This window comes from Solanum stenotomum, chromosome 2 (genome assembly GCF_019186545.1).
Source record: "Solanum stenotomum isolate F172 chromosome 2, ASM1918654v1, whole genome shotgun sequence".
Taxonomy (NCBI): Eukaryota; Viridiplantae; Streptophyta; class Magnoliopsida; order Solanales; family Solanaceae; genus Solanum; species Solanum stenotomum.
Window position 1 is genome coordinate 5369619 of NC_064283.1, and position 142660 is coordinate 5512278.

Below are 142660 nucleotides of genomic sequence, written 5' to 3' on the forward strand. Positions count from 1 at the left end.
CTTTACTCTTTGCTTTACTTGAAACTTGAGCCTTAAAACGAAGTTTAAACATTTAATAAAAACTCTTGAAAACTATAAGAAACTTTGCTTTGACTTGCTTCTTAACTTCTAAACTTGACTCTTAACTTCTTTGACTTTGATCTTAACTTTTCTTGAATTGGATTATGGATTCAAGGTTCATGATCTCATGTTTATGGATGATTTCATGATATTTAGATGTACCTTAGAGTGTTGGAATCAACTAGAAAACGTAGGTACATCGCTTGGAAACTAGTATGAAAAGATGGGGAACGAACGGAGAGAACTGGCGTCCTTGGTGCTCTGAGAGGCGTGGGGCGCCAGAGCACAAACTTCAGAGGTGAAGTTGTGGCGCTTTGGCTGGCGCGTTGCCCCAGAGGCCAAACTTTAGACTCTAAAATTGGGCGCTCTGAGAGGCGCAACTCCCCAACCCCTTGCCCAGCAAACTCTGACTTTTTCCTTTGTTTTTCATCTCTAAACCGTCTAAACTTCTATGGTTCTTTCCCCAAACACTTAGGATCATTAGTACCCTCAATACCCAATAGATTCAACTCCAAAAACAACCCGGAAACACGAATCAAATCAACACTAGGCAATCAACAACTCAACCAACAAAAATTCTACAATTTGTTCTTCAAGAACCTTACTTCTTCAACATGTAAACAACTCAAAACAATTGGATTGAAACAAGTTGGTATGTGGGTGAACTAACCCAACACGAAAAGATTTCACATACCTTGTAGGGATCACCCCCGACGAATTCCACAAGTTAAACTTCGACGATCTTGGCGATTCTTCTTCTTTCTCCTCTTCTCTCAAAACCCTAACCCTTCTTCCAAAAGTGTAAGCTGATCCAATTCAGATTAGGCCCCTAATTAATTACAAAAAAACGAATTGAAATAAAAGGGTAAGGAAAAGACCAAATTACCCTTTAAAAATTCGGATTGGACTTTCCTTATTCTAACAACCCAACTTCCAAAGGGCATAACTCACTCATACGAACTCGAATTTCCGCAAACTCGGCGACGTTGGAAAGATCCTTCCAAGAGATTTGCAACCATATCTGAAAGTACACCTAACTCATCCTGAGCTAGGAATTATGGCCGTTTGAAGTTGACCAAAACTCAATTTTTCCTTACTTGATAAATTTCCAGATTTTTAATTCTTTCCAAAAATGACTATTTCCTATTATAAGCTTCTTCCTAGTTATTTCAAATTGCAAGATGTTACAAAAAGTTCATTGGGATAAGCTAAGCGTGCAAATATAAACATTATGAATTAATTAAACGTGTTTTGAAGGTAAAGTTCGTTTAATTAGTTATAATAGGGTAATAATTAGTATTTGAGAACGGAGAAACTTTTGATAAAGAATTAGACAAGCGAGACATGATTATCGATATGGATCTCGGATTCGAGCCTAGATATGAAAAAAGATTTTGTTAAGAATGCCACATCAGAATGAACTTTGCAGTGTATGATATGAATTTAGTTAAGATTTCAATGCGGACTCTGAAAACTACCTCCAAATGAACTCTGCAATGCACGCTATAGATTGAATTAGGGTTTCGAACTCTGAAAAAAAAGAAGACAAGATTGAAAGTTTGTCAGTTGGATTGGACATACAAAAGAAACCCATGTTCCATGGAAAGTAGAGAATGTAGAAAAAGAATATGATTATTTTTCCTATTCCTAATCCACACTGGCTTTTGTGTTTGGTACGCATTATACAAGGGCTAAATAATGGCCTTAAACGATTTGACCTCATCTTGTGTTATAATCCACCTGGTTTTAAAAAACGTTCCTGCCGATATTTTTTTTTTTACGAATTTGGTTCCTCTTTTATTTCAGTCAAACTCTAATGTGACACCTAAGGTGACAAAATCATTTTATGAAAATATGATCGATTTAATTCAGCCATGTTTGAACGAGTCATTTATTAGTTTAATTGCATTTTAACTTTAACTAAAAAAAAAATAATGGCCTTAAAAGATTTGACCTCATCTTATAAAAGAACAAGCAAGGAAATAATTTGTTTAACGAGAATTGAATGGACGAAGCATATATTTATTACCAAAATAACATTTTTAATAGAATAATCTCATTTTACAAGCAAAATCAAAATTTCAATGGACGAAGCATGCCTCTATGACTAACAATACAAGTAAAATTATCATTTTCAATAGGAGAATCACATTCTTCCGACAAATATTTCATCTGTTTCAATTTATTTAACATTTTTTTTTTAAGAATTAAACTATATAAATTTTGATCAATATTATAAAATGTATTTTTTAATTATATATATTGACACATGAAGTTGTAACTTGTACAATAGTAATAGTTTTTGTATAGTTTTTGAAGATTTAAATTTAAATTTAAATTTAAAAAATGAATAAATTGACTCTCAAAAAACAAAAAATACCACATAATTAATTGAGATAAGAGAACTATGAACTTGTCAAGTTTGAAATAATTTTTTTTTATAGGAAATACTGTTACATAATAGTAACAAAATTAGTACCCTATCTTAAGCTCAAATGTGATCTATGCAAATGTTTATTATTTCCTGAGCATGATAAAATTAAATTAAAAATTGAGCTCCACAAAAACTGATTGAACACCATCATGATAAAAAAAAAGAATTAAAAATTCACTAAGATAAATATAAAATTAGATAAACAAGAGTCTGGAAGAAATAAAATTAAGAAAATTGTGGTTTATCTATATAAATATTCAACTCATCATAATCTAAATATAAATGCCAAAGAATTCTAAATTCATAAAAATAGATAAACAAGAGACTTCAAAAAAATAAAATTAAGAAAATTGTAGTGTGTTTGTATAAATATTCAACTCATCTTAATCTAAATATAAATGTCAAAATTTTAAATTGATAAAAGTACATAAACAAGAGATTCAAACAAAATAAAATTAAGAAAATTACGGTATGTTTGTATAAATATTCAACTCATCTTAATTTAAATATAAATGGCGGAGAATTTTAAATTGATAAAAGTAGATAAACAAGAGACTCGAACAAAACAAAATTAAGAAAATCGTGGTATATATGTTTGTATAAATATTCAACTCATCTTAATCTAAATATAAATGCCGAAAAATTTTAAATTGATAAAATAGATAAACAAAAGACTCGAACAAAATAAAACTATGAAAATTGTGGTATATTTATATAAATATTCAACTCATCTTAATCGAAATATAATCACCTAAGAATTCTAAATTGAATTGAACATTATGGAGGGTCAAAATTTGTTAATCGAATAAATAGTAGACTCGCACGTTTAATTTAATTTTATTCTAGAACTTCTTAATAAACTAAAAAATAACTCAAGAAGTACTCACATATTTTATTAGGAAAATACACAAGAATCGCATTTTTAATTGAAAAAAAATTCTCACGTTACAAGCAAAAATGAAATGTCAATGGACAAATCATGTCTTACTACTAAATAAAATAATAGAAGTAAAACCAACATTTTTAATAGGAAAATCACACCGTTCTAGCAAAAAAATAAAAATAAAAATTTATACATGAGATAAGTATTTAATTTTGATTGAGTACCCTATTCTAATTTCAAAATGTTATCTATACAAATACTTATTATTCTCACAAGCATGATAAAATTAAATTAAAGATTGAGGTCTTTTTCGTAAATTCGCTTGAATCCATCATTATAAAAATAATCAAACTGAAGAATTCACTTGGATAAATATAAAAGAAATAGATAAACAGTAAAAATTTAAAAAAATTATCCTATCTCTATATGAATATTCATTTCATCTTAATCTAAATGTGAGAGAGTTCTAAATTGAATTGGACACTAAGGAGGGTCAAATTCTTAATGATCTATTAAACTATAGACACACACGTTTAAATTTAATTTGATCTCATCCTAGTTCCTTAATGAACTAGGAAAATCACAAATTTGATTAAGAACTCAAGAACCAAAACTTTCTTATTTTGGATGTTTTAAACTAGGAAACTGACCGTGTGAGTTTCAAATAGTTTTGGACACACTTCACTGCTGAGCTACCCTTCTAACTTGAACCAATTAGGACCTTTATATCTTCCATCAATTGCTATCTCTATCCCTATTTATATCTATACCTATCTCTATCTTTATCTACTGATGAAGTCAGAAATTTCGTTGAGGACATCTAAGATTTAATATATAGGTAAGAAAAATAATTTTTGACTTATATATTTCATATGATTTTCTATTTTCTATTTACACAGTATATTATTTCGATGAAGGGTGTCCAATTGGCCAACACCACTATCTCTATTTATCTATTTATATCTTTTATCCTATATTAAAAGTACAAGAGTTCTTAAGAATGTTGATTACATTTTTTATCTCCATTAAAAGATTAAAAGATTTTATAGTAGACAAAATTGTAATTTGTTATTTTCCTCAAATAAGTATTATTTAATTATTATCCTAATATTTAAGACTTTGAAATCAATTAATGTTATAGCTATTAATCTTTTTTGAAATAGGTTTAGAACTGTTGGGTTTTAAAGGTGTGAACAAGAAATGAAGGGTTGTGACTCTCCTGAAGAGTTGTGACTATGCCGAAGCGTTGTGAGCTTTATGAAAGGTTGTGTCCTTTCTAAAGGATTGTGACCGTTTGAAAGGTTATGCCTTTTCCAAAGTGTTGTGACCTTTCTGAAAGGTTGTCTTCTTTCTGAAAGGTTGTCTTCTTTCCAAAGAGTTGTGACCTTTACCCTTTGTTGGCTATAAATAGAGAGGTTTTCTCTCATTTTTCTGTATCGAATTCTTCCCTTCTTTTGCATACATTTCTTACAAAACAAAATCGATCGATCGTTTCTGTGTGTGTGATTCGTTGCTGTCATTTTGAGTTCGTTGAAATTATCGAAGTTTGAGGTACCGCTACTTCTTTAATGGTTAATCCGTTTTATCTTGGGAGGAATTAATCTGCAACCTCGGGTACTTGACGGGATTAAATTTCTTAAGGACACACAGTAGGTTTTGTGGACTTGGATAGTTCTTTCTGTTTTTCTTTTCATCTTTTATTATTTCTGGTTTGCTAATCTGAATACAGGAGATAACAAGAACTCCTAATATTTCATATTTTGAATTATGTTAAAACTTAAAAGTCCTAACTTTAAGACTTTAATATCAATATTTTAAACTTATATAAATATTAATTTAATTCTGAAGGCGTCGCCCTCGTCCCTCAATCCTTATTTGAAGGCGAAAATAATAGATTATCTGCGTGAGGCTGTAAAGCCTAAGCAGATACAAATCTTTCCAAAAGATTTGGTATTTGATGGAGAACGGGAAATCCTTGAGCGGGCGGGGGAGAGCGCCAGGAGAACGTCGAGACGCCATCAGTTTGGGGCGCGAGGCCAACAGAGCTTGCTGCAGAGGCCTGATATTGGGAGAGTTTTGGAAGTCCTAGATGAGATTAAAACCTGCTAGTTTGGTTGCACTTGGGCTTAAAAGCGACTTTCCAATCTTAATCTTAAGGCTATTGGTATTGCTTCAACCCATTGGTAGGCAAAATAAATAATGAAATAAAAATATATTAAAGATGTTTATATTTTTTCAAATAAATTTTTAACTTTTCTATATGATATTATTGTTATTTAGATAGGTATATTACTTGTTTTAATGTCAATTTGTTTTATTGATTAACGCGAGTCACGCGTGCAAAGCACGAGACTAATTTGATTACCCCAAAAATCGAAAAAGTGATGGGAGACGCTATTCGAAAACTGATTGGTTAATATGAGATGAGTTCATCGATTTAGACTATAGAATAATGCTAAATGACCAGAAAATTTGGCCAGAATTTGATTAGAAATTTATAAAATCTATAATATATTTTTTATTTTAAAATAAATTAATCTTTTTTTCTATTTTTAATTAAAAGGTATTAAAGTTAAAAGGGTAAAAATGTTCAAAAAGGTAAAATATCATTCTGGTCAAAAGGATTTCTTCTAACCTATATATATTCTTTTAACAATGATAGAGGCAATTGATACCTTAAATATCTGCACTGTTAATATTTAAACAGTAAAAAATAAAAAATGCCTTTAAATTATATAAAATAAATAAAAATATTTTTTTATTTATAATTTGATTTTAAAATGTCTTTACTGTTGATAGTCTGTTGCCAGCATATCCCTATTAATACTAAATGGGTCAAAAAGACCATATTTTCGAATAAATATTTTTTTTAAACACAATTTGTTCCTACTAAATATATTATTTTTAAAGAACTCTATTCTTGTTTTATTTCTTTTAAAACCACTTTAACTAATAAAAATATAGAAAATATATTTTTCTTCTTCATAATCTCATTTTATCAATTAAAATTGAATAAAATATACTTTTTTAACGGATAATATATATCGTATATGTAAGATCGTATTAGTAAATATATCATCAATTTTATTTAGATAACGATAAAAAATAATTATAAAATAAGAAAAAATTTATTTTCTTATTTTTGAATTGAAGTAGGACAAAATTAACATTTGTTGATAAAAAAATATTATTAAATAAAGAATGTGTTCAAAAAGAACATAAATAATATATTTATTTGAAAAAAGGCATTTTAACGCATTAAGCTAAGTAACAATAAGAGTTTTTTGTGGATCAAAATATTGACGGTAAAAATATTTTTGAACCAAATTATAAATGGAGGACATTTTGTTCATCTCACTTAGTTTAAGACATCTTTGACCCTTTTGCGATATTTAAATAACACAAGTATCCTAAAAGAACCGGATTCATTTTCCACATTTTTGTTTCTTTGTAGGAACTTCAGTATACAAATTAAATGTAGATACATATATAATAATTGTAAAGAAGACATGGTGGGGCTTTTGGTCGCTAAAGGACCCCGACAAAAGGAAAAATTGTTTTCGTAAAAGAAATGTTGTAATTAATAAAAAATATTTTCTAATATGTTTTCTTCTTAGTATATATGTGAGGTGATAATATATATATATATACATATATTGATATAAGATAGGAGTAGTAATTTAGACAAGTCGATGGTAATATTAATGACATCTTATACAACATTCGTATTATAACATAATGTTTAATACGTATTCCAATACAAGAGAAATCACATTAGGTTGAACTGTTCAATTGGTATATGTATCTATACATATTTTATCGGAAAAAGTAAATTTTATCCAACAATTTTTATAACACAATTTTAACATGATATTAGAATAGACAAAAAATCCATCATAACTCCTTTCTTCTTAAGAATACATTTGTATATTATTAGACAACTATCTATCGAGCATAAGTTATCAAGAACTATAGTATCACCCTTTTCATCCTAAGATAAGATAGATATGTCAACCACATATTCGAGTTATTTTTTTCTTGATTTGAAATAGGAGCAAATTTTTAAAAAAGGACCTCATATAGACCTTCTGAAATCGAGTCACATTGTCATATGGTATAAAAAAATAGTGTTAATAACATAATTAAATAAATAAAATTATGTTAGTGAAAGGAATTAGTTCAAACTTAAAATGGAAAGCGAGCTATATAACTAGGGCCTAGGCAGTTGTATTTATTTTAATGTAAGAAAAGTCGGTTGAGCGGTGAAACTAAATTTTGGTTCACTTAAATTGTCATATGTAGAAACTGATCAAAACAGTAGAAATTTTGTTGGGAGCTAAGAAAAGAAATTGATCACGTTAGTCAAAGTGCAACAACAATTACACGTGTATTCCGTGTATTCTCACAAGTAGAGTCTGAAAAAAAATAGAATACACATTTCTTATTTCTATTTTTATGAGATAGAAAAGTTATTTTCGATAGATCATCAACTCAAAAAAGAATAGGAATATGTATACAAATCTTAATTGTAACTTTGTGAGAAAGAAAGTGTTTCTAATAGACCATCAATTCAAAAAAAGAATAAAATGCATGTGAACCTTATTTTTACGTTTGTAAATATAAGAATTGTTTCATATGGACCGTCGACTTATAAGAGGATAGAATGTACGCAGATCAAGCTTAGTCAAAAGTAATAATGAGAATTCCATCCACCATAGAAGACTATTGTCCATTGGGATATATTTATTTTTTCTTTTGCACCCTTAGTCTTATTATAAATATATGCCACATTATATTGCAATTTGCAAATATACCTACTCAAAATAACTCATCCTCCTTCTTCTCTCTCAAGTTCTTCCTCACTCTTCATTCTTCTTCTTCTTCTTCTCATACATAAAATGTTAAAAATGTTGTCCAAAATGGCTATGTGCAAATCCCATGGGCAAGATTCTTCTTATTTTATTGGATGGCAAGAATATGAGAAAAACCCTTATGATCCTTTACAAAATCCTTCTGGTATTATTCAAATGGGTCTAGCTGAAAATCAGGTACCAAATTAATACTATTATATATCAACACACTAAACTCAACTACTTAAAAACACGAGTTTAAGTTATATACATGATCATACATCGTTACGTTATACTATGGGTGGTGTGATTATGAATTATATATGCATGATAAATGATATATCATGAGAAAAGAAAAAATGATAATTGTAGAGTAATTGATTGATGATTGAATAAAGTTAGTAATGATGTATAGTTAATTAATTTGGTGTCATGACAAATTATGTGCTACATTTGCTAAATACTATGTCTTGTTTTCAAAAAGGTTGGCTTTATTGCTTCAGGTGATATTGACAAAAGACCAACCAAAAAGTGTTTGATTGATCCTCATGTATCTGAATCAGCATGCACAATTTTTTTGTTGTTGTTTCTAGCTATATATATAATAAATATATATTTGCTTTTAGTAAACATATATATAATATAATGAGTATATTTTTTCTTTTCTTTGAGGCTCTAATTAATTTTTAATTAATGAAACAGCTCTCTTTCGATCTTCTTGAATCATGGCTCACAAGGAACCAAGATGTAATTCAGTTTAGAGAAAATGGAGGATCCATGTTTAGAGACTTGGCACTTTTTCAAGATTATCATGGATTGCAAGCTTTCAAGAATGTAATTTAATTTCTTCCTTTTCTCTTTTCTTTCGAATCGAGCGTCTGTATGAAATAATTAACAAACTTCTCTACCCTATAAAAGGTAGGGATGATGTTTGTATACATTCTGAGCCCCACTTGTGAGATCATACTGGTATATTATTGGTGTTATATGAAAATATGTTGTTTTAAGCTACATTTTATTTTGCAGGTACTAGTGTCATTCATGGCTGAGATTAGAAGAAAGAAAGTAAAATTTGATCCCAAGAATTTAGTACTGACAGCTGGTTCAACTTCAGCAAATGAAATACTCATTTTTTGTTTAGCTGAACCTGGAGAAGCTCTCCTTATTCCAACTCCTTATTATCCAGGGTAACATCAATTACTACTCTTTCATCACTTAGATAATATTCTCCGGTCCCAATTTACATGACACAATTGAAATTGAAAATTAATGAAGTTTTTCTTTTATTAGAATTTCTTTATTTCAAAATGTTAATTATTGCGATTTGTAGTAATTTTACGTAGTTTTCAAATATTTAAATTTTTATTACTTCAAAAAAATGTAAAACATTTGTATCCAAATTCACGATCAAAATTTAGGAGTTTAAATCTCGAATATCATCAATACCATATAAATTGGGACAAGAAGTAAATTTACAACGGATTTAAGTTATACACACAAATAATAATTAGATTTTTTTTTTACCATCAATGTTTCTTAAAATGTTGTAATGATTTTTATTTACCATATTCTAGATTTTAAAATAAATATGCTACTCTTTCTATTTCAATTTGTTTGTTTAGTCTGTTTTAGAAAAAAAAATTCTTTACTTTTTATGGGACTCTTTCATTCTAAATTTCTACATAACATGTTAAGACCATAAAATTAAAGAACATTTTGGTTAACATATTTTTAGTTTAAGATTACTAGATTCAAAAGTTTTTTAACTTCTAAAACTCTGAGATAAATCCAACCAAACAAAATGAAACCAAGGGAATAGTACTTCTATAAAAATAATTATCTGAATAATTATACAAATATCTAAACCATTACTCTGATTTTTGTTTTTTTCTCACGACAGGTTTGATAGAGATCTTAAATGGAGAACAGGGGCTGAGATTGTACCAATACACTGCTACAGTTCAAATAATTTCAGAATTACCGAATCAGCCCTTGAAGAAGCATATGAACAAGCCCAAAAACGTAATTTAACAGTCAAGGGTGTATTCATCACAAATCCTTCAAATCCACTAGGCACAACAATGTCACGCAACGAACTAAACATTCTAATCACATTTGCCATGACCAAAAATATTCACATAGTTAGCGACGAAATATACGCTGGTACAGTATTCGATTCGCCAAAATTCATAAGCATAATGGAGGCATTAATCGATAGGAAACTCGAAAAATCGAAAATGTGGAACCAAGTTCACATTGTATCGAGTCTATCGAAGGATCTCGGCCTTCCAGGTTTCAGAGTTGGGATGATTTATTCGAACAACGAAACTCTCATAGCTGCTGCTACAAAAATGTCGAGTTTTGGGCTAATTTCATCGCAAACTCAGTATCTGTTGTCTAAAATTCTCGGAGATAGGAAATTTATAAAACGTTACGTTAAAGAAAATAAGAAGCAATTGATACATAGGAGGGAAATGCTCGCTTCAGGTCTCGCAAATTCGGGGATTGAATGTTTGGAAAGTAACGCTGGATTGTTCTGTTTTGTGGATATGAAGGATTTGCTAAAATCGAACACGTTTGAAGCAGAAATGGAATTATGGAAGAAAATAATTAGTAATGTTGGTTTAAATGTATCTCCTGGTTCCTCTTGTCACTGCAGCGAACCGGGTTGGTTCAGAGTTTGTTTCGCGAATATGTCAAAAGAAACACTAGACCTCGCGATGCAGAGGATTAATAATTTTGTTAATTCTGATAGAGATATCCGTCAGAATCTTCGTCAGCAGCCGTCACGATCTGTGAGGGCTGCTGGCTCAAGGAGGAGAAGGACAATTGCGAATTGGGTTGTTAAATTATCATCAGGTGATGGAAGAACAGATCGTTGAAAGGGAAATTGAAGATATATTAATTCTATTATTGTTGTGTTTGATGTAATTTGAAAGTTGTAGTATAGCTAGGGAGCATATATGTATTTATTAGTATTATATTATTGTGTAGAGTTATGTGATGTTTCAGATATGGTCAGCCTACATGGTAGCTTTCATGTTTTATGTCCATTTTCAAATATTATAACACGTTGCTTCATATCGCAATCACTAGGAAATATGGGACAAAGAAATTAAACAAATCAGAGGGAGTTGTTGAGATTGTGACACTAATTGAATAAATTTATTTGCATCAGGATTTGGACTACAAGTCTAGTTAAAATGTTTTGCTTTGATTTTTGACTTTTATCATAAAGTTGTCTATTTGGTGTAAGTACTGAATACATGAATAAAATGTTGTTAAACATAAGAGTTTGGTCCACAAGTAAGCAACTAAGCAAGTATAAGGTTGTAAGTTAGATGTCAAATTTAATTCTTACTCCATTCATTCACTCTTTTAGAGTCAAGTTATATGAATTTTGATCAATATTTTATGATATATATTAAAATTCAGAAAATAAATATAAAAAAGAGTCGAACATGAAATCTAACCCTTTTGCGAATGCCGAAATTGGTTTTGTGTTCCGTTCATGCAGATATAGCATCGAGATAGAGTCCATAAAGGGAAAGGCGAACTGCGTAAAGAGAAAGGGCGAAAGGGGCCCTCTCTAGGAGTTAGAATTAAAAAATAAAGAAGACGGTCACTCTACTACTAAATACTACATTTAGACTTCTTCTATCGGTCCCTTTAGGCATGATGATGTGGTCTCTTTAGCTGCAAGGATGGTAGCCCGGGGGAAGCTAGTCTATCAGAAGGCAATTCTTGAGCAAGTGAGATTAAATACGGGTTGAAATCAAATATGTCCAATTCTTGAAACTTTGGTATTCTAAAATTTAAGCTGCAAATAGTCCAAACATCAGGTGAAACTATATATTTTAAAATCAATGAAAAAATAGAAAGAACATAAAAGCTTAAAGAACAATGAACTTCATCTGTGGCACATTAGTGATCACATTCAATTAATTTACTACTCATTTATTTATTTACGTAATTATCCACACTTAAAGTTAAGTAAGCTTATAATGTAATTAGGTAAAAAGGTACTAATGTTATCATAGAGAAAATAGAAGTATACATTTCTTGCACGTAGTCTCACTTTTTGGTAATAATAGAATTGGAAAGCAATAATAATTGGTTAGTTAAATCAACATGTTCTTTCATTTTTGATGAATTTGGAGAATTCATCATGAATATTGAAATGCATCAATAAGGAATGATCATCTTAGTGTCCAAAAAAGGAGGAGCAGGGTGGGTTAACAAAAGAATATTCTGAATATAATTAAATAATAAAAATGTATTTTTTTAACGATTTAAATTTTTAGATGAAATGATCGTACACTTTAACATGACATCAGAGTAGACAAAGAGTATGAAATAGAATTTCATCGTCACCCATATCAAAAAGATTTTTCACATGCTTGACTCATGAAAAAAAATCAAGCCCATACATGAGAGAGCATGTTATGTACTTTCTCTAACATCTTAAGCTTTTAGCCACTCATATCAAAAAGAATTTCCACATGCTTGTTCATGAAAAAAAATCAAGCTCATACGTGTGAAAGCGTGTTGTATGCTCTTTATAACAATTTAAACTTTTAGATGATATGATCACACTTCTACAAGTACATAGGTAGATTTTTCATAAGTTAATTTCAATGGTCACTTAACTACAAGTTTCTATAATAAAAAATACTTAACTATATCCGTATCAACTTAAAAGTTAAGTATCTTTTTTTTCATTACATAAAATTACTCTCTTTGTCTGCCTTCACTTATTTATGTTTGACTTGATACTCATATCCTCAAGAAACAATAAATCCAAAAATTAGGGAATGAATAATATTTAATACTAATAAAGATAAAATAGAAACAAAATAATATATTATTTCTTAATTCTTCAAACTAAATAAGTAAAGTTTCACAACTATTTTTAGTATACGAAACAAGTAAAATTAAATGAATGGAGTATTACTTAACTATATCCATATCCATATCCATATATCTCAGATTATGCATTAGGTACAACACGGTGATGCAGCGGTTCAATATGCATGAAAACTGATACAAAAAAAAACCGGGATATTGACAGTTAAGAGCGGTTCCATTCCGTTTACACTTTCCTCATTTCTCTAAATCCACGTGGCAAATTATTTATTGGGCCCACAGAATCTCACTTCTTTATAATCCACGCACACACGCACACTAGCAATCGACGCGCCTTTCTTCTCTCTCGCACTGTTTTTCCTTGTTATCGAAAAATTAGAGCCTATTCTCTCGTCTCCCAAATCCTAACGCAAAATAAAAAAAACGGAAGAACAATTTTTCTAGGGTTTCTTCTGGTTTGAAGCAATCACTATTTTTGTTGCTTTAAACATTCATCGATTTTTTCATTTTTTTAAAATTTGCGTTCGGATTCGTTATTTCATCATTCTGAAATAGGAAGCGGTTTCAATTTCAGGTGATTGTTCTCTTTTTACTATTTTTTTTTGGTAATTTTTCCTGTTTTTTCTTATTGTTCGTCGGATTTCGTTCTGGAATTGTCTTCTTCGGTAACGTTTTGATTTACTTTTATTAATTAGTGAGTTTTGAGAAGTAACGGAGCAATGTGTATGGTATTTTTGCTGTTTCATGATAGTTTATTGCCTCTGACTTGATCTCCAAGGAAATAGATGTAAAATTTTGCAATTTCAGAAACTGAATAGTGTGAAGAACATGGATGTGAGCGTTACATTAACTGTAAATTGTTTATTTTGTTTTTACTTGATTTTGGTTTTGCATGTTATGTATGCTCGGAATAGCGAATTGTCACTGGATTATATTGACTTGATTATACACTTTAGTATGCTAAGTTGCGTAGTGTGGATCAGAGATATTTGAAATGAGCATGCTTGTAAGGCTGAAGTTTTCCTATGTTATATTTGTTTTGTTTATTTGATTGTTCTTTTTTGTATGTCTAATTGTAGAATTTCTCAGCTGTTTATAACCAGATAAGTAGTTGTTTATAATGTGCAAACCATAAATTCTTCACTGTGCTTTTACTTTGCAGTTTCTTAACCTTAATGCACCAAACTTGCTGCTGCATCTTAGATCTTCTCATGCTTCTGCATCAAGCAAGATCGTTTCAATATTTAAACGAAGGCAGAGGCATTGACATGTCTTAATTATTGAGGTTTCTGAAATATTTGGGGACGGAGATGAAGCTAGCTGCTCTGTTGACTTCTGCTGGTATCAATACTGCAGTGAGCGTAGTGCTGTTCTCCTTGTATTCGGTTTTAAGGAAACAACCAAGCTTTGTCAATGTTTACTTTGGAGCAAAGATTGCTCAGGTAAGATCAAGACAACAGGATGCCTTTCGGTTTGATCGATTTGTTCCTTCTCCAAGTTGGATCCTAAAGGCATGGGAGACATCTGATGAAGAAATATGCGCTACTGGTGGCTTGGATGCAGTGGTATTCGTGCGGATGATTGTTTTCAGGTGAAATTGGAATGCCCAGCACTTTGTTAGTTGTTAGATTTTCTAGTGTTTAAGAAAAAGTCAATTAACTCCTGATAATCTGATATAATTTTAATGAGTTAATCTAAAGTATTTCTATCAAATTTGTTTCCGTTTCGAGTATTTTCATCATTTGCTGGGAAAAATTCAGCAAGCATATAATTTAAAGTAAAGGAGCTCGCATACTTTTGCATGGCCGATTAGTATATATTGCATAAATCCATATTTTTGTATTGTCTAGTTTGAAGTTGTTTACCTATTGCCAAAATAGTAGTCATGGCTTATTGCCTTACTGTCATTGCCCTGTCATTATTCCCTTAAAAGGATGCATGATTGAATTACATTGGTGAAACTTTTTGTTGAATATTTAGCTGTATGGTTTGTCTTGTAAGGATGTACAGAAGCTGTGAGATGAGAAGGTAGTACAATAAGTTTGGCCAATATTGGGGTTTTGGGGAGCATAGTAAAAGAAGATTTAACAAAAAAAAGGGGAATCTGTCCTCTGATAATTTATGATGGTTTAACGAACTGCAATGGTGATATATATATATATATGTATGTTCTGTTTAAGTGATTTTGGTGTTTTTCCTGGTGATAGTGGATCTGTGTAGCTTGTGTAAAGTGAGTCATGCATAGTGTGCTATTGTGAGAATGTTGTGACCAAAGAAGCTTAGTTATACTTTTTGTGAATTTATCAAAATACTACCTATAATAGTGTTACACTTTTTGTCTCATTGCCTGCGGAAGTCGTTTTAAATGTTACTTAGAAAGTATGGTTAAACATTTATACCTCTGCTTAGTACTTTGTTGTTCAACCTCATTTTCTTGATAATTCTCTTAACCTTCAGACTTTATATCACTTCCAATGGTGCAGTTGTGAAGTTCAGTTTGAAGAACAATCTTTCTATTGCATTTTGTTATGTCTATGAACCATTACTCTATTGCAGTAAACTTACTCTCCTGCTGCTCATTGTGGACAGTTTCCGAATATTCTCCATTGCAGCCATTGTATGCAATTTTCTTGTGCTCCCACTTAATTATTTTGGAAAAGAGATGCAGCGTCACCAGATTCCAGCTGAGACATTGGAGGTATTCACCATTGCGAATGTTGAGGAAGGATCCAGATGGTATGAAATGTGTACAAAATTGCTGATAATGATTTAAATGCAGTTGATTAGTCTTTTCTCTTCTCAATAGACATACTTAGATGCATATCACTTGAGGATTTTTTTTCTCACATTTTGAAAATAGAAGGAGGAACTAAAAGCTTCTATTTGTTGTTTTCTGGAAGTGTCTGCAAGTCTTCCAATGCATTTTTCTGTCTTGTTTGATTTTTGAGACCCTTTAAGTCCTTAATTACCTTCTCAAGAAAAAGTAATCCTGAAGTTAATTTTACTGAGAATAGAAAAAGTATTATTACTAAAGAGATTGTGAATTGTAAGTTGACCAAGGAAGCATATGTAGAACAGTAGAAGGTAGTTTTCTAACCTGTTGCTCCATTTTAATCTGATTCAGTTTCACCTACATATTCCTTTCATCTTCTTCAGGCTTTGGGCTCACTGCCTTGCGTTGTACCTCGTATCCTGCTGTTCTTGTTTTCTTCTATACCTTGTAAGAAATCACAACTAATTTCCATTTGCTACTTTTTCTTTAAAAATGTATGTATTTCATACGCGATCCTTAGTATGTGTTAGTATGTATGTTATGTCTGTTCTTTTTTCATAAAAGGTCTTCACTTGCTTTTAGGAGTACAAAAGCATTTCAAGGATGAGGCTGGCTTACTTTACTTCATCTGTTTCCAACCCAAGTTATTTCACAGTTCTTGTTCGTGCCATCCCATGGTCGCGAGAAGAATCATACAGTGGAACAGTGGCAAGATTCTTCACAAATTTCTATGCATCAAGTTTTTTATCTCATCAAATTGTTTATCGATCTGGTTCTGTTCAGAAACTGGTGGTGGGTTTTAATTCCTTTTTGGTAGTCTCATTATGGAAATATTTCTCTTGATCTCAAAGCTTGATGTGTCTTTAAGTTTCTCTTCTATAACACATCTATTATCCTCTTCTGGCTCCAATTAAATATAAATATGAGCTGAAATTTTTTACTTTGTATGATGGGATGTTCTATAAGTTTCTTCGTATTTTGTGAGGTCATAATGGTGAGAAAGTGATTTCGAGTTGTTTGTACCCGGCGCTATGTATTATTTTGCTATAGATGTTTGTCAAAAAATTAGGTCAAAGACTTTTAAGTCGTTTTTTCTTGTAGCATCCATGAGATATAAAAGCTCAAAAGGTAAATGGTATTGAAACTGCATGATATGGTAAAATTTAACTGCAAAATGGAGTTGGTTGGTTTTGATGCTGGCAATATGTTTTCCCCATTGGAATCTAGTGATTCTCCTTAGAAATATGAGAGTTTTCTTCATGGTAGACATATGGTGTCTGAAGCTTTAGGAATATTATCTAAATAAATTTTTCTCTTGAATAATACGCTCTCTGCCATTATTGTCAGGATCAAGGATTGTTTTTTATTGTAATGCCAATTCCGATGAGTTTCCATGGCCCTAGCCCCTAGTTAAAAAGCTACAATTCGAGTAATAGAACACCCCAGAGTCCCTCTATCTTCTGCTAGTTTTTCCTCAAAAAGCATATGTATGTCAGCTAAACAAAAGTAGTTATCTTCTGCTTGAACTAGTGGTTTGACATTGCTCCTTTTTCTTTCTTCTGGTTGTTAATATGCCACATGTTGCATGACTGCAGACTGATGCAGGGAAGGTGTGCAAGATGCTAAAACTGACGCCTAGGGAACTACATATTGGATCAAATTCCATGAGATGTGGTCTTTGTGGAACAACAGCATCATTCAGCATGCTTCCCATGGATGCGGAAGGTGACAAAGGAAGAAGTGATTTTGGCGGTTCAGATTTGAGGAAAAAGGTATTTGAGTGATTCTTATTATTTTCATCTGTTCTTGCAGCTAGGCAGATTTCATATGATTGTCATGACTTCCACTGTGGGTTAGATTTAAGCCATAGCATCTACAGAGAGAGTTTCCAAGTCAATAAACCATAGGTGAAACATTACCTTCTTGAAACTATGTTTGGGTTCATTTTAGGCTTGACATGTGCTGAACTATTAACTTCTGAGTTCTCATTCTTGGTAAAGGTTACTTCAATGCACAGCTCTAAGTTTGGTTAATCTTCAACAGAAGGAAACAGCACTAAGTTGCACTTGTTCCTGATTTAACTAAATAGATTACAGTGTTATATACTTCATATTGCTTTTGGTGTGCTCGACTCTTTTGTCTTGAAAATTTTGAATTAGCTTCATTTTTCATGAGGCTAGACAAAATAAGAAGTGAAATGAATACACAATTTTTTCTTGCAGGAGTCTGCAGCTGCTTTAGTTTTTTTCAGGACTCGCTATGCTGCTTTGGTTGCTTCTCAGAGCCTTCAATCTCGAAATCCTATGTCATGGGTCACAAATCTTTCTCCAGAACCAGGTGATATGTATTGGTCAAACATTTGTGTCCCATATAGACTCCTTTGGATCCGCAAAGTAGCTATTCTTGTGGCCTCGATGGCTTTGGTGGCATTTTTCATTGTGCCTGTTTCATTAACACAAGGTCTTGTTCACCTCGACAAGCTTCAAAAGACATTTCCATTTCTTAAAGGAATTTTAAAGAGGTAATCCTGTCACTGCCTATTTTTGTAAAATTGTAACTCTAATTTTTTAAGTTTTAAATTTACATTGGAAATCTATTTTTGAAAGGAGTACAGTTATTGATCATTCTCTCTCTCACACACAGAGCATGAGGAAATAAAGTTATGTTTCTTGATTCAAGGTTGACTTTTTTTTCACAATGATTCACCAGCTTCCTCTATGCACTGTTTTCATTCTGCTACTAACTTCAATGCTTCTCTTTCATTCTATGTATTAACCTTAACTCGTCAGCCTAGCTATAGATAATAATACTACCAATTTATTAAGTCTGAGCTATATCCATGGGCAATATGGCTATCTTTTATCCCTTTTTTTCTTGCAGGAAAGCAATGAGTCAGCTGGCTACGGGATATCTACCAAGTGTCGTGTTAATAATATTTATGTACATGGTTCCTCCAATAATGCTGCTATTTTCTACATTGGAAGGCTCTACCTCTCGTAGTGGTAGGAAGAGGAGTGCAAGCATAAAAGTTTTGTGCTTCTTCATCTGGAATGTTTTCTTTGGTAACATCCTCTCGGGCTCTGTGATTGAGAGGTTCAGTAAGATTTTTAAGGATGTAAATTACCTACTTGCAACAGCAGTACCATCAACGGTAACCTTCTTCCTCTATGTGCATATATATATGTGTGTTTACCTGCTTTCCCTTTGCGCTAACTATTATCCTCAATCCTCAAATATTAAACCGACAAATATTTGATTTAAGGAATTCATCATGTTCTATTAATTCTTCCTTAGAGCAAACAACAACGCTAATACTAGGTTTATTTTTAGCCTTTTTATTGGGTTGATGGATGCTAGAGGTCTAGTCTTCTGAAGTGTAGTTATGATTCATGTATGTGGTTGGAAAAACTCATTTTTCAGTTGGACCACATTTTATTCAAGATTAATAGGGTGAGAAGGAAAAAGATGGAAAGGTACTAGTACTTTGTGGAAAGTACATGTCCCTTTTCCTACATCATTAGACATGATTAAGGACAGAAACTTCCACTAGTCCAACTTGTGATGAGAATCTAAGAGGAAGTTAAACAAACACTGCAGCTAGTAATGTGTCATCACTGCCTCTTAGCTGTCCAATTAGGAAGCGGGAGACCCTGGAAAACTACACCTACGTTCTCTTTATACCTTCTGTTTAAATTTCCTTATTGAGTACTTTTCCTACACAAGGAGCTTCCCTGTTTTGATCCCTTCACCTTCACCTTGCAACTTGAAGAATTCACCAAGTGTGTGATGATTAATTAAATTTTTTTCTGCAGGCCACCTTTTTTATGACTTATGTTTTGACATCAGGCTGGGCAAGTCTATCATGTGAACTCATGCAACCGTTTGGTTTACTCTGCAACTTATTCTATATATTTATTCTCAGAAACAAGGATGTCACTACATATGGCACATTGACTTTTCCATACCACACAGAAGTTCCGAGGATCCTTCTATTTGGGCTTTTTGGCTTTGTGTATTCCACATTGTCTCCTTTGATACTGCCATTCTTGCTGGTTTATTTTTCCCTTGCTTACCTTGTATACCGTAATCAGGTAGACATCCCCTTCTGAATTATTCCATCTATACTCTTAATCTTATTTTATGTTCCAATTTTGTTTTATTTAACATATGAAATGTATTGGTTAAGGATCTTGAAAAACATCAGTAATTTCTTTAGCCAACAATATGAAAAATGGAAATCAAGATGTGTCTGGATTTTGTAAGGGTAGATTATTGAAGATACCTGTTCTTGCCTTTATATTTTGAAATTCAATGAGGTTCTTGCTTCTCGCCTCTAATTGCTTGCATTTCTCATTTGTCTGAAATCGATGAAAAATGATACCTCTGGAGATGTTAGCTGTGTTTGAGTTGTGCTTTTGTAGCTGAATTTGAATAAATTTGTCTGAAGTTTTTATGGTTGTACCACAGTTATGTGCAGGAGGACCAAAAGTCAAAATAAAATTAAATCATGAGCTCTTATAAATATGATTACCAAATAATATATCCACACAGTCGAATTTGGTACTGAAGTAGTATCACCTCTGAGCATTTAGTGACCCGGTAGTTGTGCTTTTGGCCTTTCAGTATTTCGAAGATTGTTATGCAACCTTATCTTATATCTACTTAAAATAAACAGGCGAAAAAATGTAATGAACAGATTACATAGAAGCAAGAAGCTTTGATTATCTTTAGATTATTAGATTTACTTTTGTGAGAATCCCAATGTTCTTGGTATTCCCTAATGACATTGTGCATGAAAAGTAAAGGCTTTTGTTTTTAAAAGCAACAAGATGATGCATGTACTGTAAGGAAGTTCACATTTGCGGTTTTTAAGGTGACAAAAAATCCTACTTAATGTTCATAAGTCATAACCAAGGATCTATTTATCTAACAGTTAGGAATAATAGATTTATGAAAAAATATGTGTAATAGGACTTTTCTACTAAAGCAAGTGAATGTTATCTTGAACGGGTCAGAAAAGAACAGGAAGTCATTTCAAGAAACGTTTTTGATTTATCTTTTTTTGTGCTGCAATGTTTAACCTGAATATCAATGTCTGCATCCACACTTGTTGCCTGTGTTTGTAACACCCAATTCACTAAAACTTTCAGATCCTCAACGTATATGTAACAAAATATCAAACTGGGGGAACTTATTGGCCTATTGTGCACAACGCAACAATTTTCTCAATGGTGCTGATGCAAGTTATAGCCATGGCAGTCTTTGGACTAAAAAAGTCTACAGTGGCATCAAGCTTCGTAATTCCGCTGATAATCATGACACTCCTTTTCAATGAGTATTGCAGGCAAAGGTTTCAACCATTATTCATGCAAATCCCTGCTCAGGTATATTTTATTACTACATTCAGTTAAAGAATATTTTCCATTGTATGCCTCTTATGCCATGTGTTCATTTCCACAGATTCTTATTGAAATGGACCGGCAGGATGAACAAAATGGGAAAATGAAAGAGATCCACCAAAAACTCACAACATCTTATACACAGTTTAAATCCAAATCCCGCACTCTGGGTGATCCTATGCCCCCAAATAATAACTGCAGGCTTGAAGACCTAGAAATTAATCCAGGTTCAAATTTCTAAATGACTTATTATGCTACAATTTCTATTTATTTGCATGTCTTTTAAAATGTTCGTGACACTTTGTTAGTTATAGGGAAAAGCCCTGTCCATCATCTCTCTTCTTAATGGGTTCAACATACGTTGAAAATTGGAGAATCGTTATCAAGTATATGAATTTCTGGGCATTTACATATTGCTAGTTGTGGTTCTTCTAACTATTTATTTTTGGAGGAAAGGCAGACGATATCTTGAATAGAAACTTTTAGTATACACAGGAGATAGTTATTATAAGCGCTCCTGGAGAAGCAAGATTTTGAAGTGTTTAGATTATCTCTGTCTCACATAGAGATGAGAAGATGGACGTATTGAGTTTTTGTACAGATGATAGTTCCATGAATAATGAAACTCTCTGTTAGAGTATGATGTTCTTACATGTATAGTTGAGATACTTACAGGTTATTCTATCAGAGGATTTTGTTTATTCTATCTTTTTGCCTGTAGTTGTACATTTCCTAGAAAGAAAATAAGAAATTAGAATTGCAATTCTTCCAATCACTGTAGTCTGGGCAATTCATGACTTTAATCAACCATTCTGCTATCATTCTAATTGTTAGTGTAGTGACGGCCTGATGTTTGATCGTATAACTGGAACCCCACAGTTAATGAATATCCTAAACTCGGAGAATGGGAACAACAAAACTGATACTCCGTACTTAATGGAGTACTATGGGACTGGAGCTTCTAAAAGCCATCAACAATGGCTTCTGTTGTTATTGTGAACTCTCATTGTGTTGATTTATTTTATATGGATCTTTCGTTTATTTTGATGTACTCATGTTGAATAGGTACTTTGTACGAATTCTTCAAAATACATTAGATTTAATAAAAACTACAACACACCCATATTTACTAATAACAGATACCATAGGCAATTATTGCTTTACAGCACAAAACACTGTAATTCAAGCTTGTTGACATTGAACGATCTGAATGAACATGTAATGTAATTTACCGGGGTTCTAACTGTGTGACGGTAATTTCGTTTGTTGAACACATGCTTGTAGAACAGTCAGACGTGACTTTGCTTTCTGTGAAGAAACCAGGTTCCTTAGCTTGAGGCAAAATAGCATCATTAGTCAACATCAAGATCACTGTAGGCATATCTGGCCTGTCTTCTGGACATTGTTGTACACATAACAGAGCGACATGGATTAAGCGTAGCAATTCAGAAATATAACGCGAATCCATTAGATGGCCATCAATTAGCTCTAATGGTCTACCTTCTTTATAAAGTTTCCATACCTATCAATAACACAATCAGTACATAATCAAGAAACATGCAGCGGTTGATGTGCCTGATGGATTTAAGTTCAGTGCAGTTTAACTATCATTTGTACGAGGTGTTATCAATTAATTATTATAGAGAAATATCTGTAGCTACCATATAGTGCACAAAATTTAAACTCGTCTTTAATTACAAACAAGACTTACATGTCCGAGTAGGTTGATACTGTGACTTTCACGGGCAAATCCTCTGTTTCTTCGACCACTGATTATCTCTAGCACTAATACGCCAAAGCTAAATACATCTGATTTTACTGAAAAAACACCATGGACTACATACTCTGGGGACATGTAACCACTGCATCACATATTAAACAGAAAGTAGTGTAAGATAAAGGATATTATACATAATATAAATGCTAAGAAGTGAGTAGTATTAAATTTCTTACTGTGTCCCAACCACATGGTGTGTATTAGCACCAGTCTCATTCCCTACAACGCTTCTAGCTATGCCAAAATCTGAGATCTTGGGGTTCATGTCAGCATCTAGCAAAATGTTACTAGCTTTGAGGTCTCTGTGGATAATTCTTAGCCGAGAATCTTGATGGAGATACAGAAGTCCTCTACCAATTCCATTGATGATGTCGAAGCGCTTAGGCCAGTTGAGTAACAAGCTCCTCTTTTCATCTGTTAACAGGTCCTCTGTTAGAACACTGATAATGTGATTAAACTATCAACTTTACTATTTGTACTAATAGAGGTTATTCGAGTTAAGAGAGAGTAACCAGACCAAATATGAAGAGATCTAGACTTCTGTTGCACATGTATTCATAGACCAACATTTTTTCTCCTCCTGCAATGCAGCAACCTATAAGCTTCACAAGATTTCGATGCTGAAGTTTGGCAATGCAAATAACTTCATTCTTGAACTCGTTAACTCCTTGTGAGGAAGACTTGGATAGCCTCTTTATAGCTACTTCGTGTCCACCTTCCAGGATTCCCTATAATATCAACATATATCTGGCTTAGTGATTCAGTAAGTGTCATCTGTTTACTGTCAATAATAGTAGATATTATTTACTGAAAGAATTGATTCATAAACTTAAGATGTTACCTTGTAAACAGATCCAAATCCACCTTCTCCAATCTTGTTCTCGACTGAGAAATTAGAGGATGCTTTAGTTAGAGTTGATAAGGTAAACAGTGGGAGGTCTAGGTCATCTTTCAAATTCATCTTCCTCTTCTTCTTCTTCCAAATATACAGCCCTATGGTCAGGCCAGTCACAGTCACTCCAATCAACAGTAACAGACTCAACACGAGTAGTTTTGTTTTCTTCGAGCCTGAACAAAACATGGAGTGGTGAAATAAACTAAATAGACATGGAAGAGTGACATATACTGTGTGAACTTTTAACAGATATCTAAGTAAAATACAACTAAATCTGAGAATTGGGAAGTTTAAATCATTCAGCTAATACTCCAACTTTGATCAAATTCACAAATGTTACCTAACTCTGAGGTAGCAACCCTTATGTAAATGTCCTGTCCTCCAGGTAATTCTCGAATGTCAATTAAGTCGCCACACCAAAGCAAACAGCCACTCCCACCATTGCGTATATCAAGATTTGAGTAAGCCATACACGAGCAATTCCTCAAGCAAGCTTGCTTGCACTCGTGGAGTGTCATACTCCTATCAAACCATGAATACTGTGTATCTGGTAGCTTTATACCAGAGTACTTGCGAAATCCATCTCCATTCTGGCAATTAAGCGGTTTCCTTCTAATACACCCGCCGGACCAATTTGTCATTGCCCAATTTCTTGGATCTTTAGGCACAAACTTGTCTAAGCAATTACACACAGGAGTGAGTATGTTGTTGCAACTACCATATGAACCACATGTTCCATAATTGTCACAAGTATCTTCCGGTGAAGAAATGTAAACATGCCATTCCTGTCTATTCTCAGCCCACATTGAACGCTGAAGCACACCATTACTGTTCATGGTTAATTTGGTCATAACAGAACCTAAAAGCGCGAAGCTGTAAAATGCTCTCTTTTCATCAAGATCCAGTTTAAATGTATAAATAGTATTTTTTGTCAGTCCTGGTACACCACTCCAGCGGAGTCCATTCCATGGTCCAGTACTGAACACCTTAACTTTACCTTTCCTCATGACATCCTGAGGATATCCAGTCGGATCACAATGATACGTATATTCCCCTGGAGCTGGATCATATTCGTTCTTCCATGAGGATAGGTAAAATTCTTGTCCAGTTACAAAGTTCTTACCCATCTTCATGCCTGGTAAGAGTGTATCAGTAGGATATTCAAAACTCTGCCACAGGAATTTCTCAGGCTTGGTATCATTTGCATCTCTTATGACAAGATTCCCCGAGTTCAACAACTGTGCAACTGTATTCTTCACAGCCAAAGGCCTCGATGAATTAGTAGACCACACGATTGTATTAGCAGGAGTGAGAAGAGCAAGTTGTCCTGTATCGATGATTTTCAACATAACACCTGAAGTGTTGTTGAATGGATTTTCTCTATTGGCAACCCATACCACAGACTTATCAGGTACATCGTGCTTATACCATATTCCAACATACCAATTATTCGTGAAAGTAGCCGGGGAAAAAAATCCCATCTCAAAGCTTCCATCAGATGAAGTAATTGCCTTTCCATCTGTTAGAAAGTCAGTTGTAGTGATAATATCTTTTGCACTGGTAGTTGAGCTTACAAAACAACATAACAATATCTGCAATATAAGCACAAAACTTTCCATTAAGAACTGCTCTATCACATATGCTACCTAACCTATGCAGGTTTAGTCGTTTAGATATCTGGAGGTAACCTGACCTTTTCAGTGTAAATCTAGCTAGTTCTGAAGGCCTTAAAATCACATCAAACTATTTGGGATTTTGGCTGCTAATTTATAACTAGAATGTATATATTACTTCCATGTCCCAATTTATGCAACTCATTTTCGTTTCTTTTTTTATTTTATCTCCAAAAGAATGATACTTTTTGATATTTTGTCTTTTTTCGAATTTTAATTCCATCGAAATATCAAGTTCAGGTTAACTTGAATAAGTGAGTAAGAACTCAGAAAATTCTCACTTGACTATAACCTCTTTAATGTCTTTATCTTATTGACTTGGTCAATCGAGGCTGCTTGCATGTTTTAGTTGCTCTTGCAGTTGTATAACTAATCACCAATGACCTTTGAAAAAATCAACTTAATCTCTATAGAAAAATGGAAAGTAGGAAGAAACTAGCCTTCATCAATGACAATGATGCCTTGACAGTAATTTGGTGTTGTTTAATTCAGAGTCTTGAAATTGTGTTTTCTTTTACTGGTTTCCATCCGGTGTCTGAGCTCACATTGGATTGCTCCATACCCGGGGCTCGAAATGTGTTACTTCATAGCTAGCCTTCATGACACGGCACTGTACTAGTCTAGTTTCTATTATAATAGTCGTTATCACATATGAGGGATTTGAAGGCTATAAATTGCCTCTTCATGAAGCTTACATAGCTTCCAACGTTTGAAAAGTAGTAAAAGTTTGTCATAAGCACTGTTTTTGGGGACCATTTTGGAGAAACAAGACAGAATGATATGGCCAGTCCACGAAGATCTGATGGTTCCTCACAATCACAAAATTTGTCACAGGGTCATTGGCACAAAAATCCCTCTACTTTCAATTTTCGTCCTTAAATTTGATGGTCTTCAATTTTTGTCCGTCAATCATTTTAAGTAAAAATAAGGTGCCAAATTAAATATCTCGACACCAAAATCAAAAAAATTTTTTTTGCTTGACATAAGTTTATATTTTTGTATCAATCATATACCACAAGTTAATCCGTACTGCAAGACTTATGCCGAGCGAGGCAAAAGATCATTAAACTTTTGATGAAATACTACACAACTTGTACCGCAGAACTTAATTAATTACCACCAAACTTATGCCAAGCGAGACATTAGTTTTCTAAACGGGAGAAGACATAAGTATCCCCTAGACTATGACCGAAATCTCAGAGACACATCTTAACTAAACTAAGGTCCTATTACCCCCTGAACTCATTTTTTTTGTAATTTTGTACACCTTTGGCTTATGTGGCACATCCCGTGACTCCACGCAGTTGAGGTGCGTATGAGATATTTGGATGCTTCGTAAGTCAAAAAGGTGTACAAAATTACCAAAAAAATGAGTTCAAGGGGTAATAAGACCTTAGTTTAGTTAAGATGTGTCTTTGAGATTTGAGTCATAATCTAGGGAAGTACTTCTACCTTTTCCCTTTTCTAAACATATGCAAGTAAATTAGGTTATAGATAAAGATTTTTTAATATATAATTTTTTCATTAAATGAGCAGTAACCAGTTGAGACAAAAATTAAAGATCATTATATTTGAGGATAAAAATTAAATAGGGAAAATTGGGGGAAGACTCTATTATTGTATAATCTTTTATAACGGAAGCGAGTATTACATTTTCAAAGTGATACTGATATAGTGAGTTTACCCTTTTACCTCTATTATTTATGAAGTGGATGAATTAAAAACTAATTCTACTATTTTCAAAGTATTTAATTGAGGGCATAATGAGTAATTTTTTTTTGTCCTTTCTTGATTTGTCAAAATGAACAAGTAATTAGGGACAACTAAAAAAGAAATGTAGACAAGTAATTAGGGACAAAGGGAGTATTGATTAAGCACCCAATTTTAGAAAGTAATTACAGATTAACGGTGTGTTTAGTATGAAGGAAAATGTTTTCTAATTTTCTCATGTTTGGTAATTGGTTGGCTTAAATATTTTCCAAATCAACTTATTATCCTCAAATTTAAGGAAAATGAGTTCCCTTAAAAAAGTAAGAAAAACATTTTTCAAAATCATTTAGAACCTCACGCCTCAAATTTCCATCATAACTTAATTCTTGGGTATCGATTCCCAATACTAATCGTGAATCCGACTCCTCATTCTCAATTCGAAATCGGACTCTCGACCTCGATTCGAGGCCAAACTCTCGAGTGTTGGATTGAGTCGGGAGCAGATCTCAAGTTAAAATAAGAGGTCAAACTTCGATTCAAATGTCAGGGTCGAGTCTCGGGGTCAAGGTCGATCTCGGGTCGAGGTCGGGTTGGGTCCGGATCGAGATCAGGTCTCGGGTCTAGGTTGGGACTCAGGTCTTGGGTCAGGCGGGGCGGGTTTCGGTGTCGGGTGTCTCGGGGTTGGTTACGGGTTGGGGTCGAGGTTTGGTCTCGGGTCTCAGGTCGAGTGTTAGGGTTGAGGTCGGGTTTTGGGTCAGATGTTAGGGTCAAGGTCAGGGTCGGATCTCGAGTCGGGTGTCGGGGTCGGCACGGGTCTCAAATTGAGACCGGGTCTCACTTGTGGTTTTCAAGTGGACAAAAACTCCTACTTACCAAGTTGGTTAATGTGATAGTCATAAGTCATAACCAAGGATCTGTTAATCTAACAGTTAGGAATAAAAGCGTGAAGCTGTAAAATGCTCATTTTTCATCAAGATCCAGTTTAACTGTATAAATAGTAATTTTTGTCAGTCCTGGTACACCAGAGTCCATTCCATGATCCAGTACTGAACACCTTAACTTTACCTTTCCTCATGACATCCAGTCGGATCACAATGATACGTATATTCCCCTGGAGCTGGATCAGGATCAGGATCAGGATCATATTCGTTCTTCCATGAGGACAGGTAAAATTCTTGTCCAGTTCTTACCCATCTTCATGTCTGGTAAGAACGTATCAGTAGGATAATCAAAACTCTGCCACAGGAACTTCTCAGTCTTAGTATCATTTGCGTCTCGTTCAACAACTGTGCAAAAGGCCTCGATGAATCAGTAGACCACACAATTGTATTAGCAGCAGTGAGAAGAGCAAGTCGTCCTGTATCGATGATTTTCAACATAACACCTGACGTGTTGTTGAATGGATTTTCTCTATTGGCAACCCATATATACCACAGACTTATCAGGTACATGGTGCTTATACCATATTCCAACATACCAATTATTCGTGAAACTAGCCATCTCACAGCTTCCATCAGATGAAGTAATGGTCTTTCCATCTGTTAGAAAGTCAGTTGCAGTGATAATATCTTTTGCACTAGTAATAAACCCTTCTCATCTACCTAAATAAAAGTAATAAATAAATATATTTTAAAAATAGTGGACAAATAAAATTAAACGGAAGGGGTAATATAGTAATTTCAACAATAAATAAGAAGACACAAAATTTTATTCATAAATCGCATTCGCTGAATGCGTTTTATGTCTTTCATTCTCAACTCTTTCTATTTAGGTATCTCAGAAGGATTTTTCAAGTATTCAACAACGTGTTCTTTTTTTAAAGATAAAATATTTTTATCTTTTCTTGATATTATAAAAGTAATAAATAAAATAAATAAATATATTTTAAGAATTGTTTACAAATAAAATTAAACGGAAGGGTAATATAGTAAGTTCAACAATAAAAAAGAAGAAAGAGAATTTTACTCATAAATCGCATTCAGTGAATGCGTTTTATACCTTTCATTCTCAGCTTTTTCTATTTAAGTATCTGAGAAAGGGTTTTCAAGTTTTCAACGACATGACATTTTTTTAAAAAGATAAAATATTTATCTTTTCTTGATATTATAAAAGTAATAAATTAAATAAATAAATATATTTTAAAAATAATGGACAAATAAAATTAATCGGAAGAGGTATTATAGTAATTTCAACAATAAATAAGAAGACACAAAATTTTACTCATAAATCGCATTCGCTGAATGCATTTTATATCTTTCATTCTCAACTCTTTCTATTTAGGCATCTGAGAAGGGGTTTTCAAGTTTTCAACGACATGACATTTTTTTTTAAAAGATAAAATATTTATCTTTTCTTGATATTATAAAAGTAATAAATGAAAGAAATAAATATATTTTAAAAATAGTGGACAAATAAAATTAAATAGAAGGGGTAATATAGTAATTTCAATAATAAAAAAGAAGAAACGGAATCTTACTCATAAATCAAATTCAGTGAATGTGTTTTATGCCTTTCATTCTCAGCTCTTTTATTTAGGTATCTGAGAAGGGTCTTTCAAGTTTTCAATGACATGACATTTTTTTTTAAAAAATAAAATATTTATCTTTTCTTGATATTATAAAAGTAATAAATGAAAGAAATAAATATATTTTTAAAATAGCGTACAAATAAAATTAAACATAAGGGTTAATATAGTAATTTCAACAATAAAAAAGAAGAAACAGAATTTTACTCATAAATCGCATGGAGTGAATGCGTTTTCTGTCTTTCAATCTCAGTTGTTTCCATTTATAAAGTCAGTTGCAGTGATAATATCTTTTGTACGTTTCCTAGAAAGAAAATAAGAAATTAGAATTGCAATCCTTCCAATCACTCTAGTCTTGGCAATTTCATTACTTTAATCAACCATTCTGCTATCATTCTAATTGTTGGTGCAGTGACTGCCTGATGTTTGATCGTGTAAACTCGGAGAATGGGAACAACATAACTGATACTCTGTAAATAATGGAGTACTATGGGACTGGAACTTCTAAACACCAACAACAATGGCTTCTGCTGTTATTGTGAACTCTCATTGTGTTGATTTATTTTATATGGATCTTTCATTTATTTTGATGTACACATGCTGAATAGGTACTTTGTACGAATTCTTTAAAATACATTAGAATTAATAAAAACTATAGGTATCCACACTTAATACTGATACACACCCATATTGAAGACTTGCTAATAACAGATCCCATATAACATAGGCCATTATCGCTTTACAGCACAAAACACTGTAATTCAAGCTTGTTGACATTGAACGATCTGAATGAACATGTAATGTAATTTACCGGGGTTCTAACTTTGTGACGGTAATTTCGTTTGTTGAACTCATGCTTGTAGAATATCCAGACGTGAGTTTGCTTTCTGTGAAGAAACCAGGTTCCTTAGCTTGAGGCAAAATAGCATCATTAGTCAACATCAAGATCACTGTAGCCATGTCTGGCCTGTCTTCTGGACATTGTTGTACACATAACAGAGCGACATGGATTAAGCGTAGCAATTCAGAAATATAACTCGAATCCATTAGATGCCCATCAATTAGCTCTAATGGTCTACCTTCTTTATTAAGTTTCCATACCTATCAATAACACAATCAGTACATAATCAAGAAACATGCAGCAGTTGATGTGCCTAATGGATTTAAGTTCAATGCAGTTTAACTATCATTTGTACGACGTGTTATCAATTAATTATTACAGAGAAATATCTGTAACTACCATATAGTGCACAAAATTTAAACTCGTCTTTAATTACAAACAAGACTTACATGTCCGAGTAGGTTGATACTGTGACTTTCACGGGCAAATCCTCTGTTTCTCCGACCACTGATTATCTCTAGCACTAACACACCAAAGCTAAATACATCTGATTTTACTGAGAAAACACCATGGACTACATACTCTGGGGACATGTAGCCACTGCATCACACATCAAACAAAAATAGTGTTAACTAAAGGATATTAATATACATATTATATGTGCTAAAAAATGAGTAGTATTAAATTTCTTACTGTGTCCCAACCACATGGTGTGTATTAGCACCAGTCTCATTCCCTACAACGCTTCTAGCTATGCCAAAATCTGAGATCTTGGGGTTCATGTCAGCATCTAGCAAAATGTTACTAGCTTTGAGGTCTCTGTGGATAATTCTTAGCCGAGAATCTTGATGGAGATACAGAAGTCCTCTACCAATTCCATTGATGATGTCGAAGCGCTTAGGCCAGTTGAGTAACAAGCTCCTCTTTTCATCTGTTAACAGGTCCTCCGTTAGAACACTGATAATGTGATTAAACTATCAACTTTACTATTTGTACTAATAGAGGTTATTCGAGTTAAGAGAGAGTAACCAGACCAAATATGAAGAGATCTAGACTTCTGTTGCACATGTATTCATAGACCAACATTTTTTCTCCTCCTGCAATGCAGCAACCTATAAGCTTCACAAGATTTCGATGCTGAAGTTTGGCAATGCAAATAACTTCATTCTTGAACTCGTTAACTCCTTGTGAGGAAGACTTGGATAGCCTCTTTATAGCTACTTCGTGTCCACCTTCCAGGATTCCCTATAATATCAACATATATCTGGCTTAGTGATTCAGTAAGTGTCATCTGTTTACTGTCAATAATAGTAGATATTATTTACTGAAAGAATTGATTCATAAACTTAAGATGTTACCTTGTAAACAGATCCAAATCCACCTTCTCCAATCTTGTTCTCGACTGAGAAATTAGAGGATGCTTTAGTTAGAGTTGATAAGGTAAACAGTGGGAGGTCTAGGTCATCTTTCAAATTCATCTTCCTCTTCTTCTTCTTCCAAATATACAGCCCTATGGTCAGGCCAGTCACAGTCACTCCAATCAACAGTAACAGACTCAACACGAGTAGTTTTGTTTTCTTCGAGCCTGAGCAAAACATGGAGGGGTGAAATAAACTAAATAGACATGGAAGAGTGAACATATACTGTGTGAACTTTTAACAGATATCCAAGTAAAATACAACTAAATCTGAGAATTGGGAAGTTTAAATCATTCAACTAATAATCCAACTTTGATCAAATTCACAAATGTTACCTAACTCTGAGGTAGCAACCCTTATGTAAATATCCTGTCCTCCAGGTAATTCTCGAATGTCAATTAAGTCGCCATACCAAAGCAAACAGCCAGTCCCACCATTGCGTATATCAAGATTTGAGTAAGCCTGACACAAGCAATTCTTCAAGCAAGCTTGCTTGCACTCGTGGAGTGTCATACTCACATCAAACCATGAATACTGTGTATCTGGTAGCTTTATACTAGAGTGCTTGAGAAACCCATCTCCATTCTGGCAATTAAGGGGTTTCCTCCTAACACACCCGCTGGACCAATTTGTCATTGCCCAATTTCTTGGATCTTTAGGCACAAACGTGTCTAAGCAGCTACACGAAGGAGTGAGTGTGTTGTTGCAACTACCATATGCACCACATGTTCCGTAGCTGTCACAAGTATCTACCGATGAAGAAAGAATATCTTTCCATTCCTGTCTATTCTCAACCCACATTGAAATTTGAAGCTCACCGCTACTTTTTATGGTTAATTTGCTCATAACAGAACCCAGAATCGTGAAGCTGTAAAATGCTTCCTTTTCATCAAAATCTAGCTTAAATGTGGAAATAGTATTTTTTAGGAATCCTGGTACACCACTCCAGCGGAGTCCATTCCATGGTCCGGTATTGAACACCTTAACTTTACCTTTCCTCAAGACATTCTGAGGATATCCAGTAGGATCACAACGGTATGTATATTCTCCTGGAGCTGGATCAGATTCCTTCTTCCATGAGGACAGGTAAAATTCTTGTCCAGTCACAAAGTTCTTACCCATTTTCATGCCTGGTAACAGTGTATCAGTAGGATAATCAAAACTCTGCCACAGGAAGTTCTCAGGCTCAGTATCATTGGCATCTCTTACGACAAGATTCCCCGAGTTCAACAACTGTGCAACTGGATTCTTCATAGCCAAAGGCCTCGATGAATTAGTAGACCACATAATTGTATTAGCAGCAGTGAGAAGAGCAAGTTGTCCTGTATCGATGATTTTCAACATAACACCTGATGTGTTGGTGAATGGATTCGCTCTATTGGCAACCCATACCACAGACTTATCAGGTACATTGTACTTGTACCATATTCCGACATACCAATTATTCGTGAAACTAGCCGGGGAAAAAAATCCCATCTCAAAGCTTCCATCAGATGAAGTAATGGTCTTACCATCTGTTAGAAAGTCAGTTGCAGTGATAATATCTTTTGCACTAGAAACTGAGCATACAAAACCACATAACAATATGTGCAATGTAAGCAGAAAAGTTTCCATTAAGAACTCTGCTGTATCACATGCTACCTTACCCAAGATTTATAATGGGAGTTGTTAGAATTGAATAAGTTTCTTTGCACCAAATTAAAGGTTGGACCTACATAAATCTTATTGACTTCGTCAACGAAATTTTCATATTTGTTTCATTTGATTGCTTGTTTTAGTTACTTGTTTTACAACTCTTGCAATAATGATGCTAATTTTGTGCTGTTAAATTCACAGTCTTGAAATTTTGTTACTTCATAGCCAGCCTTTATGGCATGGCACTAACTAGTCATTTTCACATATGAGGATTTGAATGCTATTTATTGCCTTTTTGTGAAGCTTACTTACAACATTTGAAAAGTAAAACTTTGTCATAATATAACCACTGTTCTTTAGGGACCATTTTGGAGAAATTAAACAAGACACAAGGGTATGGCCAGGCAACCAGAACCTGATAGGTTTCTCACAAACACAGAATATGTCATAGGGTCACTGGCATAAATGCCCTATATAAGGTACATAGCAAATTGTGTCGTACTACATAACTTATGTTGAGCGAGACAAGAATTCAATTTTAAAACCCACAAGTTATATGGTAAAAGGCGAATAATTTAATTCCCACCGAACTTATGCCGAGCGAAGAAATGTTAACTAAACTTTTGCTGAAAGAATTAGGTCATACAAATACTACACAACCTATGCCGCATAACTTAAGTACCGCCAAATTATTAAAAAAATTTACAAAACTTATGTCAAGTGAATTAGGTTATAGATAAGGGTACTTTAATTCATAAATATTCATTAAATGGGTAGTACGGCCAAAAATTAAAAATTGTCATATTTAAGAATAAAAATTAAATAGGGACATGAGTGGGTGCAAAAACTTGTTATTATATTTTTGTATTAGAAGCTTTGTAATAATTACAACCTACCACTAAACAGTTTCACTAAACACTAGCAAGGATTTGATTACAAACTCTTGTAATTGTAGGACTTAAACTTTTATATACAAATTACAACTCTATTGCTCTCTCACTATATCAACTAGCTCTAGTTAATACAGACTCAAAAAGAAACAATACATAAGAAAACTTCAGTTGATAAGAGCAGGTCCCTAGTTTTTGCTCTTTGTTATGTCCTCTAATCTAAGAGAGAGACAAAGAATAAAATCTTAAACTCTTCTCATTGATTGAGAAGGAAAAGGACATTGTGGTCCTGCTGTTACATTTCCCTGCCCACCCTGCGGCAAATAGTGGCAGAGTTAGGATTTTTAATCGGGGATTCAAAATATGAAGAACTAAACACATAAACTAATCGAAAGGGATTCGACATTTACTATATATACATAAAAAGTAATTTTAATCATATATAAATAGTAATATTTTCCGTCGAAAGAAATTCGGATGAACCTTTAACAAAAGGCTGGCTCCGCCCCTGGCTGCAAGTGTAGAGATAGTACACTTTACAAGTTTGAGTTTTATTGTGTAAGAGCATTGGAGATATCAGATACCTTCATTTGATTTATCAATCATCAAAATCAATTACAATATTCTTCTTATTTTACCCTTATAAGTTATTAGCCTTGAAAATATATATTTGATCAATATAAAAAAATTAAATGTTCATTGATCAAATTAATTCATATTCATTGATTGAAAAGTTGACTTTCAAAAAAATTAAATAAGGGTACAATAGTAAACTTATTTAATTTCTTAATACACGTGTAATTAAAAATGGTGACATATAAATAGAAACGGAGGAAGTATATGTTTTCATAGTGTAACGTCTAAGACATGCAACTATTGGCCAATATTTTGGATAGCGCTAGAAATTAAATCAACACTGTTAATTTTAAGTCATTTAATCTTCTGGGGCCCTAATTAAATTACTATTTCACCTGTCAAGACGAAAAAGTATCTCAAATATCTGTAAATTTAAAAAATATATTACTTGTATGAACAAATATCTTGTAATTTGACTCTTTTCTGAACCCCATACATTAAAAAAAAGTTAATGCATCGAGCTGTATTTTTATTACGTACTATATGATCAATAATTTGGTTAAAGAGCAAATTGGCATGCAACAAGCAAGTATAAGACAGTCAATTATGAACACTTCAATGTGATAGGCATGTCCAACCCCACTCTTAAATTTATTTTTTGTTGATTTGATCGACGTACGTTTTATAAGAAAAAAAATTAAAGGTATATTGTATTAAATTAATAGTATTAATAATGATTTGAAATTTCAGGACTACATACTTCTTTTTAGAGTTATTTAATTTTAAGGATAACATTAAATATTATTTTAGTTTTATTTTGACAGTCACAAATTTTAAATAGTACAATATTTTTTGTTTTATTTTGATAGTTACACACCATTATTTTTTAACACCCTTATTAATAAATTTTTTGGCTTCGCCATTATCGTGCCAGATACTACAACACTAACCCACCCCATCATCACAACTCTCATCACCACCACCATTACTATCCAACTAACACCACTCCTTTACTATCACCACCACTACAAACCATCTTTACCATCGCTAATGAATATAAATATTTCTTTTTGTTTTTATTAAATAAAATTTATATTTTTTTTTTCAAACATTTAATTATTTTTTTATTTGAATTGTGTATTTGTTATGTTTCAGATAAATAACTTATGCACATTAAGATGTTAGAAAATAATTAATCTTAATCATTCAATATTCAGATCTAGAGACCAACATTTTAATCAATCAAATGTGTATTCATAGTTAGATGTTTTAATCTTAATAAAAACAAATGAGGTCTTATTCTTTTTCAAGATGTAAGTTTAGAGAAAATAATGATTACTCTCCCCATTCACTTTTACTTGTCCAGTATCTAAAAATAAATTTTCACTTTTACTTTATCTATTTTAATTTAGCATATCAAAGGAAAGATAATTTATTTTTTCTGTTTTACCCTGTATTAACTACTCATTACATATCTACTACTTTATATAAGGGTCAATAAGCACAAGCTGAGGGTGGTCAACATGGCTGCTTCAGCTGTGTACTTATTTTCATATTCAGTTGCTTGGCTTACTGGTTTAGGCTTGACATAACCTTGCCAACATCATTTTTTTTATTTCTGTTTTAATTTCTATGACAAGGGTATTTTTGATATTTACTAGCTTTTGCTCCTTAAAACTTTTGTATGCCAGTGCTTTATAATTGTACCTTTTCTTCTTTAGACAAAAAAAAACCAGCCAACATCTCCATAATGACACATATATCCATCAAAAAGTTGTACTCTTTAATTAATTTAAGTGGGGCCCACCATCTTTATCATGTCGACTAACTAATACTATTGTGTATTTCTTTATTTTAATTATCATGTCTCACTATTTTTCGTTGATTACATATTTTAAAAATAAATAGTACTATATATTAAAATAATTAACAATTTAGTATGCTTAAAAATAGTAAAAACTACATAAAAAGTATACATATTATATTACAATAATTAACAATTATTTGACACTTTAAATTCTATCAATACCATATAAATTAGGATAAAAAGAGTAACTTATAATATTTAAATATATTTAAAAATAATATAAGTAATACTATACATTACAATAATTAACAACTTAAATATTTAAAAGTTATATAAAAAATTTAATTGACTCTCTAAATTCTATTGGTACCACATAAAATGGATTAGATGATAAACATATATTGTTTGAAATTGACGAAAAAGAAACTATAAATTACAATAATTAACAAAAAAGATAGCTCGACTCCAAAAGAATCTATCAATTAACAACATATATTGTTTGAAATTGACGAAAAAGAAACTATAAATTACAATAATTAACAAAAAAAATCACTTGACTCCAAAAATTTTATCAATTAATGCCACATAAATTGGGACATGGAAAATAACATATATTATTTAAAAATTAAGTTCAAAATGTACTATAAAATACAATAATTAACAACTTAATATATTAAAGAGACATATAAAAAATGGTTAATTTTTCAAATTCTGCATGTGTCACATAAATTGGAACAAAGAGAGTAATAACTATTATTTTCAAAATTATGTAAAAAAAAAAAAGTACTATAAATACAATAGCTAACAATTTAAAATATTTTTAAAATCATATAAAATTTTCAATAACTTCTCAATTTCCATAATATGACATAAATTAAAATAAAAAAATAATATATATTGGGCCCCATACTGACACGGATCATGTATCTAGTCATTTCTCTAATCCATTAAAATCTATAAACTATGATAAAATATATATTTCATCTATTATTTTTTAAGGGGGCAGCGAAAGGTCTGTAACTATAAAGGTCATCTGCGCATTTATTGCTTCACTATTTTGTTGAAGAGATTACTGATTTATAAACTGAAGTTTCAATTTTTCGAAAATCTCCTAATATTTGGTGGAATAAGTTTTCGATTTCACATCACTATAACAAAAATATTATTTAATTGCAATAAATAAATATATTAATAAAAAGTGCTAAATTTTTTGTATTGGTATTAGTTTATTATCATTAAATTCAATGTCGCTAAAGGTTTTAGGAACATATACAAAAAAAAAACTATTACCGTTAAAAATATATATTTAAGGATAATTAAATTATTACCGTTAAAAATCATTTTTAGTATAGTGCATTTCTGAGTGTAAATTGAAAATTGGACAAGTCATAAATACCTAAAATTCAGTCACATGTGCGTGAAGTTACCCTATTTCAGTCGAAAGTCAAAGTTGTTAGGCATGCAAATTTTTTATGAAACTAGGACATGGCTTAAATAGGGCCCTAAAGTCGGCTATCTGTTCAACTTCAACCCGTCTGTGTCTTTCCTTTTTTTTTTTTAAATTGAGAAAATCGTATAAAATAGTAAATTATTAATTCAAATTAAATACTAGAATTATAGTTTCATTTAATTTAATTCGTAGCAAACATTTTGTCACCGCTTCTCTGTATAAAGCGAGAGAAAATTGTATGTACAAATATAAATACATATATTTTCGTCCTATACACTTATAAATATACAAATACAGATTTTTTCCTACCAGTTCTCTTTTGTCTTTCTCTCTTTCTTGCTTTAAACAAAAATAAATTATACAAATTACAATGTATAATTTGTCTTGTATAAAGCGAGAGAGAGATTTGATATACAAATATTTTATTTTGATTCAATTGTACACAAAATTCAAATTTTATGCAGATATACAAACACAATTATTGATACATATACATAGTAGTTACATATATACAATTATCTAACCGATATACATATACAATCGTTGCGCTTTTATACAAAACGAGATGTTGCCTGCGATTTATACAAATCTGATGCTCCATAGCAAACATAAAATTTGCTATGGAACGCTATTATACAAACTATAGCTATAACATACAAATATGATTTTTATGTTTGTTAAACCTAAAATTTACTCTTTTTTATTTGCACAAGTAGGCGTTTGGCCATGCTATATCACATCACGATATAAAATCGTAAGATGAAATCAACATTGAGATATGTGATTTTACGCTGGTTACATCTCAAGATATGAATCTCATATTCTCTAAAAATCCTGATTTGGAAATTTCATATCATGATTTGTGATTTTTTAAATATAAAAATTGGCCCACAAGTTTATATTTTACTATAACAACCCCACATTTATATCTACGAGTCATTTATTTCATATGTAAATAAAAATTATAATCATATCTTTACTTTTTAAATTTATTATTCTCATCAACATAAAATTTATTATTACTTTAAATCAATTCCTACTTTATCATTTATATTCATCAAATTAATTATTTTTTTAATCAAATTTATTTATCAACTAAATTTATTACTACTACTTTAATGTTTAACAAAAAACAATTTTTCCTCTATATTGAGTGAACAAGACTAACCACAATAGTTTTGAGTGAACAAGGCTGTCTCGTTTAGCATTTGTGGCACTTATTTTTATGTGAATTCAAATATTTTTTCCAAAACGTTAGTTAAGATCCAAGCCCAGAAATAAACAAGCACTGGGTTAATTAAACCAACCTCCACAATTTCCTTGTGTGCACTTTGCAGCAGGTGTTTTTACAAAAAAGGGAAAAGATGTCAAATGCCATATTCAGTTGGAAAAAATTGGGGTTGATATCCACTCGACTAATGTTTATTATCTCAAATAGTCAATTTTCTTCTATCGAGTGATCATATGAGAAATTAAAAGGTTAACAAAACAAATTAAAGTAGTTTGAAACACTTCTTATATATGTTAAAGAGAAATCAGAGTCATTTTCCCAGCCGTGTTTTTGTGTATATATTTATGATACCACTACTTTTTAAAATTTTGGATATGGTAGCATGTGATAAAGCAAATGGAAAGTTTTGCACGGATCTTGATTTTGGCACCTTAATTAGCTTGTTATTATGTTGACAAAAAATGGATCATTCACTATGGAAATTGGAATGGTATCAACCAGCAGAAAGCAAATGAAAAATTTTCTGCTTATGTTGCACATATTGTTATGTGGTTTTGTATGCTCAATTTCTAGTGCAAAAGATACCATCACTACAACTGACTTTCTAATAGAGGGTAAGACCATTGTTTCATGTGATGAAAGCTTTGAATTAGGATTTTTTTCCCCAGGTAGTTTCGCGAATAATTGGTATATTGGAATATGGTACAAGCACGACGATGGGCCTGACAAGTCTGTTGTATGGGTTGCCAATAGAGAAACTCCACTCAACAATACATCAGGTGTTATGCTGAAAATCGTTGATCCAGGACGACTTGCTCTTGTTACTTCTACTAATATGAGCATATGGTCTACTAATTCGTCAAGGATTTTGTCTGTGAAGAATCCAATTGCGCAGTTGTTGAATTCAGGGAATCTAATCATAAGAGATGCAAATGAAACTAAAACAGAGAACTTCCTGTGGCAGAGTTTTGATTATCCGACTAATACGCTCTTACCAGGCATGCAACTTGGTAAGAACTTTGTGACTGGACAAGAATTTTACCTGTCCTCATGGAAGAACGAATATGATCCGGCTCCAGGGAAATATACGTATCATTGTGATCCTACTGGATATCCTCAGGTTGTCATGAGGAAAGGTAAAGTTAAGGTGTTCAGTGGTGGACCATGGAATGGACTCCGCTGGAGTGGTGTACCAGGATTGACAAAAAATACTATTTATACATTTAAGCTGGATTTTGATGAAAAGAAAGCAATTTACAGCTACGCGCTAGTGGATAATTCTGTTTTATCGAAATTAACCTTGAACAGTCATGGTATGCTTAAGCGTTGGACGTGGGATGAGAAGATAAAGGAATGGCATGTTTACCTGGCTTCACCAGCAGATGCCTGTGAAAATTATGGAGCATGTGGTGCCTATGGTAGTTGCAACATCATATTTTCTCCTGTTTGTCGTTGCTTAGACAAGTTTGTGCCTAAAGATCCGAAAAATTGGTCAGTGACAAAGTGGTCCGGCGGGTGTATTAGAAGGACACCCCTTAATTGCCAGAATGGAGATGGATTTCTCAAGTACTCTGATATAAAGCTACCAGATACACAGTATTCACGGTTTGATGTGAGAATGACACTCCGAGAGTGCGAGAAAGTTTGCCTAAAGAATTGTTCTTGTATGGCTTACTCAAATCTTGATATACGCAATGGTGGCAGTGGCTGTTTGCTTTGGTATGGCGACTTAATTGACATTCGAGAATTACCTGGAGGACAGGACATTTACATAAGGATAGCTAACTCAGAGTTAGGTAAAATTTATGCAACAAATTCATTACTATTTGATCAATATGAAGCATTAGCTGAATGAAGTAAACTTCACAATTCTTAGCTTTAGTTGTGTTTTGCTTATCTATTTGTTAAAAAGTTCACATAGCATATATTTATTTTATTTTACCCTCCATTTATTTTCAGGCTCGAAGAAGAAAATGAAAGCACTTGTGCTGAGTCTATCATTGTTGAGCGGAGTGTTTGTCATTGGCCTGATCATAGGGCTGTATATTTTGATAAAGGCGAGAAAGAAGAAGAGGAAGATGATTCTGAAAGATGATCTAGAACTTCCACTGTTTTCCCTATCAACAGTAACTAAAGCGACCTCTAATTTCTCAGACAAGAACATGCTCGGAGAAGGTGGATTTGGATCTGTTTACAAGGTAGCATATCTTGTAGGTTTATTATATGTACTATAATTGACAGTAAACAGATAAGTAACACTTTGAATTATCCCTGTCAAAACATCCTTAGCTTCAATATGAGTCAGCTGTATGTTATGATATCGTAGGGAATCCTGGAGGAAGGACAAGAAGTAGCTATAAAGAGGCTCTCAAAATCTTCCTCGCAAGGAGTCAACGAGTTCAAGAATGAAGTTAATTGCATTGCCAAACTTCAGCATCGAAACCTTGTGAAGCTTATAGGTTGCTGCGTTGAAGGAGAAGAGAAAATTCTGGTCTATGAATACATGCCCAATAGAAGTCTTGATTTCTTCATATTTGGTATGCTTACTCTTGCTTAACACATAAAACCTCAAGTACTGCTCATAGTATAGCATTGAGCTTGCAGCTTTCACCATGATTTTGAAAAAGGTTGTTAATTTCAAATGGAAGTAGATTCTGTTTAACATACTAAAAGCAGTTAGAGCATCAGTTACTATACTAATTGTTGGAAGATCTGTTAACAGATGAAGAGAAGAGCTCGATACTCGATGGGCCTAAGCGCTTCAACATCATCAATGGAATTGCTAGAGGACTTTTGTATCTCCATCAAGATTCTCGGCTAAGAATTATCCATAGAGACCTCAAAGCTAGTAACATTTTGCTAGACGCTGATATGAACCCCAAGATCTCGGATTTTGGCATAGCTAGAAGTGTGATAGGGAATGAGACGGGTGCTAATACACATCATGTGGTTGGGACACAGTAAGTGATTTCACACTAGGACCTTTTAGCATTTATCTCATGTACTACTCATATAATATCATCTGTCTAACACTATTTTCTGTCTAATATGTGATGCAGTGGCTACATGTCCCCAGAATATCTAATACACGGTGTTTTCTCAATAAAATCAGATGTATTTAGCTTTGGCGTGTTAGTTCTAGAGATAATCAGTGGTCGAAGAAACAGAGGATTTTTCCATGAAAGTCACAGTATCAACCTTCTCGGACATGTAAGTCTTGTATGTTAAAAAGTACTTACATATTCAGACCACTCGTAAGGTAATTACAAGTGATAGAGTAACTACACTGATAGTGCAAAAAGTCTTACTAAGTGTCGGTGTATATAACTTAAATCTATTAAACACGCTTCACTTACTTATACATGTTCCTTATTACTATATACTGATTGTGTTATTAACAGGTATGGAAACTTTATAAAGAAGGTAGACCATTGGAGCTGATTGATGTGCATATTACAGATTCATGTTATTTTACTGAATTGCTACGGTTAATTCATGTCGCTCTATTATGCGTACAACATAGTCCAGAAGAGAGGCCAGACATGTCTGAAGTGGTTGTGATGTTGGCTAATGATGCCATTTTGCCTGAAGCTAAGGAACCTGGTTTTTACACAGAAAGCAAATTCCCTGATTCTGAATATTCTACAAGCATTTATTCGAAAAATGAAATCACTATTACACAGTTAGATCCCCGGTAAATTAAATTTCATTTTCTTGTAGATCTTTAAATGTCTAGAAGCTTGAATAGCAGAGGAGAACATTTTATGAGTTGTATCATATTAGGAAAGAATTTACCTAACTCTTGAATTAAAAAAAAGACAGTCCGGTGCATTAAACTCCCGACATTCATGGATTCGGGTCAGAATTGGACCACACGGGTCTATTATACGACAGTTTTACAGGCACTTGAGTATTAGTTACAAATTGCCATTGTTGTGTATGTTACATGGTTGAATCTAATATGAATACTACAGTTTTTTTTGAAATTTTAATTTACTCTCCAAAGTTCAATTAAAAAAAAATTGAATATGAGTACATATAATGAGAGATATATCATCACGTCTTGAGAATTTACAAGAACACTATTAGCTTATTTAAACGTTTGGTAAATACCAAAGTGCTTATAAGCCACTACTCAAGGGCAAGCCAAAGTTTGTACCTTTTAGTGTCAAATTGATGAAGTACTCCACCATGCAATATTCAAGACCTCATTTGCTATTAGAAACAGGTAATGCAATTTTCAATTTACTTATAATTGTTCCACAATGACATTCTGTTGAGCCGCTGGTAAGGACTAAGGAGATGTTAGAGGTTAGCAATAGAGGGCTTGAGGAGAGGTAAAGGTAGGCTGAAAAAGTATTATGAGGATATAAACCTTGATAGGAGAGCAAGAAGGTCAAAGATTAGAATAGAAGATTAGTAAATAGTATTGTTTTGCTTTTCCATTCCCGGATTAGTAGTATTAGAGTCTGTTTGACATTGTTATTGGGAGACCAAAAATAGTTATTTCAAAGAGAAAAAATATAACACTTGTTTTGAAAAATTAAGGGTTTGACAAATTAATAAAACTGTTTTTTTTTTTTTTTTTGTTTATATATTATTATTTTACATATTATTTTGGGATTAGAAAAAAAAGGTAATATTAATTGAAAATTTGATAGCAATACAACATATGCTCTGAAAGTTGTATTTCCCTGTTTCACGTTGGTATGACTCTCTTAGGAGTCCATCTTCCTCAAGGAAACAAACAGCTGTAAGTTAGGGGTCGAAGTCTCAAGTATATAAGCGGCAAAAGGAGATCTTCAGCCGCATAGTTAACGGCAAAAGCAACAAGGAGCAGATTCAAGTTGGTGTCAAGGTTAGCATTATAAATTGCAGTAGTTACATAGCGAGTTTGACTTTTTGGAGAATTGTTAGATCACGATACTTTAAGAGTCCTTAGATTGCTAAGTTGTAATCTGAATCCTACTTGTTTTAATTTTGTGTCTTATTGATTCTGTTTTGCTGTTTGCTGTGTTAATAGGTGTAGTCGGTTGAATTAATTTTTTTTTAATTGGTATAAGAGCGGGTATCTATGGCTGCCCCACCCATATTTCAGGAAGGAGCTTCGCTAACTCGGCCTCCCTTCTTCAATGGAAAGTACTACGGATGGTGGAAGAATAGGATGATGGACTTTATAATCGCAGAGAATTATGATTTGTGGAATGTTGTGATGGATGGTCCAATCATCCCCACAAAGCTTGGAGCTGATGGTACAGTTCTTCCTAAAGGAAGACTTGAACTAATTCCAGAAAACAAAATTGCGCTACAGAACAATGCCAAGGCTAAAAACATTTTGATTTGTGGCCTTGGTCCTGATGAATACAATAGGATCTCGTCTTGCTCTACTGCTAAAGAAATTTGGGACACTCTACAAACTGCTCACGAGGGTATGAGTCAAATGAAAAGATGTAAGATAGACTATCGGAACAGAAAGTACGAACTATTTAGGAGGAAAGATGGTGAAACTATTCAGGAGATGTATAGCAGGTTTACATCTATTATCGACGAGATGGACTCACTTGGGGAGTCGCTACCAAGTGGCAAAGTTGTAAGGAAGTTTTTTTAGTGTACTGCCTAATTCATGGGAAAGTAAAGTTGAAGAAATTACTGAAGCACGTGATCTTGACTCTGAGGAACTGACGACCAGAATGTTTCAGGAAATGTTGAGCAAGAGTCGTTAGTTGAGAACAACAGGTATGCCACAAGTGTGGAAGTCCTGAGCAATTCTGGTTTAGTATTCAGAACCAGAATAGGTGTAGTGGGTTGAAGTAGTCTTCTCATTGTTGTTCCTGCTTGTTGCTATTTTCGTCTTTTTCATCTTTTTTGAGCTGAGGGCCTATCGAAAACAACCTCTCCAATATGGTCTTGATTACTCTTTTCTATTTTTCCAGTGTCTGCTAACATGAACAAGGGTGAATGCTAATGATGATTCTGTTTGCTTAGTTAGAAAATTGTACTTTTTCTGGTATTACAGTTCACATATCTTTCTAAGATATAAATTAAAATTTAGTTGTATGTCTCTCGAATGCAAAAATAATTACTTTTAATTTAAAGAACATCGATGACAACTTTGTACCATTTTCTAGATATACTTTAACTAAAATGTGGAATTGCAATGCGCGAATTCCACAACTAACAATAGAAATAAATAGAAGAAGTTTTCATCCATAAGTAGATAACATCTTACAACCAAAAAACAACAACAGTGGTAGTAAGAAATAAATAGAAGAAGTTTTCATCCATAAGTAGATAACATCTTACAACCAAAGCAACAACAACAACATACCCAGATATAGTAGATAACATCTTCAGGTAGAGAAATCCAAATTGCTGTTTAATATAGATGTTGTTATATTAGTCAAGAATCAAACTTCTATGCTATTTCTAAAATTACTATTCATGTGCACACAAGTCAAAATAGTTTTCTTGTTTACACTCTACCGAGGATCTAGCAATGTGATTGTGACTTCATTTTTTGAACTTCCTGTCTGCGATCCTGATTTTTCTTTATCAAATATGTTTCGTTCTGTGAAAAATCCCGGTTCTTTTGCTTTTGGCAGTAGACTCTCATTAGCCAACATATGAACCACAGAAGACATGTTTGGTCTATCAGCTGGATTTTGTTGCACGCATAATAAACCCACATGGATTAACCTCAAAACTTGAGATATATGGAAAGAATTGTTTAGTTGCTCATCAATTAGTTCCAAGGACATATCTTCTTTGTAAAGCTTCCATGCCTGTTTGAGTTTAGATATTATGAATCATGACAAATTCTATTATTGTAAAGAAAAGAATGACCGAGAAGGTTATACAGTGCTTACATGACCGAGAAGATTAAGGTTGTGATCTTGATGGACAAATCCTCTATTTCTCTTGCAACTCACAATCTCTAACAACAAGACACCAAAACTAAAAACATCTGATTTTACCGAGAAGATCCCATCTACTGCATATTCTGGGGACATGTACCCACTGTGCCAACAAAACAACACCAAAAGAATTAAAGAAGAAAAATGTCATATGAGAGTACATTGTATGATATTAGAGATCCTTACTGTGTCCCAACCACATTGCGTGTTTTTGCTCCCATCTCATTTCCTGCAACACTTCTAGCCATGCCAAAGTCTGATATTTTAGGATTCATATCTGTATCTAGCAAAACATTGCTTGCTTTAAGGTCTCTATGGATAATTCGTAGTCGAGAATCTTGATGAAGATATAATAAGCCGCGAGCAATTCCATTTATGATGTTGAAACGCTCTGGCCAATCAAGTAATTTGCTCTTTGTTTTATCTACAAATTAAAATAAGCTTTCTTGTCAGCAGTTTCTTTAATGTTTTGACTAATAGATCAAAGTATTACTCATTTTAGCTTGTGTAGTAGGTTAGAAATCCATACCAAATATGTATGAATCCAGGCTTTTGTTAGGCATGTATTCATATATCAACATCTTTTCTTCCCCTTGGATGCAGCAGCCTAGAAGTCTCACAAGATTTCGATGCTGAAGCTTGGCAATGTAGATAACTTCATTCTTGTATTCATCAAGTCCTTGCATGGAAGTCCTTGACAGTCTCTTCACAGCAATTTCTTGTCCCTCTTCCAGCACTCCCTAGAAATTGAAAATGTATAATAGCAGAACATAGATTTTGCAAAGACGAGAATATTATAGAATGAAAATTATCTGTAACATTCTTATCTTGAGCATAAACTAGTTACTTTACCAACAAATTTGCATTGTGTACCTTGTAAACAGGTCCAAATCCACCCTCTCCAATCTTGTTGTTGAGTGAAAAGTTATCTGTGGCTCTTGTTATGGTTGACAATTGGAACAGTGGCAGCTCAAAATCTTCTTTGTGTTGCAGTTTCTTCTTCTTTTTCCGTTTGTACAACAACAAAATCAGGCTAAGCAGAATCATTGCCATCAACAATGAGAAACTCAATGTGAGTATCTTTGCCTTCTTTCTTTTTGAACCTGCCTCAGATTCTACAATCAATTTCTTAAGTCAGCTACTGCAAATCGACATAGGCCACTAACTTTGCATAATACCATCTCTATGTGTTGAAAAACTAAGTGTAAGAAACACATCAAGGAAATTTCTTAAACAAGTTCTTACCTTGCTCTGAAGAATCCATCCTGATGTAAATGTCTTGTCCTCTTTCAGACAGCCTTCTGATGTCAATCAATTCCCCAAACCATAGTAAGCAGCCTTTGTCTCCGTTGCTTATATCTAGACTTGAATAAGCTGTGCAAGAGCAGTTCCTGAAGCATACCTTCCTACAGTCTTCGAGTGTCATTGTTTTATTGTAATGAGAGTGCTTAGTATCCGGTAACTTGATTCCAGAATATTTTATGAACACATGTTCCTTGTTGCAGTCTAGAGGTGTCTTCCGTACGCACCCTTCTAACCAATCTCCCCTTTCCCATTGTTGTGGATATTTAGCTACAAACTTTTCCAGACATCCACAAACCGGAGTATTATCTATGTCACAGCTCCCATAGGCACCACATAAGCTATGTGTATCACAATTATCCGCTGGTAAATTGTAGTAAATATGCCATCTCTTTGTCCGTTCCACCCACGTCAAACGTTGTATATAACCGCTGCTAGTCAGGACTAGTCTTGTTATAGTCGAACTGTTAATGAGTGTATAGCCATAGTAAACCTCCTCCTCATTGAAACCAAATTGGAAATGGCAGCATTCTAGTAGAGGTATGGGTGACCCACTCCACTGTAAACCATTCCATGGTCCTATACGAGCCGATACACTTGGGCCACGTTTGGTGAGTAACTGTGGATATCCAGTAGGATCGATGGTACGAGTGAATTCACCTGGAGCTGGATCATTATCTTCCTTCCATGCTGAAAGGTAAACCTCATGTCCAGTTCTAAAATTCTTGCCTAGCTTCATACCAGGCAAGTGCGTATCCGTTGGAAAATTGAAACTCTCCCAGAGGAAATCTTCTGGATTGTCAACATTTTCATCCTTAACAACAAGATTACCAGAATCTAAAAGCACTGCAACTGGATTTTGGACTGATCTTGAGGTGTTAGTGGACCATATAGTTTCATTCTTGTCGTTAAGAAGAGTAAGTATTCCCGGCTTGGTGACCTTCAAAACGACTGAAGATGTATTGGTGAGTGGTTTCTCTCTGTTTGCAACCCATACAACCGTTTGTACATGAGAAAGAATTTGCTTGTACCATATCCCAATATATCGATTTGAGGAACCGCTGGAGCTGAAAAATCCCAGCTCAAAGGTTCCACCGTTTGAAACAATAGTTTCACCATCTATGATGGATTGATTTGTAGTGATTAAGTTTGTAGAAAAATTATTGTGTATAGAAGAGCAGAAAGCCAACAGAAAAAGTAGGAAGAAACAAGTTTCCATAGATATGCCTTGAGGTCTAAGCGTTTGATCAGCTATACATTTATGAAATTTGCATTTATTCCATATGATCCTTTGGGACACGGCACCATATTTATTCCGTTTGAATAGTCGTTAACAATGGCGGTTGTAGACGGGCAGTTGAAGTTTGTAAGGCTCTTAAACAAATTTTACATAAAAATTGGAATTGATGAGAAACTCTGTTCCCATTTTGGAAAAAGAAGAGTAGAAAGACAATACAAGAAACTAGCTAGCGTCCATTATTGATGTTACCTAAGTCTTTGGTCGCCTATTGATTGACTATGATTTTGTCTTTAGAGACAAATTTCACTTAATGTGATGTTGCAGTGTTGAAATTCCGTAGCACGTTTTTGAATATTTATAGTTTTTCACACTTCACAGGCTCTGAAAGAAAAAAAAAAANCATAAAAATTGGAATTGATGAGAAACTCTGTTCCCATTTTGGAAAAAGAAGAGTAGAAAGACAATACAAGAAACTAGCTAGCGTCCATTATTGATGTTACCTAAGTCTTTGGTCGCCTATTTATTGACTATGATTATTTTGTCTTTAGAGCCAAACTCACCTAATGTGATGTTGCAGTGTTGAAATTCCGTAGCACATTTTTGAATATTTATAGTCATTCATACTTCACAGGCTCTGAAAGAAAAAAAAAAAAAAAAGATGTAAATATTCATTTTTTAAAAACAGCGTCTGGACAACGGCAACATTTAATTAAAAAAAAATGGACCATTTAGGAAGAAAACAAGATAGAAATTTCATGATTGTGATGTTAATATGATAAGTCATTTTCTGCGCAATTAATTAGTATAAGAAGTCTATGTCCATTCCAAAAAGACCTGACTTTTGAGGAGAATACAAGCGAGTGAGCGACATACGGGCCTAAGTCTTAATAAAGTCGGAGATAATATCTTATATGGTGTTACCGAACAACATAGGAATCAAGATAGTTCACTTACACTCTGTTTGGATCATTGTTACCCATTGTATTGTATTGTATCGTTATCATACCTACAATGTTTGTTTTGATTGTTACTTAAAATGTATTGTATTGTATTGTATTGTTAAATTTCGTTGTTACGTAACAATGAAAACCCCAATTTTATGGAACAACTGATTTGGTGTGTTTCTATTGTTACTTAATTTCTTTTTTCAATTATATCATGACATAATATTTCATAATACTTTTTTACCTTTTACCATATATTATTTAATTCTAGTCAAACCTCCTACCCTAGAATAATTTAGGCTATTTTAGTAAATTTATAAATTACAATACAATACAATACAGTCAAACCAAACAATAAAATTGTTATTAAACAACAACAAACAATACAATCTAGTCAAACATTGTATCTACCATACAGTACAATACAATAGAGTACAATATAATACAGTACATTATGAAACAATGGGTAACAATGATCCAAACAGAATGTTAGAAAACTAATCAACTTTATTTTATTACTCAAAATTTACTCATTTTTTTTATATTTCACCTAGATCACCCATCAATATATACTTCTATATCAAAAAGAATGACTTAATATAACTTGACACAAAATTTAAGCAAATAAAAAACTTTTTAATTTTGTAGTTCTAAATTAAAATTACGTCAAATATATAAAATTGTCTTTTGATGTTGTAGCCTTAAATATGTCATGTGTAAAACTAAAATTAAAATATTGTCAAAAAAGAAAAGAGTCATTCTTCTTTTTTTAAACAAACTAAAAAGGAAGTGAGGTGATTCTTTTTGTAAACGGAGGGAGTATGATCTTTTTTGTTAAATTTACCGAAATGAAATTTTATATTTATTTTTGTATCAAATTATTAATGGTACATTTTTGGACTTTTAAAATAAGGGACATTTTTTTTTATAGCTTTTCCGTTTCTTTTTTATATTTTATATATAAATAAATATAATGTTTTTCACTGATGCTCTTTTTTCCGTCACAGGGACGAAGCTTTAAGCCACAAATTAATGGCGCTTTACTTTGAGACTTTCAGGCTCCTGTACCGAAGTCTCCCTTTCCAGACTCCATCTCCGGCAGTCGCCTCTCCGTTGTAACGCTAGGGATCCATATTTTGGTATACTTCTTTGCTGCTACTTTCATGATTTTGATATTTGGGGAAAATTGTTGGTGGAGTGATTCTGTTGTGAATCAAGTAGACTTTGTACGGGCTTATGTGTTAGAAGTGGTGAATGGGGCTGATTTAGATGGAATTATTGGGCCGAGTAAAATATTAGAAGGCTTATCTCTATCTCTAGTTACTTGATATTTCAGTACTTCTCCTTGTAATTCAAGTGTTGTTATTGTAATTTGGCTATCTTATTATATAATGTTTGGATATTTGTGTTGAGAATTCGAGTTTGTTTATTGGTGCTTTCATCCAGAGGTTTCTCTAATGGAGGACCATAGAGTACTCAAGGCTTCTGTTGATGATTCAATTCGTGATTCAATACNTGTTGAGAATTCGAGTTTGTTTCATTGGTGCTTTCCTCCAGAGGTTTCTCTAATGGAGGACCATAGAGTACTCAAGGCTTCTGTTGATGATTCAATTCGTGATTCAATACAAGAGATGAAGGATTCTATCCGTAAGGATCTCACTGAATTTCGTTCGATGTTGCTGGAGGTTTTGGGGGAAAGGCTATGACCTCTTTTGAACCCAAAATACAGTTACGAACCCCAAATTATGGCAGTTTAGAGGCAAGAATCCGGAGGCTTGGATAGTTCAAGCGGAACATTATTTTGATTTCTATAAAATTGAGGAAGATCAAAAGCTTAATGTGGCGTCGTTCTACCTTGACGGTGAAGCATTGAAATGGTACCAATGGCTATTTCGGAATAATCAATTAATTGATTGGCTGCATTTCGCTGATAAGGTGAGAATTCGATTTAAACAGAAAGAATACGAGTCCACAGAAGGGAAATTCACCAATCTCGGACAGTTACCATATGTGATTGAGTACCAAAATTGTTGTGAGGATAGATTCGGTGAGTCAGATGTACTATTCCCAGGCTGCACATATGTCCATCCACGATGGAGCAACATAACTAACTCACTTTTATGGCAACATCACAGTGAACAATCGGGATGCAAAAGCAATACCAATGCGCGCAAGGTATTTGGTGAATCGTCTGATAGGCACAAAGATGCACATTCTCTCGGTACATCTAGCAAGCCTATTGAACTTTTCATTCCCCCTAATAATCTGGTAAGTTCTATCTCAAAGGTAAATAGTTGTGGTGATGATGTTAAAAATGAAGACAAGAATGATGAAGAAGAAATTGTTTCCATCATAAACAAACCTATAGAACTTGTGATTGCAAATGCAGATAAGCATTCATTCTGGATTAATTCTATAGTATCTACTCCCTGTAACCTTTCCATTTTTAATATTCGCAAAGCTTTGGATGATCGCTGGAATCAATTATTTGCTTACCCTTTCGGGCTTGCTCTACGTTGGGAGGTGATGCTTTCTATTCCTTCCACTTTCAATCATGCCATGCTTATGAGTAAAGTTACTAATGATGGTCGGGACTATGTTGGCTGCTATATTATTTTTTCCTTGGACATGTGTCCTGAACTTGTTGAATGTGATGGTTATGACCTTAAATGTTTGGTTTCTCGAAGCAATTTAGTTGGAAATGGTATAATTTTACATGTATGGGATCCTGGAATACATTGGCAGCTTGTGAATGCAAAGCAACTTAAGAGACCAGTTTGCGCACTAATTGTGCATCAAGGAGAATCTTTCCTTGTTGGTGGTGGAATTGAGAAGAGAGTGGTGCGACGTTGGAATTCTCAGAAATTAGATCACCAACAAATATTTGAAATCGTAAGACAAAAGCATGAGCCTGTTCTTGCAAGGTGGACTACAGAGCGATGTGGTATATATAGATGGGTTGAGGATTTGGACGATAACAATAAAATCAAATGCAACATGTGTCATATAATTGTCCATCAAGATTTTCATGGACTGAGCAATATTCAGAACCTTGTTTCATGTTTCTATCCAGCATGTGCAAAGCTTGAATTTTTAAAAAGTTATTGCTTTTATCCAACCCCATGTGGTATATTAATGGCAAGTGCTAATGCCTTTGTCTGGACATATATTACATTTGCATGGTCTCATCTTGAAGTTGCTTATCATAATGTGGATACAATATTGAACCACATTAACCAGTACATCAGTGTATTGACTAAAAACGAAATGGAAGCAACGTTGTCATTGGAATTTCCTTCAGTCTGTATTGATGTATTTTCACCTCATACTGTAATATTTAGCAATGCAAATGTTGCTGAGAATGTCACGTTTGATATTGCCTTAGTTAGGTGGCTATTAATATATTCCCTCCAAAGGATTGCCCGGGAAGACAAAGAAGACAGAATACTTGTTAAAGCAACTCCTAACATATATCCAAGTCTTAACAAGTTCGCTCCTATGATATCCATATTGTTCTATCCGAACCTTGAGGACAAGGTTCTAATTCAGGATGGGGGTATTGTTGTGAATCAAGTAGACTTTGTACGGGCTTATGTGTTAGAAGTGGTGAATGGGGCTGATTTAGATGGAATTATTGGGCCGAGTAAAATACTAGAAGGTTTTATTTGGGATCCAGGCCCAATTATCAATAGTTAAATAGGAATAGGGATTAGACAGAAGAGTTATGCGTATTATGAAGAAACCGTCTGTTCCTCTCATCTTCTTTTTAAAGTCTTAACTTCTCATTCCCATTCTTATCTCTATCTCTAGTTACTTGATATTTCAGTACTTCTCCTTGTAATTCAAGTGTTGTTAATGTAATTTGGAGTAATTCAAGTGTTGTTATTGTAATTTGGCTATCTTATTATATAATGTTTGGATATTTGTGTTGAGAATTCGAGTTTGTTTCAGATTCTACATTACATGTGTACTCGTTTGAGTTAATTTGCATTCACTTATAGATTAAACTTTATTTAAGAAGAAACGAATCTGATTTCATTCTTTTGAAACTACTTTCTGCCTTTTCTTATTTGTTCTTTACAAAAATAATAATTTATAGTTGGTATATCAAAGTTTCTTTCTGATTGATTCCAATTTTCATTAAAAAAAAATGAAATAATTCGAGAGGGTAGTGTAGTTATCGCTCTATTGAATCAGAAGAATGACTTTCGCCTTTGGAACATATAAGTTCGATACAAATAACAAAGAATAGAAATTAGAGAGCAGTGTCTTTCGCTAGTGGAAAATGCGCAGTTCATTTGAGGTATCATTACATATTTTTATCTCTGATTAGAGTGGTCTCACCCTTTAAGGACTTCTCTGGGTTTTGAAATGGTTCAAAATATATTGCTTCATTTTAGTAGAGTTAGTGAAAAGTCTTTTGGCCTCACGTTATGCTGGGTTTTGAATGGTCAACATTTGGTTATTGAAATAGTTTATTCAAAGAAAATATGATTCTTTCTCAAAAAGTGACTTTGTTGAGAATTTTATATGATCTTACTAGGGGTATAATGCAATATGACAATTTATGTGACGTAAAAGAATGCACTCACTACTTTTTGGGGTGAATGCAGTTTATTGACATCAAAATGAGTTGCACTAATTCAGATGAAAGAACAAAAAGGTCTAAACACTGCAAAGTGAAAAGAGAAAAAAAGCATAAGAATTTTTTTAGAATGGCTCAATGGAGCAAGGCATGACGAGGCGAACTAAATTGTAGTGGATTAAGGTTAGCCCCTCCGTTTATCATCAATTGTTTTTTGCTTGTTTACTATTTTATATTTTGAACCCCCTGGTAAAAATCATGTCTCCGCCACTAAAAAGAGTTACTTTGTCACACTCTACCGAGGATCTAACAATGTGATTGTGACATCATTTTTTGAACTTCCTGTCTGCGATCCTGATTTCTCTTCACCAAATACGTCTCGTTCTATGAAAAATCCCGGTTCTTTTGCTTTTGGAAGTAGACTCTCATTAGCCAACATCTGAACCACAGAAAACATGCTTGGTCTATCATCTGGATGTTGTTGCACGCATAATAAACCCACTTGGATTGACCTCAAAACTTGAGAAATATTGCAAGAATCAGCCAGCTGCTCATCAACTAGTTCCAAGGACTTATCTTCTTTGTAAAGCTTCCATGCCTGTTTGAGTTTAGATATTATGAATCATGACAAATTCTATTATTGTAAAGAAAAGAATGACCGAGAAGGTTATACAGTGCTTACATGACCGAGAAGGTTAAGGTTGTGATCTTGATGGACAAATCCTCTATTTCTCTTGCAACTCACTATCTCTAACAACAAGACGCCAAAGCTAAATACATCTGATTTTACCGAGAACATCCCATCTACTGCATATTCTGGGGACATGTAACCACTGTGCCAACAAAATAACACCCTGAGAATAAAAGCAAGATGTCATACGACAGTATATTGTATAATATTAGAGATTCTTACTATGTCCCAACTACATTGTGTGTTTTTGCTCCCATCTCATTTCCTGTAACACTTTTGGCCATGCCAAAGTCTGATATCTTTGGATTCATTTCTATATCTAGTAAAACATTGCTTGCTTTAAGGTCTCTGTGAATAATTCGTAGTCGAGAATCTTGATGGAGATATAATAAACCACGAGCAATTCCATTGATGATGTGGAAACGCTTTGGCCAATCAAGTAATTTTTTCTTTGTTTGATCTACAAAATAAGTTTTCTCGTTAGCAGTTTCTTTCAGGTTATGACTAATAGATCAAAGTATTACTCATTTTATCTTGTGTAGTAGGTTAGAAATCCAAACCAAATATGTACGAATCCAGGCTTCTGTTAGGCATGTATTCATAGATCAACATCTTTTCATCCCCTTGGATGCAGCAGCCCAGAAGTCTCACAAGATTTCGATGCTGAAGCTTGGCAATATAGATAACTTCATTCTTGTACTCATCAATTCCTTGCATGGAAGTCCTTGACAGTCTCTTCACGGCAATTTCTTGCCCCTCTTCCAGCAATCCCTAGAAATGGCAAATGTGTTAGAGTCCCACATCAGTGGGATGAGGAGAATTTGGACTCCTTATATGATCTTGGGCAATCCTCCCCTCATAAGCTAGCATTTGAGTTGAGTTAAGCCCAAGGTTCATTTCATTACGTGGTTTTAGAGCTAAGCCCATCCCAATTTATGGTTTACCGACGTTGGGCCCCCATATTAATTGTTCTCTAGATGTCCAGTGTGAGACGGGGTCTTTGAGTCCCACGTTGGTGGGATGAGGAGAATTCGGACTCTTTATATGGTTTAGGCAATGCTACCCTCATAAGCTAGCTTTTGGGGTTGAGTTACGCAAGGTTCATTTCTTTACAAACTGTATAATAGCAAAACAGAAATTTTACAAAGACGAGAACATTGCAGAATTAAAATCTTCTCCAACACTCTAATCTTGAGCATAAACTAGTTACTTTACAAACAAATTTGCACTATATACCTTGTAAACAGCTCCAAATCCACCTTCTCCAATCTTGTTGTTGAGCGAAAAGTTATTTGTGGCTCTTGTTAATGTCGACAATTGGAACATTTGCAGTGCAAAATCTTCTTTGAGTAGCAGTTTCTTCTTCTTTTTCCGTTTGTGCAACAAAAAAATCAGGCTTAGCAGAATCATTGCCATCAACAATGAGAAACTCATGAGTGTGAGTATCATTGCCTTATTTCTTTTTGAACCTGCCTCAGATTCTGCAATCAATTTCTTAAATTAGCCATGGTAAATCGAGATAGGCCACTAAGTGTAAGAAACACATCATGGGAAATTTCTTAAACAAGTTATTACCTCGCTCTGAAGAATCCATCTTGATGTAAATGTCTTGCCCTCTTTCAGACAGCTTTCGGATGTCAATCAATTCCCCGAACCAAAACAAGCAACCTTTGTCTCCGTTGCTTATATCTAGACTTGAATAAGCTGTGCAAGAACAGTTCCTGGAGCATACTTGCCTACACCCTTTGAGTGTCATGGTTTTATTATACTGAGAGTACTTAGTATTTGGCAATTTGATTCCAGAATATTTTATAAATACATGTTCCTTTTTGCAATTTAAGGGTGTCCTCCGAACACACCCTTCAGACCAATCTCCCTTTTCCCATTGTTGTGGATATCTAGCTACAAACTTTTCCAAACATCCACAAACCGGTGTATCATCTATGTCACAGCTCCCATAGGCACCACATAGGCTATGTGTATCACAATAATCCGCTGGTAAATTGTAGTAAATATGCCATCTCTTTGTCCAATCCATCCACTTTAAATGTTGTATATAACCATTGCTAGTCAGGACTAGTCTTGTTAAGTCCAAGCTGTTAATGAGTGTAAAGCTATAGTAAACCTCCTCCTCATTGAAAATAAATTGAAAAAAGCAGCATTCTAGTAGTGGTATGGGTGATCCACTCCATCGTAAACCATTCCATGGTCCTATACGAGCCGCTACACTTGTGCCACTTTTGATGAGGGCTTGTGGATATCCAGTAGGATCAATGTGACGTGTGAATTCACCTGCAGCTGGATCATTATCGTTCTTCCATGCTGAAAGGTAAACCTCATGGCCAGTTCTAAAATTCTTCCCAAGTTTCATTTCAGGCAAGTGCGTATCAGTTGGAAAATGGAAGCTCTGCCAGAGGAAATTTTCTGGATTGTCATCATTTGCATCTTTGACAACAAGATTACCAGAATCTAAAAGCACTGCAACTGGATTTTGGACTGATCTTGAGGTGTTCGTGGACCATATCATTTCATTCTTGCCATTGAGAAGAGCAAGTATTCCCCACTTGTTAACCTTCAAAACGACTGAAGATGTATTGGTGAGTGGTTTCTCTCTGTTTGCAACCCATACAACTGTTTGCATATGAGGAAGAATTTGCTTGTACCATATCCCAATGTATCGCTTTGTAGAATCATTGGGGCTGAAAAATCCCAGCTCAAAGGTTCCACCTGATGAAACAACAGTTTCACCATCTGCAATTGACTGATTTGTCGTGATTACATTTGTTGTAGTGGAAATGATCTTGGGTATACAATAGTAGAAAGACAGTAGGAAAATTAGTAGGAAGAAAACAGTTCCCATTTACTATGCCTTGATGCCTAAGTTTAAGTTGTGTGGCCTATATATCACCCACAATAGTTAGATTTTAGACTTCAGGTGTTGTTTCACACTCATGAATTAAATTGTGTTAATTACTACTACTTGACAATTGACATGCCTTTGGGACACGGCATTTACTAGTATTGTTTATATCTACTAGTCATTATCATAATAATTTGTCGAGTAATTATCTTAAAACGTTATTCAACATTCACCATCAATCTCTACAATCAATGTTACAGTCACTGCAGAAGGGAGATTTCAACTACTCCTACTTTGACATCTAAGTTTCTTGGCTGATCTCGTCCAAAATTCAACAAAATCCGGTATGATTATGGATGGACATTTGGTGGTCTTACCTAGGTTCGATTTTTGACTAGAAATTTTTCAAATTCTATTTTTTTTGACATTCTAGTAATTATAGTCCAGTTTTCTCTTAATTGCTTTTTTTTTTTCTTTAGTTTTCAAAAAGTTCACCTCAAATTTTGTATTGAAATTGATATGTCTATACTATCCGAAGGAAAAGCAGAATATTTATATTAAATATAGTGATGCCCCCGACACTCGTAATTCCTTGGGTCCGTCTCTCAAAGAAGAGAAGGAAATTGCCGTGCGAGTTGGGAAAAAGTAGTTTAACTTTCATGTGATAGTAAACTGCGTGAAATGGACTTCCTTCAATTTGTATTTGTAAGTGATATAAATGGAGGACCACACGTCCAACCTCCCTCTTAAATTCATATTTGGAAGTCACTAAAATTGGTAGACTCGTAATATACGTTGGAACGTGAATCTTGTGTTGGAAGACAAGATTTTATTATAATTGATATTATTGTAATATAGTATGAATAATCTTAGTTTATGAATTGGAATTTAGAAAGGTTAATGTATTAGTCTCACATGCATTTAATTAAAATATTGAAATACTAATTGAGGCCAAACACTAGAAGTTTAAATTTCCAAAGAAATTCATCAACTTCATTTGTGTAAGTATTGAACTCTTGTACAGTCAGTTTTAGAAGTTTGAATTGTACAAAAACAATCGTAAGATTTACTTACTAAAATTCAGGATTGATGGAGAATCTAATTTTGTTAAAGTTTTTTTTATTTTTTTTGTAAAGCAAGATACTTATATTAACAATTTAATATGCATCATTACATGGGATGGGCAGAGCAGTACGCTCGCTTAGTAACGTAAGGAAGGATTCAGCAGCATTGTAGCTATTACATACATTAGGAGTTAATATTGGCTTTTGTAATCGAACAAAAATGTTCCTTCCTTGTCTACTTCCAGCGCTTCTGAGACAAACACCGGAGGAACATCCAAGCACAAAAAGGAGTTATCTTGGACTGTTTTTGATCCTTCCCTTGCTAGTGCATCTGCCACCCTATTAGTCTCCCTAAACAAGTGATGGATTGGGGGGCTCGCCAGCTTGCGCAGCAGATCCCTGCAATCAAGAAGCATGTTAGTGTAGGAAGGGTGATCATTATTTATGATGCTTATGAGTTCCTTGCAATCTGTGTTGATCTCTAATGGCATTAGACCTCTGATTGATGCCAATTTGAGCCCCTGTATAAGTGTTGTTAATCCTGCTCTAATGTTATTTGCCAGATGGAGATTTCCTACGAAGCCTACTATCCATTCTTCTTTGGTGTCTCTTATGACTCCACCTATTCCACTTTTGCTTGGGTTTCCTTTTGAGGATCCATCAGTATTCAACTTGTAGCCTTGTATAGGAGGAATCCATCTGATCAAAGTTTTGATCGTTTTTTCCTTTAGGCAAGTGTTTCCCGTAAGGGTGTAGAACTCGATGGCTTGGTTAAGAATTTTTTTGGTGCAGATGTCAGTTTTAGTGTTCTGGTGGTAATTTTCATTCCTCTTGAGCCATATGTTCCATAGGAAGAAGGGGAATCCCTCTTTCCAGCTAATGTATTTTGTGTTTAAAAGTACTTGGAGATTTTTAATGATGTTTAGCCAATCACTCCCTTGGGTATTCCCAATCTGATTTATGGATTGTAGCACTTTGAGACTTTTCCACATTTTTCTTACAGTAGGTATAGCATTCTACAAAAATATGTTCTATTGTCTCCATTTTGTTACATATGTGGCATAGTGGGTCAATCTTTATTCCTATAGAATATAAATACTTTCGAGTAGGTAATCTTTTATGTTGGCATAGCCAAATGAACTATTTTATTTTGTTTGGGCAGTAAAGGGGCCATATCCAACTGAAGCTATCAGAAGTAATGGTCTTATCTTGTTCTGCTAGCATTTTATATACAGAGGTCGTTGATAGTGTTCCTCGAGGGCTTGGCCTCCACATAGCCTTATTTTTTCTGTTATGGGATATGTATGTACAATTTATTTGTAGGAGGATATCCTTCGAGAGCTCAAAGGTTATTACGTTTAAGTTCAGAATGTTGTTCTTTAGGATTACTTCTCCCACTCTAATGTTATTTTCTTTTTTTCTAAGGGGGCCCTGTATTTGTTCCCTAATTGTTTTCCCATTTGGTAGCCAAACATCGTACCAGAAGGATGTCGACTTCCCATCTCCCAGAATCCATCCCATGCCTTTTCTGCATATATTCCAGCCTGTTAGCATATCTTTCCAGAGTTTGCTATGTGTAATGTTGGCTTTGGTATCCTTATCTAATTTCATATTGCTGGAATACTTCCTTAGTAAAACTGAGGCCCATGGCAAATTTGGTTGTTGAAAAGCTCTCCAAGCTAATTTGGATAGGAGAGCTAAATTTTTTGTTTCTGATCTTTGGACACCCAATCCCCTTTCATTTTTTTTGGAGGTTACTACTTTCCATTTAACCATATGTAATTTCCTTTTCTCACTAGTGGATCCCCAAATGAAACTACGTTGTATTTGATCAAATTTTTTTTTATAGTTCTTGGTAATTTTATCATTTGCATGATATGAGTGGGAATATTATTTAGACAGGCTTTCGCTAAGGTAGTGCGTCCTGCTAGATTAAGAAATTTTGTCTTCCATCCTACTAGTTTCGATTGGAGGTTGTCAATAATGAATTGGAAGTCGTTGTTTGAGCTTCTTTTGTGCATAATTGGGAAGCCTAAGTATTTTCCAAAATGATTGCCTTTTTTTATATTCAGCTTCTTGGATATCATGTTGCTTGTATTGTCAGGACAATTTTTGGAGAACATTAGTTTTGATTTGCTCGTGTTTACTACTTGTCCAGAGGATTCGCAAAAGCTTTTCATTATTTTCAGAATACACTTACAGTTGGCTTCATTAGCTCTACTCATCAGTACTAGGTCGTCTGCAAAAAATAAGTGTGATATCAAGGGCCCTTTGTGGGATATTTTTATTGGAGATCAGTTTTTCAGTTGGACCTCCTGATCTATTTTCCTAGATAGGATTTCCATACAGAGGATAAAGAGGTATGGCGATAGTGGATCCCCTTGTCTTATCCCCATTGATGGTTCAAAGAATTATGTTTTATCTCCATTGACTAGGATCGATATTTTACTTGTCGTAACACACGACATGATAAGGTTTATAATATTACGAGGGAAGTGAAAATAGATAAGAGTTTCTCTGATTAAGGACCATTCTATTTTGTCAAAAGCTTTCTCGAGGTCTATTTTTAGAATTAGGTGTGACTTCTTCCCTTTCATTTTTCCGAAGTGGGAAATGATTTCTTGCATGATGATGGCATTATCTGAGGCTTGTCGATTTTTTAGGAAACTTGTCTGGCAGGGCCCAATTAGTTTATCCATAAAGGGCCTCAGCCGTTGGGAAATAATTATACGAACGTTTGCTCTAAATAAAGAAGTTGATAGCCATTTGATGTGTTTTTCTGTATTTTTTCTTTTCTTTTTTTCCTCCCAAGTAATTTAATACTTACTATAGTTTAACTATAGGGACCAGTGACGACTATTTAAGCATTAAGGTTACAAACTTTGACAACATTTTATTTTGTTAAATGAGCATCAAACAATAATCTCGTTTCCTCGCGATGAGCGGATAGGAGAAAAATAACATGATAAAATAAATAATCTACTTTTTATCACTAATATCTTCTTCTTCTTTTCTATAGGAATAATCAAATTTTTTTTTCACAAAATGACTTATTTAAATTATGTGTTAGCTGATAAAAAAAATATACAATTCATTGAAAAATCATTCTTTTACATCATCACCCATTCATCATTTTGTCGGTACAATGCCACATGAGTTTTAAACAAAATTACATCGTTATGGCTTATATTCTAAAACATATTAGAATTAAATGAAACAGAAATTCTTTTTGGTGTGGTATATGAAAATTCTCCGATACAAATAAAAAAGTCAAAATTATCACTTAGCTTCTTACCATATCTTAATTACTCTCAAATTGAAAAGCCACTAAAAATCTAAGAGTAAAATAAAATTATTCTCTCAATTTAAAGCTCCGTTACGAATATGTAGTAAAAACAATTTTTTTGTGCATCCCCTGGGCGGCCTTGCTATCATTTGTAGGACGAGTCGTTAACCTACGTTCGTACATTTCAACATGCCTCCTTGGGACTTAGCTCTGAAGATGAATTTCCGGTTAGGAGAACAGTTAGAGGTAGGAAGAGCTGCCGACACGAACAGTTAAGAATTCTCGCTTCAAGGCTATCGGCCTATTCGCGCCATGAAGAGCCTTTTCCTCTGTGAACTTGCCCATAAGACACGATAAAAAAGTCAAAAATTGGGCTTCCAAACGCCTTACTATAAAGAAGCTTCGGCCCCTCGGTATCTTACACGTCTTCTCTGATCCTGCTGAAGCAGCTTTCTTTCTTCAAGTAGTAAAGTCACTCCGATTTGTGTATGACTTGAGGCTCTAAAGTCTGTATATTTTTCCCCTAGTAACTTAATCGTATTCGACTTCTATCGCAAATCTAAAGTCCAATTGTTAGAGTGAATAAAGTTATTCAATAGAGAGAATTAAAAAAAAGGGGTCCCTTATATCCAAGTATAACTTCAAAAATATGTGGTGAATTAGCAACTACTTCTTCGTGCTTAAGCAGAAATCTCGATAGTCCCTTCTATCTTGGGTAGCGGACAGTAAGTAGTGGAAACCAAAAAAAAGAAAAATCATCAAAACTAATCTTCCGGAATTTTCTCTTCCTAGTCAACTTCTCCATTTTTAGAGTTAATAACTTTGATGGTCACTCAACTATTAACTATTTTCACAGAAAGTCACTTAACTTTCATTTTCAACTCAAAAGTCACTCAACTATGACTTATTTGCATAGAAAGTCACTCATCCTATTTTATTATTATTTTCACTAAAATTTGCTAACATGAAATATTTATTTTTAATCAAAATTTTAAAAACCAAATACATATCCATTTAAACCATTTAATGACCCGCTCCATTTAATCCGACCCGCTAAAAATATGATATTGAACTTTTTATTTGATCATTAGTTCCCCAAAACATTCTCTCTTGTCTCAATTTTCTCCTAGCGTTCTTCTTCTCTTTTTTTTTTTACTTTTTAAAACTTTTTTTAAACTCTAAAAACAAATACAAGCCCTCAAAGTGGCCTGTTAAATATACAGACAGCTAAAGAAAACGTTGGAGATATACAGACAAAAGGTTTCATTCCATTAACATATATAAAAAAAAGTTGGAGCTATTAAATATTAAACTTCTTGACAGCTAAAGAAGCCAAGATTAATTAGGCAAGAAATCAGAATGCAAAATAAAACCAAAAAAAAAAACGCAAAAAAGAGCTACCCAGGATATCTTTCCTATTCATGTGCACACAAATTTAAATTGTTATTTTGTCACACCTACCGAGGATCTAATAATGTGATTGTGACTTCATTTTTTGAACTTCTTGTCTGCGATCCTGATTTTCCTTCGTCATGTACATTTCGTTCTGTGAAAAATCCTGGTTCTTTTGCTTTTGGCAGTAGACTCTCATTAGCCAACATCTGAACCACAGTAAACATGCTTGGTCTATCATTCGGATGTTGTTGCACGCATAATAATCCCACTTGAATTGACCTTAAAACTTGAGAAATGTTGCAAGAGTAAGCTAGCTGCTCATCAGCTAGTTCCAACGACCTATCCTCTTTGTAAAGCTTCCATGCCTGTTTGAGTTTAGATCTTATGAATCATGAAAAATTCTATTTTTGTAAAGAAAAATATGACTTGTGTGTGTAATACAGGTTAAACAGTGCTTACGTGACCGAGAAGGTTAAGGTTGTGATCTTGATGGGAAAATCCTCTATTTTTCTTGCCACTCACAATCTCTAACACCAATACGCCAAAGCTAAACACATCTGATTTTACCGAGAAAATCCCATCTACTGCATATTCAGGGGACATGTAACCACTGTGCCAATAAAACAACACCATGAGAATTAAAGAAGCAAGATGTCATATGAGAGTACACTGTATAATATTAGAGATTCGTACTGTGTCCCAACAACTTTGCGTGTTTTTGCACCCATCTCATTTCCTGTAACACTTCGAGCCATGCCAAAGTCCGATATCTTTGGATTCATTTCTATGTCTAACAAAACATTGCTTGCTTTAAGGTCTCTATGGATAATCCGTAGTCTAGAATCTTGATGGAGATACAATAAGCCACGAGCAATTCCGTTGATGATGTGGAAACGCTTTGGCCAATCAAGCAATTTATTCTTTGTTTGGTCTGCAAAATAAGCTTTCTTGTGAGCAGATTTTTTCATGTTATGACTAATAGATCTAATTATTACTCATTTTAGCTTGTGTAATAGGTTAGAAATCCAAACCAAATATGTACGAATCTAGGCTGTTGTTAGGCATGTATTCATAGATCAACATCTTTTCTTCCCCTTGGATGCAGCAACCCAGAAGTTTCACAAGATTTCGATGCTGAAGTTTGGCAATATAGATAACTTCATTTGTGTATTCATCAAGTCCTTGCATGGAAGTCCTTGACCGTCTCTTCACGGCAATTTCTTGTCCTTCTTCCAGCACTCCCTAGAAATGGCAAATGTATAATAGCAAAACATAGCTTTTACAAAGACTAAAATATTGCGGAATGAAAATCATCTTTAGTACTCTGATCTTGAGCATAAAGCTATAAACTAGTTACTGTTTCAACAAATTTGCACTGTATACCTTATAAACAGGTCCAAATCCACCCTCTCCAATCTTGTTGTCGAGCGAAAAGTTATTTGTGGCTCTTGTTATTGTCGACAATGGGAACAGTGGCAGCTCAAAATCTTCTCTGAGTTTCAGTTTCTTCTTTGTCCGTTTGTACCACAACAAAATCAGGATTAGCAGAATCGTTGCCACCAACAATGAGAAACTCACTGCGAGTATCTTTGCCTTCTTTCTGTTTGAACCTACCTCAGATTCTACATTTTTTAAGTCAGCCACTGCAAATCAAGACACGCCTCTTACTTTGAATAATACCATCTCCATGTGTTGAAATACTAAGTTAAGAAACAGTTCATGAGAAATTTCTTAAACAAGTTCTTACCTTGTTCTCTAGAATCCATCTTGATGAAAATGTCTTGTCCTGTTTCCGACAGCTTTCTGATGTCAACCAATTCCTCAAACCATAATAAGCAACCTTTGTTTCCATTACTTATATTTAGACTTGAATAAGCTGTGCAGGAGCAGTCCGTGGAGCATACTTGCCTACACCCTTCGAGTGTCATGGTTTTATTGTACTGAGAGTGCTTAGTATCTGGCAACTTGATTCCAGGATATTTTATAAATACATGTTCCCTGTTGCAATCTAAGGGTGTCCTCCGAACACACCCTTTTGTCCAATCTCCCTTTTTCCATTGTTGTGGATATTTAGGTACAAACTTATCCAAACATCGACAAATAGGTTCATTATCTATGTCACACCTTCCATACACACCACACAAGCTATATGTATCACAATTATCCGCAGGTAACCTGTAGTGAATATGCCATCTCTTTGTCTGATCCACCCACACAAAGCGTTGTATATCACCGTTGCTAGTCATGACCATTCTTGATAAAATCGAGCTGTGATTAATGAGAGAAAAGATATAGTAAATCCCCTCCTCATTGAAAGCAAATTCAAATCTATAAAGTCCGCTTTGTTGTAGCAGTGGTATGGGTGCCCCACTCCATTTTAAACCATTCCATGGTCCTACACGATATAATACATTTGTCCCACTTTTGGTGAGAATCTGTGGATATCCTGTAGGATCAATGCTACGAGTGAATTCTCCTGGAGCTGGATCATTATCGTTCTTCCATGATGAAAGGTAAAACTCATGGCCAGTTTTAAAACTTTTGCCAATCTTCATACCAGGCAAGTGTGTATCAGTTGGAAAATTGAAGCTCTGCCAGAGGAAATTTTCTGGGTTGTCATCATTTGCATCTTTTACAACAAGATTACCAGAATCTAAAAGCACTGCAACTGGATTCTGGACTGATCTTGAGGTGTTAGTAGACCATATAATGTCATTCTTGTCATTGAGAAGTGCAAGTATTCCCGGTTCGGTGACCTTCAAAATGACTGAAGATGTATTGGTAAGTGGTTTCTCTCTGTTTGCAACCCATACTACTGTTTGCATATGAGGAAGAATTTGCTTGTACCATATCCCAATATATCGATTTGAGGAACCGCTGAGGTTGAAGAATCCCAGCTCAAAGGTTCCACTGGATGAAACAATAGTTTCACCATCTATGATGAATTGATTTGTAGTGATTAAGTCGGTTGTTGTTGTAGACAAACTACTGTGTATAGAAGAGCAGAAAGTCAACAGAAGAAGTAGGAAGAAACTAGCTTCCATAGATTATGCTGTGGTTTAATTTCTGGAAAGTGTTTGCATATAAAATTCTGAAATTTGTATTTACTTCATATCCTTTTTGGACACGGCACCATGTTAATTTCTAGTTGAATAGTCGTTAACAATGACGGCTATAGACAGTCATTTGAAGTTTGTAACACTCTTTGACAAAGTTTACATTTCAATATTTGAGTGTAGGAATTCCGTTACCATATCAGAAAGCTATGGTCAGTCCATCACCACCTCACTTTTCTGGATGATATTATTTGACTAGTCTAGCCTTGGATTTTGGTTCCAAAGTTTGCCATACCACAACTTAAAGCATCTAATGGACGGTAGCGGTGGAGTCAGAATTTTTAGGTTATGAATTGAGTCAACTAAAAAGGTAAGGAGGGAGTAGTAACTCTTTTAACGTGAAATAGGATGAATCAGGAATGTGATAACTGATTGATACTAACCACTATTGTTAGTTGTCACTCTGATATTTGATACTGAGATTAAAAAAAAAAAAAACTTTCCATAAAAGAAAATCTTGAGTTATTGCTAAAAATCTTGAGTTCGGAGCTTAAAGGGTAAAAAATTTGACAAACATTTCAAAAGGGCACATCAAATTTTTTTCTAACCAAAAGGGGACGTAGTGATTTTGTTTGACACCGTTAACAGATCAAAATCGCTGCCCTATCAGCAATTTTGTACAATTTTTTAATTATTTTTTTCAGAAAATCGCTGCCTGTGCAGCGTTTTTGCGATTTTTTTAAAAAAAAATTAAATCATTTTTATAAAAATAAATTTATTTTATTTTTTTGGAGGGCAGCGATTTTCGTTAGTTTTTTTTAAAAAAAATAGCTGATGTTGCAGCATTTTAGAAATCGCTGTTAAAGACAGCGATTTTGATGGAACTATTTTTATTTTTTTAAAAAAAAAAAAGCAGCTATTTTGGTGAAAAAAAAATTTCGTTTGATTTTTCTTTTTTAAAAATTTCTGTCAGCTAATCAACATCTAATTGTAAATTTTTTTTTTAATTATTTTTTAAAATCTTTGGTGGAATTTTTTATTTTTTTTGGTCAACTAGTCGACATGATGTTGACTAGTTGATAGAAATTTCAAAAAAAAAAAAAAAATTCCACCAAAATTGCTGTCAAGGCAGCGATTTTTAAATTATTTTTTTTCTTTTACAATTAGATGTTGACTAGTTGACAGAAATTTCAAAAAAAAAAAAATTCCACCAAAATCGCTACCATGGCAGTGATTTCTAAAAATTAAAAAAAAATCCACGAAATTTATAATAACGCTGCAACAGCAGCTATTTTAAAAAAAATAAACGAAAATCGCTGCCAAGGCAGCGATTTCAAAAAAATAAAATAAATTTGATTTTATAAAAATGCTGCACGGGCAGCGATTTTCTGAAAAAAAAAAAAGTTGGACAAATTAGCTGATAGGACAGCGATTTTAATCTGTTAACGGCGTCAAATAAAATCGCTACGTCAGTAGCAATTTTGCCCTTTTGATTAGAAAAAAATTTGATGTGCCCTTTTAAAATTTTTGTCAATTTTTTTTTTGCCCTTTAGGATCCGAACTCCTAAAAATCTCAACCAATGCAATTAATACACGATTGCAGAATACAAGCTAAGAAGAAAGCATACATTGTTTGATTTCGTTGAAGATTATCCTTACATGGATCTAATAATATATATGATTAATAAGGATTATGATGGGATTGATGATAAAATTCTTTTATTTTTAATTCGAAATTTCTGATTGAGTCTTAAATATGACAAAAATCATGTTAGAAAGAGCTTTCTCCTTAAATTGATTTCACACGATACAAAACTATAAGATCGAATTAAGCAAAACTCCAATACATAATATTAAAATTAACTTTATTAATGGTATATTAAAACTTTTAATCTAACAACTTTTACTTTGTATATTATCTAAAGGTACTAAGGATAATATGGAGAAATATTAATAAAATTCTCTTGATTTGACGTGCATAAATGGACATTTAATGATCTTACTTGGGTTTGATTTTCCACTTTAGCATGTATCAAATTTTAATTTTTTAAAACATTTTATTAATTATAGTCCAGTTCGTTTGGTTGTTTTTTTCTTCAGTTTTCAGAGAATTCACCTCAAAATTTATAGCAAGTAGTTGACATGTTTATATTATTTATATTAAAAATAATGATGTCCCCAACACTTTTAAATCATTGGGTCCACCTCTCAAAGAATCAAGAGAGGAAATTGCCGTGCAAGTTAAGAAAAACTAGTATTATTAGTGGGGTTGTTGGGCAGGAATAAGTTATTTTATGATTAATTATTTTGGAATAAATTATTTTGAGATAAGTTATCATACTTATGTATATGAAATAATTTATTTATAATTTAAATGATAAAATAAATAATTTAATTATCTAATACCTTCAATCAAATAAAAAATAAAATAATTTCACATTTTATTTCAAAACTATTATATTTTATAGCTCACGTCAACATAATCTACATGAAATGGACAAGTGGACGTCCTTCAATTTGTAAGTGATGTTCCAGTCAAATATCTAACACCTTATTTTCCTTAGATTCGAGGGAAATGGTGGGAAGCTTCTTTTTTAACCATAAATACCAAGAAAATTTCATTGAATCCAAATAGAGCAATATAGAAAGTTACACTAAACACTAAAAAAAAAAAGTATGAAAAGAGCAATAATTACCCACACAAAAAAAAATTGTGTCCTTCGGGATGACTTAATTGGTTTGGAGGGTGGTTATCCACACAGATGACCCGGGATCGATCCCCCCCTCAATGCCTTCTGAGTCGAGTCTGTCGCATAGGGTTTGCCTAGTGCGTTTACATCTTCTGTGTGGTTTGCAGGCTATTACACAGTGGGGGTTTACCCAGTGCACACAGAGTGCTCACCCGAAGGGCAGAGGCTGTGGCAGAGGTTGTAGCGGCTACGGGTTATCCTGGGTTTCAAAAATAAAAATAAAAATTGCATAGTAAATATGTGAGTATTCCCTATTTTCCCTTTTGATGTTTACAACAAAATTGCTCGTTCTTAGATCCCATTTCTCAAAGTAGATTTTTCAGGCTAATCTTCCGGAATTATCCCTTTCCAGACTCCATCTCCGGCAGTCGCCTCTCCCTTTACAAGAAGCTCTACTTTGGTATGGTTCTTTGCTGTTACTTTGATGATTTTGATATTTGGGGAAAGTTGGTGTTGTAGTCATTCTTTCAAAATATATTGCTTCGTTATAGCAGATTTAGTGAATATGAATGGGGAACATTTGGTTAGTGAAATCAGTTTCTTCGTCTTTGTTGTTAAATAAGAAACACAAACATACCTAAAGTATGTATTCGAAGAACAACAGAAATAGATAAAAAGATCCAATGCATAAGTAGATAATATAATCAAGTAGAAAAATTCAACCTGATGTTTATTTTAAGTTCTTACATATCTTTCCTATTCATGTACTAACAAGTTTAAATAGTTATTTTGTCACACCTACCGAGGATCTAACATTGTGATTGTGAATTCATTTTTTGAACTTCTTGTCTGCGATCCTGATTTTCCTTCATCGAATATGTTTCGTTCTGTGAAAAATCCCGGTTCTTTTGCTTTTGGCAGTAGACTCTCATTAGCCAACATATGAACCACAGAAGACATGCTTGGTCTATCATCTGGATGTTGTTGCACGCATAATAAACCCACTTGAATTGACCTTAAAACTTGAGAAATATTACAAGAATCAGCTAACTGCTCATCAGCTAGTTCCAAGGACCTATCATCTTTGTAAAGCTTCCATGCCTGTTTGAGTTTAGATCATATGGATCATGACAAATTCTATTTTTGTAAAGAAAAAATTGACTAGTGTGCGTAATACAGGTTAAACAATGCTTACATGACCGAGAAGGTTAAGGTTGTGATCTTGATGCATAAATCCTCTATTTTTCTTGCCACTCACAATCTCTAACACCAATACCCCAAAGCTAAACACATCTGATTTTACCGAAAACATCCCATCTACTGCATATTCAGGGGACATGTAACCACTGTGCCAATAAAACAACCCCATAAGAATTAAAGAAGCAAAGATATCATATGAGAGTACATTGTATGATATTAGAGATTCTTACTGTGTCCCAACCACATTGCGTGTTTTTGCTCCCATTTCATTTCCTGTAACACTTCTGGCCATGCCAAAGTCTGATATCTTTGGATTCATTTCTGTATCTAGCAAAACATTGCTTGCTTTAAGGTCTCTATGAATAATTCGTAGTCGTGAATCTTGATGGAGATACAATAAGCCACGAGCAATTCCATTGATGATGTTGAAACGCTTTGGCCAATCAAGTAATTTGTTCTTTGTTTGGTCTGCAAAATAAGCTTTCTTGTAAGCATATTTTTTCATGTTATGACTACTAGATCAAATTATTACTCATTTTAGCTTGTACAATAGGTTAGAAATCCAAACCAAATATGTATGAATCTAGGCTGTTGTTAGGCATGTATTCATAGATCAACATCTTTTCTTCCCCTTGGATGCAGCAACCCAGAAGCCTCACAAGATTTCTATGCTGAAGCTTGGCAATATAGATAACTTCGTTCTTGTATTCGTCAATTCCTTGCATGGAAGTCCTCGACAGTCTCTTCACGGCAATTTCTTGTCCCTCTTCCAGTACTCCCTAGAAATGGCAAATGTATAATAGCAGAACATAGATTTTACAAAGACTAGAATATTGCAGAATAAAATCATTTCTAGCACCCTGATCTTGAGCATAAACTAGTTACCGTTCCAACAAATTTACACTGTATACCTTGTAAACAGGTCCAAATCCACCCTCTCCAATCTTGTTGTTGAGGGAAAAGTTATTTGTGGCTCTTGTTATTGTAGACAATGGGAACAGTGGCAGCTCAAAATCTTCTCTGAGTTTCAGTTTCTTCTTTTTGCGCTTGTACCACAACAAAATCAGGATTAGCAGAATCGTTGCCATCAACAATGAGAAACTCAGTGCAAGTATCATTGCCTTCTTTCTTTTTGAACCTGCCTCAGATTCTACAATTAATTTTTTAAGTCAACCACCGCAAATCAAGACAGGTCTCTAACTTTGCATTATATCATCTCTATTTGTTGAAAAAAAAGAGTTAAGAAACACATGGGAAATTTCTTAAACAAGTTCTTACCTTCCTCAATTGAAAAAAAAAAAAAAAAAGTTACCTCCCTCTAAAGAATCCATCTTGATGAAAATGTCTTGTCCTCTTTCTGACAGCTTTCTGATGTCAACCAATTCCCCAAACCACAATAAGCAACCTTTGTCTCCGTTACTTATATCTAGACTTGAATAAGCTGTGCAGTTGCAGTTCGTGGAGCATTCTTGCCTACACCCTTCAAGTGTCATGGTTTTATCGTGCTGAGAGTGCTTAGTATCTGGCAACTTGATTCCAGGATATCTTATAAATACATGTTCCCTTTTGCAATCTAAGGGTGTCCTCCGAACACACCCTGTTGTCCAATCTCCCTTTTCCCACTGTTGTGGATTTTTAGGTACAAACTTCTCCAAACATCTACAAATAGGTTGAGTACCTAAGTCACAGCTCCCATGCTCACCACACAACCTATATGTATCACAATTATCCGCAGGTAACTTGTAGTGGCTATGCCATCTCTTTGTCTGCTCCACCCACATGAAGCGTTCTATATCACCATTGCTAGTGATGACTATTCTTGATAAAACCGAGCTGTAATTAGTGAGAGAAAAAATATAGTAAACCTCCTCCTCATTGAAAATAAATTGAAATGTATAAAGTTTGCTTTGTGTTAGTAGTGGTATGGGTGCCCCACTCCATCGTAAACCATTCCATGGTCCTATACGGTTTAATACATCTGTGCCACGTTTGGTGAGAACCTGTGGATATCCAGTAGGATCAATATTACGAGTAAATTCTCCTGGAGCTGGATCATTATCACTCTTCCATGCTGAAAGGTAAACCTCATGGCCAGTTTTAAAATTCTTGCCAAGCTTCATATCGGGCAAGTGCGTATCAGTCGGAAAATTGAAGCTCTGCCAGAGGAAATCTTCTGGATTGTTATCATTTGCATCTTTTACAACAAGATTACCAGAATCTAAAAGCACTGCAACTGGATTCTGGACTGATCTTGAGGTGTTAGTAAACCATATAGTTTGATTCTTGTCGTTGAAAAGAGCAAGTATTCCAGGCTTGGTGACCTTCAGTTGTACTGAAGATGTATTCGTGAGTGGTTTTTCTCTGTTTGCTACCCATACAACTGTTTGGATATGTGGAAGTATTTGCTTGTACCAAATCCCAATATATCGATTTGAGGAATCGCTGGGACTGAAGAATCCCAGCTCAAAGGTTCCACCGGATGAAACAATAGTTTCACCATCTATGATGAATTGATTTGTACTGATTAAATCTGTTGTTGTAGTAGAAATAATATTGTGTATACAAGAACAGAAAACCAACAAAAAAAGTATGAAGAAATTAGCTTCCATAGATGATGCCATGGTTTTTACTTTCTGGATAGTGGCAAATACATTTCTGAAATTTGTATCTACTTCATATTTTATTCTATTTGAATAGTAGCTAACAATGGCGGCTTTATACAAGAATTGGAAGTTTGTAAGGTTCTTAATGTCTCTTTGACTAAGTTTACCTCCATTATTTGACTAAAGTAACTCCGTTCCCATATCAGAAGGCTTTGCTCAGTCCATAACCACCTGACTTTTCTTGATGATACTATTTGTCTAGTCTATTATCTTGGATTTTGGTTCCAAAGTTCCGTTTCATCTTACTTGGTCCTTTATTGATATAAAATACATCTTTACCAAAATTTAATTAAAGGTGTATATTACTAAATTAACCTTGTTAATGATGCTTCCGAACTTTATATTTAACTACTGCTATTTTACTTTGTTATTTAATACTAAGAGTAGAAAGGATAAAATATATAATAAAATTATCTTGATTTCATAAATTAGATAAGTAAATTAAAACAATTATTTTTTAGAATGGGGATAAGTAAATTGAAACAACCACCCAGTAATTTGAAACGGAGGGTGTGCTATCATAAAAAAAACTTTCCACAAAAGAAAATGTACAGTTACTGCTAAAAATGCACTTGATTTCTCCCTTTTTTTAACGTTTAATTAATATTGTCAAAGACTTTGAAACATCTGGAATTAGGAAATATTTTAGTCCAAAGTTAGTTGCAGAAAGTCTTTCTTTGCGGCAACTTGTCAGGACATGAACCAACCATCTTGTGACCAATTAAAAGCCCAAAATAGTCCCTTATTTTTGGGTTAAGACTCCAAGTTATCCTTGAGTTTTTACATGAAGCAGTAATAATCCTTCATGTTTATAATATTGGTGCACTTTTGGTCCTCTCTCAAAACTTTTGCCTATTTTTCAACATTAATTTTTTCCACAATTTATGTATGAAATATTCGGTCGTCTTTTTATATATTTAATATAAATAATAACTCTATGCGAAAGAAGGTGAGAAGAGGAACACCTTGTTTTGTTTGATAAAAAGATTATTGCGGATAAAGTTGAAAGGTTCATCATGTCGTTTTCACGTGTAATAGTATAATTTTTTCTTTTCATTCAACACCATATGTCAAGATTTTCTTAGTTTAGGTACAGTAATATTTCTACCGAACAATACAAGGTTCTCTTCTTCTCACCTTCTCTCACATGTAGTTATTATTTCTATTAAACAAATAATTTAAAAAATAATTGAACATTCCATATATAAAATTAAGGACAAAAGCAATGTTAAAAAATAGGCAAAAATTTGAAGGATGACCAAAAATGCACCAATATTGCAAATATGAGGGACTATCACTGCTCTATGTGAAAACTAAAGAATGACTTTAAGTCTTAACCCAAAGATGAGAGACTATTTTGAGCCTTTTCATCAAGAAATGCTACTCCCTCTGTCCACTTTTATTTGTCATGTTGCGCTTTTCGAAAGTCAATTTGACTAATTTTTAAAGTTAAATTAGATTACGTTAATTTGATATTTTTTTTAAAAAAATTAGATATTCAAAAACTATACGAAAAGTACTATAAGTTGCAATTTTTTGCATATCGATATGATGAAAATATACATCGTAAAATGTTGGTCAAAGTTCTTATTGTTTGACTCTAAAAAAGGAAACCATGACAATTAATTGTGGACGGAGGGAGTATTATGGTGCACATATCAAATTATTACAGTGTTTGACCAATGATTTTAACTTGTATACTTGGATGAGAATTCAATGTTTTAAAAGACTGTGTGGGACCCGCTTCGGGACTCGCTTTGGAGCGGGGCTATAGCAAAAACACTCCGAGATTTATGGAGTAATTTCCCTAGATAGTCACCTATGTTTGAGAAACTACGTAATAATATCACTTATGTTTGTTTTAGGACTACAATATCACCCAACTTTACATATTTTTCTCAAAATATACTTGACACAAAAAAACATAATCTCTCTCCTAATGTGATGCCATGTCACATTATTCATTTGTTATTATTAATAATTTTTTTAAAAAAATTAGACAACCCATATATTATACCCACTAAAAAACATTATATAGCGCTAAAACTTTCTACCCTAGTTCTGGGGGATTCGGAGGCAAATTCAATTTTTTAAAAAATATACTGCTAAAATTATCTAGATTAAGGTATGTAATTATTTTTGTATTAACCTAATTGAGACTTTATAAGTATCCGGATATAAATGCTACATGTATAAAAACAAACTACCTAATACAAATTATGTATATTTTATTTTTGTCTTCACCTATAAGGAACTTCTTTTTCTAATATCTATTACAATTATTCATGTTTACGTCCAGATCAGATTAATTAAAATATACTTTCTGTCTTCATCTTTATGACACAAAAACATAAAACACACATAAACACTTTATTCTCAATCACATACGGGAATCATAATTTAATTTAAATTTTTTTTCAAAATATTAAACTTAAAAATTTAATAATTTATATATGTTTAATGAATTTTTATTATAAAATTGAAATTTGAACCAATATTATTAAGTTTGATCAAATTCATAATCGAAGTGTTAGCTCCGTCCATGCTCACACATAGAGAGCTACAATGATCTTTCTCCTCACCTCTATAAAACTTTTCCTTTTAATTTTCAATGACATATATATATACTTTTTCTCTTTTAATTTCGGTAAAGAAAATTAAATCTCGAAAGTCAGATGAATTATTTTTTAATGGTAGTTTTTATATATGTCTACGAAAATTCTAAATTATTAATTCACGACTTTTATATATATAGACAATTATTCATATTTGGATTTGCTTCCAAATCCCCTAGAACTAGGGTAGACAACTTTGGCGCTATGTAATTTTTTTTACTAGGTATAATATATGATTTGTCTAAGAAAATTAATAATAAAAAAAAAGAAATAATGTGACATGGAATCCCATTAGGAGAGAGATGATGTTTTTTTTTGTGTCAAATATATTTTGAGGAAAATAGGCAAAATTGGGTGATATTGTAGTCCTAAAACAAACATAAGTGATATTACTAGGTAATTTCCCAAACATGGGTGACTATCTAGGGAAATTGTGTGTGAGACTTAGTTTTATGAGACTTACGCCTTAATTGCCCGATTGTACGTCCTAAACACGCTCAATGTCCAACGTTAGGGGCTCGCTTAACAAATCTTACACAAATTATGTGTCAAATTTTTTAGTTAACATTGTTGACCCTTATAATTCTTTAATAAATGAATGATACATAATAGTTTTTAAACTATATATATAAGAAGATTGAGAGAAACTCAAATAGCAAGTCGTAGTATCATAAATTTACTATTTGGTAATATCGTGAGGGTGATTATTATTTAATATTTCTTTTAAAATATCTTGCCAAGTTTTACAGCTTTATTTTTATTGGTCATGTTTTTGTCATATATCTCAAAGTTATCATATTTTATTATTTTGCTATTTAAAAATAATTTAATTTTTATTCATGTTTTTTATTATAATACTAATAAATTTTATTAATTATTTTTTTAGGGAGGTAAATTGCATAGGACAACAGTAATATATTTTTAGGAATAATGATTCTTTTATTATTTAAAAGTTAAGATATTAAAGTTGATTTGCGTCTCATTATAATTTTTAGTATAAATTATAGGAACCACATATTATAAGTACTAAATAACATCCTATCCCTTCTAGTTTTTTATTTACCAAAAATCCGTTAAAAATGATGTTTGCGGGATACATAGCGTTGTGCAAGGGATACATTAGGTTTGATACATTCTACATAGCGGGATACATAGCGTTGTGCATGGAATATATTAGGTTTGATACATTCCACATAGCGGGATACATAGCGTTGTGCACGAGATACATGCGGGATACATAGCGTTGTGCACGGGATACATAACGTTTGATACATTCCACATAGCGGGATACATAACGTTGTGCACGGGATACATAGGTAAAATAAGGGATTTTTGAAATTTTTGAAATAAGTAGGGATAAATGGATATTAAGGTAAGTAAGGGAGTGTAGTTAAGTAATTTGTCCTAATTTTTATATCATTATTATTTATACTTGTAAATTCATGTTAGAAGTTTTATTTTCTATGAGTTTCCTTAATCATGTTTTCATTTTGATGTATTTTTATAATTTTGTGCTATTATATGGGACTTATGCTCTATGCCTCGGGACTTACACCTCGCCCTGTGCTAAGTAAAATATCCTGCCTCACACCCTTGCATTTTAAAACACTGGATAAGATAATATGTTTACGCTATTATATCACTTAAAAAATTACGTAACCTTTCGTAACTAACAAATTAGTCACTTGAAAAACTTGATCTGCTATTTGTTTCAACATGTTAAAAAACATAGAAACAATTTTTGTACGGTTACGAGTGGTTGTTCATGTATTAAATTAAAAATTAGAATAGTGAATATTATGTTCGCTAGTTTTTTTAAATTTTAAAATCAACATATCAAATATGGCGTTTGGTTATTATTTTACAATCTCACGTGAATAAAATGTGTATAATTACTTACAAGTTATGCATCAAGGTATATATTATTTTATATATTCTATATTTCTCAACAGATGCAATTAATACACCATTGGAGAAAACAAGCCAAGAAGAAAGCACACACCGTTGTTGCCGTTGAAGAGTATTCTTTAGCGGATTTATTAATAATATAATATATGTGATCAAATGAGATGAATTAAGATTCACTCATATTTATTCAAAAGTCCAAATTTCCCATAAACAAGTCTTACACGGTCACTTTTCGTTGTTAGCATTTCCCCTTTTTTTCTTTATTTCGCTCCATTTCTGGACAGTTGACCCAAATTACAAGAAGCTCTACTTTGAGGCTAATCTTCCCATTCAGTCGCCTCTTCCTCATAACGCTAGGGCTCCTTATTCTGGTATAGTTCTATTCTGCTACTTTGATGATTTTTCTATTTTGAAATTTGGGGAAAATTGTTGGTGGAGTGTTTCTACATTACCTGCGCAATGGTTTTGAGTTAATTCTGCATTCACTTATAGAATTGTTCAAAATATATTGCTCCGTTTTAGCAGATTTGATGAAACCACTATTTGGCCTCATGTTTGGTTGGGTACATTTCGTTACTGAAATCACTTTCTTCCTTCTTTGTTGTTGACAGTATATATTCAAAGAACAATACAAATAGATAAAAAGGTCCATACATTAACATACGTAGAACTTGATGTTTATTTTATTTAAGTAATACTGTATTTCACAATAACCAAAGTTGTAATGTATATCTTTCTTATTCATGTGCACGCAAGTCAAAATTGTTATTTTGTCACACCTATCGTGGATCTAACAATGTGATAGTGAATTCATTTTTTGAACTTCTTGTCTGCAATCCTGATTTTGCTTCATCATATACATTTCGTTCTGTGAAAAATCCCGGTTCTTTGGCTTTTGGAAGTAGACCATCATTAGCCAACATATGAACCACAGAAAACATGCTTGGTCTATCATCCGGATGTTGTTGCACGCATAATAAACCCACATGGATTGACCTCAAAACTTGAGAAGTGTTGCAAGAGTCAGCCAGCTGCTCAGCAGCTAGTTCCAACGATCTATCCTCTTTGTAAAGCTTCCATGCCTGTTTGAGTTTTGATCTTATGAATCATGACAAATTCTATTTTTGTAAAGAAAAAAAATGAGTTGTGTGTGTAATACAGGTTAAACAGTGCTTACATGACCGAGAAGGTTAAGGTTGTGGTCTTGGTGAACAAATCCTCTATTTTTCTTGCCACTCACAATCTCTAACACCAATACGCCAAAGCTAAACACATCTGATTTTACCGAGAACTTCCCATCTACTGCATATTCTGGGGACATGTAACCACTGTGCCAATAAAACAACACCATGAGAATTAAAGAAGCAAGATGTCATATAAGAGATATTAGAGATTCTTACTATGTCCCAACCACATGGCGTGTTTTTGCTCCCATTTCATTTCCTGTAACACTTCTGGCCAAGCCAAAGTCTGATATCTTTGGATTCATCTCTATATCTAGCAAAACATTGCTTGCTTTAAGGTCTCTATGGATAATCCGTAGTCTAGAGTCTTGATGGAGATACAATAAGCCACGAGCAATTCCGTTGATGATGTGGAAAATCTTTGGCCAGTCAAGTAATTTGTTCTTTGTTTGGTCTGCAAAAGAAGCTTTCTTGTGAGCAGATTTTTTCATATTATGACTAAGAGATCAAATTATTACTCATTTTAGCTTGTGTAATAGGTTAGAAATCCAAACCAAAAATGTAGGAATCTAGGCTGTTGTTAGGCATGTATTCATAGATCAACATCTTTTCTTCCCCTTGGATGCAGCAACCCAGAAGTCTCACAAGATTTCTATGCTGAAGCTTGGCAATATAGATAACTTCGTTCTTGTATTCATCAATTCCTTGCATGGAAGTCCTTGACAGTCTCTTCACGGCAATTTCTTGTCCATCTTCCAATACTCCCTGGAAATGGCAAATGTATAATAGCAGAATATAGATCTTACAAAGATGAGAATATTGCAGAATGAAAATCATCTCTATCACTCTGATCTTGAGCATAAACTAGTTACTGTTTCAACAAATTTGCACTGTATACCTTGTAAACAGGTCCAAATCCACCCTCTCCAATCTTGTTGTTGACCGAAAAGTTATTTGTTGCTCTTGTTATTGTCAACAATGGGAACAGTGGAAGCTCAAAATCTTCTTTGAGTTTCAGTTTTTTATTTTTCCATTTGTACCACAACAAAATCAGGATTAGCATAATCATTGCCATCAACAATGAGAAAATCACTGCGAGTATCTTTGCCTTCTTTGTTTTTGAACCTGCCTCAGATTCTATGATTAATTTTTTAAGTCAGCCACTGCAAACCAAGACAGGCCACTAACTTTGCATAATACCATCTCCATGTGTTGAAAAAAACTAAGTTAAGAAGCAGTTCATGGGAAATTTCTTTAAAAAGTTCTTACCTTGCTCTGAAGAATCCATCTTGATGAAAATGTCTTGTCCACCTTCCGATAGCTTTCTGATGTCAACCAATTCCCCAAACCATAATAAGCATCCTTTGTCTCCATTACTTATATCTAAACTTGAATAAGCTGTGCAGGAGCAGTTCGTGAAGCATACTTGCCTACACCCTTCGAGTGTCATGGTTTTATTGTACTGAGAGTGCTTAGTATCTGGCAACTTGAGTCCAGGATATTTTATAAATACATGTTCCCTGTTGCAATCTAAGTGTGTCCTCCGAACACACCCTTTTGTCCAATCTCCCTTTTCCCATTGTTGTGGATATTTAGGTACAAACTTCTCCAAACATCCACAAACAGGGGAACTATCTACGCCACAGCTCCCATAGGCACCACATAGGCTATGTGTATCACAATAATCCGCTGGTAAATTGTAGTAAGTATGCCATCTCTTTGTCCATTCCACCCACTTCAAATGTTGTATATAACCATTGCTAGTCAGGACTAGTCTTGTTAAGTCCAAGCTGTTAATGAGTGAAAAGCTATAGTAAACCTCCTCCTCATTGAAAATAAATTGATAAAAGCAGCATTCTAGTAGTGGTATGGGTGCTCCACTCCATCGTAAACCATTCCATGGTCCTATACGAGCCATTACATTTGTGCCACTCTTGGTTAGGGCTTGTGGATATCCAGTAGGATCAATGTTACGAGTGAATTCTCCTGGAGCTGGATCATTATCGTTCTTCCATGATGAAAGATAAACCTCATGGCCAGTTTTAAAATTCTTGCCAAGCTTCATATCAGGCAAGAGCGTATCAGTTGGAAAATGGAAGCTCTGCCAGAGGAAATCTTCTGGGCTGTTATCATTTGCTTCTTTTACAACAAGATTACCAGAATCTAAAAGCACTGCAACTGGATTTTGGACTGATCTTGAGGTGTTAGTGGACCATATAGTTTCATTCTTGTCATTTAGAAGAGCAAGTATTCCTGGCCTGGTGACCTTCAAAACAGCTGAAGAAGTATTGTTGAGCGGGTTTTCTCTGTTGGCAACCCATACAACTGTTTGGACTTGAGGAAGAATTTGCTTGTACCATATCCCAATATATCGATTTATGGAACCTCTGGGGATGAAAAATCCCAGCTCAAAGGTTCCACCGGATGAAATAATAGTTTCACCATCTATGATGAATTGATTTGTACTGATTAAATCTGTTGTAGTAGAAAAAATATTGTGTATACAAGAGCAGAAAGCCAGCAGAAAAAGTAGGAAGAAACTAGTAGCTTCCATAGATGATGGCATGATTTTTAATTCTGGAAAGTAGCAAATACATTTCTGAAATTTCTATAAAAATCTTATTTTATTCTGTTTGAATAGTGTTAACAATGGCGGCTGTAGACAAAAAATGGAAGTTTGTGAGATTTTTAATGTCTCTTTGACCAAGTTTACATCCAATATTTGAATAGGGCAACTCCGTTCCCATATCAGAAGGCTATAGTCTCTTGGATTTTGGTTTCCAAAGTTTGCCATACCACACCTTAAAGCAGCTAATGGAAATTTGAAGTCACCGCGGCGGAGTCAAAATTTTTAATTTATGGGTTTTGAATCATAATTTTATTTTCATATTAAGTTTTGAATAGATTATTTATACGTAGTAAATAAATTTTTAATATAAACATAAGGTTTGGCTTTGTCTGAAAAATTTGCTGAGAGGTTGGTAGTTGAAGATTTTGAAGTCAGTTAATTGTTTTTCGCCACTACCACTTTTATGATGGACAGATGTTATTGTTCCTCTATTATTTGATTTGACATACCCATAAAAAATTATCTTAGTCAAGATGTGTATTTTATTAAACTAATAATCTTATTAATGATGTTAAACTCTATATTTGACTGTTACTATTTTATTTAGTTATTTAATTTAACTTAAAAGATAATGTAACTTTTCGCGAGATTAGTCACTTGAAAAACTTGACCATTGATAGATAATATGCCTCGTTAAAACCTTACTAAGAAAAAATCCTGTGGAAAAAAAAAATCTTAGTGAAGGACAAAAGAGTACACATATCTTGTAATACACTTTGTTTGCTGTCTCGTTAAAAACCTTGCCAGGAAAATCCATTGGGATAAAACCTAGGTCAAGGGAAAAAGATTGCAGCGCGTAGTTTACTCCCCCTGTTGCGAACATCATTTAATTTCTTGGAGACGACACATTCCAATCTTGAATACCCTCTTTTCAAATGTTGAGGTTGGTAATGCTTTAGTGAAAAGATCCGCTAAATTATCAACTGAGCGAATTTGTTGAACATTTATTTCACCTTTCTTCTCAAGATAATGAGTGAAAAAGAATTTTGGTGAAATGTGTTTTGTTCTATTTCCTTTAATATATCCTCCCTTCAGCTGAGCTATACATGCAGCATTGTCTTCGTACAATGTAGTTGGAATATCTTTTTCCATAGAAAAACCATACATTTCTTGAATATGTTGAGTCATTGATCTTAACCAAACACATTCCTGACTTGCTTCATGGATGACTATTATTTCTGCATGATTTGAAGAAGTAGCAGCTAATGTTTGCTTCATTGAACGCCAAGATATAGCTGTGCCTCCATATGTAAATAAATAGTCTGTCTGAGATCGAGCTTTATGTGGATCAGACAAATATCTAGCATCTGCATAACCAATTATTTCTGACTTGGATTTATTAGAATAAAATAATCTCATAGCAATGGTTCCCTGAAGATATCTTAATATATGTTTGACTCCATTCCAATGTCTTTTTGTTGGGGATGAGCTGAATCTTGCCAATAAACTTACTGCAAAACAGATATCCGGTCGAGTATTATTAGCAAGATACATAAGCGCCCCAATGGCACTAAGATATGGAGTTTCATTACCAAGAAGCTCTTCATCATTTTCTTGCGGTCGAAATGGATCTTTATGTATATCAAGCGATCTCACAACCATCGGGGTACTCAATGGATGTGATATATCCATGTAATATCGCTTTAAAACCTTTTCTGTGTATGTTGATTGATGGACAAAAATTCCATTTTTCAAATGCTCAATCTGTAGGCTAAGACAAAATTTTGTCTTACCAAGATCTTTCATTTCAAATTCTTTCATTAAACACTCAACAGCTTTTGAAAGCTCTTTAGAAGTGCCAATGATATTTAAATCATCAACATACACAACTATTATAACAAAATCAGATCCAGACCTTTTTATAAAAACACAAGGACAAATAGGATCATTTTTGTACCCTTCCTTTAGCAAAAATTGGCTAAGACGATTGTACCATATTCGCCATGATTGTTTCAATCCATATAAGGATTTCTGAGCCTTATCGAACAATTTTCTTGCGAATTTTTATATGCTTCAGGCACATTGTATGCTTCAGGAACTTTCATGAAAATATCGTGGTCTAATGATCCATATAAATAGGCTGTGAAAACATTCATTAGACGCATTTCAAGCTTTTCATGAACTGCCAGATTTATTAGATACCTGAAGGTAATTGCATCTACTACAGGAGAATATGTCTCCACACAATCAATGCCAGGCCTTTGCGAAAAATCTTATGCCACAAGTCGTGTTTTATATCTTACGACTTCACCTTTTTCATTTCGTTTTCGCACAAAAGCCCATTTGTACCCCACTGGCTTGACACCTTCAGGTGTTCGGACTATTGGTCCAAAAACTTCACGTTTTTCAAGTGAAGCCAATTTCGCTTGAATCGCGTCTTTCCATTTTGGCCAATCATTTCTCTGTTTGCATTTATTGACAGATTTTGGTTCAACATCCTCACCTTGTTGCATTATTTCAACAACAACATTATAAGCAAAATTATTGTCTACCACAATATTATTTCGATTCCACCTTTTTCTCGTCGAGACATAACTTATTAAGATTTCTTCATTCTCATTATTTTCAGTTATTTGGACCTTCTTTGTGGTCTTATCATTTGTTATATTTGGGAGCTCTTCTTGAGCAATTTCCTCCATGGTATAATATTCATGATCATTTGTTCTTTTTCTTTTTCGAGGATTTTTATCCTTTGAACCAATTGGCCTTCCACGTTTTAAACGTGGTTTTGACTCATTTGCTTTAATAATTTGTCCTACCGGGACATCAACTTGAACTGGAGCATTTGCTGTTGGAATATAAGATTTAGTAACCCTTGGAAGGTTAGTAAATGCATATGGTAGTTGATTTGCAGCATTTTGCAAATAAATTATCTTTTTAACCTCTTGCTCACATTGATTTGTTCGAGGATCCAATTGAGATAGAGATAATGAATTCCAATCTATCTCTTTTTCTAACTGCTTATGTTCTCCCCCTAATGTTGGGTATACTGATTTATCAAAATGACAATCAGTAAACCTTGCCGTAAATATATCTCCTGTCATAGGTTCCAAATATTTGATGATAGAAGGAGATTCAAACCCAACATACACTCTCAACCTTCTTTGGGGACCCATCTTTGTGTGTAGCAGTGGGGCAATTGGAACGTATACCGCGCACCCAAAAATTTTAAGATGAAAAATATTTGGTTCATGACCAAAAACCAACTGTAATGGAGAGAATTCATGATAACTAGTTGGCCTTATACGCACCAGTGCTGCTGCATGCAAAATAGCATGCCCCCTTATTGAAACATGTAAGTTTGTCCTCATTAACAATGGTCTAGCTATTAATTGGAGGCGCTTAATCAAAGATTCCGCTAGACCATTTTAACTGTGAACATGAGCAACTGGATGTTCAATTATTATCCTAGTGGACAAACAATAATCATTAAAGGCCTGCGATGTAAACTCACCAGCATTATCAAGACGAATCGTCTTTATTGAATAATCTAGAAATTGTGCTCTTAATCTTATTATTTGAGCCAACAACCTCGCAAAGGCCATATTGTGAGTTGATAATAAGCACGCATGTGACCATCTTGTAGATGCATCTATCAAGACCATATAATATTTAAATGGCCCACATGAAGGGTGAATTAGCCCACATATATCACCCTGTATACGTTCCAGAAATGCAGGGGATTCAATCCCAACCTTAGTTGTTGATGGTTTTATAACCAACTTTCCTTGAGAACAAGCAGCACAAGAGAATTTCTTTGATTGAAGAATTTTTTGATTCTTCAAAGTATGCCCATGTGAATTCTCAATAATTTTGCGCACATATTATAACCGGGATGGCCCAATCGGTCATGCCAAATGATAAAATCATTAGGATTAGTAAATCCTTTGTTTACTATGGCATGTGATTCAACCATACTAATACTTGTCTGGTACAATCCAGAAGAAAATGCGGGTAATTTTTCATGCACATATTTTTGCCCCAATTTTACTGTAGTAATATAAAAGTATTCAACATTTCCTTCATTGGCAGTCTTAACATGGTAGCCATTTTGGCGAATAACCTTGAAACTTAATAAGTTTCTTTGAGACTTACTACAGTACAACGCATTTTTAATATTTAATATCGCTCCCCTAGGTAGTAGTAAGGCCGCTCTTCCAGAGCCCTCAATTAATTTTGCACTATCAGATATTGTATTAACATAAGCCTTTTTCATAATCAAATTAGAGAAATATTTCCTTTCTCTTAAAATAGTGTGAGTTGTAGCACTATCAAGAAGACACATATCTCCATTACTCATTTTGAACCAATTGAAGATTGAGGAATTTTATTTATCTTCATAAAATAAAAGTACATCATAAGAAATATGAAAAATCAACAACTATGCAAGAAAATAAAATTACTTTTTTTTTTGAATATAAAAACAACATAAGGAAAAGCATAACAATTAAAAGCACATAAATAAAACAACATAGTTATTTTCCCCAATCGAATGGTCAAACATTAGTTTTGATCTCCAAAGAAGTCTTCAACTTCCAAATGAGTAATATCATCAAGTTCATCAAAATCATCATCTTTTAAAGCCAAATTTGCTTCAATATTGTCATCATATTTTTGTGAAGACCCTGCCTCGACATCATTTTTATAAGTCAAGTGTGACTCCACCCGAGCATTAGAAGAAGATGCACCATTTTTATTTCCTTTTCTTTTCAAGGAATCTTGATAAAGCCTAACAAAATGCTCAGCTGCTCGGCATTCATTCTTCCAATGCCCTTTCATGCCACAACGATGACAATTGCCTCTTGAAGGATTGCTTTGAGAACCCATATTGTTCTCCCTTTTGTGGCGACCACCACCACGACGATTATTATATCATCCTCTGCCATTTCCACATCCACGCACATTATTTTGTCTTCTTTTAGACTGGCCATGTGCTTCAACCTCATTTGCTTCCGGTAACGGAGCAGTTCCCGTGGGACGGGCCTCATGATTTTTCAATAAAAGAGTATTATGTTGCTCAGCCACAAGAAGGCATGAGATCAACTCAGAATACTTTTTGAATCCCCTTTCACGGTATTGCTGCTGTAATACCAAATTTGAGGCATGAAAAGTTATGAGTCTTTTTCAACATGTCCTTATCTTTTATATCTCCCCCACATAATTTCAGTTGGGAAGTAATTTTGTATACAACAGAATTATATTCACATATAGTTTTAAAATCTTGTAACCGCAAGTGAATCCATTCATAACGAGCCCTTGGCAATACCGTTGCCTTAAGGTGGTCATACATTTCCTTCAAACCAATCCACAATTCAAGTGGATCTTTCACCGTAAGGTATTCAACCTTCAATCCTTCATCCAGATGATGACGAAGGAAAATCATTGCCTTTGCTTTGTCCTGACTCGACGTTGTATTACCATTGGTAATAGTGGCACCAAGACCTTTAGCGTCAAGGTGAATTTCAGCATCGAGTACCCATGACAAGTAATTATTTTCAGAAATGTCTAGTGCCACGAACTCAAGCTTTGATAAATTCGACATGATAAAACTATCATAGAAAATAATTAAATTAGAGTAAAATAGACAATGAGTAAATAATTAAGTAGCAAAACTTTTTTTTTTCAATCAAAGTAAAATTAGCATACAATTAAATTAATATTATGCCTCACAAATAACAAAAATAACTTTTAGTAAAATTATTAGATAAAGTCTTTTCATTAAAAATTAATCAATAGTATAGACAATTCACTTTTTCCATTGAGAACAGAAAACACTAGAATTTGTAATCCATTCATTTTTTTAAATTATTTTTTCACTAAACAGTGACCTTCATCTTCTCTTCGCAAAATCGATAAATAGTTAGCCTTTTTTCATTGAATTATAAACAAAATGTAAAGCAGAAAAAGTATAGCCACATTTTAATAATTTTAACATTAGATTATAAATGGATACCTCACAAGAAATGTTGTTCAACCTTGAGACTTCGTGCTGATAACGTCTTGTAAAACTTAAGAACAAAAGAACAATATAAAGAGGAAGAGAAGAAGAATATAAGACAAGAAGAACAATATAAGCTAACTTTCTTTCTTTCAAGTATATAAACATTATTCTCAACACCACTATTTATAGGATTATATTGAGGAATACCAAAGGGTGTCATAAACATTACATTAAACCTTGAGAATTACTATCCATTAAGGAGGAAATAAATCTAGGAGTTAATTGTCATCCAATTAACTATATTATCAACAACATTACTACCAATAAAGGATGAAATAAACCTAGGAGTTATGGTCATCCATTTGACCACATTATCAACAACATTACTACTCATAAAGGAGGGAAATTAACCAAGGAGTTATGGTCATCCATTTAACCACCAAAATGATTTACAACAAGATGCTGTTTGTTGTAACATGTTGAAAAAACATAGAAACTTTTTGTACTGCTTGGGGTGCTGGTTAGGAAGATAGTTATTCATATATTAAATTAAAAATTAGAAAAGTTAATATTATATTTGGCAGTTTTTTTTTTTATATAAAATTCAGTATATCAAGTATGGTATTGGGTTATTATTTTATAATCTCAGGTGAATAAAGTGTATAGTATGTTTGTGTGTTAATTTCTATATAATTTTATATATTCTATTTTCTCGACCGATGCAATTAGTACACAACCGGATAAAACAAGAGCCAAGAAGAAAGCACAAACTGTCGTACGCCGTTGATGAGTATAATATATATGTGATCAATAAAGGGTATGATGGGATGAATAAGATTCTTTCATATTTATTCAGAAGTCTCAAGTACGAGTGTTAGATATGATAAAAAATCACGGAGTAAACAAGTCTTACACGGTGCGAAACCACACGATCGGATTAATAGGAATTCCAAATATTGAATTGCATTCCTTGAATTTTCTATCCCAAGTTCCTACGTAAGAATTCCGTTACCTTTTTAATTGTCTTAAATCATAATCCATCATTTAATTGCTAACATTATAATGGGTAAATTACATTAAATACATCTATAATATGATTCATTTATAAATATACTCCTTTATATTTTAAAATCACACACTTAACCTCTTTATAGTTTATACTTTGAAGTTTTTTCACAAGTACTAGTTTGAATAGAATTTTCATTTTACACGAGCAATTAAAAGACAAATTAAAATGGCAAACAGAAAATTCCTATATGTATTTGATTTCATGAATTTAATAGAGAGACAAAAATAGTTTTGTTACCCGCTTGAAATCTTTATGACATTTTTTTCATTTTTAACATGTAAGCTAATCATGAATTTCTCATTTTATTACTTTAAGTTGTAGTTGAAGTAAGTAATTGATAAAATTCGAAAACAAACATTAGTTTGTAAACAATAAATCGGACCAATGGTCCATAAAATTGCTAATAAATGAAGAAGTTAATAACTTGATTATATTAATCAATAAATCGGATCAATGGTCCAAGTTATTGAATATAATGTTGAAACGTCAAGTTATTGACTTCTTCATTTATTAGTCCAAGAATATAATCAACCTAATTTGTTTAAGTTTAGACGGATTGTTGACTTTTCATTTATTAGCTCAATTCGTTTACTGCATATTCGGACAAGTAGCCACGGTGCAAAAACAAGGGCAAGAGAATTAATTAAATTAAGAAGTCTGATAGATCTTTGGATATCTTGATCTAGCAACAAATTGCTTTCTTGATCTATCCTATGTAGCATAATATTAATCAATTCGAATGTATCTCAAGCAAATCGTCATATAGGAAGCATATATGTCTACTTGTTCAACTTTATACAAGTTTACGTGTTTAATTAGGTATATTCAAAATTGAAAGGCATAGATGCCAACTAATGTCAAAGTAAAAAACACATTTATGTATTATACCTATATATATAATTCGAGCATGAGACAATTGGTTACCCGGACACTTGAAGTTAGTACGACAATGGCTCGACTTTCATCATTGGTTTAACCTTCCCACGAAATAAGCTTTTTTTATCATTAAAATCGCAGTTGATGAGTTGATAGATTGTGGACTTTTAAAGGTATAAGTGAATTAACGGTTTAATCATGGAGTATTTTTGATACCCAAATCAAAGAAAGGATATAACTAATCTATTTTTAATAGTTAAGGGCTTTTCTAAAGGAAAATTAACCATTGGCACATTGTCCCCGTTCTCCTTCTTTCCCATGGAGATTCTTCATTATCTCAAATTTCAAACAACATAGAACATTTTAAATCAAAATTTGATAACTTAATTAAGTCTCTAATATAAATAATTAAATCATTTCTAATAAAATTTTAGTGGTAAGCTGTCAATTAATTTTTACATGTTTTTTTTTATAACTTGACGTTTTAACATTATATTTAGTATAATTTAATAAATGAAATAAAAATTTATCATCAATTTAATTAATATCTAAAATATTTTGTGAAGAATTTAAAATATTAAAAGGTTGTAGAGAACTCAAGAATACTACTGAGTGCAGTTCCAAATAGGGAAAATCAAGAACTTCTAAAATGAGTTCTTAGATCCTTCTCTATCTACCTATAAATAGAGATAATCATTTAAATTATAAATAATTAAACAAGTAAAAAGTGAGCAATCAACCAAAAAAAAAGAGAGATAGTGATTAAAGTGTGAGCACAAGATATTCTTATAATTTAATGTAGAGAGAATGTTTCCAATACATAAAGACTATTTATGATATACAATGATACCCCTATAATTTGATGTTTTAGAACTCTTTTAAAAAGATTTATTAAATAACAAATTAACCTTTTTAATACTAACAAAAATACTTTTACAAGATCACTTCCCAAAATAAGTAAATTTTTAAAGGTTACCCAAACAGACCATACCCTCTGTTGAAATTTCCTGGAAAATAATTTCTTACCCTTTCCGCCTCCACTTCTCCATTCATCCGTGCAAGTCCTTTACGAACGATGCTGCAAGAGTTGTAGAAGAGGAATGGGGAAACTGAATATCTGCTGCAATTAGATCTGAATATTGAGGTACGAGTTGTTAATCCCCTGTTTTTTTATGGATCTGATTATTGAGGTGCGAGCATTGTAATGCTGATAGGTTTATAAGTTAAACAATGAAATCTGATATGTTAATGAGTTTAATTGCAGTTGTGGCACTATTCAGGAGAAGCGATGAATTGATGGAATACTCAACCAGCAGACTTTCAGGGAAAAAAACATTTACTTCTAAGAACAGGTAATGTAATTTCCGGTTTACTTTATTAATGTTCCGCAAATAGCATTTTCTGTTATAAATGTTGCTGAGGGTCTATCGGAAACAGTGTGCGTATCTCTATCCTCGCAGACTGATATTTGGTTTGAGATGAGTGAAGTGCTGCTTAAAATCTTTTAACAATTTTGTACCATTTTCCGAATATATTTTAACTAAGAATGGAGTTGCAAAGTTACAAGTTTAAACTATTAATATGGATTTGTGGTTTCTAAATACATGACAAACTTTCCTATAGCTATTAGTTCTAGAGAACAAAATAAGCAAACATGTTTTAAAGTTTTGTTTTAAGAAACATATCTAAGGTTTATGTTCAAAGAATAACCGAAATAGAAAATTCATTCTAAAAAAGTTTTATTTATAGAACTAATACTCATGTGGCTATTTACAGCAATAAAATGAGTTATGTATGCCTAGTAATGGCTACGTGTCCGAGAAGGTTAGGGCTTTGATTTTGATTGAAAAATCTTCTATTTATCTTGCACTTCACAATCTCTAAAACCAAGATGCCAAAGCTAAACACATCTGATTTTATGGGGAAGATCCTGTCTACTGCATATTCTGGGTAATGTAGCCACCATGTCAGAAAAAGAAAAATAAACAAAAACACCAATTGCATTATAGAAGTGAGATGTTATACAGAGGTAATTTGTTTGATGTTAGAGATTCTTACTGTGTCCCAACCACCTGGCTTGTGTTTGCTCCCATCTCATTCCCTGAAAAAATTCTAGCCACGCCAAAGTCTGATATCTTTGGATTTATTTCTATATCTAGCAAAGCATAGCTTGCTTTAAGGTCTCTATGGATAATTCGTAGTCGAGAAACTTGATGGAGATACAATAAGCCACAAGCAATTCCATTTATGATGTCGAAATGCTTTGGCCAATCAAGTAATTTGCTCTTTGTTTGATCTACAAAAGAAGCCTTTCTAATGATTCAGTTGTTTTTGTGAACATGCCCTTACCTAGGTCCAGATGTACATGTTATGACTAATATAGCAAAGTTAAATACATTGCTTTAGCTTGTGTAGTTGGTGAGAAATCCAAACAAATAGTATGTATAAGTCCAGGCTTTTGTTAGGCACATATTCATAGATCAACATCTTTTCTAGCCCTTGAATGCAGCAACCTAGAAGTCTCACAAGATTTCTCGGCTGAAGCTTTGAGATATAGATATAACTTCATTCTGAATTAATCCAGTCCTTGCATGAAAGTCCAGTTCCAGGACTCCCTAGTTAATGGAACAGTATATCAAGAGGACATAGATTTTACTGGGGAATGATCTATGTCACAGCTCCCATAGGCACCACATAAGCTATATGTTGTATTAGGAGGTAAACTGAGGCAAAGCCAACTCTTGGTCTGATTCACGTACATGAGGCTTTGCACATAACCATTGCTTGTCAGGACTAGCCTTGATAACACCAAACTGCTAATGAAATAAAAATTATAGAAAACCTCCTCCTTATTGAGAACAAACTGAATTTTATAAATGCTGCTTTGGCTTGATGATGGCGCGTGATCCCCACTCCAATGTAAACCATTCCATGGTCCTGAGTGACCTAATACACTTGTGCCACGTTTGACGAGGGCCTGTGGATATCCAGATTCCAGAAGGATCAGTGTGTAGAGTGCATTCCCCTGGAGTTGAATCATTGTCGTTCTTCTATGCTGAAAGGTTAACCTCCTTGCCAGTTTGAAAATTCTTGCCGTGCTTCATTTTAGACAAGAACATATCAGTTGGAATATTGAAGTTCTGCTTAGAGGAATTTTTCTGGGTTGGCATCATTTGCATCCATTGCAGGAAGATTACCAGAATCTAAAAGTAGTGCAACTGGATTTTGGACTGATCGTGAGGTGTTAGTGGACCATATAATTGCATTCTTGTCATTGAGAAGAGCAAGTATTCCCGGCTTGAAGATGTATTTATGAGTGGTTTTCCTCTGTTGACTTAACGGTCAGCATAGCAAGAATTTGCTTTTACCATATCCCAGCATATCGCTTTAAGTAACCACTAGGACTGAAAAATCCCATTTCAAAGGTTCTGCCGGAGGAAACAATAGTTTCACCATTTGTGACGGAGTGATTTGTAGTGATTATATCTGCTGTAGTAGAAATCTTGTGCACAGAAGAGTAGAAAGTCAGTTGAAAAAGTAGGAAGAAACTAGCTTTCATCTGATGCCTGAGCCTTTGTATTAGGTGTAAATGATCAAGGACAAACACCCCCTCCCATATGATACCAAGTTATCTCGTGGTGACCCCAAGTCTCACATAGAGTAATATCTAAGACAACTTGGCCAGGATTTAGATATTGAGGAAACCCAATTGTCAGACTAATAAATGTGCTTTAAGTCCTTTTCTGGTGTTCTAACTAAGTAGCTGTATGCACTTCTTAAAGAAGAGAAGAAATTGTCAAAGGTTTTATACTATTTCTATGTGATAGTTGGTCACACAAGGACCGTTGAAGTTATATATCGAGGACCATGTCCAACCGCACTCTTAAATTCATGCTTTGGAAGTCATCAAACTGCTCATTACAGTGATGAGCTTCTCTCTTGGGAGAATGATTTGCAGGAGCATATTCAAGATTGAGTTTATGAGTTTCCACGTATAAGTACAACCACCTCAACTTAATATACAGTCATAACTGAGTTCATCATTAAATTTAATAGAGTTCTTTTTTTATGACCTTTATTTAATAGATTTCTTGATATATATACATATATATAGGGGCTAGACAAAAGCTATTGGGTTTTCATGAATCCATATATTATATTGTGGATAAACTCCTGGTGATTTGGCACCGAGTTAACTTTGGATTGCACATGGATCAAATGGCATAAACAGTTCTCTTTGAGGGAAATATCTTCAGTTTTTCCTTACTTTTTTATCAGCTTAAAAACCCTTAGTATATGTGGCAGTACAATATCCTTTTTTAAGAGTATATACTCCAATATATACGATTATTTGAACTCTATAACTTGAGTTAAAGTTTTATATACCGTCAGTCCCTTTTTTATTATACTATTAGGGTATCTAAAAAGATATCTACTGGTAAGCTTTTCTTAAACACTAATCACTTTCCACATATAACAGTCATTTAATTTATTGTTTACTCCCATGATTTTCTTTACAGTAACATGGTGAAAGAATCAAAATCAAACAGTGAAATATTCCTACTCTGATTGTCGATCAGAGATCCTAATTTTGACCAATCAGAGAATACCCGTAGAATGCCTCAAAGCTCATCAACAAAGACGCACGATCAAGATCCGACGGACATTACCGGACCCACCCTAAAATCACAGCGTACCAAAATGGTGAATACTTCCGATGACAGTGAAAAAAAGAGTTCTGGTAAGAAGCTGAAAGAGCTTGAAGTTGGCGTTCCAATAGTGTATGGAAATGTTGCATTTTGGCTTGGTAAGAAGGCGAGCGAGTTCCAGTCTCATAAATGGACTATTTATGTTCGTGGTGCAACTAATGAGGATCTGGGTGTGGTGGTGAAACGTGTTGTTTTTCAATTGCACTCAAGTTTTAACAATCCTACAAGGGTTGTGGACAACCCTCCTTTTGAGTTAACAGAATCTGGATGGGGTGAATTTGAAATTGTGATGACCCTTCATTTCCACACTGATGTTTGTGATAAGCCATTACACTTATATCACCATTTGAAACTATATCCAGAGGACGAATCTGGGGCTCTATCCACTAAAAAACCTGTTGTAGTAGAGTCATATGATGAAATTGTGTTTGCGGAGCCTTCAGAATCTTTTTTTGCCCGTGTACAGAACCATCCAGCAGTCAATGTGCCTAGACTACCTCCTGGCCTAAATTTGCCTCCTCCTGTACCTATAGAAGATGTTGATCGAAGGAAACGTGGTGACACCAAAGATCATCCTCTAAGTCAATTGTTCACAAATTTTTCCGAAGCAGACGAATTGTTAAAACTTACAGCAGCTCGGCAGCAGGTGCAAGGTCATATCGCAAGATTGAGAAGACAGTTGAGCATGGTAGATGGTCAGCATCAACAATTGAAGCCTGCCTCTGATCTGTGAATGTGTATCATTGTTATATTTACAGTCGTCCATCCAATTTTACTCTGCAGACAGCCTTGACGAAAGTGACCATCCAGTTTTTTCTTCTTCTTAAAATTGGGGCCGGGGAAGGGGATTACAAGGTGAGGAATCAAACCCTCACCAACAAGGTGAGAGTTCACGTAGCCAATCAACTGAGCCACTAAGATTTCCCTTCCCGCTTTTCTTCTCCTTTTGCCTTTTTTTCTTTTTCTGGTTATCTTTAATAGCATCACAAGAAGAGATGCAATAGATTCATTTCTTAATAGATTGATACTGAGGTTAGTCCACTAATGGTGTTCTGTTACCATAATGAATACTTTTTTAATACTATTTCTGAATGAGAAATTCATATTAGCTCAAAGAGACATAATCAAGTTGCATAATTTTTCATGACAGTCATGGCTTATGTTTCTCGAGATTGTCTGGACAACATCTTTAAACATTTTGAGATGTTTATACTATTTTTTTGTAACTTAAATGTATGCCGGATTTTACTTTTGGCCAAATTACGTACTATTGTTGTGGTGAAGTCCTTGGACCACTTTTGTTCTTTCAAATTTGCCACACAAATTTCTTCCATTTTACGGCTAAAATCCAAGGCTGATGTGTTATTATTCATTCTAATTTTCTCTCTCCCAATTTTATGGCTGAAATTCATGTGTTGATAAACTCAATAAGTATGCCCGTATGAATTGCTAACATTGTAGTCCGGATTGTATTGTGATAGAGAATTGCTTATAACCCCAAAGAATATAGAAACAATAACTCTTTGAAAATAGTGATCTATTCATCTTTCTCGCCTCAGCCTTAATTTCTCTGTTATTCATCTATATATTATTTCTAACATTCTATGTTGTGTGTCTCGTGCAAGGCTGTTTGGTTTGAGATGAGTAAAGTGCTAATTAGTTCTGGAGAACACATTAAGTAACATTTATAAAGTTTGTTATTGAAAACATATCTAAAGTTTATATGCAAAGGAAGGATAAAAGTTCATCCATAAGTAGATAATATGTAACTTGCTGTGTAATGTGTAATTTAGATATTGCTGTATTTTCCAAGAATCAGAAGTTCGAAGTTTTTTCTTCCTTTCTAAAATTACTACTCATGTGAACACAAGTCAAAATAGTTGTATCACTCTACCGAGGATATATAGATGTGATTGTGAGTTCATTCTGTGATCCTGATTTGTCTGCATCAAGTACCTCTCTTTCTGGGAAAAATCCTGGTTCTTTAGCTTCTGGCAGTCGACTTCCATGACTGTTACCCAACATCATAATGACAGAAGACATGTCTGGTCTATCTTCTGGACATTGTTGCACACATAATAGACCGACTTGGATTGACCTTAAAACTTGAGAAATATAGCAAGAACCAGCTAGTTGTTCATCAATTAGTTCCAAGGACCTATCTTCCTTGTAAAGCTTCCATGCCTGTTTGAGCGTTGATCAGAGATCGTTATAAGTTCCATGTATTGTATAGAAAGAAAATGAGTTATGTACGCCTAATAAAGACTAGATAAGTGTGCCTACATATCCGAGAAGGTTAAGGCTTTGATTTTGATCGAAAAAGCTTCTATTTTTCTTGCAACTCACAATCTCTAAAACCAAGACGCCAAAGCTAAACACATCAGATTTTACGGAGAAGGTCCCTTCTACTGCATATTCTGGGGACATGTAGCCGCTGTGCCAGGAAAAAAAAACAGAACATCAATCGAATTAAAGAAGCGAGATGTTAGATGAAAGTACTTTGTTTGATATTAGAGATTCTTACTGTGTCCCAACCACATGGCTTGTGTTTGCTCCCATCTCATTCCCTGCAACACTTCTAGCCAACCCAAAGTCTGATATCTTTGGATTCATTTCCATATCTAGCAAAATATTGCTTGCTTTAAGGTCTCTATGGATAATACGTAGTCGAGAATCTTGATGGAGATACAGTAAGCCACGTGCTATTCCATTTATGATGTCGAAACGCTTTGGCCAATCAAGTAATTTGCTCTTTGTTTGATCTATAAAATAAGTTTTCTAGTGAATTAGTTGTTTTTGTGAACATAATTTTGCCTAGTTCTAGATGTACATGTTATGACTAATATAACAAAGTTAAGTATATTAGTATAGCTTGTGTAGTAGGTGAGAAATCCAAACCAAATATGTATGAGTCCAAGCTTTTGTTAGACATGTATTCATAGATCAACATTTTTTCTTCCCCTTGAATGCAGCAACCAAGAAGTCTCACAAGATTTCGATGCTGAAGCTTGGAAATATAGATAACTTCGTTCTTGAATTCATCAAGTCCTTGCTTGGAAGTCCTTGACAGTCTCTTCACAGCCACTTCTTGTCCCTCTTCCAGGACCCCCTAGAAATGGCAACAGTATATCAAGAGAACATAGATTTTACAAAGACGGATATTGTAGAATGAAGATCATGTCTGATACACTAATTTAAGCAGAAACTGGTTACTGTTCCAACAAATTTCAGTGTATACCTTGTAAACTGGTCCAAATCCACCCTCTCCAATCTTGTTGTTCACCGAAAAGTTATCTGTGGCTCTTGTTATTGTCGACAATTGGAACAGTGGAAGCTCAAATTCTTCTTTGAGTTTTAGTTTGTTCTTTTTCCACTTGTACAGCAGAAGAATAAGGCCTAGCAGAACCATTGCCATCAATAGTGAGAAACTCACTGCGAGTATCTTTGCCGTCTTTCTTTTAGAACCTGCCTCAGATACTACAAGCAATTTTTTCTATCAGACACAACAAATCAAGACAGGTGCATTACATGGTCACCATGCATTGCGAAAATTTCTTAAACATAAGTTCTTACCTAGTTCTGAAGAAGCCATCCTGATGTAGATGTCCTGCCCTCCAGATATCTTTTTGATGTCAATCAACTCCCCAAACCAAAACAAGCAACCTCTGCCTCCATTCCTTATATCTAGACTCGAATAAGCTGTGCAAGAGCAGTTCCTCGAGCACACTTGCCTACAGTTATCTAGGGTCATGGTTGTATTGTACTGAGAGTACTTAGTATCTGGCAACTTAATTCCAGAATATTTTAGAAACACATGTTCCTTGTTGCAATCGAAAGGTTTCCTCCGAACACATCCTTTTGACCAATCTCCCTTTTCCCATTGTTGTGGATATTTCGCGACAAACTTTTCTAAACAAGTACAAACAGGGGAATGATCTATGTCACAGCTCCCATAGGCGCCACATACGCTATACGTATCACATGTGTTAGGAGGTAAACTGAGGTGAAGCCAAGTCTTGGTCTGATTCACCCACATGAGTCCTTGTATATAACCACTGCTAGTCAGGACTAGCCTTGGTAACATCAAACTGTCTATGAAGTAATAACTATAGGAAACCTCTTCCTTGTTGAAAACATACTGAATTCTATAAATGCTGCTTTGGTTTGGTGGTGGCACGCGATCACCACTCCAACGTAAACCATTCCATGGTCCTGAACTACCTATTACACTTGTGCCACGTTTGACGACAGTCTGTGGATATCCAGTAGGATCAATGTGAAGACTGATTTCCCCTGGAGTTGGATCACTTTCATTCTTCCATGCTGAAAGGTAAACATCTTGGCCAGTGTGAAAATTCTTGCCAAGCTTCATATTAGGCAAGAACGTATCGGTTGGAAAATTGAAGCTCTGCCAGAGGAATTTATCGGTGTTGTCATCATTTGCATCTTTTACAACAAGATTACCAGAATCTAAAAGTACTGCAACTGGATTTTGGACTGATCGTGAAGTGTTGGTGGACCATATCATTTCATTTTTGTCATTAAGAAGAGCGAGTATTCCCCGCTTGGTGACCTTCAAAACAACTGAAGATGTATTGGTGAGTGGTTTCTCTCTGTTGGCAACCCATACAACTGTTTGCATAGGAAGAATTTGCTTGTACCATATCCCGATATATCGATTTGAGGAACCACTGAGACTGAAAAATCCCATCTCAAAGGTTCCACCAGATGAAACAATAGTTTCACCATCTGTGATGTTGTGATTTGTAGTGATTACATTTGTTGTAGTAGAGATAATATTGGGTATAAAAGAGTAGAAAGACAGTAGAAAAAGTAGGAATAAACTAGCTTCCATTTGTAATTCTTAAGCCTTTAAAATTTTGTGCCTATGACAGTACCTTCTGTTTGATAAAATTTGATTATAACTTCTCTGTTATATATATAAATGAAATTGGCCTACATGTCACTGTGTAGGGTACGTTTGGGAAGTTAGCAAATTGTGTGTGGGATTCGATCAAGTAATTGACCTGCTCTGATACCAATTGTTTGGAAAGTTCAATCCAATACACTAGCTTATTAGGCGATCGAGAGCAATATAAGTGAGTAAACCTAATTGTCAGAATAATTAATGTGGCTCAAGTCCTTCTCTGATCTTCTAACTAATTAGTCGTACATACCTCTTAAAGAAGAGAAGAAAATATCAAAGTTTATATACTACTATTTCAGTGCGACAATAGACCACTCGAGGACCATGTCAACCAACCCCACTCTTAAATTCATGTTTTGGAATTTATCAAACTGATCATTACAACGATGAGCTTTCACTCTTCGGAGATAATGATTTGTAGAGACGGATTCAACATTAAATGTTATGAGATCGTACTTACAATAATCTCAAATTAATATATAATGATAACTCGGTTAATCAAGATGGGGCCTCAATTAGACATGCATGACCAAGATACATAATTTTTCGTGTGACTCCATTCTTATTTTTTCACCCACTTGAGGAGTAGTGATGTGAAGAGAATTAAGATGAAGGAATTTAATGGGATCTAACCATTTGACATATTCTAACCTAAGAAGAAGTCGTCCCTCCCTATGTTGAAAAATCGTGTTTAATTTCAGGCATTTTGACTGACCTAAGGATCCTCGACAAAAAAATACTGTATATAGTATATGTATATATAAGGTGATATATCTATTTTGAATTTTCTAAAAAAAGATTAGAGGTTGACTTAGTGGTTTAGGAGGTTCAATATTTACCTTGAAGTTCCAAGTTGAAAATTTTAGTCATGATTGAGGTGCGCGCAAAGCTAGCTCCGATATGATGATTATACTCCCTCCATTCACTTTTACTTGTCACATTTTGACTTGACACGCTCATTAAGAAAATAATTAATGATATAAGTATTTTACCAAACTATTCCCTATTAAATGATGTTTTAGAAAATGATTTGGAAAATAAGTATTTAATGCTGAGGGTAAACTATGAAAAAAAATATAGTCTTTTCTTGATATATCAAAAGTGACAAGTAAAAATAAAAACTTATTTAAGGAATAAGTGACAAATAAAATTGAACGAAGGGAGGGAGTAATATATATGAGTGAGTGAAGTGTATATAAGAAGTAGACATGTGTGTTTGGAATTTTTGTTCTTCAAATTTTAACCACTTCAGTCTTCAAGTGTTCAACATACATCAACGTCCAAATTTACTTCAAACAAACTCAATTATGTAACATCAGTTTTATATATCATAAAGAATAAACTTCAATCATCAATTTATTAAAATAACAATAAATTTAAGAAATTCATTTAGCATTCTTTTAATTTTTAATTTCCCGTGTAAATATGAATTTCAATCGTAGCATGACTCAAAATAAAAAGGATACATGACCGAAGCATATTTCAAAATTGACTAAATTTTAGTTATGTGTTTAAAATTTGTATCAGTGAAGTGCAGGTAAAAAATGACAAAAATTACCGTCATATATGCTTTTAACTTTTTTTTTGGCCAAATTAAATTTATTTTTTTGATTCTTCAAATTTCAATACTCAAACACACGATCGATCAACCTAAATCTACTTTAAGTAAGCTTCAATTTTAAACATAAATTTCATATACTATAATTAATCAACCCCAATCATTAATTTATCAAAATAACAACTTTAACAAATCCATTGTAATAATATATTATTGTAGGAAGTGGGGATTTAATTTATTTCTTAAACTATCCTTTTGCATCTGTATAAACTCTTTTGTAATGATATACTATTACAGAAATAGAATTATCATACTGATATGATTGAGCTTATAACTCTCTCCTTCTCTTTGTTCTCTATGATATTATCAAGGTCCATCATATATCTCCAACAAGTTAATTAATCATCATTTTATGCACTATATGGTGGCTTCGTGGATATGGAATATGTTCTTGTGTATTTTGAGAGATTTATCAGAGTGATTTTTAAGGCAAANTAAGTCCTTTTCTGATCTTCTAACTAATTAGTCGTACGTACCTCTTAAAGAAGAGAAGAAAATGTCAAAAAAATTTATATACTACTATTTCAATGTGACAGTAGACCACTCGAGGACTGTTGAAGTTATATCGAGGACCATGTCAACCAACCCCACTCTTAAATCCATGTTTTGGAATTCATCAAACTGATCATTACAACGATGAGCTATCACTCTTCAAAGATAGTGATTTGCAGAGACGGATTCAACATTAAATGTTATGAATATATATATATATATATATATATATATACACGCATGTGACTAAAATTTCAGTTATGTATGTCTAAATTTTTCATGTATAACTGAAGTGCATGTAAGAAGTAGACATGTGTGTTTGCAATTTTTGTTCTTAAAATTTTAACCACTTCAAGTCTTCAACATACGACTCAACACTCAAATCTACTTCAAACAAACTCAAATATGTAACATCAGTTTCATATATCATAAAGAATGAACTTCAATTAATCATCAATCTATCAAAATAATAACAAATTAAAGAAATCCATTTAGCATCCTTCTATTTTTTTTTCTGTGAATATGAATTCCAGTCATACATGACTCTAAAAAAAAGGGTCATACATGACTAGCATATTTAAAAATTGACTAAATTTTAGTTACATGTCTAAAATTTTGTATCAGTGAAGTGGAGGTAAAAAATGACAAATCACCGTCATATATGCTTTTAACTTTTTTTCTTTGCCAAATTTATTTTTTTGATTCTTCAAATTTCCATACTCAAACACACGATCAACACCTAAATCTACTTTAAGTAAACTTCAATTTTAAACATAAATTTCTTATACTATAATTAATCAACCCCAATCATTAATTTATCAAAATAACAACTTTAACAAATCCATTGTAATAATATATTATTGTAGGAAGTGGGGATTTAATTTATTTCTTAAACTATCCTTTTGCATCTGTATAAACTCTTTTGTAATGATATACTATTACAGAAATAGAATTATCATACTGATATGATTGAGCTTATAACTCTCTCCTTCTCTTTGTTCTCTATGATATTATCAAGGTCCATCATATATCTCCAACAAGTTAATTAATCATCATTTTATGCACTATATGGTGGCTTCGTGGATATGGAATATGTTCTTGTGTATTTTGAGAGATTTATCAGAGTGATTTTTAAGGCAAAAGATTTTGAATTTTTGACTTTACTTGTCTTATGAATAAAATTTAAATTTTCACAAGCTTTAACTTTTTAATGACCTTAATTAAAGGTTTGCTCACGGCGATGGTCAAAAGTTCAAAAACACCAATTTTCAAAATTATTGAATGTAATTTCTAGATATATTTCAGTTTGCATCGGGATTAAATATAATTTAAACTGTTGGGTCCAATTTCCGCATCTTAATTAGACATATTTCACAACCATATATAATATTATCATTTATACTTTTAAAATATTTAGTATCTTACCACTAATTAAGAGTTTCCTATCATATATTGAGGAAGATACACTTAGATGCGTGCATTTTTGCTACCAGATACACTAAAATAGGGAGAGAGGTGAGTGAGATGGGAGGGAGGCGAACGAGATTCGTTATGTATCCCAGATACATGCAAATCACACTAATTACATATTGTATATGTATGTATCTTGTGTAATTAGCATGTATCTAGGATACTAGAAACATAGGAGAGTAGCAAGCAATGGAAGAGAGGCAAGCGATATTTATTATGTATCTCGGATATATACGAATCCACTTGGATACAATGTAGCTAGAACAAATTACACCTAAATTTGACCCCATGTATCTGAGATACATATATCTGGACGTATGTGGAGGCACCAAAATCTGATAAAATACGTAATATTACAAACTTAAGTGTATCTAAATAATTAACTCATAAATTAGAGGGATTTACGTAAGTTTCCTAATTCCTATCATAAATAAAGTATTAGGCCCATTCAAAGAAGAACAAAATAACATAACAATAATAATAATAATGGAACCACATCCCATATTATGAATTTATGATCAATTTTTCTTTAACCTCTTTCTTGTATAAATTGATCTTAGCTTAAATAATGTAAACAATGTTATGACTGATTATATTATTTTGTCAAGTAGTAGTATCAACAACCAAATTGACGTGTAAACACATCAAGATTCCTTCTCTGTAGGTAAAACACCATGGTTTTTCAACAAATTTATTACTGTGCTCATTAAAATAAAATAATTAATTTAGCAGCCTTCATTTTCAGGTCATTGGATATGACAGATCTCAACCAATTTCTTATCTTAGTCAGGTGTCACCATCTTTTGTTTGAACAAGCCATTTCAATATATTTCTGCGAGCTTAGTAAATATTCAATTCTTCAACTTACTGATTATCCCATATGGTCAAATACATATAGTTATCTTTTAGCCTCGTCAAATTTGTTTGCTTTGACCATATATATAGCTTCTTTCCTTTTCCATGTCCGGAGCTTGCATTGGAGCTCCAAATAAATCTGAATAGCGCAATGCATGGCTCATTCAGGGGTAGGTAGCACTCCCAATAGAATTTTCTCCCGGGTTCAAACTTCAAACTCGAGAACTCTGGTTAAGGATGGAACAGTCCACCACTGCACCACAACCATGTTGGTTCTTTGACCATATAGTTATTCTCAAATATATGTCCATATGTTCACATATATGATCTAGAACATGCTTAGATTCCATTTGTTAACGGGGACCAACATTGTTTTCTTCAATAGGGTACTAACGTTTACTTGATCTGCCTATATGTGTTTCTCAGTAATTTCATGGAAGGTCATACGTTCATATCATAAAAAAATAGTTTTTCTAAAATGTGAAAGTTGATATCGTCCTATTAGGTCATTCAGGATTTCAACCGTTAATTCTTCCTAAAATGTGAAATTTGAAAATAAAATTTATTACTATATATACTACATGTAAAATAACATGACAGTATAAAAAGTTGTCTATGCACCATATTAACTTTAAAATGTCCATAGTATCTTTAATATAATGATTTATAGTCTCACAAACATGTAGACTGATTTATAGTGATAACTCATAAGTTTCAAAAGTCTTTCTTTTTTAAATTCTCTGTCAAGTCAAACTACATCATATGAATTGGAACGGAGGGCAAAGGAGATTAAACCATGCAGTTACCTTGCGAGTTGCACAATTCTCTTGTTTTTTTAAAAAAAAATTGGCATGCGCAAGGACTATGAAACGAAGCAACGTCACACATTCTACCGTGGACTACATAGCACATATGGGCCAGTCAATAACTAGTTGCATAATGCAACAAAACTTTGTGACCAAAAGTCAGGCCTTGGTGGGTTGGCTCTAGCACTAGCAGACTTGTGACTTATCACTAAGGAGTACTTCCAAATTTAGGTAAAGATGTCTTATTACTTATGTCACATCATGATTATGAAATTTCTCTCTTCTTTCCGTCAAGAAGAGGCACTAAGAAACTTCAAATCATTATGTGAAATAAGGACTAGTAAATAGTTAATCTAAATATCAAAGGGCAATATATAGGCGACCAAATTAAAAGGCTTAGGCATCAAACACATTGATGGAATCTAAATACTTCATACTTTTCTTACTATCTTTCTACTCTTTTATACCGAAGATTAGTTCTACTACGACAAATGTAATCAATACTAATCGGTTCATAACAGATGGTGACACTATTGTTTCATCTGGTGGAACCTTTGAGCTGGGATTTTTCAGCCCCAATGGTTCCACAACGCGATATATTGGGATATGGTACAAGCAAATTCTTCCTTATGTCCAAACAATTGTATGGGTTGCAAACAGAGAGAAACCACTCACCAATACATCTTCAGTCGTTTTGAAGGTCAACAAGCCGGGAATACTTGCTCTTCTTAATGACAAGAATGAAACTATATGGTCCACGAACACCTCACGATCAGTCCAAAATCCAGTTGCAGTGTTGTTGGATTCTGGTAATCTTGTCCTAAAAGATGCAAATGATGACAATCCAGAAAATTTCCTATGGCAGAGTTTCAATTTTCCAACTGATACTTTCTTGCCTGATATGAAACTCGGAAAGAATTTTAAGACTGGTATTGAAGTTTACCTTTTAGCATGGAAGAACGATAACGATCCAACTCCAGGGGAATACAGTCTCCACATTGATCCTACTGGATATCCACAAGGCCTCATTAGACATGGGGCAAGGGTATCAGCTCGAGCAGGACCATGGAATGGTTTACGGTGGAGTGGAGCACCTGCACCACTACAAACACAAAGCAGCATATATACTTTTCAATTTGTTTTCAATGAAGAGGAGGTTTACTATAGTTTTTCTCTCATTAACAACTCACTGTTAACAAGGTTAGTCCTGACTAACAATGGTTTTATACAACGTTTGACGTGGGTGGATAGGACAAAGAGTTGGCATCTTTACCTCAATATTCCTCTGGATACTTGCGATACATATAGCTTATGTGGTGCATATGGGAGCTGTGTCATAGATAGTTCTCCTGTTTGTGGATGTTTGGACAAGTTTGAACCTAAATATCCACAAAATTGGCAAACGGGAGACTGGTCACAAGGGTGTGTTAGGAAGACACCTATTGATTGCAACAAGGAACATGGATTTCTAAAATATTCTGGAATCAAGTTGCCAGAAACTAATAACTCTCAGTACAATAAGACCATGACACTCGAAGGATGTAGGCAAGTATGCTCGACGAACTGTTCTTGCACAGCTTATTCGAGCCTAGATATAAGCAATGGAGATAAAGGCTGCTTGTTTTGGTCTGGGGAGTTGATTGATATCAGAGAGCTCTCTGGAAGAGGACAAGACATTTACATACGAATGGATTCTTCAGACCTAGGTAAGAACTTATGTTAACGAAATTTCTAATGATGTGTTTTTGAACTTTTAAATTTTTGAACATATGTAGACCATATTATATATGCAAAAGTAGTGGCCTATATCAATTCGAAGAAGCTAATTTAGAAAATGGTTGTAGTATCTCAGGCAAGTTCAAACAGAAAGAAGACAGGGACAGTACTCGCGGTGAGTTTCTCGTTGTTGGTGGCAGTGATTCTGCTAGGCCTGATTCTGTTCATGTACATACGTAAAAAGAAGAAACTAAAACTCAAAGAAGATTTTGAGCTGCCACAGTTTCAATTGTCGTTAATAACAAGAGCCACAGATAACTTTTCGGTCAACAACCAGATTGGAGAAGGTGGATATGGACCTGTTTATAAGGTATAAACCAAAAATTTATTGGAATAGTGACCAGGCTAGAGATGACTTTCATTCTGCAATACTCGCGTCTTTGTAAAATATATTTCCTTCTAATATACTTTTTCCATTTCAAGGGAGTGCTCGAAGAGGGACAAGAAATTGCTGTGAAGAGACTGTCAAGGACTTCCATGCAAGGAATTGATGAATTCAAGAATGAAGTTACCTATATTGCCAAGCTTCAGCATAGAAATCTTGTGAGACTTCTGGGTTGCTGTATTCAAGGGGAAGAAAAGATGTTGATCTATGAATACATGCCTAATAAAAGCCTGGACTCATACATATTTGGTTTGGTTTTCTAAACTATTCTACAAGCTAAAATGACATGTTTTCAAAAGTTGCTAACAAGAAAGCTTTTTTTTTTTTTTTTAGATCAAACAAAGAAAAAGTTACTTGATTGGTCAAGGCGTTTCGACATCATTAATGGAATTGCTCGTGGCTTATTGTATCTCCATCAAGATTCTAGACTACGTATTATCCATAGAGACCTTAAAGCAAGCAATGTTTTGTTAGATACAGAAATGAATCCAAAGATATCAGACTTTGGGATGGCTCGAAGTGTTGCAGGAAATGAGATGGGAGCTAAAACATGCCATGTGGTCGGGACACAGTAAGAATCGATCATACAGAAGTACTCTCATATGAAATCCCCCTTCTCATGGTGTAGTTCTTTTTTTGGAACAGCGGTTACATGTCCCCTGAATATGCAGTAGATGGAATCTTCTCAGTAAAATCAGATGTGTTTAGCTTTGGCGTATTGGTGTTAGAGATTGTGAGTTGCAAGAAAAATAGAGGATTTGTCCATCAAGATCACAACCTTAACCTTCTCGGTCACGTAAGCACTCTCTCTATACATTCTTGTGATCTATATTACATATAGAATTAATTTGTCATGATCTAAATTACTCAAACAGGCATGGAAGCTTTACAAGGAAGATAGGTCCTTGGAACTAATTGATGAGAAGCTAGCTGAATCTTGTCATATTTCTCAAGTTTTAAGGTCAATTCAAGTGGGACTATTATGTGTGCAACAATGTCCTGAAGATAGACCAAACATGTCTTCTGTGGTTCAAATGCTAGGTAATGAGAGTTTACTTGCAAAAGCTAAAGAACCAGGATTTTTCATGGAAAGAACGTTACATGATTCAGATAATTCAGGAATGCAGACAGGAAGTTCGAAAAATGAAATAACAATGACAATGTTAGATCCTCGGTAGAGTACTGTGAATGAGGCAACTACTGTTGATAAGCATGAGTTTTTAGAGGGCATGATAACAACATTGAAGCGCCTGAGAAGCGCTCAAGCATCACCTCAGGGATTAAGCATGCCTTTGAGTATTTAGAAAAATGGCTCATAATTGCCATGCTAGCTATTATAAGTAGCTATTCAACTTGAATTTTCATTTGTATCTTATCTTAGAAAGAAATGTAAATTCTAGTAAGCAAAAATGTCCAAATTATATTGCCTATGACAATACATAAAATCGAATCAAACCGACAGATGCATGAGCTCTCCAATATCTACATGGAAGAGTCCAATATGTTGAAAAAGATAGGAAAAAGAGCAACTTACAAAAATGACTATATTTATAGGGTTAATGAAGTTCAATAGCTATAAATATGTTATTTACTAAAAATGACTACACTTTATGTCAACTTCTAGCTAGCTGCATGTTTGTATTAATTTTTTTTATTATTATTATTATTACTCTATTATTTATAGTGGTCTTTCAATGCACTAAATAAGGTATGATATGTTACCATAACTGCCAACCTTTTATTATGTTCCTAAATCACTCAAATTTCCATTATTAAATTACCAACTAATAATTACATATTGTATGCATATCCCGACTCATTCACATAATACAATAAGTTGTATTTATATTCCTAAATACAATATATTCACTAAATACTACGTAATTATAAGGTATTCATAAAATTTTGAATATAAAAGAGTATTCATATCTTTTTCTCGCTGTATTTTTGCATATTTTTTTTTATTTATTTATACACTAATACAGTTGTAATTACAATAACTAAAAAAGGAAAATGTATTGCTTGTACAATTAGCATATGAATACTTTGAATTCAAATTGGTGTTGCTATTTATAAAACTTAAAGTATTAATATATCAAAGATACAAGTATTTTTAAAAACTTAATGTATTAATACATCAAACAAGGTAAAGTAGTACAATTTTAGCATATGAATACAACAATTTGAAAAATGGATACACTATTGTTAAACCAAAAATGAATACACCAATATAATATACATATGAATACACTGTTCTTAAATAAGAAAATGGAAAAACAATAGAATGTGTAGGTATCAAAGTGTGTAAATATTCGGCTGTATAAAAAATTGAAAAAGCTAACAAAATGTCAATCTCTTTTTGGTCAAGTTTTTCCTATAATACTTGAGGCTTGGTGTTAATTTATGTATCATTTATAAAAATATAGTATTGATGTATCCAGCTATGCTTGTATTGCCTAATCAAATTGGATAGATTACTTATGTATCCAGATATACTTGTATTCACAAATTGCTATTTCAACTCGTGTTAATATTACAATACAATTATCTATGTATATAAGTATTATACTCTATAGAAATTTGACAAACAACAAAATTCTCTCTCTACACTCTCTGCTAACAACGATGACCTAACGACTCCACTGAATTGCTGGTATCCCCACGCTCCATCTCATAGACCGCCGAGGGATCTCTCATCGGTGCTCCGGGACAAGGAAATAGCTCTAGCAGTAGAGGTAACACTCTTCGCAAGGAGATATGCTATTTCGCCATGGAAAGAAAAGTATAAAAGCAATATAATTTTCATGAAAAAGCAATTTCAATCAAAACCCTATAAAAATAGATGAAAATAGATGTATATAAATAAAATTTTCATAAAAACGAGGAAAAAAATCAGTTAAAAAATACCTAATGAATTCAAATCACAAAAATCACTCCTTGAATCATACAAAAAGATCTTGAATTGGAAGGAATTTGGGGGAGGGGGATACAAAAAATATGTGATATAGGGATATTGATGAAAGAGAAGGTATTGAAGAGGACATAATTAATTATGAGTGTAATAATAACTGTTGACACCCAATTTTGGGCCTCCACAATATAGATTAATCATCGAGCTTCTTTAATTTCAAACGATTTCGAATAATTAGTTTTAGAAAATTAAAAAAAAATAAAATAAAATAAAATAATATGTATATATATATATATATATATAAAAAAAAAATTAAATAAAATATTTTCAAGTTATTTTAAATAGTTTATCACTTATTTATAATTCTTAAATAATATACGTGTTATGCATATAATTACCATATTTTATGAATGTTCGAAAATTGTCTCAAAACGATTTTAGTTTTATTTAAATATTTGGCTATTTGGTTTAAATTAATTAATAACTTATATTTCGAGTTAACTAGTTTATAATTAAGTTAATTATTATATAATTATGTGTCTAATTAGTATATTTTATAAATATTTGAAAATCATATCAAAAGATTTTTATTTCTTTTAGCTAAGTGTTTTACTAACTTAGTTTAATTTAAATCATAATTACGATTTTGAATTAATTAGTTCATGTTTAAATTAATTATATTATTATCAAGTTAATTATTTTATTTCGTTAAGGGTAAGAAACTCGTTAATTAATTAATATTAAATTCATCTTATTTATTTATTTATTTATATTTTTCGGCCACTTTCTCCAAGTAAATCTGATTTGGTTACTTTTGTAATCCTAATCGGTTATAATTGCAATTCTTTTGGCCAAATCCTCAATTCAAAACCTAGCCATTTTATTACAATTCTAACCCTTCCCACCTTGCATTCAATTTTTTTTTTAAAGACCAAAGTTGGGCCAACCTTTAGCCCAACTTCAGTCAGCCCATATCCACTCTGACCCAGCCCAAAGCAAAGAAAACTATGCCCCATATAATTACAATACATACATCAAATAGACAACACCAAATGGACCCCACCCATATACCCTTTGTTCTTCTTTTTCTTCCAGCAAAAACCAAGCAACGTGAATAGCAGAGCAATACACGGAAAGCAATCGACGACGTCAATCCAAATAGACGGAAAGCGATTCACGGCGTCTATGTAAAGCACATGTAATTTTGTCCTTGTAGCAGGCGGCAGACAAGTTTTTCTTCCATTCCCTCTTCCGGAATGAGTAAAAACCTCAAGAGAATAGGTGTTTATCCGAATTGGTGCAAGAAATTTCTGGCGTTTGAATTTCGAATTCCCACCCGAATTCATCCGTTTTCCCCCCTATTTGGAACCCTAATTTCTCCCCTATAAAGACTTTACCTTCTTCACTGTGTTGGGGGGCCGAATTTATTTATTTTTTGAGCTGGGGGAACATATTAGAGAAAGAGGTTGGAAAAATAAAAAAGTCAGCTTGAATTAGGAAACAATACTGTGAGCTACTAGCTATATAGTTGGATACAAATATTTAGGAAATAGGTTTCGAGGTTATAGAGATTGGAAATCAAACTTCTGCTCCCGTTTGACTCTGCTCTGTTCATCGAGGCTCTCGGAGTCGTATTCCAGCGGTGGTGAAGTCGTCTCCTCTTCGTCTTGTTCTAGTTCGCTGCCCCGAAAAAAGTATACTTCCTCACTTTCTTTGTTAGTTCTCTTGCGTGTTTTATCTTCAGCCTATTGTTGGAGTAGTTAATTTGGCTCAATGTTTCTTTGTCTTGTTTGGAATTTCAGTTTTTCCAATCTTAGTATAGTTGAGATTTTTTTTTTCTAATGATAGTATAGTCGTTTACTTGGTATTTGCTCAACATTTTTTTTCTCTATGGATGTTATTTTTATGCCTATTTGTGCCGGTGCGTAGCATGGAATAGCAATATTTCTATGATTAGTTATTTGGAGGCCGCTATTTTCTTCCTTTGCTTAAAATGATTTAGTTGGCTATTGCCTCCAATATTTTGACCCTCTAGTATAACAAGTTGTCCTCTTTAGTCCCCCATGGATAAAATTTAGTTTTGTTATTGCTTGAAATGGAATATTTGTCTAATATGCAGCATGCTTTCCCTCTCTTCTTATTTTGAGCTATGTTGGTTGCTTATTATTTACTTATCATGGTGTAATCTATTCTTATTTTGTCCATGTGCAGCCTCTATTTTGTTGTTTTATTCGGTGATAGTTTTTCTTGAATATCATGCCTTTGAACAAAGTACAATCACTTCCTTGTTTACATTTCAAAGTTACCCAAGAAGTGTCCCTTTAGCATTTTGATTGGTTTGTTCAATTCTTATTTATTTAGGATTATTGTGATCTATTATCTTTAGAAAGCATGTTTTGGAGTTATGGTCTTTCCTTGAATTCTTGACATGTGATTTACAATGACCCATAATGTAACCTTTTTTTTATTTTTTATTTTTTTTTATTTTTTGTTAAAGAGCTTGTTCTATACTTGTTTGCTTGCATGAAGATCAATAACTCTTCTTATTCAATTTTTCTTATTTGTTCCATGATTTCTAATTTCTTATCCTCGTTTTCGTTGCATGTGAAATGCTATCCGAGCCTATTTTGGACTCTACTCTTGCATATCCTCGAATTGTCTCAAGTCACCCTCATATTCGGTGAAAAAGAAGCTGAAACAGGCCCCGGAAAAATCCCAAAAATAGGCTGTATACATATTGTATACAGCAGTATATATCGATATACATTGAAATACAGGTTGAAAACAGAGACGCAGGTGTCCGGGGGTCCAAAAATATATCACATACATTTGTATACATTAAGTTACAGGTTCTGGGCGCCGTATACAAGAATATACAGCCGTATATGGAAGTCGTATACGCTGCATAAAGGCAGTGGAAAATGGGCCAAGGGCCCAAAAAAATTGAATTTGGGCCAAAAGCCCCCCAAATTTGGCCTAGCTTCTTTCTTTGTTTTATTTGTTTTCTAACTAACTTTTTTTATTTAATTTGGTTTAACTTAATTAATTCCCCAAAAAGATGAACATTCTTTATGTTAGTTTATTTTAATTTTTACCGACTCTCATGCTTTTATTGAATATTTAGTCAAAATTTTATATTGTCATTTTCAATTCATTTAAAAAGGTTTCATGCTTTAATTAATCAAGTTGGTTCAAATTATTTTTAAAATGATGTAAAAGGATAAACTCTTTTAAAAATTTTTCTTTTTTTTCTTTTTTAAAATTCCATTCAAGTGCAATTTAATTCAATTGTTTCACTTCGGATCCTTTTCTCTAAACAAAAAATAAAAATAAAATGTGTCATTCATCTAATTGTTTTTCTCAAAATTAATTAAATATTGTAATTTATTTAATTACTCTCATGTTAAATCTCTCAAAATCAGTCAAAATCATTTTGGTCAAATCGCCGGTCAACCGCAAGTTAGCGGGCATTCCGAGGGCCTAACACCTTCTCGGAATGTACATTGAACTTCGAACCCCTTTTCAATTGATTTTATCTGTTTTAAATCTTTTGAAAAATCTTAAATTTTTTCTTGATTTTTTTTAATAAAAATTAAGTGGCGACTCTGTCCTTTTGGAAACCCGATTTCTTTTAAACCATAAGTTTAATCGGCTTTTCGAAAACTCAGTCAGTTTTCCTTATTTATATTTTTAAATAAAACAATAACTTTCCTATTTAATATTTATTTATGTTAAATATATATATAAAAAAATTGATTATTGGTATATAATTAACTTTGTTATTTATTGTATAGTTATTTATTTTAAATAAATAAATAACATAAAAAAATAAACTATAGCTATTTATTTTAAATGTATATTGATGTTTGCCATATTCTGTAGGCCATAAGCCCACATTGACCGTGCACGGCCTTTCATATCCATCTCGGCCCATAATTTGGGAAAGTAAACTAATCGGGTATGAATAGATAAGAAGGTGCGATTTGAATCCAACCCGGCCCATAGTGAGATTCGAAAGTACTCTTACTTTTTGTTTTAGTCCGTTTAAAAAATAATAAACGTTTTTTTTGACAACTTTTTTAATTTTAACTTATCATTTGACATGTTTAAAACCATAAATTTAATGTCATTTTGATACATTTGACGTATACTTTCATTTAAATTCATAAAATTTAAAAGTCTTTTTTTACTTTTTTATATTATGTGTCAAGTCAAAATAAAATGAATAAATTAAAATAGAGAAACTCAGAGTATGTAACTTGTTTCCTCTCTTGGGTTGATCACACAAAATTCTTTTTGGTATTACAATTAATAGATCTTTTGGGTTCAAGTTATATTTATAAATGTTATTGGTAACCATTTAAGACAATAGTACCAACAATTATTTATATACTTACAGGTACAATTACAAAAACGGATACTTTTTCAACAAATTATTAAAATAAAGAACAGCCTTTTTTTCAGGTCATTGGATAGGACAAATCTTAAGGAATTTTTTCTATCTTAGTGAGTGTCACCATCTTTTGTTTAAATAATCAGTGTCAATTTTAGATATTAGTTTTCTAGAATATGGAGTATTAGATATGTTAATGTAACTTTAATATATATTTTAGTAAGGTAGTCGTCGTTTGGTTGTTGTCATTGCCAAGGAAATTAAAGAGCTTAATCACGGATATTATCTTTGGTAATTATTATCGTCATCTAGTACTGTTGACAGATTGTGATTTCAGTATGATAATTAATTTTAATTATTTTTTTTCTTAATTAAATTGGGGAAATTTTGGTTGTTTGTTTGAGGCTTTTTCTGTGTAGTTCTTTCTTGCTGAGGATATTCTTTTCTGACTTTACAGAAACTTAGGCGCTTATAAGTTTGTTAATTTAAAATTAAATAAATTAAAGTTAATGCAATGTTACCTTGTGTATTTTAAAATGTGGAATTATATATCTGTCTCTCTTGGCTACATATTTCGCTTAATTTGTTCAGTATTTACTTGCCATTTTAAAAGAAGCATTCTTTCTATCTATTTCTTTTTTTCTCAAATTCTTGTGGAGATGATTTTGCTCCGACTTGTTTTTTTAAAAAAAAAATAAAATAAAATAAAATAGATTTTCCTAAGCTAGTACTATTAATTACTCCCTCCAATCATTTTTACGTATCCATAAATGAAGTGTATATTTGATCATGATAGTTGTCTTAATGGATGTATAGTCGTCTTTATAATAGGTTGTAATTTAGAATTATGAGTAGTTAATACGAAGGTAAAATTAAAAAGAGAAATTGTTTTTTTTTTTTTTTAACAAATAAAAGTGAAAATTTATTTTCGGTACACAAATAAAAGTAAGTGGAAAATGGACTGAAAAGTTTCTATAAACTTGCGGCTCAAAAAAACACAAAATTCCGTTTAGATTTTATTAATTATGTCAACGGAGTTTTAACAAACCACGACCTTAGCTTACCAAACAAAAGTGTTCATGAGGAACAAAAGTCAAGAGTTAAAAGATGATATATCAAAGTCGAAAGTATAGCATGAACTGTAATCAACTTTCTTTTGTGTACTTAATTGTCAGTTATAATTAAGTTCTTAGTTCTTAGAATTTCTGTCTTTAGGGTGACGTTATCGTGAATTGATAAAATTAATCGTTATTGCATAAAAGCTGATTTAGAATTTAAGTTATCTGATTTAATTCTAAAGATTTTTAGTATTGAAGTTATTATATTTTTCAAAATTATAAACTCATACCTACAATTTATTGTAATTTTAGTATATTTTTTTCATATAAATTTATATTCAACTGAAAAAGTAATGGATTCAAATGAACCGGGCGCAACACTACTATGTCTTCGCCACTGCTCGCCAACATATGGACGTACATCGTTGTAACTTGTAGCTAACTAGTTAGAAATGTTGACAATATTGTGGCTGCTTTGGTGTCATGATATAATTAACTAATTAGAAGTGATTGTCATTGATTTTTTTCTTTTAGCGGTAATATATTTTTTATCATAAAAATTTGTAGTACAGTAATAGTTAATGTTATTGCATTGAAAGTTGTTAAAGACTTTAACGATATTTTTATATATAATATTGGTATTAAATATTAATTATATTTATTATTGTCGCTAAATATGATATTGTGACAATTATATTATTATCGTACAAATTATCGCTAAATCTTTTATTTACTATAGTGTGTGTTTCTTTCTAATATCTGAGTTTTTATACGAAGTGATCACACACTTCAACAAGCCACTATCTTAACATCAAAATCGAACCTATCTTTTAACAAATTTTGCATGTAATAAAAGTGGACAAACTACACAAGAAAAATCTTGATTTAACTTTTTCCTTGAGGGAATCGAGTTAGATTGGACTACCTATATGTTCATTGCAAATTATTTCTGAAAAGGGGATCAATCAACAGAATTCTTAAGGGTGGAATCATGTACGAAATATAATCGATCCCATTTATATCTTAGACATTAAAAAATCTTATCAAATTAGTACTAATATTGAAACATGCACATAGTACCTTTGCACGCTAAAAACCAGCAAGTTATGCCCAAAGAGACCAGAACTTGTTGCAATAGGAATATTTTATTATTTCGAAATATGTCATGAGTTGTGACTGATATCTCCTCTGAGCATTCAGAAATAAGGTGAAACATATGTATGGCTAATATAAAGTGCATATGTATTAGTATATCTGTGAAAAATCAGTCAAAAGAAACAAGAAATTCAAGAAAACAAGCTCTAAATTAATGGAAAGGTGTTAATGTTTGTGCATTGACGGTGTAAAAAATATATTCACATAATCAGGTCACTTAAAAGGTAATTGTATGTAATTCTATTTATAAACATTGATTGATAAACGTCAAGAAAAAATGATGTAGCAATAATAAAATCGACAAAATTAGAGAGAACATGCTAAGATATAGTAATAAACAAGTTTATTAGGGTTCTCCAACCTACATAAAGCATTCACCCCTCTCCTTTCACAACAAAAATTTACAATATAATAAAATGTCAAATAAAATGTACAATAATAATAATAATATTATTGTGCCATAGGGTAGCTTAGTTCATCAAGTGCACCTTCTTGAAGTATAACACCTTGTTGAGAATTACCTCCATCATTAGAAACAATAATTGGAGGAAGAGGAAGCACATAAGGATTCATCGATTCCCAGTCTAAATTTCCTCCAGAAGTAGACGCAGACTTATCGATAAACACATCATCCTCGTATAAAAATTCAAGACCATCTAATTTTTGTTGATGATTATTTATCATATGCTCAAATTCAGCTGTAAAATTGCTAGCTTCCCCATTCATGTTGTATGGATCAGGATTTGGCGTGGTCATGTTGTTGAAGACATTGTCTATTGGAGACGAAGAGATTAAATTGATATGATTTTGATACATTAGCTGCATCGATGAATTATCGATAGGATATTGAGAATTTGGTGACACAACATTTGTCAATTGGTCATTTTCTGAGAATTTACCTCCAAGTTTGATTAATAACTTTCTGATGGATGTATGGTCATTATTTGAGAATTGTATTGGTTGTTGCATGATGGGAAGCTCAGGCCAACAAGGGTTTTGGTTCATGTTGTTGATGTTATTGGAAATTGTTGAGATAGAGTTGATTTCTTTTCCTTTTCTTGATCCTTGCTTTTGACGTTGTTTCCCAAACAGCTTCTTCTTTAGCTTAGTATTCCAATAGTTCTTTATATCGTTATCAGTTCTTCCAGGAAGTTGAGCTGCAATTATTGACCACCTGACATAATATTCCTCATACAATTCAGTAATAGAGCTAGATGTAACCAACGAGGTTCAATTGAATTTCTGTTGTCTGACCATTATAGTGCACAAAATAGGGTACAATCAAATTAAATGTGTTTGTGTATATATACAAAAAAAATAAAAAATAAAATCTCCTATTGGTATAATAAGGAAAGCTTTCAAAAATTATTTTAGGTCACAAATTCAAGTGTCAACCGTACGTAATATTCCTATATTTTCTGAATTTCTTAAGAAAATTTTTGGCTCCGACTCTACTCAGATTCTGGTTTTAACAACTAGCTAATATTTCTAGTAAGAGAGAGAGAGAGAAGATATTAATGAGAAGAGAGGGATAAAGAACATGATTTGAAGAGATTAATTAAGGGTCTTAAATTAATTACCTGCTTCCAATACTTATGTAGAGGCTGCAAATGATCCTATCTTCTTCTTCTGAAAATCCTCCATGCTTGATGTTTGGCCTCAAATAATTTAACCATCTAAGCCTACAACTTTTCCCACATCTCTTAAGGCCTAAAATTTTCACAAAAACAGAATGATTAACATTATTAATCATGGTATGCATAAGAACAAAACAATCAGAAACAACAACTAACATGACCCTTGGTCCACACTTCAAGTTTGTGACATCTCATCGGTCACACACTTCAACATAGTATCAGAGCAAGCAAAGTAACTGAGACACTTCAACACACTCAGTATCGTAGGAGTACCTCATGAACTTACCTAGGTCAGTACTATAATTTTCATCAAGAAAAAAAAAAAGGAAGGTGGAGGGGAGGGGGAATTAGTTTGAATTTTTAATACCAATTTTTTGAGGCAAAGCAATCCAGTTTCCACCAGTTCCATTTTGCTCAATATATGACTTCAACTTAGCATCTTCTTCAGGTGACCATGGCCCTCTCTTGACATTGTTTTTGTCACAACAAGGAGCTCTCCCCATTTCTTGATATTTTCACTTAATTTCACTAACAAAATAGTTTTAATTAAGCTAATTATATCCCCTCTTCTTCTTGTTGAGTGTAGTTTACTTTAATTTGTGTCTAGAGAGAGAGAGAGAGGAAAGAGGAATAATAATAGAGATTAATATATAATTATAAAAGAGAGAGGATAAACATGTTTTAAGGAGCAGTCAGAAAAGTAGAGTATGGCTAGATAGAAGATGATTAATGCCAGTAGAGAAAACAAGGGTTTTTTCTTCTTGTCTTTCTCTTAGTCGAATCATTAAATATACACTAGACTTTTTTTAAAGAAAAAATTTGGAAGTTTATGTCTTGTACCTAAAAAAAAGTTGGAACTGTATGTCCAATAAATTTAATATCTTATTTATAAGACTATACGTACCGTCCATTTGAAAATCATTGACATATGTATTATTTCAAAGTCTTCGCTAAGGTAAATAATAGGCGAGCTAATAATACAAAGTATATCTCTATCGAGAAATCATAGTAGCTCAGTTAGTTAGTTGTCTTCTGAGTTTTCTCTTTTATTGCTGAAAGTTTGATTTCTCATGTTCTACTTCACATTTCACCTTGCCAACCTGCAAAAATATTTATCGCGTATTGGATGTATGGAAGCACAACATGATCATGTCATCTAAAAGTTTAAGTTATTAAAAAAAGCACGTTATTAGTTTTTAATTATATTTTCAACATGTCCCTCACACGTAACTTTGATTATATTTTTTTCTTTTTATTTTTACCCTCCCTAGGAGCTCCCACCCTTTTTGCTCCCTTGGTGAGTCGAACTCGCAACCTTCGGGTTGGAAATGAGAGGTGCTTACCATTCGAGCAACTCTCTCTCGTCAACTTTGATTATATGTAATACGTGGCTCAGTATTTTTTTTACTTCCCCATTTTGGTTTTGTATCACCTTTACTCCACTAGTGTTTAATTACCTAGAGAATGAGTTACACAACAAATACAAATCTTGTATAGAGAATACTAGTCTACACCTAATTAATTTGATGTTTTCCTATTTTTTTTCATTTTGTTTATTACTTAAATTTCCATCAAACAGAACAATATTGAAGTAATTTGGACGCAATCATTGAGAAATCATGAAATTTTACAACTTCCTAGAAAGTACATATTAGCTAGGTGGGCTAGGGCTATAAACAACGAAGTCAAATTGATGTCGGATTATGAAACACTATAAAGTAAAAACCATCAAAAAGTTCTAGAAGCAAAGTATGTCAAGGCACTCAAAGATGGCAAATTCCAACAACAAAACATGAAATCAGCTACAGAATTTATCGATAATCTCTAACTAATTTGTTGCTAAAATATTTTTAAGTAATTGAATTTTCTTATAATTCATCGATAATCCATAGCTGAATGAAATTAGCATGGATTTTTATTGTTAAACTACAAAATTTTGTTCATTCACTAACTTTTTATTTTCTTGTGAAAATAGATACTTACATAAACACAAGAAAGATTTTCCGTTTGGGTAGGTGACCAAATGGCCACCAAAGTTAGAAATGCAAACACATTTAATTGGACTGTATTTTGATATTTTGAGTATATATAGAGTTAATATCTCATATGTTCACTCAACTATGCACTATTTTCTCAAAAAGTCACTCAATTTTGGTTTTTAACTTCAAAATCACTCAACTATGAATTCTTTTCTCAGAAAGTCAATCAACTTTGATTTTTAACTCAAAAGTCACTTAACTATGAGTGTTTCACTTACAAAGTCACTCAACTGTGAGTGTTTCACTTACAAAGTCATTCAATCTATTTAATTGATTTTTTTCATTAAAACTTACAAACATGAAATTTTTATTTCTAACTAAAATTATAAAAAACAAAAAACCATTTAATAACCCGATCCGTTAGAAATATATTATTTTAATGATTTAATTATTTTTTTCAACTGAATTTACTAACATAAATTTTTTTTATTTCTAACCAATTTTTTTTTAAAATAAAAGGATATTCATTTAAACCAATTAATTAATTAAACTATAGCACTCTAAAATCAACAACATGTAAAGACCATTCTACAAAAAAAAAACATGTAAAGACCAAATCTTAATTAACTTAACGGTAGGAAAAACATTAGTAACAAATTCAAGTCAGTTTTTTTTAATCACTTCTTTTGGTTCCTTCATTATGTATCGTTGTTACTAAAATTTTGAATTTACTAAAAAAGTAATTTTGTAATTTCTATATTTTATGAACAATGCATGGAGATCGCTGTATTCACACACAATTGGAGAAAAGGGGTAAAATAAAAGGTATTATATTATATTTTTAGCGGATCGAGTTATTAAATGATTTAAATGAATATCTTTTTATTTTTTAAAATTTCAGTAAGAAATAAAATTTTCATGTTTGTAAGTTTAATGAAAAAAATTAATTAAATAGATTGGGTGACTTTGTAAGTAAAACATTCATAGTTGAGTGACTTTGTAAGTGAAACACTCATAGTTGAGTGACTTTTGAAATAAAAACCAAAGTTGAGTGACTTTCTGAAAAAACATCTCATAGTTGAATGACTTTTGAGTTAAAAATCAAAGTTGAGTGCCTTTCTGAGAAAATAGTGCATAGTTAAGTGACCATTTGAGGTATTAACTCAGTATATATAGCAGTTTCAAAATTTGATTACTTCTCTCAAATTTAGTAGATACAGCTAATTAGAGTATGTATTGACAAAGGGAGACGAGTAATTAAACGTTTTAAAGTGCCAAATTTGGCCAATAAAGGAGGTCTCTCTACATTTGTGCCAGAACAATAATTAGATATTAAGGATTAATAAGCAAATGTACTCTTCACAATAAGTTAATTTTGATCTCCAAAGGACAATTAAATTATCAAGAAACCAAATTACACGAGTAAATTTTTATGTCAGAGTATCCAATTGAATTTTTTTTTTCTAATTTGCATTGTTCCAATCAGATCGACGGTGTAATCTGATTTTCTTACATGGTCACAAGCAAATTCTCATGATCAATTGAGCTAACTTTTTAAAGTGAAATAGATTCAAGATTTATTTGCAATTATGCACACATCTTAATTCTCATAATTTAATTGATGTTGGTGCCCCATCTTATATATATCACCCTCCATATATCCAATCCTGGGTATGACGGAGAGGAAGCGTTGAGTTTCACATCAAGTGAAATATAACACTTTAATCTCTTTATATGATTTTGGACAATCACATTTCATGAATCAATCGGAGAGATTCGAAAATCTTCCATGAAACAAATAATGTATTACAATATGAAAAACAGGAGGAGAGGGGTGGGGTTGTAAAATGAGGCCCCACCAAAGATGGATAGATACATTACAAAGGTGCAGAGAACTTGGCCGTTGGGAGATAGTCCTTACTGTCACATCATTGGACTTGCATACTTGACCTTGTTACTTTTCTATTCTAATTTAACAAATCTCACACTTTTTTCCTTAGATTAGTCATTAGCATGTGTTACACTACCATCTAATTTGACTAATTGTTGTCTATTCTGAACTTTGTACGTCTTTTATTGATATTTAGTTTTGGATCTTAAAAAATAAGTAAAATATTGAAGATAAAATATGAAAATTTTGATGTACTAAATTCAACAAGTAAAAATGAATTTTTTTTTTTAATATAGTGAAGAAGTAAAAATAAACGAAGAAATTATCTAATAGGCAAAAGGCATAAATTATCCCCTAAATTTGTACCCAAAAGTCATTTACACACTTTAATTAATGGAGAGACCTATTACACACCTTAAGTACATAAAAGTGTATGTATTACCCCCTTCCGTCACCCAACTCAAGGTGCGTTTCGCTCCACATAGTTGAGCGCGTCAACACGCTAATAAAGCCATTTTTATTTATTTTTTTAATTAAAAAAACCCAATCCAACGGTTATATTTCCATTCTCTTCTTATAACCACCCACCCGACCCTAATGAACAAGAACCCTCAATTTTCACCCAAAAATCTTAATCAAAAACCTTAAATTCAAACATAGATCAAAATTCCTTCTTTTGAATCAAAGCTAACTCTTTTTCATTATTATTCATTCATCTCTTTTCCATTTTGATTCATTCCTCTCTTTTTCATTTCCACAAAATTTCTGCTTTTTCAATTCTCTCTCTGAAAAACTTTGGTGTCTTTCTCTCTCCACAGCCCCTCCTGTTTTGGTGTCCTTCTCTCGCAAAAAAAAAAACTTACAGAAATAATATCTGACATGTGAGAATATAATCTACTAAGTCACCATCATCTGCTTTAAAAATACTACAAAATCGAATAAATCTTTAGCTAAAACTAGGATTTACAGACGAAATTTATGATTAGATTTTGGTGTTCTTAGAGAAAGGAAACGGGTGGGTGAAATAAATGGACTAGGGTAAAATAAAACGAATTTGGGTGAAAAGAATCGGATTTGGGTGAAAAGAAATGGGTTTGGATAAAATGAAAAGGATTGGGATCTTTTATTACGTGGCTTCACTAGGAGGCGAGTGGCTCTCACGCTAGGCATAATGTCCTGAGTTGGTGACGGAAGGGGGAAATAAATATACTTTTATGTAGTTAAAATGTGTAATAGGTCGTCCCATTAGTTAAAGTGTGTAAATAACTTTTGGAACAAGTTTAGGGGGTATGCCTTTTGCCTATCTAATAATGCCGTCACTATTTATGAAGGCAAATGCGCGACAGATCTCCTGGCTTAATTCCGTTGCTGGCGGCTACACTTTTTTCTAATTGTACTTGCTTCACATATATCATCGAAATGACTCCAAATTAAATTATATTGCACCCTCATTAATATTATGGCCTATGGGCTGTAAAATTGAGTCAAACTCATATAATTAGTCCAGACAATAAATATGGACAATAGTGACTTTGATGATAAATTGATTTGAATTATGCTCAAGTTAATCCACTGAAAAAACATTCAACCTTTAAAAAATGTTTTAATTCATGAAAATGTATTTTTGATATATACTGCTCATTTGGTGTTGATGTGTAACAATTAATAATACATTCAAATCATTATTTTATAAGTCTCTTATATTAGTGGAGTCATGGAATATAAGTAATTTGGAATTGTAAAATAATGGGCAAGTTGGTTTGGTTCTTATATTTGCTTATTATGACTCATTGTGATCTCGACTCAACCCATTTTTGTCTATGTTAACTTTGGATAGGATGATCGAAATGTACAGATATCTGACATTGGTATTATCATCTAACTCATTAAAAATTATAACACGTCTCCCACTTTAAAATGACTTCAGATATGTTGTGTTTGAAATTTTATACTAATGAAAGTTCAAACATATTTGTACGAATATCAACATATATTAACTATTTTCCATACATATATAATTGAATGTGGTTTGTTTTACCTGTATATCTAAAGTTATTTCGAAGTGATCAACGGACGTCTAACAGATAAGAAAGCCGGAGAGTTTTAAGTAGGAGCCATTCAAATAAATGTAACATGTAAATGTAGAACAGAAATTTTGATTGAATAAAGCCAAAGTCAGTTGTAACATAGTACAACAAACGTTTTCGACAGAAATAGAAGGATAAGAATTACATTAAATGAGACAGAAATTATAGTTGAGACAAGAAGACCATTGGGCTGACTTTTCTAACACAAGTAATTATCAAGTCTTGCTGGTACCCACTTGGATTGAGTATACTATGTCTACGATTTGACTTAGTTAATGAAACTGTGTACACATCAATACAACTCTCTCTCTACGAAACTTATCTTTTTGCTCTTCATTTTCTATAACAAGTACGAACTATAATTATGTGACTAATACTCTCTTGTTTTCATGTATGTGATCGAAGACAGATCCAAGATTTGAATATAATAAGGTACGTACTTAAATAATGAAACAAGATTAATAAGAAATATTGGGCTCCAAATTATTATGGAAAATGATGCAAGTGTGAATTAATTATATCCACGTAATCATACAACATTAATTTATATGTTAGCTAAAGAAAGAAATGACTTAGTACTTAAGTGGTCAATTCATGGGAATTAAGTTGTCATAAAAAAATTAAAGAAAGCTGAATGACCTACTCATGATCGAAATCTTAGGTAAAGACAGATGAATATTGTCAATATGTCATCTATTTTTTTAACAATTTAGTTGCAGTAGAACAAATAATGATTAATGCAAACAGGAAAATTAAATAATGATGTGATAGGAATCCTACGTTGATGAATGATGTGGATACATACATTATGGTAAATTTGTCAAAATTATCCCCTAAAAATATAACCCCACAAATTTGTCTAAATTTTATTATCTCAACACATTTTAATTCATTAAAAATCAAATTTTCAAATGAATTGTCCCTATTTTGGAGCGATCTTTAAGTTTTGCCTCTCAAATCAATGGTTTTTAATCTTTACCCTTATATCAGGGTGCCAACGAGGCCGAACCGAGCCACTAAAATGTAGCCCTGGCAGGTTGGGGAAACCAACTTCAACCCAAGAGGTATAACCGGGTTAGTTGGGTCGGGTTTCGTTATTTTTTTGCTAAATATATACTAAAATTAATATTGACCTAAGCTACGAGAAGTCATTTTAATATTAAAAACTATTGGCTTAAATTATTACTCCCTCTTTTTTTTTTTATAAATAAAGTGACTTATTTTAACTTGGCACAGAGTTTAAGAAAATAAATAAGACTTTTAATCTTGTGGTCCTAAATTGAAGTTATGTCAAAGGTAGGACTTTAATCTTATGGCCGTAAATATGTCACATAGAAAGTTGAAAGTAAAATGTTGTAAAAAAAAAAGGAAAAAGTCATTTTTTTTAAAGCAGACTAAAAAAGAAAATAGGTCATTCTTTTTTTGACGGAGAGAGTATTTATCTTGAAGAGAAAAAATGGAAGACCATCGCAAATTAAAGGAGGCCAAAGTGACCAACATGAGTTATGGTGCTGTGGTGAGACTGCTTCACCCTTTGCCAGAGGTCTTCGATTCGTGCCTTGGATATGGAGAAAATCATGTTGGGAGCGCTACCACCGAATGGTCCCTGCAATGTGCGATCCGAATTTAGTCGGGCTCCAATGTGGACTCTGAACACCGGGTGGGAAACAAAAGGGAGGCAAAAGTGCAAATGATCCTAATTTTTGTCATTTGTTAAGTAACACCGTCATCTATTTTTGGCTCAGTATGAGCTTTATTTTGGATCTATAAGTTATCAAATGCAGGCTGCACCACACATAACGGGCCCAATTCAGTAGGGGATGATTAGTGACATAAAGCCCAACTTAATTATTGGTCCTCTGGGCTTCATTAAGCTTTGGTTTTGAATAGATTTTAGGTTTAACAAACACAAAAATTATATGGTACAAATTATATTTGCACTTTATAGCTACAATTTTGTTGTTTGTGTTTGCTATGGAGCATCTCATTTGTATAAATCGCAAGCAGGCATCTTGTTTGTATAAAATCGCAGCAATTGTATATGTATATCGGTTAGATAATTGTATATATGTAAATTCTATGTATATGTATCAATGATTGTGTTTGTATATCTGCATAAAATTTGAATTTGTATACAATTGAATCGAATTAAAATATTTGTATATCAAATCTCTCGCTCGCTTTATACAACACAAATTATACAAAATAGAACTGGGTAGGGGAAGAGTTGTATTGTATAATTATAAATGTATATAGAACGAAGAGATATGTATCTGTATTTTTATATACAGTTTTCTCTCGCTTTATACAAACACAATTTATATACTGTGTTTGTATAAAGTGAGTCGTGAGAGAGGCGAGGGAGAGTGGTGAGCGAGATTTCTGGGGAGAGAGGCGAATGACAAAGTGTTTACTACGGATTAGAATTAAATGAAACTGTGGTTATAACATTTATTTTGAATTAATAGTTTGCTATTTCATACAAGTTTCCCTTTTAAGAAAGCTTTAATTAGAAGTGTATTTTACTAAATTCATCTTATTTATAATATTTTAGGACTCTAAATTTGACTATTATTACTTTATATAGTTATTTATTACTAATGATAAATAAAGAAAAATATAATAAAATTCTCTTGATTTCATAAATAAACACAAATAAATTAAAACAACTATTTTTAATATGGGGCAAGTAATATGAAAAAGAGGTAGTACTTGTTAATTAAAGGCATAGTATACTAACAATTGCCAAAGCTAAACATCTAAGTGGAAATTGTTAAGATATATAGTATTAATCATGCGTTTAACATATATGATTTTGTTATTCATGTAAGCAATATGTTTTCTAAATACTTTTGTTATGCGTATATGTTTACCAATTGTTCTTTATGTATAACTAGAATTTTGACTTACAACTGAGATCTCAAGTCAGTTAACTTGATTATGAAAGCATCTAAGTTAGAATAAATATATTCCCCAATGAGATGGACTAGAGCAAACATTTTATTACATTCACTCTTTATTTTTCATGTTCGGTATTTGTATTGGAGTTCGACTATTTTAAATTTATATTGCATATATTGGGCCTCATTCAGGAAAGCGCTCTTTATTAAGAATTATTCCAAACTCAGAACTCAAACTCAAAACCTTAAAGAAATGAGTAGCCTGCACCACGTTCATATGTGGTACAACCGCTCAATTATATATGTTCACATTGCAAATTACCCCATGGAATAAAAAAAAGTGGTTGTAATAAAATGGAATAAAAAACAAACGTTCATGGACCGGTGAAAAACGTGTAATTTTCATTACCTTAATTATACGTAATTTGTCCTACATTACTTGTCAATATTATTAAAAATATTCATCCTAAAAATTTTGTTAAATTACAAAATCAAGTTTGAATTAATTTTTTAAATGAAAACTCATATTGCCCTTTAAAATTTATTATTTTTGAAAGTAAACAACATTAATCACCAAAGGCAGATTACCCTTCGGGGTGGCCCAGTGGTTTGGGCTTGAGACTTTTATGTTGGAGGTCTCAAGTTTGAAACCCCTTGCCAGTGAAAGCAAGGGGTTTGCCTTCTGGGTCTAGCTCGTCGCACCAGACTTGCCTAGTGCGGGTTACCTCTCCTATGTGGTTTGCGAGCTATTGCATAGGAGCGGGGGTTTTATCCTGTGCACACCCAAAGGATAGCAGCTGCGGGTTTCCCTTGTTATAAAAAAAAATAAAAAAAATCACCAAAGGCAGATTCATAATTTATAACTTATGAGTTCGATATATCAATTCTATTAAGTTATTATGAGTTTCTAAACTATATTTAATTTATACATATTTAATAAATTATTTAAGATAGCTATAAAATTAAACAAAAAATATTAAATTTGATTCAATCGGCTAAACTTTATAGTAATTTCACCTCTTGGTAATCACAATGCATAAATAATATTATAGGAAAAATCTTTTTGGCCAGAAAATTATATTTTTGATTGTAAATTTGAATAGTTCAAAAAGGTTATTGTTAGCCTTATCCCTGTACACATAGTCAAAAGAGGGAACTAGATATCCATAATGGCTAATGCTTTAATAGAAGTAACTTTTGCTTACCTGATCTAAATACTTCATTAACGAGAGTTTATTATTTTGAGACATCCTTCTATTTTATATTATTTGGGTCATATTGATATGATATATTTTTAAGAAACTTTTTATTAGAGGTGTATTTTACTAAATTAATTTTATTAATTATATTTTGTAATTTTAAATTTGATTATTATTATTTAATATTAAAACTAAATAAAAATTAGACTGATGCTATTTTAATTTTTTTTTAATTGATTAAGCAAAATGAAAGTTTTGATATAAGGAGGTAATATGAAACATAGGAAGTTTTTGATATTGATGAATAAGGTACATATTCTTTTTTGTAATTTCTCTAAAAAGTGTGTAAAAAGAAAATGTGAGAGATAATTTGAAATGGAGAGAGTAGTAGCTGTGAACACCTAATTTTTTTTTTCAAAACATTAAGATTTTACATCAATTTTAATACTTAAATATTATTATTTCAGTAGGGTTATATTTAAAATAAATGAAAAAATAAATCTGAAAATTACAACAAAATTGTAAGCTCACTTTATGTTTAAAGTTTAATAAAGAAAGCTTGTGAATTTAATGTATTTGTTTTAATCCTTTAACTTTTAATTAGTCTAAAAAAAAAAAAAAATCGTATATATTATGAAAAAGTAGAAAAAAGGAAAAGAAAAAGAAAAAAAAGAAGAGTACTAACAATAGTAAATTACCTTACCTTTATCCTAATTACCCCCAACTTCCTTAACTTATTTCCTAAAAATCCTCCTCCCATTAAGTTTATTTTATTTTTTATTCTATTTATTTATTTATTTTTCCTCTTGCACGATCTTTTCACTTTTTTTGTTACATGTTTCTTTTTTATTATTATTATTTTTTTTTCTTTCTTTCTTTTCTCTTCGTTCTTTTTTTTTTTTTAATTATTATTATTATTATTTATTAATTGTTTGTTAATATTATATTACTATTTTTTATTTTATTCCCTTATCTCAACCCTAAAATTCTCAACTAGATTTCAAACTAAACTCCCCACTCTTTCACGTTCCTTTAAGTTAGCACCAGACTCACACCTAAAATATTATAAAAACACGCTCAGTAGAGAAATTACAGAGGATACACACATACACAGAGAAAAAAAAAAACTAGAGCAAAAGCAAAGAGAAGAAAAGTGAGTTTTTCTTTTGAGAATTAAGTCTAGAGTTAAGAGGTTTTGTTCGGAGTTCCAAGTTTGTGGATCTTAAAGTTAGCCTTGCTAAACTTTGGAAATCTGTAGATTTTTACGTTATTCTTCATTGTTTAGTCAAAAACAATTTGAAGGTGCGTTCTTGCCTTAGCCTATTTATATTATTTTATTTTGAATTGTTTTCAGGTAAACTATATGTTTAATCCTTTTTGTAGAATCATGAAAAAAGAAAACATGTATCCCATGAATTTCTCAATTTTTTCTTGAACAATGTTCCATGTTTTTATTTTTAGCTTTATGTTATTTTTTCCGTAATTTAAGAAGACATAAGTGTGTTTTATTTGTGATAATTAGATATTAATTTCATATATTTAATCGCATGCTCGTTACTTAAATTGATTATTAATCGATGTGCTTAGAAGCTAATAGTTTAATTTAATTGATTTGTGATTCAGAAAAGTTTTTGTGGAATATGTTTTAGTCTTTTTAATATATTAAAAATAATTTGTCTTTATAATAAGAGTAAGATGATTATCGCTTTAATTCGAATTATTAAGGTATATAATTAAGAGGTATGACTATTATTTAGGGTTATATGGTAAAAAAATAAAATAAAAATGAGGTAGATTGATTAGCAAAGCAGAAAAGAAAAAGAAAAATAAAAAAAGAAGAAGAAGAGAAATAGAATGTCCAAAAAAGATTTAAAATATAAAAATAAAGGATAAAGTAGAAAGAAACAGAAAAAAAAAACGTAAAAAAATAAAAATAAAAAAAATACGAAGAGACAGAATGAAAAAAAAATTAATAAAAATATAAATTAATAAAAAAAAATGTAAAAAAAAAAGTAAGGAAAAAGACATGCAAAGAAAAAAAGAAAAAAAAAATTAAAAATAAAAAGGAAAAATCTTCCTAAAAATAGTTCTAATCTATTTAGAATTTCTTGTTAAAACTAATTTCAAATCACATAAAATTTTATTTCTATTCTAAATCTAACTAAAAAATACAATCCTAAAATACTCAAACTCAAAAAATCTCAATCCTACACAAATTCTACTTCCTAGCAATTAGATACCTACATATTTTCTATCCACAATAAAAAAAAAAATACAAATACATGAAAAAGGAGAAGAAAAGAAGTTACAGGACATTTCAAGATTTGTAAATATCCATCTCTTAACTTTATTTTATTATTATGTTTAAATAAAATTATGTGATATACATATTTTTAATTAATGAACATATATTAATAAAATAAAGTAGTCTTAAATAGGTTTAAAATAAATCAAGGAATGACGGTAAATAGCATTTTTATTAAGCTAATAATATAATATTCAAAAATTAATCTAAGTCATATATATAGTCAATAAAGCGACCGTGCTAGAACCACGGGACTCGAGGGGTGCCTAACACCTTCCCTTGGTCAACATAATTCCTTACTCGAATTTCTAGTTCGCAGACCAATAAAAATAAAGAGCCAAATTTCCTTTTGATTAGGAGTTTTGGTGTTCCAAGTCACCTTATTATTTAAACCCCTAATCAAAAGAGAATTTGACTCTTTATTTTTATTGGTCTGCGAACTAGAAATTCGGGTAAGGAATTCTGTTGACCAAGGGGAAGGTGTTAGGCACCCCTCGAGTCCCGTGGTTTTAGCACGGTCGCTTTATTGACTATATAGATGACTTAAATTAATTTTTGAATATTATATTATTAGCTTAATAAAAATGTTATTTACCCTCATTCTTTGATTTATTTTAAACCTATTTAAGACTACTTTATTTTATTAATATATGTTCATTAATTAAAAATATGTATATCACATAATTCTATTTAAACATAATAATAAAATAAAGTTAAGAGATGGATATTTACAAATGTTGAAATGTCCTGTAATTTCTTTTCTTCTCCTTTTTTCATGTATTTGTATTTTTTTTTTATTGTGGATAGAAAATATGTAGGTATCTAATTGCTAGGAATTAGAATTTGTGTAGGATTGAGAATTTTTGAGTTTGAGTATTTTAGGATTGTATTTTTTAGTTAGATTTAGAATAGAAATAAAATTTTATGTGATTTGGAATTAGTTTTAGCAAGAAATTCTAAATAGATTAGGACTATTTTTAGGAAGATTTTTCCTTTTTATTTTTAATTTTTTTTCTTTTTTCTTTGCAAGTCTTTTTCCTTACTTTTTTTTTCCTTTTTTATATTTTTTTTTTGGTTTTATTAATTTATATTTTTATTAATTTTTTTTTCATTCTGTCTCTTCGTATTTTTTTATTTTTATTTTTTTTACGTTTTTTTTCTGTTTCTTTCTACTTTGTCCTTTATTTTTATATTTTAAATCTTTTTTGGACATTCTGTTTCTCTTCTTCTTTTTTTTTTTTTCTTTTTCTTTACTGCTTTGCTAATCAATCTTCCTCATTTTTATTTTATTTTTTACCATATAACCCTAAATAATAGTCATACCTCTTAATTATATACCTTAATAATTCGAATTAAAGCGATAATCATCTTACTCTTATTATAAAGATAAATTATTTTTAATATATTAAAAAGACTAAAACATATTCCACAAAAACTTTTCTGAATCACTAATCAATTAAATTAAACTATTATCTTCTAATCACATCGATTAATAATCAATTCAAGTAATGAGCATGCGATTAAATATATGAAATTAATATCTAATTATCACAAACAAAACACACTTATGTCTTCTTAAATTACGGAAAAAATAACATGAAGCTAAAAACAAAAACATGGAACATTGTTCAAGAAAAAATTGAGAAATTCATGGGATACATGCTTTTTTTTTCATGATTCTACAAAAAGGATTAAACATATAGTTTACATGAAAACAATTCAAAATAAAATAATATAAATAGGCTAAGGCAAGAACGCACCTTCAAATTGTTTTTGACTAAACAATGAAGAATAACGTAAAAATCTACAGATTTCCAAAGTTTAGCAAGGCTAACTTTAAGATCCACAAACTTGGAACCCCGAACAAAACCTCTTAACTCTAGACTTAATTCTCAAAAGAAAAACTCACTTTTCTTCTCTTTGCTTTTGCTCTAGTTTTTTTTTTTCTCTGTGTATGTGTGTATCCTCTGTAATTTCTCTACTGAGCGTGTTTTTATAATATTTTAGGTGTGAGTCTGATGCTAACTTAAAGGAACGTGAAAGAGTGGGTAGTTTTGTTTGAAATCTAGTTGAGAATTTTAAGGTTGAGATAAGGGAATGAAATAAAAAATAGTAATATAATATTAACAAAACAAATAATAAATAATAATAAAACAAACAAACAGAAAGAAAGAACGAAGAGAAAAGAAAGAAAAGAAAAAAAATTTAATAATAATAAACAAAAAGAAACGTGTAAAATAAATGAGAAAAGATCGTGCAAGAGGCAAAAAATAATAATAAATAAATAGAATAAAAATAAAAATAAACTAAATGGGAGGAGGATTTTTAGGAAATAAGTTAAGAAGTTGGGGGTAATTAGGATAAAGGTAAGGTAATTTACAATTGTTTGGACTCTTCTTTTTATCTTTTTTTTTTCTTCTAATTTTTTATAAGATATACAATTATTATTATTTATTTATTTTTAGACTAGTTAAAAGTTAAAGGATTAAAACAAATACATTAAATTCACAAGCTTTCTTTATTAAACTTTAAACATAAAGTGAGCTTATAATCTGTTGTGATTTTCAGATTTAAATTTTCATTTATTTTAAATATAACCCTACTGAAATAATAATATTTAAGTATTAAATTGATGTAAAATCTTGATGTTTTGGTCAAAAATTAGGTGTTCACAGTAGCTTCACTTTGATGTTATAAAAGTCATTAACAATATTTTTAAGTATGAGATGCTATTAATGTGAACTAATCTTCTCTATTTAAGTGTAATATTCTCACCAAGCTTGTTCAATATGCATGGTCTATGTGCTGTGCAAGTAATTTAATTTGTTGGCTTGGTGGTCCAAAGAATTTATCTACCCATTGGTTCTATTTAACTCGGAAGATTACAATTTGGGCTTATTAACGTGAGTAAGGACCACAACATACTATAGTCGTAAAACATTTATGATTATCTTTTTAGATATCATTATTTAATTTGTACATATTTTATAAGAAAAAAAGTAATCTACAGATTTACGGATTTTCAGTGTCCATTCCAAAACAATTTTAGACATGTGGTATCTAAAGTTATATATGATTAAAATTTAGGTCAATTTTTGACATAGTATATGTAAAATTGCTTTGAAATAGATAAATATATCAAAAAAGTTTATGTGCTATGAATACATTTTAAATGGTGAGCACAAAAACAAATATTTAAGTACTTCAACCCTACAACTCGGTGCTAATATTTTGGGCTCCGATCCATCGACAAACATAATTTAGGCATGTGAATGTGACCATTGTCGACAAACATAATTTAGGCATGTGAATGTTAGTTGAGGATTATGAGCTACAACTTTTTACTCTTAGCAGTGCAACTAATTAAAGGCATCAATATTATCGTCTTATTGACATTTTGCATCTATTTAAATGACAGTTTAAGATTCAAGATCAATAGAGGATATAATTGAGTTTTGAAAAATAAAAATAGCTCATATAATATTGGAATGAGACAAACTTAAACAATAAATTTGACGCAGATAATGATAGGTTACGTTATATAAACAACCAATAATTTACATATATTATTGTCACAAGAGCTCGTAAAATTTCATATACCATCAATGATTACTAGTGTGTCTATATATATATATATATATATATATATATATATATATATAGTATTATTACATACAACTTGCTCATGCATTAATATATATAATCGCAAAAAGATTTGTTAAGAAACTTTAAAATCATTCAATCTCCACGATCCAATTCCTTTCATCCTTGATAACACCTCTTTGTATCCCTACTAATCTTGAATAAAATTGCTTGCACGACTGATCTGAGCTTATTTTATATTCAATCCTGCACCACAAAATTTAAATACTTACAAAAAGTACTTATTGAGAAGGAATGGAAAAGAATGGAGTAGCTATTAAGTAAAATTAAATAACACTAAATATATCTTTATATTTGATTAACCCAAGTACAGATAAACTACATTAGACAGTAAATTATTATCATATTTACTACTTTTTCAATAGTTTGAAATAATACAAATTGTCTCACGAATTAATAATTTCATACTTGATTTCAAGTCAGACACACCTAAATATTTGTATTTTTGCTACCAGATACATTAAAATAAGGAGAGAGACGAGCAAGAGAAAGATTGAGGGGAGTGAGATAGGAGGGAGGCGAGCGAGATCCCCAGTGAATAATCTCAGGCTACATGTATCTGAGATATTACATACATGTATTTGGGATATCAGATATAGGGAGAGAGGCAAGCAAGAGAGGAGAGATGTGAGCGAGATAGGAAGATATGCAAGCGAGAGGATCATATACATGTGATCCACTTGGATACAACATATCTAGAACAAATGACACCTAATTTTGACACCATATATATGGGATACATGTATCTAGGCATGCTAGATACATGTATCCGAAGTAAATCGGATAACATTCATAATATTGCAAATTAGCATCAAAATTAAGTAATTAGCTCATAAATTAGTGAAATTTCCGTAATTTATCCTTAAAATATTTTGAAAGATCTTATAGCATTGACTAAATAAATTTGTATATTAAAATGCATTTTTTTTTTTGTTTGAATATTGTAATTTACCTTTGGCCTTTATATGTGATACTTCCAACAGGAGCAACACCAACTGCAGTTCCCGTACAGAAAACTTCATCAGCAATAAACAATTCATCAACTTCAATTAAACGTTCCTCAACCTGTATTAATTTGGCAAAAAAATAAAAAATCCTAAATCAAAATGCTTAGTCAAATCAAGCCAAGCTTTCTTATTCGATTGAGCATAGAGGCCTTGTTTTTTTTTTTGTGTACCGTATATCCAAGATCAAGTGCAATGTCTATGATGCTTTTTCTTGTTATTCCTTCAAGAATAGTTCCTTTGGCTATTGGAGTTGAAAGTACCTTTCCTTTTACAAGGAAAATATTGCAAGAAGACACTTCTTCAATATATTTCTTATTTACTGCATCAACATATAGTACATCTGAATATCCATTTTCTTTTGCATTCTTCGTAGCTTTTAAAACCTACATTAAAAAAAAATCAGTACCTAATTATTCGCATGAAATTTAATAAAACTATATACTATAATTTAGTAAGTATGTATGTATTTTTTTACGGGAGCATAGTTAGTAATGCTTTTGACTCCGCCAGCTCCACCACGTGAGGCACGATGCACGTCCTCTTCAACGTATAAGTTCAGTGGCCCTGTCCCTTGCTGCAATTGCAATAATTAGCATATACAATGATAGTAAAAAAAAAAAAGAGAAAAAACTTGCCATTTATCATTGATATACTCTTCGTTGAAAAAATGTTTCATATATATCTTATTGTTGCAAAAGTGGCGCACACATACCCTTTTCATCTAACGAAATTAATTTAAAAAAATTCATGTAGGAGTATATATAATCCTTCTAGCAAAGTTCAGTGGTCTATCTGATTTTTTTCACCCATAATTTTTTCTTTTAACTTTCTTTGATTATTATTACTTGAGTTTTTAATTTTTATTTTATTTATTTTTTCAGTCATTCTTTAAAGTAAAAATAAAGAAGTGTGAATGGAACCAGAGAAAGATGTAAGACAAAATTAAAAAGCTACTGTAATTTTTTTAATTTAAAACTAACCTTGAAATAATTCCCCACAGGGCAGGCATAGACAAGAAAAGTGTACTCAGGTGCTGGAGCCAAACCCAAAATTGGACCAGTGCCTATTAAAAGAGGCCTAATGTATAGTGCCCCTTTTCCAAAAGGAGGAATCTGCACATTTAATAACAATCCCTCAATTTAACTTTAAAGTAACAAGCTAAGCTTGATTAGGATTGAGGCGATTGGTAATAATTAATTACCCAACGCTTGTTAGCCAGAGCCGTTTGCTTAACAGCCTCAACAAATTGATCAGTCGAAGGAGATGGCATGCACATTCTCTCCGCACCAATTTGCATTCTTATCGCGTTCTGTTCAGGACGAAATAGAAATACTCGTCCATCCTCTCTTCTATACGCTTTTGTACCTTCAAACAATCCCTGTTTAAACAAAAAAATTAGATATTTTTTGAATGATTTTTAGTATATGTTAGATTGTGATTTGTGGCCCTAATTTTTATTTTATTTTTACCTGTCCATAGTTCAAGACACCAGCAGATGGGCTCAATTGGATATTGCCATAACGATTAAGTTGTCCTTGTTTAAATATTCCATCATCAGAGCATTTTGTCACGTACATATAATCAGTTTGCATTAATTGGAATCCAAGATTGTCCCAGTCAATATAAGCAGACTCCTCATCACTACTGAGATCACATCAAACAATAATATAAATGAATTTTTCCAATTACAATTAAAAATAACCACACCGCCTCTACGACATACTATATGGACATACATAATATACAGTAAGTATACAAGGATGATATACACAAAAATATAAACTTTTTTGTTTCAAATAAAACTCACCTAGTAGTAGGAGCTATTTGTAAAGAAGTTGCTGGTGGTGTAGAGAAGAGGGGTGAGAGAGTAGATTGAGAAGAAGCCATTAATTTTAGAGTAGATGGCAGAAAAAAAAAGACTAGAAAACTAGAGATTGAAGAAGTATATGATATTTTTGGAAGGAATTCATGCACATTATATACTAGAGTTAATTGTGGAAAAAGAACGGACTTTGCCCTTTATTATCTTTAAAATCTACTTGATTCTCCTAGTTATCATTAAAAAAAAATGATAGAGCATATAGTTAGTGCTAAAATACTTTAACACTTTTGGATGGTTGTTACTTTTTATTTCATGTTATATTATGTTGTATTGTATTATTTTAATAAATATGATATTTGAATAGATTATATTGTTCTATGTTGTTACATAATTTTCTAGTTACTGTTAAAAACGAAAATAATAGATCATAGAGTTAGTGCTAAAATACTTTAAGGGGGAAATTGTTGTAATCCATTGAATTAGAAGAGTGTCCATTTAGTTAATACATGAACTACTTACATTCATGTATGTATATTTCCTAAGTTTTATGAACCATTTTGGATAAAAATGTATCCATTAATTTGGGCATTTATCGTAGTGATTTTTGGATGATTTCTCAATTTATAAATAGGGTTGTCATTCACCATTGTAAGAGAGAATTAATTAAAGACATTTAAATAAGACGATCTCTACATTCTTCTCTTCATATTTCTTGTCTATATTGTTGGTAGTATATTGCTTATATTTTACGATAAAAATAATAAATTTAATTTTGCCTTAACTATGGAAAATAGGATAACTATGCCCATCCGTTTAATTTTGGTCCCAAAAAAGTCACGGCCGTTACTCAAATAATCCATTTATAACTTTCAAAACTAAAGTACTTTAATTCACAAGTAATTAAAAAGGTCAAAGTACTAATTTTTTTTAAACCTATGCAAAATGAAATAATTCGTTGGTGAAAAATGACAAAAATTGCCTTTAATCCCTTTAAATTATTACACACAGAGATCCATTAATTTTAAGAGTATAAGTGGGCTACTAAATAATAAGGACTTTTATTATGATCAAAATCCAAAGGAGAGTGTAATTGTCTTATTTCTATAAGTTAATAAAAAATGGATCAAATTAATCCTTTTCACTGTTTTAAGAGTATCAAATGCTATTTATGTGATTTTGATAATTTAAATTCTAATTAGGCATGGATCCCATGTTAGAATTCATATATTAATTCAATAATATTTAAACTTGAGATACATTGATTCCAGCTCATTGATCTAGATTATCTAATTAAATTGTTCTACTACGATGAGAATTAAAATTATTTGAGTGGTAAACACCCTTCATCTCCAACCTTAAGGCGTTGAAGTTGTGTGTACGAGTCATCAAAAGAGTAAAAAGATTGGAAACTCTTAGATAGGGATAAAAATAAAGAATAACATTAATTATTTAAGATATTCCGTCTATTTTATTTTAATTGTCATTTTAACTTTTCTCACGTCTATTAAAAAAGAATACAAGATATACGATACTACAATTGTCCATATTTACATGATGACTTTTGACAATTGAACTACATTAAAAGAACTACGTTTTTAACTTTAAAATTGGAAACTATTACTAACTTAAGTTTTGGGTTTTTTTTAAAGTGATATTTATTCTGTTCGATCGAACAAGTCTAGAAGCAATTTATATATATTTTCCTAAGTATTATATTGAAAGATTACCACGTGATTTCTTAACTATGCGCTTCTATTTTTTTTTAATTATTCTAAAGAAAGAACAAAGACAAGCTTGCTTTTGTATCTTAATTAAAATATTGATTATGAAAAATGAAAAGAGCATCAAAGTTAGAATAAAATATATTCCCCAATAAGATGGATTAGAGTAAACATTACTCTTTTACAAGTATGTGTATGTTCACATTGTAAAGTAAAAAGCAGTTGTTGTAATAAAATGTATTAAGAAATAAACGTGCAAATTTCATTACCTTATACTCTCTCCCTCTTATATTACTTGTTAGTTGTTATTTGTTAATATGAGTCAAAATATTCTTCCTAAAATATTTGTTAAATTACAAAATTAAAATAAAATCAATTTTAAAAAAAGGTTAGATTATACCTTTTAATATTAGTTATTTTTTAAAGTAAATAATATTAATCACCAAAATTATAACTTAGAACTTAATGGATTCAGAATTTTTAGTCTATTAAGTTATTATGATTTTTTTAAACTATACAATTTATATATATTTAATAAAAAATTTAAAATAAATATAAAATTTGAACTAAAATTATTAAGATCAAGTGAACTTGACTCCGTTAATCACAACGCATAATAAAATAGGGAAAAGCATCAAAATGCCTTTAAACTATGTGAAATGAAGAAAAATCCCCTCCGTTTATAGTTTGGCTAAAAAATGTCTTTATCGTCAATACTTTGGCTCAAAAATGTCATTGCAGTCAATACTTTGGTCCAGAAATGCCCATATAGTTACAAAATGGGTCAAAAATTCCCTTTTCCAAATAAATATATTATTTTTTTCTCTTTAAACACATCTTCTTCCTAATTAAAATATTATTAAAGAACATTATTCTTGTTTTCTTTCTTCTAAAATTACTATAACAAATAAAAATGTAGGAAATATTTTTTTTCTTCTTAATCTCATTTTATCAATTAAAATAGAATAACTTCATGTACCCTTTCGACATATAATATATGTCATATATATAAGATCATAGTATATCCATCATTAATTTATATTTATATAACAATAAAAATTAATGATAATAAAATAAGAAATATTTTTATTTTTTATTTTTTTTATGAATTGAAGTAAGATAAACATTTGCTAATTTTTTTTAAAAAAATATTAATTGAAAAAGAAGTCTCAAAAAGAAAATAATAATATATATATTTAGAAAATGAGCATTTTTGACCCATTAAATAACAATAAGGGCATTTTTGGACCAAAGTATTGACGGCAAGAGCATTTTTAGACCAAACTACAAACGGAGGGCTTTTTTGTTCCTTTCGCATAGTTTAAGGGCATTTTTGAACCAAAGTATTGACAATAAAGACATTCTTGAGCCAAACTATAAACGGGAGGGGCATTTTTGTTCCTTTCACATAGTTTAAGGATATTTTTTTACCCGTAGTAACTTTTGCTTTAACTGGTCTAGGTTATAAATTTATTGAATTAGTGAATTGTCTATTTTCTTAATCCAGTGGCGGAGCCAGAAATTTCACAAAGAGTGTCTAAGTGTTAAAGCGAACCTGCTCTTCTTAAAAAGTGATTTTTTTTTTCCTATTAGTGAGATTCAAACACATGAACACTTTAAGTTTGTGTCTTTACTCTTTCAAGGCGACTGAAATCACTAGGTTACATCATATTGTTATGTTGTCACGACCCAGACCATCGTGATTGGCACCCACACTAACCCTCCGGTGGGAGAACCACTACTACAACCCAAACCAAGCAACTAAACCAAAAAGTAAAGCATTTAAGTTACGAAAGCAAGTTAAATAGCTAAAGACTGAAGTTCCCATAAACTTCCAAAAGATCTAACAACTAAACAATGTGGAAAATACACCTAGAACCTGAAAGTCAATGTACCAAAACATCTAAAGTTCAACAAGTCTAAACAAGAAGGGATACAACCCCAACTAATGAACTAATAACTAACTAGAAAATCTAAGTCTGAAATGTGGACATATATAGATAGAAAGAAAACTCATGACAGCCCAGAAGAACTGACTCACCTTTGAATTCGAAAGTGATCATTGATCTTCTAAGCGAGATATGTCAATAGCCGCCTGAAGATGCCCTGTACTCAACAAAGAAAGAGTAAGTGTAATATCAGTACACAAACACAGTGTATTGGTAGGATCACGCGCCTGTTCCATTAAGTGCAACATACATAAGCCATTACAACAAAGATAATCACATGCATATATCAAACATATACAATATCATCATCATTTAAGAACAACGTATAATTTCACATTTCTCAAGATACACAATTAACACATTTGTCCTCTCATGGAACCTAAACCCAAACAGTTAGCATACCGGAACGTGGTACCCGATCCAATGATTATGACGGAACGTGGCAACTAATCCAAATTAGTGTGTCGGAACGCAACACCATATCCAGTCAACAAGCCACAATCACAATCACAAGTACATTCTCATAATCATACAATCAAGTCATGATTCATGGCAATCATCATTCATATACCCCCATTTACAATTAATGTGATCAATAATGCAACATTCACATACATACATGTATTATAATGAAGCAAGAAAAAACATACATCACACAATTATAGAATCACAACCATCACCTACCTTGAAATAAGCTTGAAACCCTAAGAAACTTAATTCTTCCCTTTCCGGATTTGTTTCGCTTGTTCTTGGTCTACAAACAATCAATATAATATGGGAATCAATAAACAATCACTAATTACTCGGATTACTAACAATTCTTACAACCCTAGATCATACCCATGATCCCACTATCCAAATTAGGTTTTTTTTCACCATAATTTCTAGATCAAAACCATCCCCCATCGATATCTACCCATTAGATTACAATCTACAGATCAAAAAATGGATTCGGGGAGTTAAAATCTTACCTTTAGCCTTAAAGATAGTGAAAAACTGTCAAAAATCGCCTGGGGTTCGTCTCCTTACTCTCAAAGTCGAAAAGTGCAGAATAAAGACGTTTTAGGGTTTATTTCCGACTTAAGTCGCGTCGGATCCGCCACAACGGTTCTCACCCCGCTACAGCGACCCCGCCCTAGCGGGAAAAATCCCGCCTCAGCGGCTTGCACAAAACAGTGAGCAAAATAATAATTTCAAAACCCCCATTTCACAACACACGTTCAACCAATGACGCTCAGAAACTACTTGTTCCTAAGATCAATTTCGGGAGTTCTACTCACCCGAATTCAATTCCGTAAAGTCGCACGGGTTCCTTAACTACCTATCTATCTACTCATGTGATCAAATTCATAATTAGATCACCCAATTGCTACCATATTTCCCTAGACCTCACAGACTCCGATTTCGTCCAAATCTGGACTAGGTTGGGAAATCTCAAGTTACTACGAAAAAGTTTTTCGATCCAAAAATTTTCTCCGTTGGCTTTTCTATAACGACGGAACCCGGTCGTTACATATATCAAGGGTGTCCAAAATATGTTATTTAGCCACTTTGTTTATCATTTTACTTGTATATACAGTATAATTTTCCGACTTGGACACCCTGACATAAGGGTAGCTGCCACTGCCTTAATGTTTGAATAAGAATGTATTTATCAATTTGAACATTTGACAATGTGACTTTTGAATTGATTAGTCAACTTATAAATAGGGTCGTCATTCACAATTGAAAGAGAAACTTGAAGACATTTGAATAAGATGATCTCCACATTTTATTCTCTATATATATCTCTTGTCTATATTGTTAGTAGTATATTCCTTGTGAGTTTATTATTTTAATTCTTTATGATATGTGAAACTTATATTTTAAATTTAAATTTATTTAGAATATGAAAACATTTAATACGTGGCTTTCACAAGGCCACACATTTAAACATGAATATCTAAAGTTATTAAGTTTCAAATGTGATTATCTAATTGTAATCATTTAAAATTTATTAACTATAAATTTATTAAATTATTCGGGTTATATTAAATTCATAAAGATATTAGTTCAAATAAATATAATGGATTAATATAATTGAGTTAATTATTTAAATTCAATAAATATGTATTTAATTAAAGCTCGCTCCATAAAGTCCA

At 32.6% G+C, this 142660-nt stretch overlaps 16 protein-coding genes across 29 annotated transcripts; 5 read left to right on the top strand and 11 right to left on the bottom strand.

The window, feature by feature from the left end:
* Positions 1-8200: 8200 nt before the first annotated feature.
* LOC125855503 (1-aminocyclopropane-1-carboxylate synthase 3-like) lies at positions 8201-11405 on the top strand. Its single transcript, XM_049535224.1, has 4 exons — positions 8201-8425; positions 8930-9061; positions 9254-9414; positions 10128-11405. Exons 1-4 carry the CDS (start codon positions 8276-8278, stop codon positions 11107-11109), a joined length of 1425 nt encoding a protein of 474 aa, XP_049391181.1. The 5' UTR covers positions 8201-8275; the 3' UTR covers positions 11110-11405.
* A 2024-nt stretch (positions 11406-13429) lies between these two features.
* On the top strand, positions 13430-21989 carry LOC125857088 (CSC1-like protein RXW8). The gene is made up of 12 exons (XM_049536757.1): positions 13430-13667; positions 14256-14684; positions 15683-15829; positions 16250-16313; positions 16449-16658; positions 17462-17638; positions 18089-18387; positions 18747-19017; positions 19679-19957; positions 21017-21250; positions 21327-21492; positions 21580-21989. Exons 2-12 carry the CDS (start codon positions 14404-14406, stop codon positions 21609-21611), a joined length of 2160 nt encoding a protein of 719 aa, XP_049392714.1. The 5' UTR covers positions 13430-13667; positions 14256-14403; the 3' UTR covers positions 21612-21989.
* A 413-nt stretch (positions 21990-22402) lies between these two features.
* Positions 22403-33747, bottom strand: LOC125854872 (G-type lectin S-receptor-like serine/threonine-protein kinase At4g27290). 12 transcript variants are annotated; one of them, XM_049534463.1, is made up of 7 exons: positions 32439-33747; positions 32248-32270; positions 23884-24084; positions 23560-23770; positions 23219-23471; positions 22977-23127; positions 22404-22787 (listed from the first exon to the last, which is right to left on the bottom strand). In XM_049534463.1, the coding sequence occupies exons 1-7, from the start codon at positions 33715-33717 to the stop codon at positions 22494-22496; spliced, it is 2412 nt and encodes an 803-aa protein (XP_049390420.1). In that variant the 5' UTR covers positions 33718-33747; the 3' UTR covers positions 22404-22493. The 12 variants fall into 12 exon arrangements, with proteins under 12 accessions (XP_049390418.1, XP_049390420.1, XP_049390419.1 ...); XM_049534461.1 differs by lacking the exon at positions 23884-24084 and having other exon boundaries at positions 22403-22787; positions 32044-32270; XM_049534462.1 differs by lacking the exon at positions 32248-32270 and having other exon boundaries at positions 23884-24110.
* A 6440-nt stretch (positions 33748-40187) lies between these two features.
* On the top strand, positions 40188-43603 carry LOC125855528 (G-type lectin S-receptor-like serine/threonine-protein kinase At4g27290). The gene is made up of 6 exons (XM_049535258.1): positions 40188-41488; positions 41652-41890; positions 42019-42229; positions 42415-42652; positions 42752-42902; positions 43094-43603. The coding sequence occupies exons 1-6, from the start codon at positions 40204-40206 to the stop codon at positions 43388-43390; spliced, it is 2421 nt and encodes an 806-aa protein (XP_049391215.1). The 5' UTR covers positions 40188-40203; the 3' UTR covers positions 43391-43603.
* Positions 43604-46054: 2451 nt separating this feature from the next.
* LOC125854748 (uncharacterized) lies at positions 46055-73585 on the bottom strand. Its single transcript, XM_049534324.1, has 12 exons — positions 72232-73585; positions 56605-56849; positions 55929-56139; positions 55591-55828; positions 55360-55510; positions 54977-55275; positions 47852-49236; positions 47480-47721; positions 47136-47346; positions 46793-47030; positions 46559-46709; positions 46055-46474 (listed from the first exon to the last, which is right to left on the bottom strand). Exons 1-12 carry the CDS (start codon positions 73538-73540, stop codon positions 46172-46174), a joined length of 4983 nt encoding a protein of 1660 aa, XP_049390281.1. The 5' UTR covers positions 73541-73585; the 3' UTR covers positions 46055-46171.
* LOC125855525 (G-type lectin S-receptor-like serine/threonine-protein kinase At4g27290) lies at positions 63988-67032 on the bottom strand. Its single transcript, XM_049535255.1, has 6 exons — positions 65721-67032; positions 65357-65616; positions 65005-65215; positions 64667-64904; positions 64433-64583; positions 63988-64338 (listed from the first exon to the last, which is right to left on the bottom strand). Exons 1-6 carry the CDS (start codon positions 67015-67017, stop codon positions 64036-64038), a joined length of 2460 nt encoding a protein of 819 aa, XP_049391212.1. The 5' UTR covers positions 67018-67032; the 3' UTR covers positions 63988-64035.
* LOC125855536 (G-type lectin S-receptor-like serine/threonine-protein kinase At4g27290) lies at positions 70387-91868 on the bottom strand. The gene is made up of 3 exons (XM_049535268.1): positions 91863-91868; positions 70915-71065; positions 70387-70820 (listed from the first exon to the last, which is right to left on the bottom strand). The coding sequence occupies exons 2-3, from the start codon at positions 71056-71058 to the stop codon at positions 70518-70520; spliced, it is 447 nt and encodes a 148-aa protein (XP_049391225.1). The 5' UTR covers positions 71059-71065; positions 91863-91868; the 3' UTR covers positions 70387-70517.
* On the bottom strand, positions 78746-81943 carry LOC125854749 (G-type lectin S-receptor-like serine/threonine-protein kinase At4g27290). The gene is made up of 6 exons (XM_049534325.1): positions 80559-81943; positions 80188-80426; positions 79844-80054; positions 79506-79743; positions 79283-79433; positions 78746-79187 (listed from the first exon to the last, which is right to left on the bottom strand). Exons 1-6 carry the CDS (start codon positions 81853-81855, stop codon positions 78885-78887), a joined length of 2439 nt encoding a protein of 812 aa, XP_049390282.1. The 5' UTR covers positions 81856-81943; the 3' UTR covers positions 78746-78884.
* Positions 84132-85034, bottom strand: LOC125854750 (uncharacterized). Its single transcript, XM_049534326.1, has one exon. It carries the CDS (start codon positions 85032-85034, stop codon positions 84132-84134), a length of 903 nt encoding a protein of 300 aa, XP_049390283.1.
* LOC125854751 (uncharacterized) lies at positions 86791-87460 on the bottom strand. Its single transcript, XM_049534327.1, has 2 exons — positions 87185-87460; positions 86791-87000 (listed from the first exon to the last, which is right to left on the bottom strand). Exons 1-2 carry the CDS (start codon positions 87458-87460, stop codon positions 86791-86793), a joined length of 486 nt encoding a protein of 161 aa, XP_049390284.1.
* LOC125855534 (transcription initiation factor TFIID subunit 14b-like) lies at positions 90743-95628 on the top strand. The gene is made up of 3 exons (XM_049535266.1): positions 90743-90948; positions 91069-91156; positions 94325-95628. Exon 3 carries the CDS (start codon positions 94422-94424, stop codon positions 95244-95246), a length of 825 nt encoding a protein of 274 aa, XP_049391223.1. The 5' UTR covers positions 90743-90948; positions 91069-91156; positions 94325-94421; the 3' UTR covers positions 95247-95628.
* LOC125854752 (G-type lectin S-receptor-like serine/threonine-protein kinase At4g27290) lies at positions 92327-92844 on the bottom strand. Its single transcript, XM_049534328.1, has 2 exons — positions 92461-92844; positions 92327-92419 (listed from the first exon to the last, which is right to left on the bottom strand). The coding sequence occupies exons 1-2, from the start codon at positions 92842-92844 to the stop codon at positions 92327-92329; spliced, it is 477 nt and encodes a 158-aa protein (XP_049390285.1).
* A 771-nt stretch (positions 95629-96399) lies between the features above and the next one.
* LOC125855529 (G-type lectin S-receptor-like serine/threonine-protein kinase At4g27290) lies at positions 96400-99402 on the bottom strand. The gene is made up of 6 exons (XM_049535259.1): positions 98087-99402; positions 97752-97990; positions 97412-97622; positions 97038-97275; positions 96797-96947; positions 96400-96697 (listed from the first exon to the last, which is right to left on the bottom strand). The coding sequence occupies exons 1-6, from the start codon at positions 99366-99368 to the stop codon at positions 96404-96406; spliced, it is 2415 nt and encodes an 804-aa protein (XP_049391216.1). The 5' UTR covers positions 99369-99402; the 3' UTR covers positions 96400-96403.
* Positions 99403-105062: 5660 nt separating this feature from the next.
* LOC125855527 (G-type lectin S-receptor-like serine/threonine-protein kinase At4g27290) lies at positions 105063-108054 on the top strand. Of its 2 annotated transcripts, none has more exons than XM_049535256.1 (6): positions 105063-106387; positions 106526-106767; positions 106881-107091; positions 107176-107413; positions 107488-107638; positions 107718-108054. In XM_049535256.1, exons 1-6 carry the CDS (start codon positions 105097-105099, stop codon positions 108018-108020), a joined length of 2436 nt encoding a protein of 811 aa, XP_049391213.1. In that variant the 5' UTR covers positions 105063-105096; the 3' UTR covers positions 108021-108054. The 2 variants fall into 2 exon arrangements, with proteins under 2 accessions (XP_049391213.1, XP_049391214.1); XM_049535257.1 differs by having other exon boundaries at positions 106285-106387; positions 106534-106767.
* Positions 108055-116674: 8620 nt separating this feature from the next.
* LOC125855533 (transcription factor MYB36-like) lies at positions 116675-118820 on the bottom strand. Its single transcript, XM_049535265.1, has 3 exons — positions 118364-118820; positions 117940-118069; positions 116675-117533 (listed from the first exon to the last, which is right to left on the bottom strand). The coding sequence occupies exons 1-3, from the start codon at positions 118497-118499 to the stop codon at positions 116810-116812; spliced, it is 990 nt and encodes a 329-aa protein (XP_049391222.1). The 5' UTR covers positions 118500-118820; the 3' UTR covers positions 116675-116809.
* A 15194-nt stretch (positions 118821-134014) lies between these two features.
* On the bottom strand, positions 134015-136961 carry LOC125855531 (branched-chain-amino-acid aminotransferase 2, chloroplastic-like). 2 transcript variants are annotated; one of them, XM_049535262.1, is made up of 8 exons: positions 136835-136961; positions 136497-136668; positions 136229-136405; positions 136008-136139; positions 135503-135601; positions 135198-135410; positions 134973-135085; positions 134015-134206 (listed from the first exon to the last, which is right to left on the bottom strand). In XM_049535262.1, the coding sequence occupies exons 1-8, from the start codon at positions 136912-136914 to the stop codon at positions 134092-134094; spliced, it is 1101 nt and encodes a 366-aa protein (XP_049391219.1). In that variant the 5' UTR covers positions 136915-136961; the 3' UTR covers positions 134015-134091. The 2 variants fall into 2 exon arrangements, with proteins under 2 accessions (XP_049391219.1, XP_049391218.1); XM_049535261.1 differs by having other exon boundaries at positions 136497-136671; positions 136835-136949.
* Between the last annotated feature and the right edge of the window lie 5699 nt (positions 136962-142660).

Excerpts from the sequence above, each read along its gene's own strand:
- LOC125855503 (XM_049535224.1), top strand. The coding sequence starts at position 8,276 with ATGTTAAAAATGTTGTCCAAAATGGCTATGTGCAAATCCCATGGGCAA. Across the intron at positions 9,062-9,253 it reads GATTGCAAGCTTTCAAGAAT|GTACTAGTGTCATTCATGGC; the intron begins GTAATTTAATTT and ends TTTATTTTGCAG. Across the intron at positions 9,415-10,127 it reads CCAACTCCTTATTATCCAGG|GTTTGATAGAGATCTTAAAT; the intron begins GTAACATCAATT and ends TTCTCACGACAG.
- LOC125857088 (XM_049536757.1), top strand. The coding sequence starts at position 14,404 with ATGAAGCTAGCTGCTCTGTTGACTTCTGCTGGTATCAATACTGCAGTG. Across the intron at positions 15,830-16,249 it reads GTTGAGGAAGGATCCAGATG|GCTTTGGGCTCACTGCCTTG; the intron begins GTATGAAATGTG and ends CATCTTCTTCAG. Across the intron at positions 19,958-21,016 it reads ACCTTGTATACCGTAATCAG|ATCCTCAACGTATATGTAAC; the intron begins GTAGACATCCCC and ends TAAAACTTTCAG.
- LOC125854872 (XM_049534461.1), bottom strand. The coding sequence starts at position 33,717 with ATGGAAACTTTTCTGCTTACATTGCACATATTGTTATGTGGTTTTGTA. Across the intron at positions 32,271-32,438 it reads GGTTGCTACCTCAGAGTTAG|GCTCGAAGAAAACAAAACTA; the intron begins GTAACATTTGTG and ends TGTTTTGCTCAG. Across the intron at positions 23,472-23,559 it reads TCTAGATCTCTTCATATTTG|AGGACCTGTTAACAGATGAA; the intron begins GTCTGGTTACTC and ends GTGTTCTAACAG.
- LOC125855528 (XM_049535258.1), top strand. The coding sequence starts at position 40,204 with ATGAAAAATTTTCTGCTTATGTTGCACATATTGTTATGTGGTTTTGTA. Across the intron at positions 41,891-42,018 it reads GATTTGGATCTGTTTACAAG|GGAATCCTGGAGGAAGGACA; the intron begins GTAGCATATCTT and ends ATGATATCGTAG. Across the intron at positions 42,653-42,751 it reads CATCATGTGGTTGGGACACA|TGGCTACATGTCCCCAGAAT; the intron begins GTAAGTGATTTC and ends TATGTGATGCAG.
- LOC125855525 (XM_049535255.1), bottom strand. The coding sequence starts at position 67,017 with ATGGAAGCTAGTTTCTTCCTACTTCTTCTGTTGACTTTCTGCTCTTCT. Across the intron at positions 65,617-65,720 it reads GATGGATTCTAGAGAACAAG|TGGCTGACTTAAAAAATGTA; the intron begins GTAAGAACTTGT and ends CTTGATTTGCAG. Across the intron at positions 64,905-65,004 it reads CCTAGATTCGTACATATTTG|ACCAAACAAAGAATAAATTG; the intron begins GTTTGGATTTCT and ends CTTATTTTGCAG.
- LOC125855536 (XM_049535268.1), bottom strand. The coding sequence starts at position 71,058 with ATGTCCCCTGAATATGCAGTAGATGGGATGTTTTCGGTAAAATCAGAT. Across the intron at positions 70,821-70,914 it reads ACCTTAACCTTCTCGGTCAT|GCATGGAAGCTTTACAAAGA; the intron begins GTAAGCATTGTT and ends AAACTCAAACAG.
- LOC125854748 (XM_049534324.1), bottom strand. The coding sequence starts at position 73,540 with ATGGCATCATCTATGGAAGCTAATTTCTTCATACTTTTTTTGTTGGTT. Across the intron at positions 56,140-56,604 it reads GATTTGGAGCTGTTTACAAG|GGATTGCTGGAAGAGGGGCA; the intron begins GTATATAGTGCA and ends TGCCATTTCTAG. Across the intron at positions 55,511-55,590 it reads CACAATGTAGTTGGGACATA|TGGTTACATGTCCCCAGAAT; the intron begins GTAAGAATCTCT and ends TTGTTGGCACAG.
- LOC125854749 (XM_049534325.1), bottom strand. The coding sequence starts at position 81,855 with ATGCCATCATCTATGGAAGCTACTAGTTTCTTCCTACTTTTTCTGCTG. Across the intron at positions 80,427-80,558 it reads GATGGATTCTTCAGAGCAAG|AATCTGAGGCAGGTTCAAAA; the intron begins GTAAGAACTTTT and ends AATTAATCATAG. Across the intron at positions 80,055-80,187 it reads GATTTGGACCTGTTTACAAG|GGAGTATTGGAAGATGGACA; the intron begins GTATACAGTGCA and ends TGCCATTTCCAG.
- LOC125854750 (XM_049534326.1), bottom strand. The coding sequence starts at position 85,034 with ATGGGTCCCCAAAGAAGGTTGAGAGTGTATGTTGGGTTTGAATCTCCT.
- LOC125854751 (XM_049534327.1), bottom strand. The coding sequence starts at position 87,460 with ATGTCGAATTTATCAAAGCTTGAGTTCGTGGCACTAGACATTTCTGAA. Across the intron at positions 87,001-87,184 it reads ATGACCACCTTAAGGCAACG|CAGCAATACCGTGAAAGGGG; the intron begins GTATTGCCAAGG and ends TTGGTATTACAG.
- LOC125854752 (XM_049534328.1), bottom strand. The coding sequence starts at position 92,844 with ATGATTCAACTCCAGGGGAATGCACTCTACACACTGATCCTTCTGGAA. Across the intron at positions 92,420-92,460 it reads GTGACATAGATCATTCCCCA|GGAGTCCTGGAACTGGACTT; the intron begins GTAAAATCTATG and ends TCCATTAACTAG.
- LOC125855534 (XM_049535266.1), top strand. The coding sequence starts at position 94,422 with ATGCCTCAAAGCTCATCAACAAAGACGCACGATCAAGATCCGACGGAC.
- LOC125855529 (XM_049535259.1), bottom strand. The coding sequence starts at position 99,368 with ATGGAAGCTAGTTTATTCCTACTTTTTCTACTGTCTTTCTACTCTTTT. Across the intron at positions 97,991-98,086 it reads GATGGCTTCTTCAGAACTAG|TATCTGAGGCAGGTTCTAAA; the intron begins GTAAGAACTTAT and ends AATTGCTTGTAG. Across the intron at positions 97,276-97,411 it reads CTTGGACTCATACATATTTG|ATCAAACAAAGAGCAAATTA; the intron begins GTTTGGATTTCT and ends CTTATTTTATAG.
- LOC125855527 (XM_049535256.1), top strand. The coding sequence starts at position 105,097 with ATGGAATCTAAATACTTCATACTTTTCTTACTATCTTTCTACTCTTTT. Across the intron at positions 106,388-106,525 it reads AATGGATTCTTCAGACCTAG|TATCTCAGGCAAGTTCAAAC; the intron begins GTAAGAACTTAT and ends AAATGGTTGTAG. Across the intron at positions 107,639-107,717 it reads ACCTTAACCTTCTCGGTCAC|GCATGGAAGCTTTACAAGGA; the intron begins GTAAGCACTCTC and ends TTACTCAAACAG.
- LOC125855533 (XM_049535265.1), bottom strand. The coding sequence starts at position 118,499 with ATGGGGAGAGCTCCTTGTTGTGACAAAAACAATGTCAAGAGAGGGCCA. Across the intron at positions 118,070-118,363 it reads TGCTTTGCCTCAAAAAATTG|GCCTTAAGAGATGTGGGAAA; the intron begins GTATTAAAAATT and ends TGAAAATTTTAG. Across the intron at positions 117,534-117,939 it reads TACATAAGTATTGGAAGCAG|GTGGTCAATAATTGCAGCTC; the intron begins GTAATTAATTTA and ends ATATTATGTCAG.
- LOC125855531 (XM_049535261.1), bottom strand. The coding sequence starts at position 136,914 with ATGGCTTCTTCTCAATCTACTCTCTCACCCCTCTTCTCTACACCACCA. Across the intron at positions 135,411-135,502 it reads GCATTACTAACTATGCTCCC|GTTTTAAAAGCTACGAAGAA; the intron begins GTAAAAAAATAC and ends TTTTTAATGTAG. Across the intron at positions 135,086-135,197 it reads CACTTGATCTTGGATATACG|GTTGAGGAACGTTTAATTGA; the intron begins GTACACAAAAAA and ends AAATTAATACAG.